We start from the raw sequence: 121,896 nt of genomic DNA, 5'->3' as shown, positions 1-121,896 counted from the left end.
ACTCCAAGTTCCCACCCCAGGAATCAGCCCGAAACATTCCCCTACAACCGCTTCAGCTGTGTCAAACTGGCTTGGAGTTTTCTTGGACTAAGTGACTCAGCAACTTGAATGTTTATAGAGTACAGACAAATATATCTTGTAACACAAACTAAGTGTTACCAGGAGCCAGGCACTGATCTAAAGCACTTTACATGGACTAACTCATTTAAGTTCTATTATTCCCCTTTATATAGATTAGGAAACCAAGGCACAGAGAGGATAAGCGACTTGCTCAAGGTCACATAGCAAATGGGGAACTGGGAGCTGAGATTTAAGCCTCAACCTATACACTTCACCTGTACACTCTACCACCCTCCAGTCTATATTAAACAGTTAAGGCACTCCAATACAAATTACAAAAAAAATTTAACAGACTTCCTCCTAGCATTTATTAAATAAATTGACAAATATTCTTATATCAATTGATATTATTCTTATGATTATTTGTTTTCCCAAGAACCTGTGGCACAGACAAGTCTGTTATAAAAGTATTTCAGGCAGTCATCAAAATGGTGTTAAAATTATATTTTTATGTGTGCATAGGTACACAATGATGCTCTTTATGTAAAGAAATATATCTGCACAAACATATATACACATACCTACTGTACATGCCTATAGACAGTCTCAGGGGAAACAGAGAAGTGTGACAGTTAATTCCAGGAGGTAACATTTTGGCGGATATTTCTTTCCCTCTTTAAATTTATTTGAAATAAACATTTGAATTTTGTGCCTTTTCCACCCTCAACGCTGCTGGGCCCGCAGGTCTCTGTTGAGCAGCGGATGCGGGTCTCTGTTCCACAGGATGGGGTTTATTGTTAAAGTGGTTAAGAATAAGGCCTACTTTGCCGGGCGCGGTGGCTCAAGCCTGTAATCCCAGCACTTTGGGAGGCCGAGACGGGCGGATCATGAGGTCAGGAGATGGAGACCATCCTGGCTAACACGGTGAAACCCCGTCTCTACTAAAAATACAAGAAAATTAGCCGGGCGAGGTGGCGGGCGCCTGTAGTCCCAGCTACTCGGGAGGCTGAGGCAGGAGAATGGCGTGAACCCGGGGGAGCGGAGCTTGCAGTGAGCCGAGAGCGCGCCACTGCACTCCAGCCTGGGGCACAGAGCAAGACTCCGCGTCAGAAAAAAAAAAAAAAAAAAGGAATAAGGCCTACTTTAAGAGGCACCAAGTGAAATTTAGAAGACAACGAGAGGGTAAAACTGATTACTATGCTCAGAAACGCTTGGTGATACAGAATAAAAATAAATACAACACACCCAAACACAGGATGATAGTTTGTGTAACAGAGACATCATTGGTCAGATTACTTATGCCTGTATAGAAGGGGATGTGACAGTCCGCAGCATATGCACATGAACTGCCAAAATATGGTGTGAAGCTTGGCCTGACAAATGATGCTGCAGCGTATTGTACTAGCCTGCTGTTGGTCTGCAGGCTTCTCAATAGGTTTGGCATGGACAGGATCTATGAAGGCCAAGTGGAGGTGACTGGAGATGAATACAATGTGGAAAGCATTGATGGTCAGCCACGCGCCTTTACCTGCTATTTGGATGCAGGCCTTGCCAGAACTACCACTGGCAATAAAGTTTTTGGCACCCTGAAGGGAGCTGTGGATGGAGGCTTGTCTGTCCCTCACAGTACCAAACGATTCCCTGCTTATGATTCTGAAAGCAAGGAATTTAATGCAGAAATACACAGGAAGTACATCACGGGCCAGAGTGTTGCAGTACATGTGCTACTTAATGGAGGAAGATGAAGATGCTTACAAGAAACAGTTCTCTCAATACATAAAGAACAGCGTAACTTCAGACATGATGGACGAGATGTATAAGAAAGGTCATGCTGCTATATGAAAGAATCCAGTCTATGAGAAGAAGCCCAAGAAAGAAGCTAAAAAGAAGAGGTGTGGCTAGGTGCGGTGGCTCATGCCTGTAATCCCAGCACTTTGGGGAGCCTAGGTGGATGGATCACCTGAGGTCACGAGTTCGAGACCAGCCTGGCCAACATGCTGAAACCCCATCTCTACTAAAAAAATAAAAAATTAGCCAGGCATGGTGTCAGGCGCCTGTAATCCCAGCTACTCGGGAGGCTGAGGCAGGAGGGTTGCTTGAACCTGGGAGGTGGAGGTTACGGTGAGCCAAGATCACGCCATCACACTCCAGCCTGGGAACAAGAGCTAAACTCCGTCTCAAAAAAAAAACAACAACAACAAAAGAAGAGGTGGAACCATCCCAAAATGTCCCTTGCTTGGAAGAAAGATTGGGTAGCTCAAAAGAGGGCAAGCTTCCTCAAGGCTCAGGAGTGGACTGCTGAGAGCTAAATCAAACAACTTTCTGTGAGGATTTTTCAGATAAACACAATAAACTTATTGACAGCAAAAAATAAAAACAAAAACACCACCCCCAAATTTGAATTTTTTTAATAAAAAATTCCTAAATTAAAAAAATAAGATGTTGTATGTATTTTGAAGCAAAAGCTTTGTGAAATAATAAATAATGCCTGTCTGTTTTCTTGGAGAGCCCTGCAAACCCTTCATTTAAAATTTCTCCACCCTGGCTAACATGGTGAAATCCCATCTCTTCTAAAAATCCAAAAAAAAAAAAAAAAAAAAAATTAGCTGGGCGTGGCGGCAGGCGCCTGTAGCCTCAACTACTCAGGAGGCTGAGGCAGGAGAATCGCTTGAACCCGGGAGGCAGAGGTTGCAGTGGGCCGAGATCGTGCCACTGCACTCCAGCCTGGGTGACAGAGTGAGACTCTGTCTCAAAAAAAAAAAAAAAAAAAAATTTCTCGGCCTGCGCAATACAGTGAGACCTTGTTTCTACAAAAATAAAAATAAAAAAATTAATCAGGGGCCGCGCACAGTGGCTCATGCCTGTAATCCCAGCACTTTGGGAGGCCGAGGTGGGCAGATCACAAGATCGGGAGTTCGAGATCAGCCTGGCCAATATGGTGAAACTCCATCTCTACTAAAAATACAAAAAAAATTAACTGGACATGGTGATGTATTCCTGTAATTCCAGCTACTTGGGAGGCTGAGGCAGGAGAATTGCTTGAACCCGGGAGGCAGAGGTTGCAGTGAGCCAAGATCGTGCCACCGCACTTCAGCCTGGGCGACAGAGTGAGACTCTGTTTCAAAAAAAAAAAAAAAATTAGGCATGGTGGTGTGCATCTGTAGTCCCAGCTACTTGAGAGGCTGAGGTGGGAGTATTGCTTGAGTCATGACGGCGGAGGTCGCAGTGAGCCAAGATCCTGCCACTGCACTCTAGCCTGGGGAACAGAGCGAGACCCTGTCTCGAAGTAACATTTCTCCTTCAAGATAGTTTAGAATGAAATTTGGTGGACATACGGGATTACCAGTGCGCTTGCATAGTGGTGAGGGCATAGGTTTTAGAGTGTAACAGATGTGGGTTTAAATTCTGGCTGTGAAGCTTCCTGGCTGAGCAACAGACTTCTGAACTGCCCAGGTCACTGAACTGCCCAGCCTCGCTCACGCACTGTCTGTGTAAAGGTTCAAGGGCCTGGACATTTAGCAGGCTGAACATGTGTATCTCGGTAACTGATATAAGGTAACCATATGGTTAGCAGGAGTCTGTCATCATCAGAACATAACTGTTTTTAAATGCCAATCACAAAACTGGCATTTTTGGATAATAATAAAAGTTATAAATAATAATTTACTATTGAAAGCTCAGCCTCCACTCTTTCAAAGACATTTGAGAAATGGAAAACGTCACCCTGACCTCAGGGATCCAGCTGAAGTTGGTTTAAGAAATTGTTTCTAGGCTGGGTGCGGTGGCTCATGCTTGTAATCCCAGCTCTTTGGGAGGCTGAGACGGGTGGATCACTTGAGGTCGGAAGTTTAAGACCAGCTTGGCCAACGTGGTGAAACCCTGTCTCTACTAAAAACACAAAAATTAACTGGGCGTGGTGGTGCACACCTGTAATCCCAGCTACTCAGGAGGCTGAGGCAGGAGAATCACTTGAACCCGGGAGGTGGAGTTGGCAGTGAGCCAAGATCATGCCACTGCACTCCAGCCTGGGCAACAGAATGAGACCCTGTCAAAAAGAAGGGAGGGAGGGAGGGAGGGAGGGAGGAAGGAAGGAAGGAAGGAAGGAAGGAAGGAAGGAAGGAAGGAAGGAAGGAAGGAAGGAAGGAAGGAAAAGGAAAAAAAAGAACATTTCCAGTTTGATGCACATATGTTATTAGGAGAGGGCAAAAGTCTATCCTCTTCTGAACTTTGTTTTCCAAAACAGATTTATCTGCAGTCATACTTGGCCTTATCTCCCTGTGATGATTCATTTTGGATACAAACTTAACTGGGCCATAGGGCAACCAGATATTTGATCAAACATCATTCTGGGTGTGTTTGTATGTTTCTGGATGAAATCAACATTTGATAAAGCAAAGCAAAAATGCAGAGGAAAAAAAGGGGAAAAAAGAAAATAGTCTTGGAATTGCTAGACCGAGTACAGCCAATTGTCCTCCCTAATGTGGGTTGGCCTCATCCAATCAATCAAAGGCCTACATGGAACTCCCTACGGCAAGTAAATGGGAACTCCTCCTGCGTAACTGTCTTCCAGCTAGGACGCTGGATTTTTTCCTGCCTTCGAACTCATTCTGAAACATCAACTCTTCTTAGGGTTCAAGCCTGCTAACCTTGAGACTGGAGCTACATCATCAGTTCTCCCGGGTCTCCAGCTTGCCAACTGCGACCTTAGAATTTGTCAGCCTCTATAACCACTTGAGCCAATTCCTTACAATAAATCTCTGTGTCTCTCCCTCTCTCCATAAACACACACACACACACACACACACACACACACTCACTCTCACACACTCCTATATTTTTTCTGGGGAACCCTGACTAACGCACTCCCTTTCTGCTGTCTCTGGATGGGGCTCTCTCCATCCTACCCTCAGGCATTGCCACCCCCTGTGCCTGAATGGTGGCTCTTAAGGCCTTTTTCTCCTAATTCTGGTTCATTTGGCTTCCTCCCCAATTGCTGCTGAAACTGCTTTCTGAGAGGTCACCAGCGACTTTCTTGCTGTCAAATCCAGGGCTCAGCCTTATCTTCCTGGACCTTGCTCTGTTAGACATCACTTCCCGCAGGTCTCCAGGCACCGTTCTTTGTGTCTATAAATGTGCTACAATTTCCAGTAGCCTTGAGTCACTCTCTAGCAATGACAGCATTTCTGGAATCCCAGCTTCTTATTGGTCAGGAGTTTGGTTTCTGGAACCTTGAGCTCTCAGTTCTGCCACTTCTGCCTGCATGACGCAAGTTGCTTAACCTTTCTGTGCCTCAGTTTCCTCATCTGTAAAACAAGGCTGTGGATAATGTCTACCTCTCAGGTTGTTGTGAGAAATTGATGCATTAGAGCCTCGTCATATAGGAAGTGGTTTGTAAATGTTAACTATTATCTGAGTGCAGTCTCACCTCCCTTTCACTCCTCAATATACCAGATCCTGTCTCAGGCCCTACCACTCCTGAGAAACCACTTCATCAGGTCACCCATGACCTATTACTTGTCAGTATCTTCTGCCCTGTGTTTCTGCCCCTCTGTTGCACTTGATGTTCTCAATAACGTCCTCCTTCCCTCATTTACTGCCATTTCCTGCTGCACACATCACGTCCTAGTTAAACTGAATGAAAACACATACCCCTGGGGTGTTTGCTCACCTCCAAGCCTTTGCTCTTGCTGAAACCGTACCCCTCCTGTCACACCGAAGGCTCCTTCTCACTCTCACACAGGTAGTCCTTACCTCCAATATCCAACCCCGCTCATCCCCCTCACCCCACCTTCCCTAGTTAACTTCCACTTATCCTTTAAGCCTTTCCTCACGCCTTGCTTCCCCAGGAATCCCTTCCTATCCCACTCTCCCACCAAAGCTGGGTTAGGTGTCCCTTTCTGGAGCTCACATAGCACCCACGTACTTCCCACGCTGTACCGTATTTCTGTCTCTCCAAAACAACTGTAAGTGCCTTAAATTCAAAATCATTTCTTATTCTTTTTCGAGTTGCTAGCATTGACATGGTGCCAGACACATACTAGGGACTTAGTAAATGTTTATGGAATGAAGTGATCAATTAATAATATTAATACCTGTTTACTTCCATGGAGTCTTAGAAGGACCCAGGACAACTAGACTTGCAGGGAGTTAGGGGATTAGAAACAAATCAGAAGGAAAGGGGAAAGAAAACCTGCATAAAATTTTGCAATGTGTAGTAAGGAAGTTGGAGACTGGTAGTGTTTGGCAGGAGTACAGGAGGGCTTGCCATGCAGAGAAACTCTCAAAACAGAGAAGCAGTGCCCATTGGAAGGCTGACTTCACATTCCTCTAAGCTGTGCTTCGGTTCTCTCACAAAATTGCTAGCTAAATAGAAGGCAGAGGAAACGTGAAGAAAATGTATATCCACTCTCCTTCTTGTGCTCTTCCAAAAAAAGCACAGTTAAATCCATATGGCTTGAAAAGATTCTTCCAAATGCATGTTAACTATGCATTTTTATGCTGGAAGAAATGAAAAAGAAAAAAATTTGTTTTTAAAAACTTGGGAGAAATACAGAACATTCTCTGTCGATTGATATAGATTCCCATGGGCATTATCAGGTTATTATCTCCTTGTGAACAACTCCCTTGCAAGCCAACCATTACATCATCAAGCACAGAACCCAAAGAATGTCTGGGTCTTTAGTACCTTTGTTATCATTGCTTTTGTATTTGACATTAGTTGTCGTTGAGAGAGATTTACCATCCACCATTCCTAGAACCAATCATCACCTAACAGGTAAGAAGCATTGAGCATTAGTACTCACAAGTTTTAAAAAATTAAAATCTTCACCTTTTTTTTAAACAGATAATACATTCACATGGTTCAAATTTCAAGAGCTACAAAAGAGTGTACAATAAAAACTTTTCCTCTACTCTGTCCTCTCAGAGGTCTTCTGGTTATACAAAAAGACACATGGTCAGGTGCAGTGGCTCACACCTGTAATCCCAGCACTTTGGGAGGCCAAGGTGGGCAGATCACCAGAGGTCAGGAGTTCTAGTCCAGCCTGGCCAACGTATTAAAACCCCGTCTCTACTAAAAAATACAAAAATTTGCTGGGCGTAGTGGCGGGTGCCTGTAATCCCAGCTACTTGGGAGGCTGAGGCAGAATTGCTGGAATCCGGGAGGTGGAGGTTGCAGTGAGCCGAGATTGCACCATTGCACTCCAGGCTGGGGGACAAGAGCAAGACTCTGTCTCAAAAAAAAAGAAAAAAGAAAAAAAGACACATGCATACAGGTATACATTTTTTCCCAAAACCTGCTTTCTGTTATATCCTGCTTACATACAATCCTGCATCTTGCATTTTTCATGTAACAATCAATTTGGGAAAGTGTTTCACATCAGTATATAAAGGAAGTTTTTCATTTTATTTGCTGCATTGTATAAATAGACTATGATGTATTTAACCCTTCCCTACTCATGGACATTTAGGTCGCTTCCAATATTTTGTTAAGCAAACAGTGCTGAAATAAATAACCTGTACCTACATTACTTTGCATATGTGCCAGGATATCTGTGGCATAAATTCCTAGAAATGGATTGGCTGGGCCAAAGGGCATGTTTATTTGTAATTTTCTTAGCGGTTGCCAAAGTTCTGTCCGTGGAGGTTGTCGTACCAATTTACCCTCCCACCAGCTTCCCTGTGTTCCACCAACAGTGTCAGCCAACTTCCAGGCTCTGCCAATTTGGAAGATGAAGAACGACATTTTGATACACTTCTAGCTTGTGTTTCTCTTATTATTGTGTATGGCTGTGCCTTCCCCACCCCCCGCCCCCCGAGACAAGGTCTGGTTCTATCACCCAGGCTGGAGTGTAGTAGCATGATCTTGGCTCACCGTAACCCCCACCTCCCACGCCCAAGCCATCCTCTCACCTCACCTCAGCCTTCCAAGTAGCTGGGACTATAGGTGCATACCACCATGCCTGGCTAATTTTTGTGCTTTTTGTAGAGATGGTGTTTCACTGTCTCACCCAGCTGGTCTCAAACTTCTGAACTCAAGCAATTCACCTGCCTCCATGGTCTCAAAAAAGGCTAGGATCATAGGCGTCAGCCACCACACCCAGCCTTTTTTACATTTTTTGTTTTTTTGAGCCCTCAGTGCTAGTCACCCTTCTCTCTCTCTCTCATTATAAAATAGTAACAATAATAGCTCACACTTAGGCAGTGGCTTGCCATTGCCAGATACATTGTAGGTGTCTCATTTAGCCTGTCAACAGTCCTGTGTTGTAGGTACTGTTCTCACCCCTGGTGTACAAATGAGGACATTGAGACTTACTGTGTTTAAGTGACTTGCCCAAGGTTTCACAGCAATAAGTGGCAGAGCCAGGGCTTAAACCCAGGATTCTATGACCATAAAGACAATTTTCTTAAAAATTAGGCAACTTTGGCCAGGCACAATGGCTCACTCCTGTAATCCCAGGATTTTGGGAGGCTGAGGTGGGTGGATCACTTGAGACCAGGAGTTCAAGACCAGCCTAGACAACATGGTGAAACCTTGTCTCTACTAAAAATACAAAAATTAGCCAGGCATGGTGGCGAGTGCCTGTAATCCCAGCTACTCTGGAGGCTGAGGCAGGAGAATTATTCGAACCTGGGAGGCAGAGGTTGTAGTGAACTGAGATTGCACCACTGCCCTCCAGCTTGGGTGACAGAGTAAAACTCTGTCTCAAAAAAAAAAAAAAAAAATAGCCCACTAATGTTCTTTTGCACTCCTGCCATCTTTTCAGGGTAATGTCTTCTCACGTTCCTGCCTCCTTTCGAGATGGCTTGTGCTGTAAGGGGACTACACTAACATGTGGACCCAGGCCTCTGAGATGAGACTGATGCTGGCTGCAGGCTTCCAGAAATGCAGCCACATGAGAGGAGTGAGTAACCATTTGAACAAACACTAGTTCATGAATTATTATTTCTTTCTTTTTTTTTTTTTTTTTTTTTTGAGACAAAGTCTCGCTCTGTTGCCCAGGCTGGAGTGCAATGGCATAATCTCGGCTCACTGCAACCTCTGCCTCCTGGGTTCAAGCAATTCTCATGTCTCAGCCTCCTGAGTAGCTGGGATTACAGGCACGCACCACCACGCCTGGCTAATTTTTTTGTATTTGTATTAGAGATGGGGTTTTGCCATGTTGTCCAGGCTGGTCTCAAACTCCTGAACTCGGGCAATCCACCCTCCTCGGCCTCTGAAAGTGCTAGGATTACAGGCATGAGCCACTGTGTCCAGACTGAATAATTATTTCTTAATAGCAAGTTCAGGCCTACAAGTAAGGAAGAAGTGAAGTTCATTCATTCAACAAATATTTAGGGAGCTAGGCACTGTTCAGGTACTTGGAAACAGCAATGAACAAGATAAACTGGGTCTCATAAAATGTACATTAATGGCCAGGCATGGTGGCTAACGCTCATGATCACAGCACTTTAAGAGGCCAACATGAGCAGATTGCTTGAGGCCAGGAGCTCGAGACCAGCCTGGGCAACATGGCAAAACCCCGTCTCTCCCAACAAAATTACAAAAATTAGCCAGGCATGGCAGTGTGCACCTGTGGTCCCAGCTACTCAGGAGGGTAAGGTGGGAGGATCACCTGAGCCCAGAGAAGCTGAGGCTGCTATGAGCCATGATCACGCACTGCACTTCAGCCTGAGCGATGGAGTGAGATGCAGTCTCAAAAAAAGTAAAAAAACCACAAAGACTAAAAATGTTACATTAGATAATAAATAAGAAAATTTGTAAAAATTGATAGTAAGTGCTATACAGGTTAAAACTGCATATTTTGTAAAAAGGAGCTGCTTTGGATTTGTTCATTGGTATAAGGCCTCTCTAAAGGGGGTGCCAGTTACACTGAGCAGAAAATGACATGAGGGAACCAGCAACTGAAGTTCAAGGGAAGAACATTTTAGGCAGAGGGAACAGCCAGTGCAGAAGTCCCAAGTCAGCAACAAGCTGATGCACACTGTGGGGGAAAGCCCGTTGAGCTGCAGCCCAGAGGAAGGGGGAAGGGAGGTTTTGGCAGAGGCTGGAGTGGTAGGTGTGGTCAGATCTCACCTCAGGACTCTGTGGGTCAGGAAAGAGAATTTGGATTGTGTTATGTCCAAGGGAGGCCATGGGAGATCTTAAACTGGGGGACAGAGGGTGTACGTGTGATACAATCTGATACTGTTTTTAAAAACCATCACTCTGGCTGTAGGGGGAGAGCAGATTCTAGTGGGTAAGTGAGTGAGTAAGGGGAGCAGTTGGAGGCTATTGCAGTGGCTTGGACTGGAGATTATGAAGGCACGAACAAGAGTAGTGCTTCTCAAACCTAAGCAGGCATCGGAATTCTCTGAAGAGTGCCATCTCCAGAGTTTCTGATTCTAGATGGAAATGACCTCAATATTTTGCATTGCTAACAAGTTATCCGGTGATGCTGATGTGGCTGGTCTGTAAACCCCGCTTTTAAGTAACATTGGACCAGAGTGGAGATGCAAGAAGTGGACTGATTTCAAACCATTTTGGAGGTAGAGTTGATAGGATTTACTGATAGATTGCATTTGCAGGGGAGAAGAATCAAGGTTGACCTTGAGTTTTTGGTTCAGCAACTGAGGGAACAAATGCCAGCATATACTGAGAGTGGAAAACCAGAAGGAGGTACAGATTGAGGGGGAAAAAAATCAAGAGTTCTGTTTTGGGCATGTTAAATTTGAGATCCCTGTGAGACATTCAAATGGAAATGTCAGTCACGCAGTGGGGAGTGCTGGTATTGGAGCAGGAGGTCAGGATATCTCAGTGTAGAGATGAAATTTAAAGTGATGGACTAGACACAATGGCCTTCTGAGAGCATGTACCTGGGGAAGGAGCGTGGGACAGAGTCCTGGCATTTAACATCTAGAGGTCAGGAACAGGAGGGGAGACAGTGGACAGGAGGACAACCTGGAGAAGAATGTCACTAATGCTCAGAGGAGAAAGACTTTCAAGAAGATGGCCAGCAATGTATAATAACTGGAAGCAAGGTCAGTACAAGAGAGCCAGGGAGCAGAGGAGAGGATCCTCTGAGAAGGGGAAGAAAGAATGAGTAAGAAGGACTGAAGACCTTCTGAGAATCCACAAATCTTTGTAGCTGCAGCTGGATTCTTCATGCACTGTGATTAGCCATTAACTAAAAACAGAAAGAGGCCCCATGCTTTTCTTCTGGGACAGTGAAAGAGGTGGAAACCTCAGCTATCCCATCTCACTCTCCAGCCAGCCTCAAGTCCTGAGGTGGAGGCAGCATTCAAGGCGGGGACAAAACAGATTGAGTCCTGGGAAGTGGGAGAATGTAGGCAGGAGGCTGTCATGGGAATCAGAAATGACCCTGGGTGGCTCCTCGGACAGGCCTGCATCGTTCTGGAAACTTCTTCACTTTAGCCTCAAAGAAACAAGCATCCCTAGTCCCCATCCAAGAGCAATTCTTCACCCAGTGTTTGTAAGCCCTGGGCCGCCTGCCGCAGTGGAGCCGTGGCTCCACTGCCCGTCTCCTCCCTCTTCTGTATTTTTGATGGCTTCCTCTAGCCTGGCTCCTTCCCCTCAGACTACAATAATGCCACTCCAGCCTAAAATAAAGCTCTGTCCTCCACCCTTCCTTCCCTGTGCTACTGCTTTCATTGCTTTTTCCCCAAACTTCCTATGTCAATGCTTGTGCTTCCTCACTTTCTTTTTCATCCGAAACCACTAGAATTTGGCTTCCATCCCTGCCACTGTCTCAAAAGCCACAGCCCTCTCCTAATCATCAAGTGAAGGGCCTGCTCCTGTTGGCCTTCACCTCTGGCCATCTCTCTGCTCCATTTCACACACTGGCCACCCACTCCTTCTGGAAACTCTTGCCTCCTTCTCTCACGCCCTCACCATCCCACACAAAGGCTTTCCTCCCCAACCCCAGGGTCTGTGGTCCATGATTCCCCGTGTTCATCACCCTTTTGGCTCTTCTCTACTCTCTCCTGGTGATCTCATCCACACTCTCACAATCACCCAGTTATGAATTGGTGACTTCCAATTGCTCTGGTATTTTCAGGTGCCTATGTGACATTTGCATGTTCCACAGGCATTTTAAAGATGCTCAAAACAAAATCTGAACCCACAGTTTGCACTTAATAACTTTTATTTATTTGTTTATTTATTTTTTGAGATGGGGTCTTGCTCTGTCACCCAGGCTGGAGTGCAGTGGCGCGATCTCAGCTCACTGAAGCCTCCGCCTCCCAGATTCCAGCAATTCTCCTGCCTCAGCCTCCTGGGTAGCTGGAATTACAGGCATGCACCACCACGCCAGGCTAATTTTTGTATTTTTGGTAGAGACAGGGTTTCACTGTGTTGGTCATGCTGGTCCCAAACTCCTGACCTCAGGCAATCCGCCCACCTTGGCCTCCCAAAGTGCTGGGATTATAGGCGTGAGCCACCGTGCCTGGCCAATACATGTATTTTAAGTATATGTTTGTCAAATGAATTATTTTCTCCTTGCCCACTCCTCCCTTTTACATAGTGAAGAAAAAGTAGTAAAAAAGAAACAAAACACAAATACCTCCTCCCCTTTTGGATCACCTCACACCATTTTCCCTCACCACATGTAATTGGTTGCTTGGTCTGATTGATTCCATCTCCAAAGTGTTCTGAATTTTTCCTCTCCTCTATTCTTCTTTCCATTCCTTTTCGGCTCTTCTCCTCTCTCTGGCTAACATTGGAGACAGTCAAATGGTTCTTAAAACTGGCTATACATTGGAATCCCCTGGAAGATGTGAAAAAGCCTGATGCTGGGCCGGGCGCAGTGGCTCAGCACTTTGGGAGACTGAGACGGGCGGATCACGAGGTCAGGAGATCGAGACCATTCTGGCTAACATGGTGAAACCCCGTCTCTACTAAAAATACAAAAATTAGCCGGGCGCGGTGGCGGGCGCCTGTAGTTCCAGCTACACGGGAGGCTGAGGCAGGAGAATGGCGTGAACCCGGGAGGCGGAGCTTGCAGTGAGGCGGAGCTTGCAGTGAGTGGAGATCGCGCCACTGCACTCCAACCTGGGCGACAGAGACAGGCTCTCAAAAAAAAAAAAAAAAAAAAAAAAAAAAAAAGCCCGATGCTCTGCGTGACCCCGATCAACTGAATCGGAATATCTGAGAGTGAAGCTGGGTGCAACAGCGTTTCTAAGAATCACTACAGGTAATTATAATGTACAGTCAGATTTGAGAACCAGCCAGGTGCAGTGGCTTATACCTGTAATCCCAGCACTTTGGGAGGCCGAGGCAGGCGGATCACCTGAGGTCAGGAGTCCAAGACCAGCCTGGCAAACATGATGAAACCCTGTCTCTACTAAAAATACAAAAATTAGCTGGCCATGGTGGCGGGTGCCTGTAATCCCAGCTACTTGGGAGGCTGAGGCAGGAGAATCCCTTGAATCCGGGACGGGGAGGTTGCAGTGAGCTGAGATCACACCACTGCACTCCAGCCTGGGCAACAAGTGCAAAACTCCATCTCAAAAAAAAAAATTGAGAACCAAAGATGGTATCCTTCTACAATAACCAGTATTATTTCTCCCCCCAAAAATAAAAAATAAAACCTGATATTAGCACTCTCCTGCTTTTCACATAAAGACGAATACATTAGCTTACCCCTGTAATCCCCACATTTTGGGAGGCCAATGAAGGCAGATCACCTGAGGTCAGGAGTTCAAGACCAGCCTGGCCAACACAGTGAAACCTTGTCTCTATGAAAAATACAAAAATTAGCTGGGTGTGGTGGTGGGTGCCTGTAATCCCAGCTACTCAGGAGGCTGAGGCAGGAGAATTGCTTGAGCCCTGGAGGTGGAGGTTGCAGTGAGTCAAGATCACACCACTGCACTCCAGCCTGGACAACAGAGCAAGACTCTGTCAAAAAGAAGAAAGAAAGAAAGAAAAGAAAAGAAAGAAAGAGAGAAAGGGAGGAAGGGAGGAAGAGAGGAAGAGAGGAAGAGAAGAAGGGAGGAAGGAAGGAAGGAAGGAAGGAAGGAAGGAAGGAAGGAAGGAAGGAAGGAGAAAGAAAGAGAGAAAGAAAGAGAAAGAAAGAAAGAAAACTTCAGATGAGAGTGCAGAGTTTTAGGACAGTGAAACTACTCTGTATGATACTATAATGATGGATATGTGTCATTATGGATTTGTCTAAACCCATAGAATATACACCACCAAGGACAAACCCTAAGGTAAACCATGGGCTTGGGGTTATTGTGATGCATCAACGTGGGTTCATCAATTGTAACAAGTGTACCACTCTGGTAAGGGATGTTGATATCATCAGGGAAGTTATACATGCATAGGGGTGAGGAATATAAGGTAAATCTCTGTATCTTCTTAATTTTGCTGTGAACCTAAATCTGCTCCAAAAAAATAAAAAGATTTTGAGAAGACACAGCAGGACTCTTACCTTGGACTCCAGTTTCAGGAGATAATGTGAATCTCCTTAAATTATATACAAAATATTGTATATGAGGAGAGGATTCATTCATTCTCAAAGGAGTCTGATTCAAAAAAGATAAGGAAATAGTACCGGAGAGTAGTTAATGGTCAACACTTACTGTGTGCCAGGCAGTATACTAAGCACTTTATATATACTGGCTGATAAAGTGCTTATCAAAACTCACCCAGAAGGATGAGTATAGCCCCTATTTTACAGATGATGATTAAGCAGCTCCCCCAGATGATGATTAAGCAGCTCCCCCAAGTCAGCAAGTTCTTGGAATTTGGATTCACACCTAACTAGATCTGCTCTTTACTGCCTCCGTGGTTTGCAGGACTAATTCAAGTCTTTTGGCACAGCAAACAAGGCTCTCCACCATCTGCTAATTGAATGCATCCTTCCTTACCCTCTCATTCTCTGAAGAAATCATGTAGTCCATGCTTCTGTCCCCCTTATATGCTGCACCCATTCCCTGGAATGTCCTCCCTTCACTTCCCTGCCAGGCAGAATCCTATTCACACTGCAAAGGTCAGCATGAACATCCTCTGCAGCTCTCTGAAACCTTCTCTCCTCTCCCTCATTTTCCCAGAAGACATTGATTATGGCACTTTCAGCATGTGATGATAGTGGTGTTCATGTCAGACAGAGTTGAGAGAAGCAGCTGTGTCTTGTTCATCTGTAGCTCTCCAACATCTTGCAATGCCCACTGGCCCATAGGTGGGGCTCAGTGGACATTTGTTGAAAATAATATAAGTGTGCATTCTACTTATCAGAGAGTACCTAGGTTCTAAACTGGGGAAAATAGACCTTTGTCTTATGAGAATGACGTTTAATATGTTCTTATGTTGCCAGGATATCCCTCTGATCTCATAGGGTCATTGTTAAGATTAGTTCAAATAATTATTTAAAAGCACTTTGCATTGTTAAACACTATGAAAAAGAAGGCTTGATTATTGACCAACTCTCTGCTCACATCCAGCAGCTTATGGACCATTATGCATGTCAGGAAATGCAGATTTAACAGCCACCAGCTACATGCCTTCAAAAAGTCTGTCATCACATTGGCATCTCCTGCTTGGAAACAAACAGTTTCCTCATTGCTGTGGCATTCTGCACAGCTGAAAGGGCCACACCAGGAAAGCCCAAATGAATAAATACTCACTTCAAACTGCTTTTGTAAAACATGTCTCCAGAGTCTCGAGAGGTACAAACAAAATTGCTCTTACAGAGGTGAGAGAAGACAGAGGTACCCGAGTGCAGTTGTACATACATGGATCATTATGAAACTTCCCAATTTTGATAGCATTCTGTTATGCCAACCCTAAAATACAATACGTGGGAACAAATTATATTAATTTGTCTTTTAATGAAAATCATCAAATTGTGGCAAAATCATGATGTTTGATGTATCCTAATTTTAAATATTCTCATATTTTCTAAGTATTATTTTTTAAAAAAAGAAATAAATGTTATTTTGTCTATTTAAGGTATACAGCATGATGTTATGGGATACATATAAACAGTAAAATGGTTACTATAGTGAGGCAAATTAATATATCCATCATCATACAGTTACCCCCCTTTTTGTGGCAAGAGCAGCTATAATCTATTCATTTAGCAAAAATCCCAAATGCCATACACTATTATTAACTCATGTTGCACATTAGATCTCCAGACTTGTTCATCCTACATGTCTGCTACTTGTATTCTTTGACCTACATCTCCCCTGTTCTCCCCTCTACCTGCCTCTGGTAACCACTGTTTTGCTCTCTTTCACTGTAGCTGGACTTTTTTCTTTAGAGTCCACATATAAGTGAGATCCTATAATATTTTTCTTTAGGTGTACGGCTAGTTTCACTTAGCATAATGTCCCCTAGATTCATCCATTTTGTGGCAAATGGCAGAATCTCCTTTTTTGAGGCTGAAAACATTTCGCTGTATAGATGTGCCACAGTTTCTTTATCCATTCATCCACTGATGGACACCTAGGTAGCTTCCATATCTTGGCTATTGTGAATAATGCCACAAAGAACATGAGAGTGCTGATATATCTTTACAAGGTGGTGTTTTATTTTATTTTATTTTATTTTATTTTATTTTATTTTATTTTATTTTATTTGAGACAGAGTTTCACTCTTGCTGCCCAGGCTGGAGTGCAACGGCACCATCTCGGCTCACCACAACTTCTGCCCACCTCCCGGGTTCAAGCGATTCTCCTGCCTCAGCCTCCAGAGTAGCTGGGATTACAGGCATGCGCCACCATGCCCGGCTAATTCTGTGTTTTTAGTAGAGATGGGGTTTCTCAAGTTGGTCAGGCTGGTCTCTAACTCCCAACCTCAGGTGATCCGTCTGCCTCGGCTTCCCAAAGTGCTGGGATTACGGGTGTGAGCCACTGTGCTCAGCCTACAAGGTGGTGATTTCATTTCCTTTGGGTATAAACTCAGATTGCTGGATCCTACGGTGGTTCTATTTTTAATTTCTTTGGGAACCTCCATATTGTTTTCCATAATGGCTGCACCAACCTACATTCCCACCAGCACGTAAGGGTTACCTTGTCCCCACACCCTGGCCAACACTTATCTTTGGTCTTTTTGATAATAGCTCTCCATGGGTGTGAGGTGACATTTCATAGTGGTTTTGATGTTTTCTTTTTATATACCTGTTGGCCATTTTTATGTCTTCTTTGAAGAAATATCTATTCAGGTCCTTTGCCCATTTTTAAAGTTGGGTTATATGTTTTCTTGTTATTGAGTTGTATGAGTTCTTTGTAAGTTTTGGATACAACCACTTACCAGATACATGGTTTGCAAATATTTTTTTCCCAATCTGTAGGTTGCCTTTTCAATGTGGTGATTGTTTCCTTTGCTATGCAGAAGCTTTTTAGTTTGATGTAGTCCTACTTATTTTTACTTTTGTAGCCTGAGCTTTTGCAATGATATGCAAAAAAAAATCATTGCCAAGGCCAATGTCAAGGAGCTTTTCCCCTATGCTTTTTTCTAGGAGTTTTATTGTTTCTGGTCTTATGCTTAGGTCTTGTATGCATTTTGGTTGATTTTTGCATGTGGTATAAGATAAGAGTCTAATTTTATTCTTTTACCTGTGGAAATCAAGTTTTCTCAATACCATTTATTACAGATACTGTACTTTTCCCAGGTGTCTTCTTGTTACTCTTGCCAAAAATTAGTTGACCATATAGGTTTGGGTTTATTTCTGGGCTTCTAAGTATTCTTAAAGGTTACCTGGCCAGGCACAGTGGCTCACACCTGTAATCCCAGCACTTTGGGAGGCCGAGGCAGGCAGATCACGAGGTCAGGAATTCAGGACCAGCCTGGCCAACATGGTGAGACCCTGTCTTACTAAAAATACAAAAATTAGCCGGGTGTGGTAGCTCACTCCTGTAATCCCAGCTACTTGGGAGGCTGAGGCAGGAGAATTGCTTGAACCCAGGAGGCAGGGCTTGCAGTGAGCCGAGATCACACCACTGCACTCCAACCTGGGCAACAAGACAAGACTGTGTCTAAAAAAAAAAAAAGTTTCTCTGGTTTGCCCCACTCGCTAGTGAAAGGTTAGAAAGTTCATTGGTGGGGAGTTATTTCCAAGCCCAATCCTATAATCCGATGCAGAAAAAAATTATAAAACTGATGATGGCCTCATATACCAAGCATCATAAAGTTTGAGGCATGAAAAGGAGGGAGAGGAGAATAAAGAGAAGAAAAAGAGAAAGACACACACAAAAATACTAAAATTGAAAGTCTATGCGAAGAGGTTGAAAGGCAGTGGCTTAGGTCTGTAATCCTAGCACTCTGGGAAGGGAAGCAGGAAGATCACTTGAGCCTAGGAGTTTGAGACCAGCCTGGGCAACATAATGAGAGACGCTGCCTCTACAAATCAATTTTAAAAAATTGACTTTTATTTTTTGACTACAGGTGGTGTACACCTGTAGTCCCAACTACTTGGGAGGCTGGGGTGGGAGGATACCTTGAGCCCAGCAGGTCAAGGCCGCAATGAGCCAAGATTGCACCATTGCACTCCAGCCTAGGTGACAGAGTAAAACCCTGTCTCAAGGCAAAAAAAGAAAAAAAAAGGAAACATTACTTGATTCCCCATCAGTGTTGAACAACTTTCACAGTAAGAGTTATAATATTGTGGCAAGAGCAGCTATAATCTATCCATTTAGCAAAAATGCATGTGCATACATGTGTTCATGTACTCAAAGTAAACTATTAAAAGGAAGTCTCAAACTGCAGAGAAAGACCTTACCAACTGTGGACTTCATTTAATTCTTCTAAGACAACAGCATAATGAAGATTATGGTTAAGAGTTCTGGCTTTGAAGTCAAACTGTTGGGTTTGAATCCCAGTTCTACTTCTGACTGTGACAGAAATTCCTATTTGTTTTCCATTATCGATTCTCCCTTTGTTCCCTGAATTTTAGCTGTATGAGTCACCTTCCAGTCAGACTACATTTCCCAGATTCTTTTGCAACTGGGTATGACCATGGGACCAAGTCTGGCCATTGAAATATTAGCCCAACTTCCAGGTTATGCACTTAAAGGGGAAGGTTGTGTCTTCCACTTCCTCTCATTTCTCCCATTGGAATGCAGAGGTGGCACTGTTCCATCTTTGACAAGGTGGAATAGGGTATTCCCCAGAGAAGGCAGCACAAGAAGAAAGAAGAAACCTGGGTCCCCAACAAGACTCAGCTGTCTTATCAGCCCTGGACTGCTCATGATGAGACTAACATGAGAGACAAACTACTTCTATTTCGTCTAAGCCATTGTGACATTATGCCTTAGGAGTCAAATGGATTTCCTTAAAAGTAACAGGGATTGGGCCTGGTGCAGTGGCCCACGCCTGTAATCCCAGTACTTTGGGAGGTCAAGGCAGGCGGATCATGAGGTCAAGAGATTGAGACCACGCTGGCCAGCATGGTGAAACCCCGTCTCCACTAAGAATACAAAAAATAGCTGGGTGTGGTGGTGCATGCCTTTAGTCCCAGCTACTTGGGAGGCTGAGGCAGGAATATCACTTGAACCCGGGAGGCTAAAGTTGCAGTGAGCCGAGATCACGCCACTGCACTCCAGCCTGGTGACAGAGTGAGACTCTGTCTCAAAAAAAAGAAAAAAAAAAAAAAAAAACAGTGATTAAAAGTAAGTTACTTAACCTCTATGGGTCTCAGTTTTCTTTTCTTTTACTCACTAAAACCTGGACCTCCCAGGTCCAGGTGATCCTCTGCCTCAGTCTCCTGAGTACTAAGACTACAGGCACGCGCCACCATGCCTGGCTAATTTTTGTATTTTTTGTAGAGATGGGGTTTTGCCATGTTGCTCAGGCTGGTCTTGAACTCCTGGGCTCAAGCCATCTTCCTGCCTGAGCCTCCTAAAGTGGTGGGATTACAGGCGTGAGCCATCATGTCCAACCTTATTTTATTTTTTGTAGAGATGGGGTCTTGCTTTGTTGCCCAGGCTAGTCTCAAATTCCTGTCAGCCCTCCTCCTTTATTTCAATCCACTTTACCCACCAAAAAGAGCTCAGCCTCCATCATGTGAGATGAAGAACCTATCTATGTCCCCAAGACCTCAGGGCTGAGATGCTTCTGGTATCTGGTGTGCTGGCACTCCTCCCAAAGCCACCCATGTTTGCAAGAAGCAAAAGAAGCTTCTGGAAGAAAGCAGTGAGACTTAGAGTCTCTCCTTTTATTTCAAAGTTAATGTAATATCTCCGCTCTACTCAGGGGGTGCAGACTTGGGTGGCTTGGGCTGAGACCGGCTGGCAAGAAACAGGAGCAGTGCTTCTGAAGAGGCTCAAGGTTGAGGCCTGTCCTGGAGAGCCGACTCCAGGAGCAGCATGCAGCTGGTCCCTTGTGCCCAGCCATCTTCCCCCATGGCCGTACCTGGGAAAAGTGCCTGAATGTGATGGAAGAGTCGTCACTGAGAACGTAGACCCTCCTGGCTGTGGAGGAGTCACATCTAACCACGGCACAGGCACTCTGTCCTCAGCCTGAGGCTGGGCGCCTCAGTGATGCCTGCATTTCCACTGTGTTCAAGGGTCTCACCCACACTGTCTGGTGCAGGCCAGCATGGGTGCCTCAGTTACTTCAGTAGGTCCAGCGATAGATGGAGGCCTCGGCCATTGTGGGGCCTCCTGAGGCAATCAGGCCTCGCCCCACTGGAAGGCTTTTTGTTTGGGGCCCTTATACTGTAAGGTATTGCAGAGGAAAAGGGCTTAGTAAGACAACGGCAATCAGGACTGACTCCTTAGGTCTGAATGAGTTCCCCTAGGGTTTCCTAACTTGATCCTAAGAAGGACCACTGCCCCCAAGAAAGAATGGAAATAAAAAGGGGAAAAGAAGAACGTAAAAATGTTTGCTTGACTATAGGTTTACAAAAATCCCTGGAAGGATACATAAGAGACTAGTAACAGATCCGCCCACCTCAGCCTCCTGAGTAGCTGAGACTACAGGCGTGAGCCACCACGTCCAGCTAATTTTGGTATTTTTGTAGAGATGGGGTTTCCCCATGTTACCCAGGCTGGTCTTGAACTCCTGGGCTCAAGTGATCGGCTCATCTTGGCCTCCCAAGATGCTGGGATTACAGGTTTGAGCCACCAGGCCCAGGCAGAGGTTACCTTTTGCAAGTTGGGGTGGGAAATGGGTGGACGCAGGGTGGCTGAGACGAACATTCTTTACTCTCTCTCCTTATTCTTTCTTCATTTTTGAAGTACTCATAAAACTGAGTCAAAAAATAAAATTAAATTAAGATAACAGGAAATTTAAAGGCCATGTCTTCAAATAGTTTAGGAAGGCTGAGTAAGGGTGCCCTAGAGAAGAGGAAGGAGAGAGAAAGCAGCTACAGGCCCCATTCCCATGGCAAGGCTGAGGCTCCCGCAGCTTGGCCACAAGAAGTAGGTACAGGAGGAACCAGCTACCCTTCAGCTCTGTGGGCTTCACCATGCTATAATTCCAAGATGAAAAGAACGGTGACCTCATTTTGAACTTCAATCTAGTAAAATAGTTACAATTCTTGTCTCTGCTGCCTCTGAAATAGCTCTCGAACCTGGGCTTTCTTCACCTCTCACCTGGATTCCTCTGACAATCTTCAAACTAGTCTCCTTGTCCCAAGTTTCAAATCCATCCACCAGACTTTAAATTTCTTTTTCGAAATGAAAACCTGATCATGCCCCTCCAGGCCCCTTCCACACTTAAAACCCTTCAATAGTTGCCCATTGAGCTATGACGAAATCTCAGTTCTTCCTATGTCCTTTCAGGATCTGCCACTCTCCTACTTGCCTTTGCTCTACCCACACATGGCTGCTTGTGTTTTTCTGGGTGTCCCGTCCTGCTGTGCTTTGAGGCTTTGCATATGCAGTTCCTTCTACATGAAGTCTGTTTTGTGTTTTGTCAGCCTGGAAAACTCCATTCTTCCTTCAGGATGTGGCTCACATGCCATCTCATCTCTGTGACCTTGCCCTGGACCCTGACCCCAGTCACCCAACACACTTTGAACATGTGCAGATTAACACTTATTGTACCCTATTCGCATTAGTTCTACACCTGTATTACACTTTCAGCCTCATGACAGACAGCAGGAGTTATGCCTTATCCATCTCTTTATTTCCAGTTTACAGAGAAAACTTGGGTGATAAATGGATGACCAGTTTGCTCTGGATTAAATGCTCAGGACCAGCACATAGCACACTGCTAAGGTACCCTGAGGTTAAGCTTGCCTTCCAGAATTCTGTAAACTTGGCTCTGTCCCTGTCTAAATAATAATGCCGTTTAAACACTACAATTGGCTCTGTCCCTGACTAAATAATGATTGGAGTTTAAACTCTAGCCAGATAAATCCTTTGCTCACTCTTTTTAAAAAAAAAAATGCTTAAGTATTTGAAGATGTGGCCTTATACCAAGCAGCACAAAAGTGGTATTATTCACTGTGTAAGTGTTTTGAAAGTCAGAAGGTATCATACTCCTTAGTAACACAGCACAGTGATACAGTAGCAACAGGTAGGGTCCAATAGCAACCATGTGTGGACAGACTCACTTTGGGGAAACGCCAAGGAGTAGAGTAATGGTGTTTTTAGTTCCAGCTCAGAAAGCCAAGTGTGGTGTTCACATAGTATGCCTCTCTGTAGGGTAGCTGTGGCAAATGTTATTGGATTTATGAACTGCTAAAAGATTAAACCCCACAGAACTTTTTACATACCATTTTTTGGTGATTTTTAAAAACTATAGTGAAACGTTCATAATTTACCATTTTAACCATTTTGAAGTGTACAATCCATTGGCATTAACATGACAATGTTGTGCAACTATTATCCATTTCCAAAACTTGTTCATTATCCCAGACAGACTCTATGCCCATTAAACAATAACTTCCCATTTCTCCTTTCCCTCTGGCCCCGGGTATCTGTTCTACTTTCCGTCTTTATGAATGTGCCTATTCTAGGTATCCCATACAAGTGGAATCATACAAAACTTGTGTTTCTGTGTCCGCCTTATTTCACTGAGCATTTTTTCAATGTTCATCCATGTTGTCTGTCGCATGTATCAGTACTTTATTCTTGTTTATGGCCAAATAATATTCTGTTCTATGTGTATAGCACACTTGGTCAACCCATTTATCTATTGATAGACATTTGGGTTGTTTCTCAAAAACCTTTAGGCTATTGTGAATAATGTTGCTATGAACATGGGTGTACAATTTCTGAATACCTGCTTTCAATTCTTTTGGATATATATCTAGAAGTGGAATTGCTGAATCATATGGTAATTGTTTACCTTTTTGAAGAATAGCCAAACTGTTTCCCACAGTGACTGTAACCAGGTGGCATTTGAACCAGCAATGCACAAGTGTTTCGATTTCTCCACATTCTTGCCAATACTTGTTATTTTTCATTTTTTTATAACAGTCATCCTAACAGGTTTTATAGTTTTGATTTGAATTTCCCTGGTGACTAGTGATGTTAAACACCTTTTCATATGCTTATTGGCCATTTGTGTATCTTCTTTGAAGAAATGTCTATTCAAATTATTTGCCCATTTTTTTTTTCAGAGATAGGGTATTACTCTGTCACCCAGGCTGGAGTGCAATGGCATGATCATAGATCACTACAACCTTGAATTCCTGGGCTCAAGTGATCCTCCCACCTTGGCCTCCCAAGTAGCTGGGACTACAGGCATGCACCACCACACCCAACTACTTTGCCCTTTTTAAAAAAATTTCCAACTTCTACTTTAAGTTCAGGGGTATATGTGAAGGACACTTTGCCCATTTTTTAATCCAATTTTTTTGTTGTTGAATTGTAATTCCTTATATATTATGGATATTAATCCCTTATCAGATATAATATTTGCAAATATCTTTGCATAACTTTTTTTTTGAGATGGAGCCTCACTCTGTTGCCCAGGCTGGAGTGCAGTGGCACAATCTTGACTCACTGCAACCTCCGCCTCCCAGGTTCAAGCGATTCTCCTGCCTCAGCCTCCCAAGTAGCTGGGATTACAGGTGTGTGCCAGCACACACAGCTAATTTTTATATTTTTAGTAGAGATGGGGTTTCGCCATGTTAGCCAGGCTGGTATCTAATTCCTGGCCTCAGGTGATCTGCCTGCCTCGGCCTTCCAAAGTGCTGAGATTACAGGCATAAGCCACCATGCCTGGCCGTGTCTGGCCTTTGCATAACTTTTTAAACATCGTCCAAAATAAAGTACTCATGTTATAATTAACAGCAGTCAGAGTGGTGATGCTCAGCTTTTCAGATGCTAAAATGAAACCTATGCTGCCAGCTGGGAGACACCCTTCCTTCCTGTCAGTGTCTTAGAAATGGGGGTGAGCAAACAGCAGCAACAGGTGGCAAGAAGGAGAGTCCAGTAGGGTCAATGTGGGAGCCAAAGGACGAACAGGGCTGAAGTCTCATTTCCAGAACAAGAAGGTCAAAGAACAAATCCTGGATTCTCCTGCCACCATGAATGTTGACTGAGAAGGCCATTCCTGCTTCTTCCTCTCAGTGATCAATTAGAGACATCAGTTACAGAATTACAACCTGGTTAGATCCTGTCCCCACCCTCTCTCCTCCCAATCTTTTTCCCTAATTGGGATTCGGCAGTTATTTCAGGCCAAGTTTTCTTTTCACTTTATTTCCAAGGGCTCCTTCAAGGCTGAAAACGAGATGGCAGTAAGATAGCTGAAAGTCCTCATCTCCCAAAAATAAAGCGCAGGGAAGGACATGGGTTCAGGGGTTGGTTGTAGCACCATGTTTGAGCCCAATCTTTGAAGCTGCTGGCTGTGTTGGAATCCTGGATCCCCTGTTTATGAGCCTGGTGATTGTGGGAAATCACGTCCCCTCTTTGTGCCTCATTTTCTTCGTCTGCCAATGGGGGATAATAATAGGATCTGCATCAGCTGGTTGAGGTGAGGATTAAATGAGGTAGTTCCCAGAATGTGCTTAGACCAGAGATGGCATATTGTAAGGGCTTAATAAGCATTAGCTATTATTATCCTCACTCCCTCCAAGTTCCCTCTTAAGCTCTGGAATTGGCATGTCCCTGCGGGGTCATTTGGGGAGTGACCCCAAATACTGCTCCTCTTATGGTGTTCTGCTGTGTGCCTTTCCAGGATGGCTGATGGCATGTTCTACGAATAGGCAATGACGCCACCAAAGGTATCTAGCACTCGTAGTTGATAACCTTAGAAACTGAGTCACAGCACCCAGATTCAAAGCAAGTGAAGAGGGTGTCCCAGTGGAAGGTGAATCGTTCAGAGCCACCCTGTGGAGAATATCAACAGCACTCTGTGATATTATCCTTGACCACCTAAAATAGCAACATGCTCACCTGGGAACCTGATATAATTTCAGTGTTGCAGCCAAGAGCCAGTTATAGCAGCAGCAACCCAACCATGGATAGGGCTAGCATGCCCAGGAAGAGATGTTTGAATGAACACTCTGACTCACACTAGAACCACTATGGCAGAGAAACGAAGGATTAAGCAGCCTAGATTCCTACTCATCAGCTGCGTAACATGGGCAAGTTACTTCTGTGGGCCCCAATTTTTATCATCTATAAAATGGAGATAATAATGCTACCCACTTTGTGCCATTTTATGAGGATAAAAGAGTTAAGATGTGTATGGGACTTAGAACAATGCCTGGCATATAGTAAGTGCTCTCTTAAAAATGTATGTAATTTTCATCTACCCATTCAGATCAGTAAGAGAAAAAAACAAAGTTTTAAAAATGTATGTAATGCTCTAGGTTCCTCCACTGCCAAACACACAGTGATGGAAGAGAAATGTAACTATCAGGCAGAGACAGACGGACAGGGCGACCCCAAATCCACCAAGCAGCCTGCCTGGCTGTGTGGTGAGGGAGAAGATAGCTTGGTGCCATGTCTTGGTGTTGGTGCTTAAACACAGTGGTTTCCCCCACAATCACCCAGAGACACCTGCAGCAGCAGGGCAGGCAGCAGGGCAGGCAGCAGGGCGAGGAAGGATAAGGAAGCCTTACTGGAGCTCTTTTGAGGGTAGGTATTGGGAGGTACCCAGGGGAAGGGCATTCATTCCATTCCAAACATCTTGAAGGAAGACCAGTTTACATTTGCATATAACTTAAGCAACATCAACTTCATTATTTTTTTCAAACAGCCTTTAGTACAGAGATTACATTAGAATAAATTATAAAACCCATCCATGGCTCTCCACACCTCTGCAATTTCCAAACTGAGTTCATGTCAGGCAATCGCCAAGTGTGCTATCCTTTTATGCTCTAAGTAAGCACGCAGAGTCCGCTGCTAGTGACACCACTCAGTGTCCCACGAACACCTCCATGCGGCCCCGTGGTTTTGCAGTGGTGGTGAACTGCCAACTCTCAGATTTCAAACCCCTTTTGGTTTGGCATTTTGGCAGTTGTTCCCTTCCTGTCTCACTGGCATTTCCTGGTACCCACTCTCGCTAAATTCATCAGCTTGAAGCAGCAGTACAGTGTGAGGATGAAAAGCGCAGTGCTTGAGAATCAGAAGGAAGTTCAGACCTGCTTTCAGTGCTTACTGGCTTTGCTAGTTTAGGCAAATTCCTCCATCTCTCAAAGCCTTAATGTCCCCATAATCAAAATCGGAATCACCTGCATCTTTCAGAACTGTCTCGGGGATTAGAGGCAACAAAGGAGAAGTGCTTAGCACACACCTGGCAGAGTGAGCGCTGGCTAAAATGGGAGCTATTATTAGCAAGCAGGGGACAGCAGATCTGAGCCCTGCAGCTGCTCTTTTGAATCCCCACCCCTCTTCTCTCCTTCCTCCCAGTCACCAGGTTGTAGGAGTAGAATAATTACTAATGTGTTGAAATCTGGGTGGGGCACAGGTATATTTAAAATTACAAACCATCTTGTGACTAACCATTTCAGCTGTGCAGACTGCAAAGCACCATGTGCCCTAGGAACTAATTATTGCTACTTTGTGAAGAAATTCGGGCTGGGGACTAGAATCCAGAGTGGATTCCTCCATGGCAGAGTCTCAGGTACCGTGTGTGATCTGGGAAAGAACTCTAACGGCACCACCCAGGGGAAGGGGAAGTCAGTTGTTCTCTGTTCTCTGTGTTCCAACTGGATCACTTGAGACGGCTGGGGACAGTTGAGCCAGAAACAGGAGGTACTAGGATTTGTTTTTGGCACCAGGGAAACCAGACTCAAAACTGATCATTATCCGCTCTTGCAAAATAAAACAACAAACAACAACAAGCAGAAAACAACCCCAGGTGTCTTTGGTCAGTACTATTAAATAGTGTGTTTTCTTCCTCTGAAGCAAGTTCACAGAAAGTTATTACAAGACTGCAGGGTATTTGGTGACCTTTTACAGAACTGGAATGAGCTCTACTTGTCTTCCAGGCAGAAACAAAGCAAAGAGATTTTTGAGTCCTCTAGTTCTAAAGGAAATAGACCTTTATCACTTTGAGGTCACCCTTCTCTCTTTTGTCTAGCTAGGTTAATATCAAATGAAAGACACAAAAGGGTCAAATGTGTCCATGCTTATCTCTTAGCCAAATCCTGGCTTTCTTGGCTGAAAGCACGTTTTAAGCACAGTTTGCTTTCCACCAGTCTCGGGTGAACCAGATCTTTCTCCCAGGAGTTCCCTGGAACAGCTGTCCAAGAACCTCACCCTACAAAGTCCTTCTCACCAGGAAGTGTTAAGTTCCACCCACCTGGCTTTATGAAAGTTGATGTAATATGGCTGTGTCGTAGTTCCCGTGTTGCATTCGTCTAAACCAAACTGAAGCTTTCTGTTGAATGGGAGTGGGCAGAGTGAAAGGGAAATTGGGGAACTACAAAAAAAGCAAAATTCCCTGTGGCATTTCTTTTTTTTTTTTAGGCAGAGTTTCACTCTTGTCGCCCAGGGTTGAGTGCAATGGTGCGATCTCAGCTCACTGCAACCTCTGCCTCGCGGGTTCAAGTGATTCTTCTGCCTCAGTCTCCTGAGTAGCTGGGACTACAGGCGTACGCCACCATGCCCGGCTACTTTTTGTATTCTTAGTAGAGATGGGGTTTCACCATGTGGGCCAGGTTGGTCTGGAACTCCTGACCTCAGTTGATCCACCCTCCTCGGCCTCCCAAAGTGCTGGGATTATAGGTGTGAGCCACCGCACCCAGCCCCCTGTGGCATTTGTAAGTGAGGCTGTAATATATACACACACAGAGATACATTATCTGCTCTAAAAACAAAACTTGTGATTTTTTTCATTCAGATCAACCTTTCTTGGAAAATTTCCTAACCCGTTTCTTTGGTATTGACTTTCCCCTCTTTTATTTCCCTTTCCCTTCATTGTTCCTAGGTCTTCTTTGCTCCTCTCCATGGACATTTTTGGAGGAAGGCAAATCAGCTCTACTTGTCAATTGCAAAGGCTGAATATGGGAGTAAAGAAGGTTGGATGAGCAAACCATGCCACAGCTTCAAATCTTGCAGAGTATTCTCTCTGACAACTAATGCCTCTGAACAGAGCTGTCTGGGAACATCAAGAGAAGTCTTAAGCCACTGGCTTGTGAACTCTTTTCATGCCTTTAATCCTCAAGCCTACACAGCCAGGACAATACTAAAGGGAGGGAGTGGGTCTACAGTTCAGAAGAGCTGCTGTGCCCAGACTCTAGTACAGCCCAGCTCTCCACAGGTCTCCTGGGGTGTTCCTGGAAGCAACCCACTTGACCCAGCCCTCTCTGCTCTGTCCCTCCCTCAGTGGTCCTGGAATGCTGACATCCAGGCTACAGCAAGTAAAACACTGTGGGTAAGTGTAAGCAGATATGGTCCTTGGGCCTGCAGCTCCCTCAGTGACCAGACAACATGCCTCTGAGACTAATAGGACTGGAAAAAGAATAAAGGAAGGAGTCCCAGAGCCTCCCCACACATAAGTTCCAAGTTGGAAATCCACCATGCATGTTCTTTGTGAGTAGCAGCTTCTCTCCACAGAGTGGCTGGGCACATCCTTGATGATATTTACCTTGAGGGGAGATTCATGAATCCCCTTGGTATACAGGGAGCAAATTTCCCTGGGGCTTCTCTTGGGTAACTCAGCTTTGGTATTGGAGGGGAACTGGAGCTTTGGAACAGGATGGTGGAACCATTCCCCCCAACTCCCCTCCACCAACACCATCTAACCCTGCCCAAGAAGGAAAAATCTTTCCTTTTCTTACATATGGGAGCCTTGGACAGAGAAATGGTTTCAGTTCATCTGGTTTTGTTTTGTGTTGTTTTTCCATGTGCATGAGAGCCACAAAAGAAAAAAAAAAAAAAAGAAAGAACAAAACCAGGAGTGTTCACTTTGTTGTTATTGCTACAGAGATGTTTATTCTAAAGTTAAATAAATGCATAAAGGCACTTCTCTAAATTTTTGCTCAGAGGACCAAACTTGAACTTCAATCAGTGAAGGAATCCTGGAATACTATTAAGGGAGCAGAGAATCCCCACTCATATTCTCTCTCTTGCCCCTCTCCCCTAAGAGTTTTGATCTTTGCTGCCCAGTGTTCTCCACACACACACAACAAATAGACAATGTGCCCTAACCCAAGAAGCTGAAAGTCTTGTGAAGTTCAAACAGAAAATTGTCTTAATAGGCTGCACGCGGTGGCTCACGCCTATAATCCCAGCACTTTGAGAGGCCGTGAGGGTGGATCACTTGAGGTCAGGAGTTTGAGACCAGCCTGGCCAACATGGTGAAACCCAGTCTTTACTAAAAGTACAAAACTTAGCCAGGCATGGTGGCATGCACCTGTAATTCCAGCTCCTCAGGAGGCTGAGGCAAGAGAACTGCTTGAACGGGGAGGCAGAGGTTGCGGTGAACCAGGATTGTGCCACTGCACTCCAGCCTGGGCGACAGAATGAGACTCCCATCTCAAAAAAAAAAAAAAAAAAAAAAAAAGGAGAAGAAAAGAAAATTGTCTGAAGACTGCTGAGAAGAAACAGAGAGTAGCAAGGCTGCAGAGAGGCCAGAACTAATCAAACTGACAGTAGCTCCCATTGTTTCGCATGCAGCCACCATGTCCATGCTGTAAATGGATTATCCCAGTTGAATATCACAACACCCTAGGGAGGAGGTGCTACATTTATCCCCCCTTTTACAATTCATGAAACAGGCAGTGTAGGATGGGGGTCCAGTGCTCAGTTTCTAGCCTCACACAGCCAGGTGCACATCCTGACTTTGGCAAATCAACTCTATCCTATGCCGCAGTTTTCTTCTCTAGAAATTGAGGATAGTAATAGTACCAAGAGTTTCTGTGAAGAGCAAATGAGATAAGAAACACAAAGTGCTTAGGGTAGTGCTGGGTACACAGTAAATTATATTTTATCATTATAATCTCATTCACTCAGTTGGGAGGCCATGGAACCAGGATTAGACCCACATCCAGCCACCAAGACCTCTGGCTCCCAGTTATGCAATTGGATTCCAGGAAGCAAGGAGCCTCTGACAAAGCCCTGGAGGCACAGCCTTGCTTCTCTTGCTTCAGGTACCTGCTGCTCACACAGGTCTGGGTTTTCCCTCCACATGAAGGCTGGGCCAAGGCTCAGGTGCCTTCTGACATGCGTCCATCAGCAGTGAACCACAAACACATAGACAAAATCTGTGAGTTCCCATCTGTCTTTGCAGTGGCCAGTCTGTGACGCAAATCCCTGCTCCGAGAAGCGATTCTGGGAGGACTTCGCTGTACCTTTCAGCCCTGGTGTCCTGCCAAGCACTGTGCTTGAGGCAGCCTCATTCTTGAGCCCTGGCCTTTTGGGCACCACTCTTTTCTATGAACAATTCAAAGAGCTCTTTCTTCAGCCCAGCCATGCATCAGCGAAGCACGACATGGGCTTGGCTTAGCATTCCCAATCAGTGGGACTGCTGGACTCCAATCACCAGTGAGGCTGGCCCTCCTCCCAGCCTCACTGGCAGCTCTTTCTGGGGTATTCCCCTGGCTGGTGAGTTCACCCTGGTAACAATTCCCAAGGGACCTCTGTGATTGTTGCTAGAGCAACCATCCCCCACCCCTACAGTCCACTGTCAGGCAGTGCCTCCCTCAGCTTAGGGAAACTAGGCCCCAGATTTAAGCCCATGTCACTGCTTAGTGGAGAGGATTGAGGGACATCAAGGAACTACTGCCCCCAATGTTTTCCCCACTGGTTAGCATTCAGTCTGAATCTTTTCATTACAGGCCTTCCTTTAGGTTATACTTAGCCTAAACCTGTGTCTCAGGTTGCCAGGACACACCTAGTTAATACCTGTTATCCTGGAATAACTGTTAATAGGGCCCCTTTCAGTCTCAAAAATGTCTTCATTTTTGTGATAAACTATATGGTCCTCCCAGCTTCAGTACATGTTGTCTCTGGGACGGTTCTGTTAAGATTCACATGGTCCTTGGGCATTGGTATTTACTAGTTTAGTTAACTGAGGGCAGAAAAGTAGTTATGGAGATTTGGAGGAATTGCTCTAGGTTTGTTAATCTGGTGTTGGGGTTGGGGAAGGTAGGGGACAGACTTCAGATTAACTAGGTTTAAGAAAAGACCTGAGGCTTCTGATATGGTTTGGCTGTGTCTATACCCAAAATCTAATCTTGAATTGTAATCTCAATAATACCCATAATCCCTACGTGTCAAGGGTGAGACCAGGTGGAGGTAATTGGATCATAGGGGCAGTTTCCCCCATGCTGTTCTTGTGATAGTGAGTCTCACGAGATCTGATGGTTTTATAAATGTCTGGCATTTCCCTGGCTTGCACTCCCTCTGTCCTGCTGCCCTGTGAAGAAGGTGCCTGCTTCTCTTTTGCCTTCTACCATGATTGTAAGTCTCCTGAGGCCTCCCTAGCAATGCAGAACCGTGAGTCACTTCAACCTCTTTCCTTTATAAATTACCCAGTCTCAGGTATTTCTTCATAGTAGTGTGAGAATGGACTAATACTAATACAGCTTCTATCCTCACCTCCTACACAAACCTCAGTCTGGTCAGGTGCCATCTTCTGTGTTTTCTTGTTTTTGGAGACGGAGTCTTGCTCTGACATCCAGGCTGGAGTGCAGTGGCGTGATCTTGGCTCACTGCAACCTCCACCTTCTGGGTTCAAGCGATTCTCCTGCCTCAGCCTCCTGAGCAGCTGGGACTACAGGTGCACACTGCCACGCCTGGCTAATTTTTTGTATTTTAATAGAGACAGGGTTTCACCGTGTTGCCCAGGGTGGTTTTGAATTCCTGAGCTCAGGCAATCTGCCTGCCTTGGCCTCCCAAAGTGCTAGGATTACAGGTGTGAGCCACCTCACCCAGCCCATCTTCTGTGTTTTCTAACCCTTCCCAGGGTTTCCCCCAGGATTGTAATTGTCTGTGGATCTGCCAGATTTCCCAACAGACCATATGTTTCTTAAGAGCAAGGACTATGTGTCATTCAGTTTTCTATCCCCAATGTCTAATCCCATGTTTTGCACATAAGAAGCACCCATTAAAATCTGTTCCTTAGCTGGGCATGGTGGCTCATACCTGTAATCTCAGCATTTTCAGTGGCTGAGGTGGGAGGAGAGCTTAAGCCCAGGAGTTTGAGACCAGCCTGGGGAACATAGGGAATCCCCATCGCTACAAAAAATATTAAAAAGTATTTTTATTTAAAAATCTGTTCCTTAATGAATAAACAAATCAAATATTCAACTTCTTCATCTGTGAAAGGGAAAACCTAGCCTTTCAAGGTTATTGTGAGGCTTTGAGATAATTTATGTAAACTGGTTAGCACATGCCTAGTAAATTACAGACTTTCATTAAATAATAATTTAGGTGCTATCGTTGCTGCTAGTTATTCAATCAACCTAAAAGCAGCCCCACTGAAACAAAGCCAGAGGACTGGAACTGCAGCTCTTACAGAGTGTTGCCATCTTGTTGTGATATATTCTTCCTTCTGCAAGCGGCCTCTGAGGTTCCATGTCAATGAGGTTTATCTCCACAGACATGCTGAGATGGAAGAGGAAGCATACAAGATGATGTGTACCAGAACTCACTTACAGTTATCAGTTCTTAGAAAATAAAGTAAGGCCGGCCGGGCGCAGTGGCTCACACCTGTAATCCCAGCACTTTGGGAGGCCGAGGCAGGCGGATCACGAGGTCAGGAGATTGAGACCATCGTGGCTAACATGGAGAAACCCCATCTCTACTAAAAATGCAAAAAATTAGCCGAGCACGATGGCGTGTGCCTATGGTCCCAGCTACTCAGGAGGCTGAAGTGGGAGGATCACTTGAGCCCAGGAAGCAGAGGTTGCAGTGACCTGAGATCATGCCACTGCACTCCAGCCTGGGTGACAGAGACCCCATCTCAAAATAAATAAATAGAAAACAAGGTAAACAAATTACATGAGTGGGAGGATGCATTAGGTGTTTGGGAGGGGTTTATAATATAACTGGTTGCAGAAAGTGGGGCTGAGTGGAGAGGTGGCAGAGCAAATATGAAAAATGGGAAGGAAGTTCCAAGGGCACCTTCATATGCTTTGCAGAATTCCAGGTGCAAGATGATAGCTACATTCCCTATTTAATCCTTTTAAACTCCTGTAAGATGGGTTATTACCCCCATTTTCATCTGAGAACACTGTGGGGATGGTGGTTAGATAACTTATCTAGGGGTCTATAGCTGTTGTGAAGCGCCACTGAGATTTACCCCAGGTCTGTCCCAATCAGACCTTACAGTCTGGGAAGGCAGGTGCAGTCTTCCCACAGCACCTGCCTTCCCCATCATGGCCTTGGGACTGGGAAGGCAAGAAGGTTCTGGGATACAGTAGCTGATTTCCATTTCCTGACCTAAGCTACAAGAAGTGAGACACCACTAGGCTCACCCTCAGCATAGGACCTCGCCCACAGTAGCTCCCAGCAAACATCAATGACCAGTGAGAATTAAGTTCGGGGATACTCTCATCAGGACATGGCAGTAGGGCAGACAAGTGCCAAAACTGGAAGTATCATTTGTATCGTTCCTATGTGCTCTTTATTTTTCTTCTTCCACAGAAATATTGAATCAGAAACTCAGAGAGAAATGTAATTTATATATTTTGCTGGAGAATCATTACTTTTCATTTTATTTATTTTAAATAAGATAAAAAGTACCCATTTGATGACTATAAAACATAAAACATGCCTAAATAACATGCATATAATTTACCATTCATGCTTCATGACTTCTACTCTAAGACATTTTAAAATGAGAATTTATATTTACAGGTATAATATTTTGGATCTGGAAAGGACCTTGGCATTCATCTCATCAAACACTGTTTTTCAGATGAGAAAGCTGAGAGACATTATTATATGGCTTGCTGAAGGCCAGGCTCTATAGAGTGACAGAGGCTGGGATGTAGTTATTAGGTTGGTGCAAAAATAATTGCCATTTAATGGTAAAACCACAATTACTTTTGCACCAACGTAATAGAAACCCAGGGTACTCCCCACCAGGCCACAAGTTTTCAAACCGTGGAAAGCAAGCCATTAATGGATAGTAAAGTCAATTTGAGTAGGCTAAAACCAACTTTGGTTTTTACTTTAAAAAATATTTATAATATGCTCTAAAACAATTTTAGGTTAACACAAAAATTGCACAGAAAGTATATTCGATATAATTAATGAACTAATATTGCTATACTATCATTAACAAAGTCCATAGTTTGGCCAGGCATGGTGGGTGGCTCACACCTATAATCCCAGCACTTTGGGAGGCCGAGGTGGGCAGATCAGTTGAAGCCAAGAGTTTGAGATCAGCATGGGTAACATGGTGAAACCCTGTCTCTACTAAAAATACAAAAATTAGCCTGGCATGGTAGTATGCACCTGTAATCCCAGCTACTCAGGAGCCTGAGGCACGAGAATCACTTGAATCCAGGAGGTGGAGGTTGCAGTGAGCCAAGATCGTGCCACTCAGGCACTCCAGCCTGGGTGACAGAGTGAGACCCTGTCTTAAAAAATAAGAAGAAGAAGTCCACAGTTTACATTAGGATTTACTCTTTTGTTGTACAGTTCTGTGGGGTTTGATAAATGTATAATGTCATGCATCTATCACTGCCCTAAAAGTGCCCTGTGTTCTACCTATTCATCCCTTCCCTGCTCCTGAACCTCTGTCCCAACTTTTGTATATATAAAGTGGAATAGAATTTTTAAAAACCATAGTGCATACCTCATTGCAAGAGTATTATTTCATGAAACTTGTTTCAGATATATATGTAAATATATGTGTATTTAGGCTAACATGCAAAATATATTTCTTATTGTGGATTGCAGTAAAAAAAAAGTTTGAGAAACACTCTTACTTAAAATTCTAGGGAATAAATCCAGAAAATGAATACACAGATGGAACATTTCATATATGAAACCAAAACAGGAAAAAACATAATCAAAAGACATTAAGAAAATAAACAAGTATACAAAAATTATCTGAAGATTACAAAGAGGTCAGAAAGTAAATGGTTTTTCCCCAAATCAGTTTTGATTTTAGCTTCTTCATTGGGACTGCAAATCATCTGAAGACTTCAAGATTCTCAGAGTACAAGCTATGGAAAGTCTGGGTCCTGGCGGGGAAGAATGAGGGTTTCATCCTTACAAACTGATTCTGTTCAAAGTTTCAAACAAATGTTGTCTCTGGATGGTAATCAACAAAGAAAAAAAGTCTCTTCAGGAGATTTTAAAAAATATTTGTTTTGCTCTGTGGCTTCCTATTTCTTTTTCATCAGAAATATCATGGAACTAAGCGGGGGCTGTTGTATTTAACTTCATGTTATGCCAAGTGTCTGAAGATTTCTAAAGGATCTGAATTTCTTTTCTTTTCTTTCTTTCTTGCTTTTTTTTTTTTTTGAGATGGAGTCTCGCTCTGTTGCCCAGGCTGGAGTGCAGTGCACGGTCTCGACTCATTGCAACCTCCACCTCCCAGGTTCAAGCGATTCTTGTGCCTCAGCCTCCTGAGCAGCTGGAACTACAGGCGCACACCACCATCCCCAGCTCATTTTGTATTTTTAGTAGAAACGGGGTTTCACCACATTGGTCAGGCTGGTCTCGAACTCCTGACCTCAGGTGATCCTTCCGCCTTGGCCTCCCAAAGTGCTGGGATTACAGGCGCGAGCCCCCACGCCCGGCCTTGAATTTATTCTTGAGTTAGATTCCTCAATTAAAATCTCCCTTCTGTGTACAACAGCTCTTCATCTGTCCAAGAGACATATAGAATCTAGATACACCGAAATTTTCAGAGAAATACAGACTTCAAACTTTGAATCACACTGGGCAATCATGTGGCAATCTCTGCTTTGATGCAGTAGGAAGACGGCAGGTAAGCTAAGGCTGCAAGTCCAAGCTGTGGCGCTGATCACTCTGTGACCCTGGGAAGAGGGTCTCCCTTTGAATTCTTTTTCAGGAATACATATACAACAAGTTCTACAGTAAATGATGCCTTTTTTTTTTTTTTTTTTTCTTTTAGAGACGGGGGCTAGTTCTGTTGCCCAGGCTGGAGTTCAGTGGCATGATCTTGGCTCACTGCAACCTCCACCTCCCAGGCTCAAGAGATCCTCCCACCTTAGGCTCCTCCTCCTAAGTAGCAGGGACTATAGGCAGGCACCATCACACCCAGCTAATTTTTGTAGTTTTTGTAGAGATGGGGTTTTGCCATGTTACCCAGGTTGGTCTCGAACTCCCGAGTTCAATTGATTCACCTGCCTCAGCCTCCCAAAGTGTTGGGATTATAGGAGTGAGCCAGCAGGCCTGGCTGAGGAGCTTCTCCTTATATGAACACTGTACTAGGCTAAGCCCTTTGCATGTGTTTCTAGTCCTATCAACAATCCTATGACATAGAAATTATTGTACTCATTTAACAGTTGAATAAACTCAGGCTCAGAAAGCTTAAGAAGCATGCTCAAAGTTACCCAGAAAGATAGTGGTTAAACCAGATTGGAACCCACATCTGAAAGGGCATTCACTCTTCTCAGTATCCCCAGGGCCTAATATAGTGCTGGGAAGGCTGGGCAGAGTGGCTCACGCCTGTAATCCCAGCACTTCGGGAGGCCGAGGCAGGCGGATCACCTGTGATCAGGAGTTCAAGACCAGCCTGACCAACATGGTGAAACCCCGTCTCTACTAAAAATACAAAAAAATTGCCAGGCGTGGTGGCAGGCACCTGTAATCCCATCTACTTGAGAAGCTGAGACTGGAGAATTGCTTGAACCCAGGAGGCAGAGGTTGCAGTGAGCCTAGATTGAGCCATTGCACTCCAGCCTGGGCAACAAGAGCAAAACTCCGTCTCAAAAAAAAAAAAAAATATATATATATATATATATAGTGCTGGGTACATAGTACATGCTCTATAAACATTTCCTGAAGGAACGACTGACTGAAGAGCAAAGGCTTGGCAAATAATTGTGAATGTGGTGATTGTGAAGATAAATTAAATAATAATGCTATGATTATCTGTTATTTATTGAGCACTTACTTTGTGCCAGGCACCCATGTTAAAGGTTTTACATGGGCTGTGTGCGGTGGCTCACGTCTGTAATCCTAGCACTTTGGGAGGCTGAGGCAGGCGGATTGCCTGAGCTCAGGAGTTCAAGACCAGCCTGGGCAACATGTTGAAACCCCATCTCTACTAAAATACAAAAAAAGTGGTGGTGAGGCAGGAAAATTGCTTGAACCTGGGAGGCAGGGGTTGCAGCGAGCTGAAATCATGCCACTGCACTCCAGCCCGGGTGACAGAGTGAGACTCTGTCTCAAAAACAACAACAACAAGGCTTTACATGTATTATATATACGATATACATAAGAGATTTAACACACAGTATGGCATATAGTAAAGATTTCAACGTTACTAATATTATTACATGTCACTACAATGGTAGCTATCATCATTATAGTAAAATAGTTTTAATGTTATTTTTTCCAGCCATACCCTTGGTGCTTCTCTCAGTCTTACCGCACAGGTCAGACTGAGGGTGAGCCCTTGCAGCAGTGAATAGCTCCAAACCTGGTTCCTCCTTCCATTTCTTTTTCACATAGGCACAATTGCAACACAATGTGTTAGTTAATCTCTAAATTACACAAGGAGCCCCCAGTGTGTTTCTCTGTGTTGGGGAGGAAGGGAGTTGTGCTCTTGTGCTCGCATCTAGTTTGCATAACGTACTTTTCTCTTTCAGAGTGAATTGAGAAAGAAGTCATGTGGTCTGGTGGCAGCAGGTGGAGGAAGGCATGGTGACTCAACAGGGCTCTGCATGGAAGGCTCCGCAAGGTGGTTCTGGGGAGCAGCAAAGATCAGCCACCCCAAGGCTCTGAGGGAGCTGCATGCAGGCTCTAAGCAGAATCAGGCCGACCCCTGGCCTGGAGGAAGTAGGGGAAGAGAGCTACCAGTGGTGAGACCTGCTCGGGCTGTGTGAGTAGCTGTGGAGACACTGGGAAGAAGTTTTGGGGAACTGGACCATGTGGTACTATCCTAGCACTCAAAGTTCCTTGTGACCTGAGCTAGCATACTTTACAGTGGGGAAGTACCAGGTACTGCCCATGAGGATAAATAAGATCTTGAGCCCCAAACCTTACAATTAAACTTTCAGATAGTAACCGGAATTCTTCATGAAGCCCATGACACAGGCAAGTATTATGCATATTTTTAGAAATACTTTATTATAACTACAGATCTCCACTCTAATGGTCCTATCATTGAATTCATTATCTATCTATCTATCTATCTATCTATCTATCTATCTATCTATCTATCTAATTTATTTTGAGGTGGAGTCTCACTTTGTTGCCCAGGCTGGAGTGCAATGGCACAATCTCGGCTCACTGCAACCTCCGCCTCCCAGGTTCAAGCGATTCTCCTGCCTCAGCCTCCCAAGTAGCTGGAATTACAGGCATGTGCCACCACACCTGGCTAATTTTTCTATTTTTAGTAGAGGTGGGGTTTCGCCATGTTGGCAAGGCTGGTCTTGAACTCCTGACCCCAGGTGATCTGCCCACCTCGGCCTCCCAAAGTGCTAGATTACAGGTGTGAGCCACTGCACCCAGCCACATTATCAATATATTTTAAAACAGGACTCATACAAATATAATATGAAGTCTCTGTTACCTCTGATGACTTCAAAGTCTTTCACCAAAAATTCTCAAGAAGGGGATCTTAATCAATCTGCAAAGACTTACCATTAAAAAAAAATTTATATTCTCTGAGGTAGAGTTGATGACCACCTGAGTAGACAGAAGTCAGAGACTGGTGTTTGAGTCCCATTTCACTAGGACTTAATTGCGAGACCTTGGGAAAGTTCCTTTGTTCGTAAAACATGGGAAAAAATTATTAGCCTATATCGTAAGAACTTTTTAAAAATTCACGAGATGATGTATGAAAAGTGATAAAGCATCATATGAAATTATTGCATTTTACCTACTAAAGAAACTGAGACACAGAGTGATACGGTTTGGCTCTGTGTCCCCACCCAAATCTCATCTTGAATTGTAATCCAAATTGTAATCCCCACATGTCAAGGGAGGGTCCTCGTGGGAGGTGATTGGATCATGAGGGCAGTTCCCCATGCTTTTCTCGTGATAGCGAATTCTCATGAGATTGACTTGTTTGGTAAGTGTCTGGCACTTACCCCTTTCTCTTCCTCTTGCCTGCTGCCATGTAAGATGTGCCCTGCTTTCCCTTTTCCTTCCAAGATGATTATAAGTTTCCTGAGGCCTCTCCAGCCATGTGGAACTGTGAGTCAATTAAACATCTTTTGTTTATAAATTACCCAGTCTCAATGGTATCTTTATAGCAACTGGAAAATGGACAAATACACAGAGCAAACAAAAGATTTGCCCAAAGTCATAATTAGCATATGGAGAGTCAAAAATGAAATATAAATTCAAGTGACTGGACATGGTACAGGACAGAGTTGATTCAGGTAAACAATTTGCTTTGTTGAAGTCAGCATGCATGTGACTCTAAAAAGCATTAGTCCACTGAGGTAAAAAGGAGCATTTACTGAGTGTATAGAGAGATCTCACAGTATCGAAGGATGGAACACAAAGAGTTGCCAGGTTTCATACAAATTGGTCAGAGAACTGGGGAATTCTCAGGGACAGGGTGGCTTGTCCCTCTGTGTTCCCCTTGTATTTGCTTCTGAGCCAACTCCAGCCTCTCCCACATTCTGTCTGTCTTCCTCGGCGCCTTTATCCTGTGTGAGGCACAACATGGCTGCTCTTCCTGGATCTAGACCAGGAAGACCACTGAGCTCCAGTACTCACAATCAATTGGCAATACACACATGAACTAGCCTGGCTCTTCTGAGGAAACCTGCACCATACAAGTCATTTCTGAGCAAATAACTAGCTCCACCTGGGTCAGGCGTGTTCGATGCTGGTCTAAGCAGTGATGGGCTTCCCCACCACCACCCATCCCTAGAAGTCACATTACCTCATGTTATCTTGTACAGCTGTATCTTCCAGAGAGCTGTGGGTGGCAAGGGTGCTATGTTGCCAGGCTGGGTGTTATCACATAAAGAGAGGAACTATTTATAGAGAGAGTGTGCTTTGGATGATTTCATGATGTATTTCAGTTATGAGATTTAAGATCCAAATTTCCTGGTCAACAAAATCAACTCAGTTTAATTAATATTATGTTGGGCTCTTAAGATACACACATATGTCCACAAGTTATGTCCACAGATAACTGTAATATAAGACAGTCTATGAAAGTTTCTTAGAAATTGTCTTATAAAATTACATGAAAGCATTAAAAAAGAATTAAGTCCTCCTGGGGGAGTCAGAAAGCTTTTACTAAGTGCAATTTGAGACTCGTCTTGAAGCATTCATTTAATTTTTATAGAGAGGTGGAAGATGGGGAAGACACACATAAAGCAGTGGGGAAAGCATGAACAAAATATGGAGAAGTAAAATTACATGTACACTCTGAAAGGGTGAACAGTGCACTGAAGAGCAGCATGCAGGAAGGTGAAAAGGAAACATATTAATTGACTCATCACAACTATATGCTGGACATTTTCAGGTGACACCTCATTTAATCTTTTTTTTTTTTTTTTTTTTTTTGAGATGGAGTTTCACTCTTACTGCTCAGGCTGGAGTACAGTGGCGCGATCTCGGCTCACCGCAACCTTCGCCTTCCAGGTTCAAGTGAGTCTCCTGCCTCAGCCTCCTGAGTAGCTGGAACTACAGGTGCCCACCACCATGCTCAGCTAATTTTTTGTATTTTTAGTAGAGGCGGGGTTTCAACATGTTGGTCAGGCTGGTCTTGAACTCCTGACCTCAGGTGATCTGCCCGACTTAGCCTCCCAAAGTGCTGGGATTACAGGCGTAAGCCACCATGCCCGGCTTCTTCTTCTTCTTTTTTTTTTTGTTTTTGAGACTAAGTCTCACTCTGTCACCCAGGCTGGAAAGCAGTGGTGCCATCTTGGGTCACTGCAACTTCCAACTACCACCTCCCGGGTTCACGCGATTCTCCTGCCACAGCCTACCAAGTAGCTGAGATTACAAGCACATGCCACCACACCCGGGTAACTTATGTATTTTTAGTTGACATCGGGTTTCACCATGTTGGCCAGGCTGGTCTCAAACTCCTGAGCTCAACTGATCCGCCCGCCTCTGCCTCCCAAAGAGCTGAGATTACAGGCATGAACTACTACGCCCGGCCTCATTTAATCCTTTCAACAATTCTTGAGGTAGTGTCTATTGTCCCTATTTGACCAAGGCACATGAAGGCTGAAGCCACTTTTCCAGTGTACCATGTGGGGGCTGAGGGTAAGAACAGATGGAGGGAAGGTCTGCCCACCATCTAAGGAGTTCACACCAGATTCTGAAGGCACTGTGAGGTCACACAAGATTTCTAAACAAGGAACAGAACAAACATCTGAATTTTAAGAAAAATAATGCTGGTGGTAATGTAGGGATTAAATAGAATATTCTTTCACTGTCATTCATTCATTTAATTAAAAAAAATATTGAAAACTAACTGTGGGTCAAGATCTTGTTACAAGGCACTGTGGGAAAAAATGTTACATATGCCAGATGTGGCCCCTAATCTCATAAAGCTTATAATACTAACTTATATATGTCTTCCTCAACATATATATTCTATAAAATCAAATGATGCTCCACTTACAATGAGATTACATACCAATAAACCCACCGTAAACGGAAAATAGTGTAAGTCGAAAATGCATTTACTACCCTGATAAACCCATCATAAAGATGAAAAATTGTAAGTCAAACCATCATAAGTTGGGGTCTATTTGTATACATACAGACACACATACAAATACATATATATATAGAGAGAGAAAGTAAACCTCTAAATTTTAATTATCTTTTACCTCACAAAAATAGTATATTTTTGTTTTAAAAAGCAATTTATATACTCTGGAAATATCCCAAACATATCCCATATCAGACATATGATCTGAAGATTATTTTCTCCCATTATGTAGGTTGCCTTTTTACCCTGTTGATAGTGTCTTTTGATGCACGAACGTTTTTAGTTTTCATGGGGTCCACTGTTGGTTTTTTTCTTTTGTTACTTTTGTGTTTGGTATCATATCCAATAAATATGCCAAATCCAATGTCATATTTTATCCTGTGTTTTCTTCTAAGAGTGGGTCTTACCTTTAAATCTTTGATCCACTTTGAGTTAATTTTTATAAATGATGTAAGGTAAGAATCCAACTTCATTCTTTTGCATATGGATATGCAGTTTTCCCAGCACCATTTGTTACAAAGATTGTCCTTTTCCCATTGAATGGTCTTGGCATCCTTCTTGAAAATTAATTGACCATATATGTGAGGGTTTATTTCTGGGCTCTCTATTCTATTCCGTTGGTCTACATGTCCTTACACCAGTACCATACTGTTTTGACTACTATAGATTTGTAGTAAGTTTTGAAATCAGAAAGTGTGAACCCCTCCAACTTTGTTCTACATCAGTTGTTTTGGCTATTCAGGGTCCCTTGAGATTTCATATAAATTTTAGGATAGGTTTTTCTATTTCTGAAAAAAAAAAAAAAGGATTTTCATAGGGATTGCATTGAATCTGTAGACTGGGTAGTACCCACACAGCACTTGGAATGCACTAAATGCCACTGAAGTGAATACTTTAAAAACGGTTCATTGTATATTATGTGAATTTCAGCTCAGTTAAAAAGAAAGGATTGGGTGATTATACCTCAAAATCAGGTACAGGGACAGCATGAGGCAACTAGAAGGGAAAGGAGATTGTAGTTAGAGGGAGGAAGGTTGGAGTTTAAGCCCTCTAATACAGAATAGTTGGGGGAAGGTGACGGTCCCTGGAGTTGAGCAGATAAAAGTGCAGGAAGGGTAGGGTGCTCTAAAGGTAATCCACAAAGACAATGACCTCCAAAGTAGATTCGAGACCTCTAAAGTAGATTCAGAAGCATGCACACCAAGCTGTGCATGGTGGTCATCACTGGAGTAGGGTGTGGATAGATAAGATTATAGAGGGATTTTTATTATAGTACTTTTTTTTTAAGGATACAGTTTCACTCTGTTGTCCAAGCTGAATCGTACAATTGCAATTGTACGATTACTTACTTACTTACAAGTGCAATCGTAACTCACTACAGCCTCGAACTGGGCTCAAGCAATCTTCCCTGCTCAGCCTCTTTTTGTAGCTGAGACTGCAGGCATATGCCATCATGCATGGCTAATTTTTTTAGTATTTATATTTTGTAGATATGGGGTCTTGCTATGTTGTCTAGGCTAGTCTCAAACTCCTAGCCTCAAGTAATCTCCTGCCTCAGCCCCCCAGTACACTGGGATTACAGGTATGAGTCATCCTGCAGGGCCTACAATAGTATATTTTAAAGGAGAAAGAATAATAAAAAATACTGTTTTAAAGCTGTAATTTAAGATCTTTAGGAGAGAAAGATTATAAACCAGGTGCCTTTTTAAAAAAGTCATTGTAGGAGTGTCAGGAAGGTGTTAGATGATACAGGCATGGACGGATGGGGGGCGGACATGCCAGCTGGCTTAATCTCTTATTTATTTTCAGAGCAATGGTGTGGCAGTAGCATTGTGAAGCTGGGAGAAGGCCAACCCTGCTCCCAACCCCACAATATATGAGGACTGGTAAAGTAAGCACCCCTCAATTCAAGACAGTAGCAGGGGAAGCTATGTTCTCGTAAGATAGCCAAGTTTCAGTTAAGGCAAGGAGTGGGAGACAGGCTGGGGATGTAGGATGGTTTGCTTTCTATAAAATGGGGGTTCCGGAGAGTACAGCAGAAAGGTGTGAGGAGGAAAGAGGCAGTGGGGGAATGAGTTTGGGTAGGCACAAGGGGGTCTGGGACCAGTATACAGGATAAGACGGATGAGTGGGGACACTTACATTTTAGGTACTTGTATGGAAAGGGGATAGGGAAATTTAATGGAGAATAGTAGCCCCTAAGGGCCTAGAAAGACCTGGGATGTCAAGTTTAGCAATAGTGAAGCCTCTTGGGATCTGAGCAGGATGTTGGATTTAGCTGGGATGTTACAGATAGCAGAATTTGGGTAAACAATAAAATAACAATCCAAAGACGATACAAAGTCTCAGAGGCAGACACTAGCATGGATAACTCAAGGGCCCAAAAGCAAGCCAGATAGACTGAAGCAGAAGGTTTGTGTTGGGGATTAGAAGGCTGGCTCCCAAGGGTGGTACTGGCTTTTGGAGAGCTAAACCAGGAGAGGAGTGGGACATAATTTATAAGAAACAGGGGCTCGTTATGGTTTTTGGAGGAATTGATGAAAACAACATTTAAAGAAGATTAGTATGAGAAGTATCCAACAAAGTGGATTGGGTCAGGAAAAACTGGACACTGTAGGTTTTGCAACTATCCACACATGATATGGTAGAAGCTTGAACTAGGGAGAAGAAGAAAAAGATAATTTCAAGATAAAACCATACAGAACTCATTTTATATATGAAAAGGTAGAAAAAAAGAGGGTGTTAAAATTTTCAAAATTTTGAGCCTGGCTGATTAGAGAGTTAATCAAGAACATGGGCAGGGGAAAAAAAAGAAACAAAGAAAAAAAACATGGGCAGGGAGCCTGAAAGAAGAGGATCAGTGTAGAGAGAAGGAGGGGACAATGATGAACTTAGTTTGGGACCTAGATTCATTAGACTCTTATAGCTAAATAACACTTAGCTCTGGCTATGTGGAACAACTATCACATTTTCCAGATGAGGAAATCTTGAGTTTGAGAAACAGGAATTTTGGCTCTGCTATTTGCTAGATATACAAACTTGACAATTTACTGACCTCTGGGTCTCAGGCTGTTGTCATATCAAGGCTTGAGTGTGGGAGGATCTGCTTCCAAGCTCATTCACAAGGCCTACGGTTCTTGCTGGCTGCTGGCTGGAAACATCAGTTCCTTGCCATAAAGGCCCTTCCAGAGGGTACTCACAATATGGCAGCTGGCTTCCTTCAGAAAGGGAGAGACAGAGAGAGAAGATGCTCGAGGAAAAGCCCTAGTTGTTTTATAACCTAATCCCAAAAGTGACATCCCATGACCTTTGCCAAATTTTATTCATTAGAAACAAGTCAGTAAGTCTAGCCCATACTCAAGGAGACAAGATTATACACCAAAAGGCGGGATCACTGGGGACTATGTTAGAGGCTGCCTGCCACAGTATCTAACAGTTATATTTTTAGATATCTTAGTCTATTTTTTGTTGTTTATAACAGAATATCTGAAATTGGGTTGGTTACTTATTTATTTATTTAGAGATAGGGTCTTGCTCTGTCACCCAGGCTGGAGTGCAGTGGTACAATCACAGCTCACTGCAGCCTCAAACTCCTGGGCTCAAGTAATCTTCTGCCTGTCTCCTGAGTAGCTGGGACCATACGTGCACACCGCCACATCCAAGCTACTTTAACATTTTTAAAAATTAAAAAAAATTTTAATTTTTGTTTTGTAGAGACAGAGTCGCACTATGTTGATTAGGCTGGTTTCTAACTCTTTCTGGCCTCAGGCAATCCTCCTGCCTTAGCCTCCCAAAGTATTGGGATTATAGGAGTGACCCACCACCCCTGGCCTGAAACTGGATAATTTTTAAGAAATGAAATTCAGTTCTCACAGTTGTGGAGGCTGGGAAGTCTATGGTTGAGGGGCCGAATCTGGTGAGAGTCTTCTTCATGGTGGTGGGGACTCTGCAGTATCCTGAGGTGGTGCAGGGCATCACATGGTGAAGGGGGTGAGTGTGCTCACATGCTAGCTAGGTCTCTTTTCCTCTTGTTATAAAACCATTAGTTTCTCTCCCATTATAACCTATTAATCCATGAAGCCATTAATCCATTAATCAATGAATTTATTAATCCTCTTAAAGTCCCTACCTCTCAATACTTAAGTTTCAGCATGAGTTTTGAAGAGGACATTCAAACCATAGCAATACCCATGTCTTCGTTTTTGTAATTGGTTTACCCATGCTGGGCAATTCAATAAATATTGAATCCATTGAGTTAGGACAGACAGAATTTGGGCATCAAGGAAGGCAAAAAAAACTTTACCTACAGGAAAAATTCATTAAAATTTCCATAGAGGAAAATTATGCTTATACTGATTTTTAAAGCATAGACAATAGGTTATCAGGAAACAAGCTGGGAAAGTTTAAGGTTATCCAATAATTTTAATTTGGACTGGAGTTCTTCTGTACTGATTTTAAGGCTGAGTGAAAATATCACAGACATGAAGAAAATATTTCATAATTTGAAAAATCTCCAGTCTTATTAAAATGTAAAATATTGAGCAACTCATAGGATTTTATCATTTGATTTCAAATATATCTTTAGAAATCCTAATAATCTAACTCAGTCTACCAGATTATTATTATTATTATTTTTTTTTTTGAAAGAGGGGTCTCACTCTGTCACCCAGGCTGGAGTGCAGTGGTGTGATCACAACTCACTGCAATCTCAACCTCCTGGGCTCGACTGATCCTCCTACTTCAGCCTCCCAAGTAGCTGGGACTATAGATGCGTGCCAACACGCCCAGCTAATTTTTTATATTTTGTGGAGATAGAGGTCTCACTATGTCATCCAAGCTGGTCTTGAACTCCTGGGCTTAAGCAAGCAATCCTTGGCCTCCCAAAAAGCTGGGATTACAGGCATGAGCCATGACATCCGGCGGTCTGCCAGATCTTGACAGCCATTTTACTAAATTAGCACTCCTAAGTTTCACTTGTTTTCTAAAAGCATTTTTATGAGCACAATGACCAACTAAAACCTTGTATGTAAAAGTTCAGAAGTTTCTTTAACAGTACAATTTAGAATGCATCTAGGAAAAACACAAAGGCTATTCTCCCATTTTCATGGCCATTATGATAAAGCTGAAATTCTAGTTGTATTTTTTATTGTTGATTTGCTTAATTCTATGAGCTTTGAAGGCCCCCATATTTGCCCCCACATTCTAGTACCTTCCTGCTTTCCTCACATTTTGATTTGGTATTCTGGGTGCTTGGGATGAAGAAGAATATGGATGAACTTCAAATAAGCAGGTTTGGCAGTTACCCAAAATGGCAAAAATGACAGAGCATGAAGTAGATTTCCCAAGGGCTTCTCACCTAATAGTAAGACCATCACTGTAGAATTTGTTGTCCCATATTCTCCCCTGCAATTCTGGCCTGCTCACTGAGGCTGTCAGATCATGCAAGCTTTGACCCATCTAACGAGGCTCCCCAAGATCTAAGCAACCAGAGGGCAGAAGCAAGCAGCAGTGGAGTCCCCAAGTAATGCCATCTGGAAGAATACTGATTTTGCTTTACTGACCATTGTCCTCTAACAATTAAAAGGTTTAGTTCATGGTTTTACAGCACTTTGAGCAGTAGGATATTGGATCCAAGTGCTCAACAGTCCTGTAGCTCTGCTGCCAGTGGGTTCGGTGCCTGGGAAGCAGGAGGCATGCTGCAACCAACTTGCTCGCACTAAATCACTTCCTACTCAAGGGTGGCTGCTGGCAGCTGGAAATTTGATTTAGGAACCAATATATTGTTAAGCACCATTGTTTTTGTGTACAAAGAACAATTCTGAGACTGTTTTTTAAGCATTCTTGATGTTATACTATTATAGTGTCTCCCATTTTCTATTCATTCACTTTCTTTGAATAGCATTCTTGTCTTAGTAACTAGGAACAAAAGTAAATATAAAACATCCCATTTTATGACAGTTCATTTCCACTTTCCTGACTAAAAACTTAAAATTTATAAATTTCTCTCAAATTAGACACAGGATTTTTTTTTTTTTTTTTTTTTTGAGACAGGGTCTCACTATGTCACCCAGGCTGGAGTACAATGGCACGATTATAGCTCATTGCAGCCTTGATCTCCTGGGCTTAAGTGATCCTCCCACCTCAGCCTCCCAAGTAGCTGGGACCACAGGCATACCGCACCACGCCCAGCTAATTTTTGTATTTTTGGTAGAGACAGGGTTTCATCATGCTGCCCAAGCTGGTCTTGAACTCCTGAGCTCAAGCTATCCATCTGCCTCGACTTCTCAAAGTGCTAAGATTACAGGCATGAGCCATCGTGCCCAGTTAACACGGGCATTTTTTTCTTCTTTTTTTTTTGAGATGGAGTCTCACTCTGTCACCCAGGATGGAGTTCAGTGGCACGATCTCGGTTCACTGCAACCTCTGTTCCCAGGTTCAAGTGATTCTCCTGCCTCAGCCTCCCGAGAAGCTGGGACTACAGACACACACCACCATGCCCAGCTAATTTTTTTGTATTTTGTAGAGACGGGGTTTCATCATGTTGGCCAGGCTGATCTTGAACTACTGACCTCAGGTGATTCAACTGCCTTGGCCTCCCAAAGTGCTGGGATTTACAGGCATGAGCCACCATGCCTGGCAATTTTTGTATTTGTAAAGTAGAGACAGGGTTTCACCATGTTGGCCGGGCTGGTCTTGAACTCCTGGCCTCAAGTGATCCACACACCTTGGCCTCCCAAAGTGCTTGGATTACAGGTGTGAGCCACTGCGCCCAGCCATAGACATTTTTTTTTTCTATTGTAGGCTGCTGATTTCCCTCGGGAGGAGGAGAAATCAATAAAATGGCCAACACTGATTAAAAAGTATCCTAATTTTGCCGGGCGCAGTGGCTCATGCCTGTAATCCCAGCACTTTGGGAGGCCGAGGCGGGTGGATCACGAGGTCAGGAGTTTGAGACCAGCCTGGCCAAGATGGTGAAACCCTGTCTCCACTAAAAATACAAAAATTAGCTGGGTGTGGTGGCACGCACCTGTAGTCCCAGCTACTTGAGAGGCTGAGGCAGGAGAATCGCTTGAACCTGGGAGGCAGAGGTTGTGGTGAGCAGAGATGGTGCCATTACACTCCAGCCTGGATGACAAAAGTGAAACGCCATCTTAAAAAAAACAAGTATCCTAATTTTAGTATGGATAAGCAAAGAATTATAAAGAAATATAACTTTTTTATATGTTAATATGCAATCATCATATTTAAAGTTAAAGCTAATTTCATGTTGAAAAATGTAGTATGTAATGAACACTGGGGTTAAGGAAGTAAAGTGTCTAAGGAGTTCCTCTGGTCCAACATCCAGTGCAGACATTCCCTATGTGTCTCTGGACAAATCCAGTGATATAATAGCTTTCTGCTCCATGAGACATCCCATTCCATTGTCAGTTACCCCATGGTTAGGAAGTCACTAGAAGTCTGTGCACTAGGCACTGAATTGAGTGTTCTGTGATATTAAAACAAACAAACAAACAAAAAAAAAAAACAAAGTTTTGCCCTAAAGAAACTTAATATCTTGTTCACAGAGTTCAGACAATAATATAACAACATCAGACAAGAAATTCAAAGGGCATTAGAAAGGTACAAACCAAACCTCATGGAAACTCAGAGGGAGAGACAAGATAGCCTGTCTGGCTGAGGGAACCACTGATCCTCCTAACTGCCTGTACTGATGCTAATTTATTTCATTTACCTGTCAGAGCTTGACATATTATTCAGTGAAAGTTGTCCAAAGCGGTAGTATAGCTAAGAGTTTGGCTTTGGATATTAGACATGTTTGGATATGAATGTGGACCCTCTCTATTTAGCCAGGTGACTCTGAACAAATTACATAACTTCACTGTACTTCTGTTTTCTCATTTGTAAAATGGGCATAGTAAGACCTATCTACCTGAGAAGCTTACTGAAGGATTTAATAACAACATAAAGTGTGTGAGCATAGTGCCTGGTACTTGGTGTTTAAAGATGGTAGCTTTTGCTTCTACTTTTTTCCATTTCCCTTGTTATTTTTCACCAACTTTTCTCTAGAATTTTAATCATTACTAATAATAAATTTCTTTTCTAAATCTCCTCACTTTTATGGCTATCCTCCTCTATACCATCTAGTTTTCATTCTCCTGTACAATGTGCTATCTAGAACTTTACAACAATACCACTTTTCCCCAAAACACAAAAGCTACAGTCAGGATCTGACCAAACATAGTAAACCAAACTGCTACCTCCCTTCTGACCTATACTTTTACTATTGCAATCCAAATTGCACTCAAGTTTTGTCTTGTTTTGTTTTAAGCAATTCAAGCCTTCGTTGGTTCATGGCAGGCTTGTGGTTAACTAACATTTCTAGGTACTATGTAAACTGTGAACAATCAGGCAGGCTTCTCCTGTCTTGTACTTGTGCAACTGATTTTTTGAACCTAAATATCTTTTTGTTTCTCTCTCTTGTATAAGCCTGGACTTTTGGTTGCAAGTGACAGAAAGCTAGCCGGACCTACCTTAGATAAGAATGAAAAATTTCTTTATTTGTATAACTGAAGAGCAAGAAAAATGGGACAACTGGAATGCTGACCCACCCCTATGATGACAAACGGTGGCTTCATCTTCTCACATAGGTTTCTTCTGGGACCCCAGTTACAGGCGGATCTTGACTCATATTGTCATAACTTGAGACAGAAGTGAAATGATTCCCTCTTCAAGTCCTCCTTCCTGCAACCATTTATTAATAGAAAAATCCCAGGGAAAGACTGGTCTAAAGTCAAACATGTGCCAATCATTATTGAGCTGCACCAACTCCCAAGATTGGGCAAGAAGTTGTCATTCCTTATACCAATTACTTAGCCAGGGAGGCCCAGGTTATGATGACAGCTCACAACAGAACTCAGGGAATAGCAAGAGAAAAGTACTTGCAAAGGAATAGAAAATACATTTTCTGAAAGAAATGGAGATAGTTTACAGTTAAGTCACTTAGCCAAGTAGAGCTAGGACTGACTGAAGTCTTTTAACTACTATTATAGGTGACTGGATAATCTTTTTTTTTTTTTTTTTTTGAGACAAAAAAACCTATAAGAACTAATGACACTCACCCTGTCAACCAGGCTGGAGTGCAATGGCAAGATCTCGGCTCACTGCAACCTCCACCTCCTGGGTTCAAGCAATTCTGGTGCCCCAGCCTCCAAGTAGGTGGGATTATAGGTGCACACCACCACGCCCCCAAAAAAATTTTTTTTTTGTATTTTTTTGGTAAAGATGGAGTTTTACCATATTGGCCAGGCTGGTCTTGAACTCCTGACCTCAAGTGATCTGCCCATTTCAGCCTCCCACAGTGCTAGGATTATAGGTGTGAGCCACCAAGCCTGGCCTGATAATCTTTTTGAGTCAGATACAAAAACATTATTTTTGTGAAAGAAAGTTGTTTATGTTTCTTCTTCCTATTTTGATAAAGAACTAATATTTTATTGTCTTTATTGCATGAACTTTTCTCCTTCCAGTTACAGAGAAGGCAAATTTAGATCGATAAAAAGATTAACAAGAAAACTTGCAAAATACCAAATTGAATGACAGAGTAATCTTTTTTTTTTTTTTTTTTTTGAGACGGAGTCTGCCTCTGTCGCCCAGGCTGGAGTGCAGTGGCCGGATCTCAGCTCACTGCAAGCTCCGCCTCCCGGGCTCACATCATTCTCCTGACTCAGCCTCCCGAGTAGCTGGGACTACAGGTGCCTGCCACCTCGCCCGGCTAGTTTTTTGTATTTTTTTTTTAGTAGAGACGGGGTTTCACCGTGTTAGCCAGGATGGTCTCGATCTTCTGACCTCGTGATCCACCCGTCTCGGCCTCCCAAAGTGCTGGGATTACAGGCTTGTGCCACCACGCCCGGCCGACAGAGTAATCTTAAAAGTCTCATTCAATAAAATGTAGCCTGCAGTTACCATTATTAACAATCATTTAGGAAGCAGAATAAGCTCATGTGACAGCATCCAGGCTACATTATTAAAGAATAGAGAGTAAACCACAATTCAAAACCAACAAGACTCAACCTCAGAGCTCCCATTTTCTAAGCCCTCAACCAAAAACGTTAGGCTAGCCGCCAGGTGGCTATTTTGAGATAGAGAGATACAAGCCTATCTTAGAATATATTATGCAATAAACAATATATTTGTCATCAGAAAATGCCTGGTAGCAAAGTGAAAATGAAATTAACTTTACAAGGATTTACTTAACTTTACAAGGATTTACTTAACTTCCAAAGCAAGCTCATGGATCTGTCCATTGTTTATTCTAATCATCTGTGGTGTTATGCTATACATTGGTTTTTATCCACAGTTCCCGGCTTATAACGCCTATAGCCCTTGTTACAGTCTTTTGTCATAATGTGAGGTGTGTTAAGCCTCAGGAGCAGGCCTCTGACATTCTCCTGCCCTCCTTTCACTTGTCCAAGGCAGGACTCTAATCTTCTATCTTTCTGATTGTGGGTTTTAAGACTTTTCCCAGAAAGAATCTGCCCTATACCCTGGGAGAAGGAATGCTAATGTCAGGAAGCCTCCATAAAAACCCAAGAGAACTAGGTTCACAGGGCTTCCAGACAGCTGAACACATGGAGGTTCCTGGAGAGTGGCAGGCCCAGGGAGGGCATGGAAGTTTCATGTCTCTTCCCCTATATCTTGCCTTATGTGTCTCTTCATCTGTATCCTTTGCAATATCCTTTATAATAAACCAGTAAATATAGGTATGTGTTTCCCAGAGTTCTGTGAGCTGGCTAGCAAATTAATCGAACCCAAAGAGGAGGTCATGGGAACCCCAACTTAAAGCCTGTAGGTCAGAAGTTCTGGAGGCCTGGACTTAATCACTGGAGTTGGGGGTGGGCAGTCTTGGGGACTGAGCCCTCAACCTGTGGGTTCTGACAGTATCTTCAGGTAGATAGTGTCGGAACTGAATTAGAGGACACCCAGCTGGTGTCCACTGCTTGGTGCATGGGGGAAAAAAAAACCCACGTTTGGTCATAGAAGTCTTCTTATGTTGTTGATTGTTGCTGTGGTGTCAGAGTAGAGAAAAATCATAGAGAGAGTTTTCCCTACACATCACCTAAGTTACATTTAACTTGTAAAACTGGATTATTCCTTTGGCCTCTTACAGAGGTTTCTAAAGCAGCCCTCTTAAATTAACAGTGAGTAATTTGTTGTTTCTGGAAGTAATAAAAGATGTCAGTGTATGCTTATGACTTGTTTATTGCAGAAACCTTCCAGGTCACTCAGATGAGGGAAAATGCTGACCCCCATCTACTGACATACATAGCCATTGAAATGAAAATAGGAAAAATGTTTTTCTTTTCCCTTACAGGTGAATTTCAATCTGGACTCTATCACCCTTTGTTTGCCATGCACACCATTCCATAGGTTAAATTATCCTGTGAACAAAGATATAGGTGATGGGATATGAGCCAGTGCTAGGATGCAGGGTGTCAGGCCTCTGAGCCCAAGCTAAGCCATCATATCCCCAGTGACCTGCATTATACATCCAGATGGCCTGAAGCAACTGAAGATCCACAAAAGAAGTGAAAATAGCTTTAAATGATGACATTCCTCCATTGTAATTTGTTTCTGCCCCACCCTAACTGATCAATGTACTTTGTAATCTCCCCACCCTAAGGGTTCTTTGTAATTCTCCCCACCCTTGAGACTGTACTTTGTAAGATCCATCCCCTGCTTTCATAATACTGCTCCTAACTCCACCGCCTATCCCAAAACCTATAAGAACTAATGATTATCCACCACCTTTTGCTGACTCTCTTTTCAGACTCAGCCCACCTGCACCCAGGTGAAATAAACAACCATGTTGCTCACACAAAGTCTGTTTGGGGGTCTCTTCAAACGGACACGTGAGACATTTGGTGCCGAAGACCCGGGTCAGCGGGACTCCTTTGGGAGAACAGTCCCCTGTCCTCACCCTCACTCCATGAAGAGATCCACCTACATGAAGAGATCCACCTCAACCTCGGGTCCTCAGACCAACCAGCCCAAAGAACATCTCACCAATTTTAAATCAGGTAAGCGGCCTCTTTTTACTCTCTTCTCCAAACTCTCACTATCCTCCAACCTCTTTCTCCTTTCAATCTTGGCGCTACCCTTCAATCTCTCCCTTGTCTTACTTTCATTTCCTTTCATTTTCTGGTAAAGACAAAGGAGACACATTTTATCCGTGGACCCAAAACTCCGGCACTGGTCACGGACTCGGGAAGGCAGCCTTCCCTTGGTGTTTAATCATTGCGGGGACACCTCTCTGATTATTCACCCATGTTTCATTGGTGTCTGATCTCCGCAGGGACGCCTGCCTTGGTCATTCACCCACATTCCTTTGGTGGCAAGTCAATTGTGGGGACGCATGCTTTGGCTGATCACACATGTTGCAGCCCAGGGCTGCTCCCTACCCCCTTCTCCGTGTCTCTACCCTTCTCTTTAAACTTGCCTCCTTCACTATGGGCAACCTTCCACCCTCCATTCCTCCTCCTTCTCCCTTAGCCTGTGTTCTCAAGAACTTAAAAACTCTTCAACTCTCGCCTGACCTAAAATCCAAGCATCTTACTTTCTTCTGCAATACCACTTGGCCCCAGTACAAACTCAACAGCAGTTCCAAGTGGCCAGAGAATGGCACTTTCGATTTGTCTATCCTACAATATCTAGATAATTTTTGTCAAAAAATGGGCAAATGGTCTGAGGTGCCTGACGTCCAGACATTGGTCCCTCCCTAGTTTCTACTCCCAATGAGACGCGTCCCAAATCTTTCTTCTTTCTCTCATGTCTGTTCCTTCAGTCCCTACCCCAAATGTCTCTGAGTCTTTTGAATCTTCCTTTTCTACGGACCCATCTGACCTCTCCCCTCCTCCCCAGGCTGCTCCTAGCCAGCCCGAGCTAGTTTCCAATTTTTCCTCACCCTCTGCTCCCCCACCTTATAAATTCTTCTATCACCTCCCCTCCTCACACCCAGTCTGGCTTACAGTTTCGTTCCTCGACTAGCTCTCCCCCACCTGCCCAACAGTTTCCTCTTAGAGAGGTGACTGGAGCTGAAGGCATAGTCAGGGTACATGTACCTTTTTCTCTCAGACCTCTCTCAGATCAGTCAGTGTTTAGGCTCCTTCTCATCACACCCCACTAAATATATACAGGAATTCTGATATCTAACTCCGTCCTACAATTTAACCTGGAGTGACTTAAATGTCATCCCAACTTCTAGCCTCTCCCCAGATGAACAGGAGAGTTTTTTCTCTAGCCCAATCTCACGCTGATAACCACGGGCTTCCTGAGCCAGACCTCCAGGAAGGCATTAGAGCAGTTCCCTGAGAAGATCCCCAATGGAACCATCAGGCAGATTCCCCAGGTATAGCTAGGCGAGATTACATAGTTTCCTGCCTAGTTGAAGGGCTTAAAAAGGCAGTTTACAAAGCTGTTAATTATGACAAACTTAAAGAAACTACCCAAGGTAAAGATGAAAACCCAGCCCAGTTCATGGCCCGTTTGGCAGCAACCCTTAGACGCTTTACCACCCTAGACCCAGAAGGGCCAGAAGGCCGCCTTTTTCTTAATATGCATTTTATCACCCAGTCAACTCCCGACATCAGAAATAGCTCCAAAAATTTAATTCTGGCCCTAAAACCCCACAACAGGACTTAATTAACCTCACCTTCAAGGTGTACAATAATAGAGAAGAGTTGCAATTACTTGCCTCTGCTGTGAGAGAAACCCCAGCCATATTTCCAGCACACAAAAACTTCAAAACGCCTCAGCCACAGCGGTCAGGCGTTCCTTCAGGACTTCCTCCCCCAGGATCTTGCTTCAAGGACCGGAAATCTGGCCACTGGGCCAAGGAATGCCCGCAGCGTGGGATTCCTCCTAAGCCATACCCTGTCTGTGCGGGCCCCCACTGGAGGTCAGGCTGTCCGACTCACGTCGCCACCGCTCCTAAATCCCCTGGAGCCCAAACCCAACGCTCCTTGGCCGACTCCTTCCCAGATCTTCTCAGCTTAGCGGCTGAAGACTGATGCTGCCCGATCACCTCGGAAGCCCCCTGGACCATCACAGACACGGAGCTTTGGGTAACTCTTACAGTGGAGGGTAAGTCCGTCCCCTGTTTATCGATACGGAGGCTACCCACTCCACATTACCTTCTTTTCAAGGGCTGGTTTCCTTTGCCCACATAACTGTTGTAGGTATTGACGGCCAGGCTTCTAAACCTCTTAAAACTCCCCCACTCTGGTGCCAACTTGGACAACATTCTTTTATGCACTCTTTTTCAGTTATCCCCACCTGCCCAGCTCCCTTATTAGGTTGAGACATTTTAACTAAATTATCTGCTTCCCTGACTATTCCTAGGCTACAGCCACACCTCATTGCTGCCCTTTTCCCCAGTTCAAAGCCTCCTTCACATCCTCCCCTTGTATCTCCCTACCTTAATTCACAAGTATAGGACACCTCTACTCCCTTCTTGGCAACCAATCATGCACCCCTTACCATCCCATAAAAACCTAATCACCCTTACCCGGCTCAATGCCAATATCCCATCCCACAGCACGCTTTAAAAGGATTAAAGCCTGTTATCACTCGCCTGTTACAGCATGGCCTTTTAGAGCCTAAAACCTCTTCTTACAATTCCCCCATTTTACCTGTCCAAAAACCAGACAAGTCTTACAGGTTAGTTCAGGATCTGCACCTTATCAACCAAACTGTCTTGCCTATCCACCCTGTGGTGCCAAACCCATGTACTCTTCTATCCTCAATACCTCTCTCCACAACTTCTCCACAACCCATTATTCTGTTCTGGATCTCAAACATGCTTTCTTTGCTATTCCTCGCACCCTTCATCCCAGCCTCTCTTCGCTTTCACTTGGACTGACCCTGACACCCATCAGGCTCAGCAAATTACCTGGGCTGTACTGCCGCAGGCTTCACGGACAGCCCCCATTACTTCATTCAAGCCCAAATTTCTTCCTCATCTGTTATCTATCTTGACATAATTCTTCATGAAAACACACATGCTCTCCCTGCCAATCGTGTCCGACTGATCTCTCAAACACCAACGCCTTCTACAAAACAACAACTCCTTTTCTTCCTAGGAATGGTTGGATACTTCCGCCTTTGGATAGCTGGTTTTGCCATCCTAACAAAACCATTATATAAACTCACAAAAGGAAACTTAGCTGACCCCATAGATCCTAAATCCTTTCCCCACTCCTTTGACAGCTTTAGAGACTGCCCTCACACTAGTTCTCCCTGACTCACTCCAACCCTTTTCATTACACACAGCTGAAGTGCAGGGCTGTGCAGTACGGAATTCTTACACAAGGACTGGGACCGCATCCTGTAGCCTTTTTGTTCAAAGAACTTGACCTTACTGTTTTAGGCTGGCCATCATGTCTCCATGCAGTGGCTGCCGCTGCCCTAATACTTTTAGAGGCCCTGAAAATCACAAACTATGCTCAACTCACTCTCTACAGCTCTCGTAACTTCCAAAATCTATTTTCTTCCTCACACCTGATGCATATACTTTCTGCTCCCTGGCTCCTTCAGCTACACTCACTCTTTGTTGAGTCTCCCACAATTGTTCCTGGCCTGGATTTCACATTATTCCGGATACCACACCTGACCCCCATGACTGTATCTCTCTAATCCACCTGACATTCACCCCATTTCCCCATATTTCCCTCTTTCCTGTTCCTTACCCTGATCACATTTGATTTATTGATGGCAGTTCCACCAGGCCTAATCCCCACTCACTAGCAAAGGCAGGCTATGCTATAGTATCTTCCACATCTATCATTGAGGCTACTGCTCTGCCCCCCCTCTACTACCTCTCAGCAAGCCAAACTCATTGCCTTAAGCCCTCACTCTTGCAAAGGAATTACATGCCAATATTTATACTGACTCTAAATATGCCTTCCATATCCTGCACCACCATGCTGTTACATAGGCAAAACGAGGTTTCCTCACTACGCAAAGGTCCTCCATCATTAATGCCTCTTTAATAAAAACTCTTCTCCAGGCGGCTTTACTTCCAAAGGAAGCTGGAGCCATTCACTGCAAGAGCCATCAAAAGGCATCAGATCCCATCGCTCAGGACAATGCTTATGCTGATATCAAAAAAAAGCAGCTAGCATTCCAACTTCTGTCCCTCACGGCAGTTTTTCTCCTTCTCATTTGGTCACTCCAGTCTACTCTCCCACTGAAACCTCCACCTATCAATCTCTTCCCACACAAGGCAAATGGTTCTTGGACCAAGGAAAATATCTCCTTCCAGCCTCACAGGCCCATTCTATTCTATTGTCATTTCATAACCTCTTCCATGTAGGTTATAAGTCGCTAGCCCGCCTCTTAGAACTTCTCATTTCCTTTCCATTGTGGAAATCTATCCTTAAGGGAATCACTTCTCAGTGTTCCATCTGCTATTCTACTACTTCTCAGGGATCGTTCAGGCCCCCTCCTTTCCCTACACATCAAGTTCGGGGATTTGCCCCTGCCCAGGACTGGCAAACTGACTTTACTCACATGCCCCGAGTCAGGAAACTAAAATACCTCTTGGTCTGGGTAGACACTTTCACTGGATAGGTAGAGGCCTTTCTCACAGGGTCTGAGAAGGCCACCGTGGTCATTTCTTCCCTTCTGTCAGACGTAATTCCTTGGTTTGGCCTTCCCACCTCAGTTTCTCAGGCTCTTGGTATTTAGTGGCTCCTGGGTTTACCTCAAATCGCCACCCTTAAGTCTCTCTTGAAGTGGATAGAAGATCTTCAGTGGCAAGGTACCCCCAATACTTTCACCCTGATGAAGTCCTATTGTTTACTTTTATACTCACTCTTATTCTGGTTCCCGTTCTTATGCCACCCTCTACCTCTCCCCAGCTATCTCCACCACACTATCAATCTCACTCCCTCCTAGCCGTTTCTAATCCTTCCTTAACAAACAGTTGCTGGCTTTGCATTTCTCTTTCCTCCAAAATTGCCAAGGCCCTGACTTACTCACTGCGAAAAAAACAAAAACAAAAAAACAAACAAAAAAACGACTTTGTATATTTTTAAATGAAGAGTGTTGTTTTTACCTAAATCAATCTGGCCTGGTATATGACAACATAAAAAAAAAACTCAAGGATAGAGCCCAAAAACTCGCCAACCAAGCAAACAATAACATTGAACCCCCTTGAGCACTCTCTAATTGGACATCCTGGGGACTCCCAATTCTTAGTCCTTTAATACCTCTTTTTCTCCTTCTTTTATTCCGACCTTGTGTCTTTCGTTTAGTTTCTCAATTCATACAAAACCGCATCCAGGCCATCACCAATAATTCTATACGACAGATGCTCCTTCTAACAACCCCACAATATCACCCCTTACCCTAAAATCTTTCTTCAGTTGAATCTCTCCCACTGTAGGTTCCCACGCCACCCCTAATCCCGCTCGAAGCAGCCCTGAGAAACATCTTCCATTATCTCTCCATACCACTCCCCAAAATTTTCACCCCCCCAACACTTTACCACTATTTTGTTTTATTTTTCTTATTAATGTAAGAAGACAGGAATATCAGGCCTCTGAGCCCAAGCTAAGCCATCATATCCCCAGTGACCTGCACATATACATCCAGATGGCCTGAAGCAACTGAAAATCCACAAAAGAAGTGAAAATAGCTTTAACTGATGACATTCCACCATTGTAATTTGTTTCTGCCCCACCCTAACTGATCAATGTACTTTGTAATCTCCCCCACCCTTAAGAAGGTTCTTTGTAATTCTCCCCACCCTTGAGGATGTACTTTGTGAGATCTACCCCGTGCCGCAAAACATTGCTCCTAACTCCACCGCCTATCACAAAACCTATAAGAACTAATGATTATCCACCACCCTTTGCTGACTCTCTTTTCGAACTCAGTCCGCCTGTACCCAGGTGAAATAAACAACCATGTTGCTCACACAAAGCCTGTTTGGTAGTCTCTTCACATGGACACATGAGACACAGGGCACCTCTAGACTGGAACTGCACAGAACCCTACTGACCTAAGTGCTATATTTTGTGAAAAGAATTAAACATAACAATATAATTAAATAAAATGATTTGTCATCTGAGGTAAAAGCCAACCCAGGTAAAGAAATTACAAGTCTAGCCTGGCACAGTGGCTCATGCTTGTAATCCCAACACTTTGGGAGGCCAAGGCGAGCAGATCACTTGAGGTCAGGAGTTCAAGACCAGCCTGGTCAACATGGTGAAACCTCATCTCTATAAAAATACAAAAATCAACCAGGCAAGGTGGCACATGCCTCTACTCCCAGCTACTCAGGATGCTGAGGCACAAGACTCTGCCTCCAAAAAAATTTTTAAAAGGAAAAAAAATTACTTCAAGGATTTGCGTTTGTTTTCTTTTTTTTTTTTTTTTTTTGACAGAGTCTCACTGTGCCACTCAGGCTGGAGTGCAGTGGTACAGTCTTGGCTCACTGCAACCTCTGCCTCTGGGTTTCAAGTGATTCTCGTGCCTCAGCCTCCCAAGTAGCTGGGACTACAGCTAATTTTTTTATTTTTGGTATGTGTGTTTTTAGTAGAGATGAGGTTTACACCATGTTGGCCAGGCTGCTCTCAAACTCCTGGCCTCAAATGATCCACCCACCTTGGCCTCCCAAAGTGCTGGGATTATAGGCGTGAGCCACTGCACTCGGTCAGGATTTTAATAACAGATACTCAGCAAATAAAGGAGCATCTGTTAGGCTTTTTACATCTATTTAGTTAAAAGAGAGAATAGTATATAATCTAAACTCTGTACTGAGCAATGTAATTTGAAACATTTTTACTAGACCATAAATACCATAGTATTAGATTCTTGGTAAGCAAGTTGGCTTTTTAGAAAGGTTACTGGAGCACAAAAAGATGTAGTGGATGGCTAAAATATCATGTTTTAAAATGTGAATGTTTTCACTATTCAATACCTGTATATTTTGGTTTTCTACAGGATAATGAGTACTCTAGGAATTTACCTTAGCAATAAAAATGTATAGGAAGCTATCTTTAAACATTCCCATTGTCTTAGTCCATTTTGTGCTGATGTAACAGAATACCACAGACTGGCTAATTTATAATACACAGAAATTTATTGGCTCACTGTTCTGAAGGCTGGGAAGTCCAAGATCAAGGGGCCAGCATCTGCTGAAGTCTTTCTTGCTGGGTCATCCCATAGTGGAAGAGCAAAGAGAGGACAACAGAGAAAGAGAGTAAGAAGATTGAACTCCCCTTCTTATAAGGAACTCCCTCTGGCATTAATCTATTAACTCTACCCTCATGACCTAATCACATTTCATGATGCCCCACCTCCCAACAACATTGCACTGGGGATTAAGTTTCCAACACAGGCATTTTGAGGTACACATTCAAACCACAGCATTCAATAAACTGGGATTTTTACTCTGTATTACCAGTAGACTCTTTACTTTTATATATGTGGTTACATGAGACTTCTATTATAGGCTGATGATTTTAAGTTTACCTTTTTTTTTTTTTTTTTTTTTTGAGACTGGGTCTTGCTCTGTCACTTAGGCTGGAGTGCAGTAGCATGATCCCAGCTCACTGCAGCCTTGACCTCCTGGGCTCACGTGATTCTCCTGCCTCAGCCTCCTAAGGAGCTAGGATTACAGGTGCATGCCACCATGCCTGGCTTTTTGTAATTTTTGTACAAACAGCATTTCACCATGTTGCCCAGGCTGGTCTTGAATTATCAGGCTCAAGGGATCCCCCCACCTTAGCCTTTCAACGTGCTGAGACTACAGGCGTGACCCACCATGCCCAGCCTTAACTATTATTTTGAGTGACTTACCCTTATCAATCATCTAATTCATTCAACCTTTTATATCTACTGGCACAACAGCATATAAGTTTGAATCAATGGACCAAGGTGATCTAAGTAGGAACAGTATTATATCATTTTATCTTAGGGCTCTAATAATATTTTTGTTGGCACTACCTGCGTATTTGTGTATGAGTAACCTGACTTGGCAAAATAACCAAAACCCCAAACACAGTTAAATATGCCATTCTCATTATATAGCTATCCTTCCATTAAAGTTATACTAAGTTGTCTATTCCAATGTAGTATAGTTTTCTTTCTTTTCTTTTCCTTTCTTTTCTTTTTTTTTTTTTTTTTGAGATGGAGTATCACTCTTGTTGCCTTTAAGAATGAAATGGCGCCATCTCAGCTCACTGCAACCTCCGCCTCCTGGGTTCAAGTGATTCTCCTGTCTCAGCCTCCTGAGTAGCTGGGATTATAGGCATAAGCCACCACGCCTGGCTAATTTTGTATTTTTAGTAGAGACGGGGTTTCTCCATGTTGGTCAGGTTGGTCTTGAACGCCTCGGCCTCCCAAAGTGCTGGGATTACAGGCATGAGCCACTGTGCCTGGCCTACTGTAGTATAGTTTTCAAGGCTCTATTGTATTTATGTAAAGCTAGGATTATTCTATAAATCTGAACATACAAATACTAATCATGTTGGCATAGGCCCTAGTCCAGCATCATCTACCTAAAAAGAAGTCAACATTCACTGACTGCAACAGCTCCTCACTCAACCCTTTACAACTTCCTGTTTCTCCTACTCTACTGATTAAAATTACTCTGTTAAAGGTTATAGAGAAAATTCTTTCCAGGCCCTTACTATTCTCCATGAATGACTACAATGGCTTCTCATATGTTCTGCCTGCCATAAACTTAAGAGTATTTTACCTTCCCAGCCCCACTTTCTTACCTTTTCTAAAATGCAAATCATTTCCATGATTAAAGCCTTTTCCAATGCCTTTGGAATATAAACCCAAACTTTTTTTTTCTTTAAAGATCGACAACAGTTTATTAGTCACAAATTCCCTCTGACAAGAGGAGGAAAGTAGTGTAAGCTATGCAGGCCCACACAGGGATTGCACTTGGGAGCAAAGAGAACAAACAGGGGGACTGAGGAAGGTTTTGTAGTATCAAGAAGGTGAGATAGGCTGGGTGTGGTGGCTCACACCTGTAATCCCAACACTTTGGGAGGTTGAAGTGGGAGGACTGCTTGAGCCCAGGAGTTCGAGATTAGCTCTGACAACATAGTGAAACCCTGTGTCTACAAAAAATTTTAAAAAAAATAGGCATGGTGGTGCACACCTGTCATCCCACCTATTCGAGAGGTTGAAGTGAGAGAATCGCTTGAGCCCAGGAGGTGGAGGCTGCAGTGAGCTATAATCATGCCACTGCACTCCATCCTGGGAAACAGAGTGAGTGTCTCTCAGGAGAAAAAAAAAAGAAAGTGAGATGTGCCTTGAATTTCAAAACAAAATTTTATTGGTTCGTCTGAATAATTCTGTGGGCTGGCAGGGAACTAAAACACATTATACTCCCAAGTGTTAAGACTGCAATAATATACTACAATGCTACAATGCCGTAATCTACTATATACAATACTACTTAACACAGTACATCCTCACCTGATGTCATCCATAGGTTCTTGGAAACTGTAACTTTAAGTCAAACCATGTATTGCATAACAAAACCAATTTTGCCAGAGACAAATTGATTTAAATAAGAGTTAGGTTCCTGTGGCATATAGTTCCTATAGCATTGATAAACCCAAATTTTTTAATATGAGATTGCAGTTTACCAATGATTTGCCATTTGGCAAAATCAGAATCCCCTTTGCATCCTGTTTGAGTATATGACAACTCTGATCATCCCATTCTGCAATAAGCACCCTCCTCCTTGAATAGCATAGCATTGCACTATTGTGATTTTCTTTGGCCTCTTGGTCTTCTCTGCTGCTGTCTTTTCTCTCTGGCATTCTACAGATCCTGTGCTTATACCCTTTTCTTGTATACCTCAATAATTCCTTAGTTATCATCTGTAGGAAAGGCTCCCAAATTCACACCCAAAGGGTTCTAGATCTCCCCATTTTCAGAGGCCTCTGGATCATTTTTACCTGGCTATTTCTTCAACAGCTCAAACTCTATATCAGAGCAGCCTCAGACCTGGTGTGGTGGCACATGCCTATAATCCCAGCATTTTGCGAGGCCGAAGTATGTGGATCACTTGAGTCCAGGAGGTCAAAACCAACCTGGGCAACATGGCAAGACCTGTCTTCACAAAAAATTAGCCGGGCTTGATGGTGCACCAGTAGTTCCAGCTACTCAGAGGCTGAGGTAGGATGATCATTTGGTCCCAGGAGGTGGAGAGCAGTGAGACTGTGCCTCTCCACTTCAGCCTGAGTGACAGTGACACACTGTCGCACACACACACATACACAAAGCAAAAAATCCCAGCCTCATCTTAATCCCCCCAAACTGGGTCCTTTTTTTTTTTGAGATGGAGTCTCACTCTGTTGCCCAGGCTGGAGTGCAGTGGCGTAATCTCCGCTTACGGCAAGCCCTGCCTCCTGGGTTCACGCCATTCCCCTGCCTCAGCCTCCCAAGTAGCTGGAACTACAGGCGCCCGCCACAACGCCCAGCTAATTTTTGTATTTTTAGTAGAGACAGGGTTTCTTCATGTTGGCCAGGATGGTCTCATCTCTTGACTTCGTGACCCGCCCGCCTCGGCCTCCCAAAGTGTTGGGATTACAGGCATGAGCCACTTCGCTTGGCCGGGTCCTTCTATTTCTATCTCTGTTTATGGCTCCAGAATTCTCCCTGTTGATAAGCTTAATATCCTCAAATCATTTGACACCTTCTCATCTCATTTGAAAGTCAAGATTATCTCTACTCTCTGTGCCATTCTGAATCCCCTTAGTACTTTTATTATTATTATTTGAGACAGAGTCCATCTCCATTGCCCAGGCTGGAGTGCAGTAGTGCGATCTCAGCTCACTGCAACCTCTGCCTCCCGTGTAGCTGGGACTACATGCGTGCACCAGCACGCCTGCCTAATTTTTGTAGTTTTAGTACAGACAGGGTTTCGCTATGTTGGGCAGGCTGGTTTCAAACTACTGGCCTCAAGTGATCTGTCCGCCTCAGCCTCCCAAAGTGCTAGGCCACCACACCATCACTCAGCCACCAAGTGAGCAACCACACCCGGCCCCCTTAGTACTAAAAAAAAAAAAAAAAAAAAAAAAAAAACCCCACAAAACTGCTATGAGTTTCCTTCACTTCCAAATTTTCTATCTCTTTTCAATCCCATCCACTGGTGCTGGAGTTATCTTTTAAAAAACATATTTTTGAGCATATCATGTTCCTGTTTATATGGTTCCAGAATAAAGTCCAAGTTCCAATTTTTTTTTTTTTTTTTTTTTGAGACGCAGTTTCACTCTTGTTGCCCAGGCTGGAGAGTGCAATGGTGTGATCTTGGCTGACTGCAACCTCTGCCTCCCGGGTTCTAGCGATTCTCTTGCCTCAGCCTCCTGAGTAGCTGGATTACAGGCATGTGCCACCACGCCTAGCTAATTTTGTAGTTTTAGTAGAGATGGGGTTTCTCCATGTTGGTCAGGCTGGTCTGGAATTTCCAACCTCAGGTAATCCGCCCTCCTCGGCCTACCAAAGTGTTGGGATTACAGGTGTGAGCCACCGCGCCCAGCCTCCAATGTCTTCTTGATGTCACCCTAATCTACTCTTTCAATCTCATTTGCAACCAACCATTCCCCTATGCTGGAACCAGAAAGGCTACTCAAAATACTTCTGGGCCTTCTCTCACGTTTCCCTTGCCTGGAACACTGGAACATCTACTCTAAAAATCACCAAACAGGTGAGTTTGGTGAAAAAGGAAGCACCTTCGTCTAGAACGGCTTTTCTCAAAATCACTCTGTACCTTTCCCCAGCAGCCTTTCTCTCACTTCGCTGCAATCATCTCTTCCTTCCACTAGGTCCTTGCAGCATTTTATTTGTATCAGTCAACAATTTATTTTGTATCACTGTCTTATTTCCCCTACTAGATTGTAAGCAAGGTTTCAAATGTTGTATTCATCTCTGGTTTTTCTTCCTCCACCAGAGAGGGTCTAGTGATTGGCTGTGCTTTTAAATGTTCTGAATGGAACAGAACTTTCAAGAAATGAAAGACAGAGCCAAGATACAGCCGAGCAAAATAAGGAAAAACAAAATCAGGAATGCGTCCACAGCTCCTGATTCTACCGAAACTCTTTCATTCAGCCTCGCAAGATATCCTACTTTTCCACTTAGGAAGGTCGCTTTCTGCCTTTCACATTTTATGATTTATTAATCAACCACAGTGCTGCTCAAAGTACACAAAGTGTTCAGAAGAATGAAAGGGGGAAAAGTCCGAGTCTTAATATCAAAGATCTTAACTTTAGAGGGGTGTGTCAATACATACTGCATTTGTGCTATGTGTCTGGGTTGCAAAGCGTAGTAGCACGAAAGAACTCGGGGTCTCTGATCACGATCATTTAGTGCTAAGGCATCTAAAAAAAGATGGAAATAAATTAAAAGCTATATAGATCATCTTAGAACCCACAATAAAAAAAAAAAGTCTGTTGCGAAGTAGAAAAATTAAAACGACCGCGAAAATGAGACCTAGGTGATTGAAGTAATGTGCACTTGTAACATCAGTAATCCCCTCTCCAAAGCAGGTCCTGCTTGGGACTGACTGCACCAATCCTTTTAAAAATGAAGACATAAAAGCCATATTCCTTTAAAAAATTTCCACTGCACCGTATTGCAACGTACGAGCACTGAGGACATTTTCACGCGATCACAACCCTTTTTAACACCCGGACACTGGGCCGGTCCTTTCTGGCAACGAGGAACTCGCTTCCCTAAAGGAGTACCGCATCCCCGAGGGCGGGCGCCTCAGCCGGGAAAGACAGTCCCCAGGGTGGACTACAGGCCTCACAAAGCGGAGGACCTCGACGGGAAGGCTCAGCAGCGGCGCCCACACAGGCTTACCCCAGGCCCACTCTAGGCCGCACAGGGGTCGCGCCACCTCCGGCCCAGGACAGCTCTCATACGCTGCCAGCGTGGAGCCCGACTGGGCTCACAATGCACTGGGCCTCGCAGCGTGAGCACAGGCGTCCGAGAGGCGGCGGGGGGCGGGCGGACGGCGCGCTCCGGGCGAGCCGCCTCCCTCTCCCGGCCCACACCCACGCGGCCGCCCTCCGCCAGCCGGGGAGCTGCGGGTGGCGGGAGGGCGGGAAGCGACCGGCCACTCTGCACCTGCATGACCCGGTCGCACTCACCCCCTCCCCTCTCTCTCCCAGGCTCAGTCCTCCTTCCTCTTCCGCCCCCCCCCGCCTTTTCTCCGGGCGGCAGCCGCGCTCCGCCCCGCTCGCGCGGCTGCCCGGCCGGCTGTGATGTCACCAGGCCACGCCCCCTAATATAAATACTGGCGTCGCTGGCGCCGCCTTCTCACACTCTCAGGCTCAGATCGCGGCTGCAGCGTTTCTTTTTTTCCTTTTTTCTTCTGCCGTCGCCTCCTCTGCCTTGTCTCATCCTTTCTCACTGTGCTGCTCTGCGGTGTTACGAGTCCGAATCCTCTTCCCACCCAGACCGCGCCTTTCTTCTTTTGCCTGCGCTGTTCTATTTCTCCTTCGGCTGCCGCCGCCGCTGCTGCACAGCTGGTGTCGGTGCCGCGCTTTTACCCCCACGTCGTTCCCGCAGCCTATGGCCCAGGCCGCCTTGGGTATTTCTGCTCAAGGTAACCACATCCCTCTTTAAAAATTCCGCCGAAAAAGAGAAGACGCTTTACCCGACTCTTTGGGCCGTTATCTCACGTGAGTACCGAGCCGAGGAGCGCGGGAGGGGCCAGGACGCGGGGCTGGCCTCGGGGGTCGGCCGGGGGGCTCCGGCTGGGCCCCGCCACCCTTAGGCGTCCCCGCAGCCGGCCGTCCCGAACATGGCGGCGGCGGCGGCGGCATGTGTGGCGGCTGTCTGTGCCCCCGGCGGCGGCGGCGGGGCTGGGCGGCGGGCCGCGCCTCGGGACCTTCGGGCGGCTGCTGGACGCTCGGCGGAGCCGGAGCCGCAGTGGTTGGGGCGAGGGGGCGAGGGGGCGTGTGCGAGTGGGGGCGCCGCGGGGGTCTCGCCGCCGGGGGTTACCGTCCCCTCTGGCGGCGTGCGGCCCCCACCCCTCTCCCGTGGTGCATTGCTGTTTCCGGGGAGGGGGCCCGGCCGCAACCCTGAGGGGCCGGGGTCCCGCAGCCCCTACCCCGCGCTGCGCCGCCGCCGCCTTCGCCTCCAGAAGCCCGGCGGGCGGGCGGGCGGGCGGCGCTGTGGGCTGCAACGGCTGGGGTCCTGGTTATGAATGGAGCGGGGCGGGCCCCGCGCCGGCCTCTGGTGACAGCTGCGGAGGAAGTCGGATTCCTGGGGGGCGCGAGGAGCGCGGTCCCCCTCTGGTGGAGGAAAGTTGACGCCACTTGGGGCCTGGCGGCGGAGAAGCCCCGGTGTCAGGTAGCGAGCGAGAGGCCTTTGGCCCCTTCTGGAAGCCTCGGGGCTGCTGCTCCGCCCCTGCGGCGTTCCTGATTGGGTCAAGTCGCCTTCACTCACCCCAGTCACCTCCTGGAACCTGAGGATTAGTCACCCTGGCTTCGTTTTTCCGTCCGCGCCACGGTTCCTGGGCAGAAAGAGGCAGATTGGTAGATGGGTGGCTTATCAGCTACTGTCTTGACTGCCAACGGTTGTTGGTGGTGACGTGTTCTAACACTTACACGGTATCTATCCTGAAGGAGTGTTTCATAGACTAAGCTGCTGGTTCCGAAACCCGAAACAGTCGAGGACACAGTTTACCGCCCCAAGTTTCAGCACATCTAACTGGATTTTGTGGTGGCATCTTGGTTGTATTAGTTCTGTGTCCCGTCGTGTTTCTATCGTGAATTCCCAGACTGGGTGGGAATCTAAGGACTCAAAGGAGGGGGAATTGCCTTGCGCTCAGCAAAGGTTAACGTAGAGATACATCAAAGCACAAAGTAGAAGTACATCAAAGCACGTCAAATATAGCAGGGGTTGGCAGAAATATGGCTCATGATTGTCTAGAAAGCCCCTCCTTATTGATTAATTTCTTTTACATAAATTAGAGCGTGCAGATGCTGATCATGAAGAGAAATAAGCCCCGAGGAGTTTAAGTAGGAAAGACTCCAAAAGAAATTGATTATCGGTGGTAATAAGTGAGGTCGAGTAGTCAGTGCCTTTCTCCCCCAAGGTTTTATTACATACACTTTCAAACAGAAGGTGAAAGAGTTGTGCTTCCACCTAGATTCTGCAATTAACATTTTGCCTTATTTGTTGATGCATTTCAAACTAAGCTGGAGACAGCAGAACACTTCACCCCTCCAACTTTAGTATATGCATATTAAATAGAGCTCAGTACCGCTTACTATTTTTTAAATCTTAGAGGGTAAAATTCACATCAGTATAAACCCACAAGTGTTATGTATGCAATTTGATAAACTTTAAGAAAAATACAGCTGTGTAACCTAAACCTTTTATCAAGATGTAGAACATCGCCGTCACCCTTAAAAGTTTTTTCTTGTCCTTTCAAATTCTCTCCCACTCACCACAGAGCCAACCATGATCTTTTTTTTTTTTTTTGAGATGGAGTCTAGCTCTGTCGCCCAGACTGGAGTGCAGTGGCACAATCTCGGCCCGCTGCAACCTCCGCCTCCCGGGTTCAAGCGATTCTCCTGCCTCAGCCTCCCGAGTAGCTGGGATTACAGGCGCCCACCACCACGCCCAGCTACTTTTTGTATTTTTGGTAGAGACGGGGTTTCACTGTGTTGGCCAGGATGGTCTCGAACTCCTGACCTCATGTTCCACCCACCTCGGCCTCCCAAAGTGCTGGGATTACAAGCGTGAGCCACCGCGCCCGACTGATCTTGAATTTTTTTTTTTTTAACCCATAGATTATTTTCTTCTATTCTAGAATTCCTGCTTGAATGGAATCATACAGTATGCATTCTTTGGTGTAAAAGGCTTCTTTTAACTCAGCACATTTTTAGTATTCATCCCTGTTGTCTTTATCAGTAGATTATTTGTGTTGCTGAGTAGTAGCCCATTAGGTGACTATCCCTTGGTTGGTTTTCTTAAAATAATCTTTATTAGGCCGGGCGCATGGATCGAGGTCAGGAGTCCTGAGGTCAGGAGTTCGAGACCAGTCTGGCCAATATACTGAAACCCCGTCTCTACTGAAAATACAAAAATTAGCCGGCCGTGGTGGCAGGTGACTGGAATCCCAGCTCCTCGGGAGGCTGAGGCAGGAGAATCTCTTGAACCTGGGAGGCGGAGGTTGCAGTGAGTTGAGATCACGCCACTGCACTCCAGCCTGGGGGACAAGAGGGAGACTTCATCTCAAAAAATAAATAAATAAAATAAACTTGATTTTGAAGTATTTTAGTTGCCCAGCAAAGTCGCAGAGATACAGTTTCTGCATACTTACCACCCAGTTATTAGAAACATCTTACATTATTACAGTACTTTTGTTAAAACTAAGAAACTGACTTTGGCCCTATTAACTACTTTCGAGATTTATATTTGGATTTCGCCAGTTTTTCTTTAATGTCTTTTTTTCTGTTCCAGAATCCAGGTTACCACATTGTATTTAGTTGTCAGGTCTTCCCCAGTTTCCTTTGGTCTGTGACAGTTTCTCAGTCTTCTCTTGTTTTTCATTACTATCACAGTCTAGAAAAGCACTGTCAGATATCTGGTAGAATACTCCCCTCCCCTAAACTTGGAGTTTACCTGATGTTTTTCTCATGATTAAACTGGGGTTTGGGGTTTTTATAAAGAATACCACAGAACAATTTTAAAAATCATTGGTAAAGGCATTGTTTTTCAGAGACATACTGATTTAAGATACTAAGTTTGGAATAGTTACTGTCAAAGTGATAGGAAGTTTTTGTAGTTGGGCACGGTGGTTTGCACCTGTAATCCCAGCACTTCGGAAGGCTGATGCGGGTGGATCACTTGAGCTCAGGAATTCAAGACCAACTTGAGTAACATGGTGAGACCCCGTTTCTATTCTTTAAGAAAATAAAATTTTAAAAAATTACATAAAATGCTTCTTGTATCTTACTGACCAACCTCTCTGTGCTATTCTCTAAGGTGTTGTTGGAGAATCTGCAGTGTTTACATACACCATTCTAAGTGAAAATAATTTATTTTTTTCCATACTGCCTTTTTTCTGCATTTCCATTTAACAACTCCTTCTTCTTGCTTTTTTATCCTGTCAGGATAAACATTCTATCTATCCTGTATGTAAGTGCTTATAAGAAGGGCTTATCTATCCTGTATGTTTATCTTAATGTGCTTATCCTATGCACTTTTTCAATAGACAGGGTCTTGCTGTATTGCCCAGGCTGGACTCAAACTCTTGGGCTCAAAGCAGTCCTCCTGCCTTAGCCTCCTCAGTAGCTGAGACTATAGGTGCATACTGCCACACCTGGCTCATCTTTTCTTCTCTTCTTTTTTGTTTTCTCTTTTTGGAGACAGGGTCTCCCTCTGTTGCCTGGGCTGAAGTACAGTGGCACAATCTCACTGCAACCTCCGCCTCTTGAGTTCAAGCGGTTCTCGTGCCTCAGCCTCCTGAGTAGCTGGGATTACAGGTGTGCACCACCACGCCCAGCTGATTTTTGTATTTTTAGTAGAAGATGGGATTTCACCATGTTGACCAGACTGGTCTTGAACTTCTGGCCTCAAGTGATCCGCTGGCTCAGAGCCACTGCGTCTAGCCTTATTTTTTCTATTTAAATAATGCCTTTCAAATTCTAGAGCCTTCATTCCCTACTAGTATCTTTTTGTTAAATGGAAATGTAGGGTTCTCACTGAGGAACATTCTGGAATGTCTGACATTTAGTGTCCTTAATGTTTCACATCATTGCTCTTGGGTTGCATTAAGCAGCAAAATAGCTGTGGATATATGTATTGAGGAAAAGATGAATAATGTCTCACCCAGGGTATCTGATCCTATTCCTTAGGATAATTGAGAATGATCTGTCCCCATCATGACTCAACTTTTTATTTATTTAAAAAATTATGTCGGTGTTGAAAGAATCAGAATGTTTGTTATGGAGTAGTACGTTATTTGGAATCTAATGTAAGATTATTATCATCATTGCATGTTTGTAGGAGTTCTTTCCTCATTATCCATAAATGTTATTCATTGAGCATGTGATCAGTTTCTCCTTCTAGATAGATGAAACATTTTGCCTCCACCAGGAGTGCCTTGATCCTGGTGAGATACACTTTAGGTATGCCTTCAGTGCTTCTGAAATCCCTCCAACTCTTGACTTTATAATTTCTGGTTTTCTGGCTTCCTTCTTACCACCCCTTTCTAGCAAATACCATCAGATTATATTACTTTAAAACAGTAACCACTGAATTACAAATAGAAACATAGGTATATCATTTTAGCTTAGAGGTGATGAGTGATAACAATGTCTAAAACTCACCTAGCATGTTATATAGTGTGCTGTGCACTTATCACATTTATTTGCTGCTGGTGATAATAGAATGAATTATGTCTTAAGTAAGTTAGATATGAGGAGATAAATCTTAAGAGATTAGTTGCTTAATATTATAAGGTAGTTCTCAAGTTATTTTATGTTTCTCAAAAGTTAGATACATATATAATGCATTAGCTAAGTTAAAATCTTTTGGTATTGTGGTGGAATTTTACACTTAAAATGTAAAAGGCAAAGAAGTTATTTGAGGAGTAAAAGAGTGTTCCGGGTGGTTCCAAACTATTACATCATGCTAGTACATTATTCATATAAAGTCTTGCATATACATTAGATTGGTGGGGGTACTTGGAATTTTTTAAATTCTGGGTCACTTAAAAATGTGGAGTTTTAGAGGACAAATAAAAGCACAAATGAAGTTTTCATTTTCAAAAATGAAGGTTGGTAACTTATGAGTTGGCAGATAAAACAACTTGGTAAGATGGCCATGACATCGAGTTCTGTTAATTTTTAATAGTACAGCAGCTTGGAAATGTTTACTACATAAAGTACTTGGTACTGGGGTAAACCCTTTGAAAACATCATTTGTGTAATGTGACTTTAATGAAACATTGTTATAAAAGGAGCATGTATTCTACAGTTTATGTTTAAGTCAGCCTAAACTTTTTTTTAACATAGGACTGTCTTCTGCTACTTCTATTTTCTTCTTTTAGGGCGAACTTTCTGACCAAGTATACAACTACCCAGAGGGCCTAGGAGAAGTGCTGTATAGAGAGCAGTTCGACTTCAACGCTGAGCCACCTTGGGAACCTAGCTGATGATAGGGGGGTTCCATCTCCCAACTTGTCCATGTAAGTATTTGCATTTGTTGGTGGGGGAGGAGGTCTTTAAAATCTAAGGAAGAGTGCTGCCTTGCTTAGTATTTTTCAGAATTTGCAATTGTATTTACCTCTTAAAGTGTAGTGACTTTTAAATTTCTGAAATAGAGATATGACAGTTACTGTTCACAGACTTGACTGCTTTAGTTATGTGCATTGTTTATCAATGACTGGATCGTTTAAAACTTTATCTTGAATGCATAACTTAGAAAATATAAGTTGAAGAGGGCTTTTGGGATTTAAGTTGTAGTTTATTACATCATTCAACCATTTAGTGAAATGATTTTTGCTACTCAACTGGTAGGGAAAACGGATTGTTTTTAGAGGACTTGCTGAAAGATGACAGCTACATATATATCTAAATTTTTATATATATCTAAATATATATGGTATTAAAATAAATATTTAGATATATATAAATATATTTATATGTATCTATTTAAAAAAGATTTTCAAGGATAGTTTTTAACTATACTTGCTTTTCTATGTGTGGATTTTACTTTAGAATTGAGCCCCTGTGCAAAATGTAATTCCACAGTAAACTAAATTTGGGCTGCTAGATTTGTGTAGGTTCATAAATTCTGTGGTGTATAGACTTTTACGGAAATTTGGATTTTGGTATTAAAATTTAAGCGTTTTGAAGTTTGGTCAGAGACTTGGAGGTAAGTTTTCAGGAAAGCTGAGGGTATCAGTTTTAGTGTTTCTTTAATCTGATCTTGTTAAACAGATCCCTATTGGATAAAAATGTTTGCTCTAATTAGAGTATGTTAAAGCAAACATTTGATGTTAATACAAATTAGATTTTTAAGGCTAAAGAGAAAGAAACATAGTTTAAATAGTAAGATTTCTTGAAAGCTTTGACTTAGAATGTTGACTAGAGGGTTTCCCATACTGGCTCTCTCCTACCTGTGTAAATTTGAGCAAATGCCTGTGTTTTGAATCCCAGCTATAACATAATGTTGGATTGAAACAGTTCTTTTTGTCTTAAACTGTCATAATTTCTTTTTTGAGTATTACTGTCCTTGGTTATGCAGTGTAGTCTTCGGATGAATTGCATGAGCATCCTTACCTAGAACAGAAATACAGAATCTCAACCTCACCCAAACCTGAATCAGAGTCTATATCCAGGTGGCTTGTGTGCATATTAAAGAGAAGCGGGGTCATCGCCATTTCAGTACTAAGTCAGTTGCCTAATTTTTGTTAGTCCATCTGTTCTGTTTGCAACATACCTGCTGTTTTTCTCCCAAGTTGGCTTGGAGATTTAAAACTTTTTTGGGTGGTGCGATCTGTTAGTTACCATCATAGTCGTGAATTGGTTCCAAGGCAGAAATTTAAGAACAAGCTTCATCTTTTGAGGAAGACCATAATAAAAGATAATCCTTCTTTTAATTCAAGTCTCTTGCTTTAAAGAAAAGTTACCTTGCATTATATTTAATATTTCTACTGGTGTTTCCTCTTAGAAACTTGAGAGACAGTTGTCAGTGAGCTGAATGATTCTGCAAAATCAGGGAAAAGTAGTCTTTAGATTAATAATATAGGATTCAGAAAGTCTGTAGTGTCTCCTCCTTTTTGGGTAGGAGGAATGGGAGCAGATAGAAGCTAAAGATTATTTATTCTGCAGGTTCTGGCAGCCAGAGTGACTGACTTAACTTTATTATGCCCAGGTACAGTGTATATTATGTCAAGCAAATATAACTTGTTTAAATGTTCACAGGTAATCTTCTAATTTTGCATGTCTCATATTTGATGCTTTGCTATAAAGCTACAGGTACACAATCCCTTTTTCATAGCATTCTGAAATCCAAAAAGTCTTAAAAATAATTTTTTTTATAGCTTCCTTAATGTAACCTTAACTGATTTCGGGGGGGGAAAAAAAAGCTTGACCTGAATCTGTGCTGATTTGAGGCTATTTTTGTCTTTACTTATCCCGTTTAGTGTTAATATTCCTAAATTTTGCTGCAGAAATATTGTGGTTGCAGGGTGCTGACTCATTCTCCTGAAGAGTATTACATAACATATGTAAAGTATGTGTACTACCTTATTGTTCAAAAATCTGGAGAATTCTGAATTCACAAAGATACCTGGCCCCAAAAGTTTCTTGACTAGAATTTGTAAAATTGGCAAGAGAAAATTCCGCATTCCAGGAATGTGTTTATCCTTACAAATCAGTAACAGTTTGCTCTATTGGACACCAAAATCCTGGCGTTAATTTTCTGTAGATCAACAATATTATTTGGAAACCATTAAAAGGAGTTAAAACCGCCTTCATGGAAATTATTTGGCCCATAGCATTGCAAAGCATGTAGCTATATGAACTCTACTTGAACTGGTCCACTAGGATTCCAGTGCAGGTAGTTTGAGAATCCAGAATTGGCTTCAGAGTTAGGTTTTAAATCAACCACCTGAATTTTGAGATAGTTAATTCCATTAAGTGTCTGGAAACTTTGGAAGTTGCTTACATAATCCTTTTCTTTCATAACTTAGAATGTGTGTATGATGTAGTATGTGAGCACTGTAAAAATATCTTAACAAAATATTTTAAGGTCAGTATCAAAGATTAATGGGCCCCTAATTGTGAAAAAGTTTTTGCGAGCCTTTTAAGAAATCCCCTAGGCCAGGTGCGATGAATTACCTGAGGTCAGGAGTTCAAGACCAGCTTGGACAACATGTTGAAACCCCATCTCTACTAAAAAAACACAAAATTAGCCGAGCGTCGTGGCAGGCACCTGTAATCCCAACTACTTGGGAGGCTGAGGCAGGAGGGTCGCTTGAATCCGGGAGGTGGAGGTTCCATTGAGCCGAGGTCATGCCATTGCACTTCAGCCTGGGCTACAAGAGCAAAACTCTGTCTCAAAAAAAAAAAAAAAAAGGAAATCCCCTAGGTCTTGATGCTGGAGTAAAGGTTTTCCGTGGACTAGTTTTCTATTTATTTTGGTTGTAGGTTCAATTATAATTAATGAATTAGCCTAATGGAAAATATTTTAAAACGTGGAAAGCTAAGTTTGCTTCTCATAGTTGATCCAGTGATGAGGTCAGATTGAATTAACCATTATCACATACTCTTTAATGTTGTGCAGTGTGGAAAAGGGATTCAGTTAATTGATTTGCTTAAATGGACTCTAAAAATTTTTTTTTACGTGGTTGTGATTAGTCAACTCTATATATTCATGTAGGAACTTCAGAAGAACATCAGTATTTTAAATATTCACATTTTGTCTGCTAGTATGTACACATGCCTTAGTAGGAGCTCCCTACCTAATTAGGATTATTTTAACTAGGAAAGGTGGTGTGGTTTTTTTTGTTTTTTTTTTTTTGAGAAGGAGTCTCCCTGTGTCGCCCAGGCTGGAGTGCAGTGGTGCGATATTGGCTCACTGCAACCTCTGCCTCCCCGGTTCAAGTGATTCTTCCACCTCAGCCTCCAGAATAGCTGGGATTACAGGGACCCACCATTATGGCCGGCTAAATTTTGTATTTTTGTAGAGATGAGTTTCACCATGTGGCCAGGCTGGTCTTGAACTCCAGACCGGTGATCCTCCTCCCTCCCCCCTCGCCTCCGAAAGTGCTGGGATTATAGGCGTGAGCCACTGCACCTGGCTGGAAAGATGTTCTTTATTAATTTGCTAGTACTCCTTCCTCATGTTTCACTGTAAATTGTCAGTAGAAAAGGGAGGTTATCGCTGGGTGCGGTGCCGCATGCCTGTAATCCCAGCACTTTGGGAGGCCGAGGCTGATGGATCATCTGAAGTCAGGAGTTTGAGACCAGCCTGGCCAGCATGGCGAAATCCTGTCTCTACTAAAAATGCAAAAATTAGTCGGGCATGGTGGTGCACACCTGTAATCCCAGCTACTAGGGAGGCTGTGGCCTGCTTGAACCCGGGAGGCGGAGGTTGCAGTGAGCTGAGATGGCACTACTGCCCTGCAGCCTAGGAGACAGAGCAAGACTGTTTCAAAGAAAAAGGGAGGTTGTTGACCCTGACTGCAGAGAAAGGGGAAAATTTTAGTTTTGATATTTGGTACTTTTTTTTTTCTTCTCTTCCCCCCCTCCCATTTAATTTCTCACAGATGATATTTGATACTTTAAGGATACTGTGATATGAGTAAATTTAACAGAACATTCATTAATGGCAGTTGATACTCTTTGACCAAAAAGATGAGTAAAACCACTATCGTTGAAATACAGTCTGTTTATCCCCTTGGCATGCGTAAAGTAGAGTCAGTGGTGTGTCAGTGCTTGTGTAAAGTAGCAAAAAAATATTCTGTAAAAGCAGAATGTGAATACTAGCATATTAATGGATAAACAAAGTTTTAGAGACTTGGTATTTCTTGCTTTGAGCAAATATAGCATTTTTTTTTTAGGAAGGTCAAAAAGATTGGAAAGCAATGTAGACCAGTTTTTTCTTTCTTTTTTGAGATGGAGTTTCGCTCTTGTTGCCCAGGCTAGACTGCAGTGGCGCAATTTCAGCGCACTGCAACCTCCACCTCGTGGGTTCCATCGATTCTCCTGCCTCAGCCTCATGGGTAGCTGGTATTACAGGCATGCGCCACCATGCTCAGCTAATTTTGTATTTTTAGTAGAGACAGAGTTTCACCATGTTGGTCAGACTTGTCTCGAACTCCTGACCTTATGACCCGCCTTCCTTGGCCTCCCAAAGTTCTGGGATTACAGGCATGCATCACCGCGCCCGGCCATAGACCAGTTTTTAAAGGGGATAAATGGCTTTTGCATTTATTACAGAGGTTAGTTTAGCTGAGAAAATTAATACCAATTTGTGTGTTCCATCACAGTCTTCACCCAGCCTGTTTCAGAGTTTTCCAGTTTGGGTCTCCCCACACCCCACCCCAGCCCCAGGTAAACCAATCCCTTTTGCGATATTCATCTTCCATTAGAATAAATGAGATATTGCATATATGAGAAGGGCTTGTAAACTGTAAAATCTAGTATATGGTAGGTTACTGTTCTAGACTGCCCATTGTTCAGGTAAGCCTAAGGAGACTCTTCCAAGTGAAGTGCTTATATACTGATAAGGCCCCAGGGAGCACAGATATTTTGTCCTTCCTCCATTCCAGGGTCATCCATGCCCAGTCAAATCATCAAATTTGTCACAAGTTAACTAAAGCAGATATTTAGCTATCCTTTTTGATAATCCATTGTTCTTTACATTACGCATGAGTAAAAAATAATGTATAGCATACTGGGTTACAGGGTTTAGGATAGTCAGGTTCAACCTGCCTAGGCCATAGCCAGCCATCATGAGGTCCAGCCATGGTGTGCATGCCACCACGCCCTACTAATTTTTTTTTTTTTTACTATTTTTTTTTGAGATGGAGTTTTGTTTTTGTTGTCCAGGCTGGAGTGCAATGGTGCAATCTCGGCTCACTGCAACCTTTGCCTCCTTAGTTCAAGTGATTCTTCTGCCTCAGCCTCCCAAGTAGCTGGGATTACAGGCGCACACCACCATGCCCAGCTAATTTTGTATTTTTAGTAGAGACAGGGTTTCGCCATGTTGGTCAGGCTGGTCTCGAACTCCGGACCTCAGGTGATCTGTCCTCCTCGGCCTCCCAAAGTGCTGAGATTACAGGGGTTAGCCACTGTGGTTGGCAGTATGAGCTTTATGTTGACTTCAGATCACTTTTTATCTGCTTCTTGCTCTTTACTGCATGGATCCTCTGATGCCCAGTTTGCAAAGATCTCCCAAACAAGTTTGGTATTTTCTTAGCTCATGTAGGTTCAGCATGAACATGTTATATTTGGCATGACCAAAGGTAGGATGGGGTTATCCTGGTATGTTCAACATGGAAATTCCGACAAAACAATCCTCCTCAAAATAATCCTCCTAATGAGAAGTTTGCTATCCTTAATTCATGAAGAGCTCCTTCAGATAATAAAAGGCAAAAACAAGAAAATGAGCAAAAAACTTGAAAGCTGTTTGCCACTAACAATTTAGCAGTTCCAGTCCCAGGTATAGACTGTAGTCCCTGGATCAGTGCTACTTAAACTGCCAGTCAGTGGAATAAGGACTCTAGTACCAGAATGTAAAGTACCATACTGCCCAACACTGTTTTAGGGTTGCATAGAAGAATAAAACTATTAAGTAACAAAGGAATGATGGTTAGAGAAGGTCTAAATAAATTCTAAGGGAGATGTACCCACCACCACCTGGGAGAGATGTACAGGGGCCTCTGAAGTATTGCATCTTATTTCTTGCTTTTCTTCTTTTTTTTTTTTTCAGACAATCTTGCTCTGTCACCCAGGCTAGAGTGTGGTGGTGTAATCTTGGCTCACTGCAACCTCTGCCTCCCGGGTTCAAGCGATTCTCCTGCCTCAGCCTCCTGAGTAGCTGGGATTACAGGTGCCCGCCACTGCGCCTGTAGTAATTACAAAATACAAAATTTACAAATAATTTCACCATTATTTGTGGTTTCACCATCTTGGCCAGGCTGGTCTCGAACTCCTGACCTCGTGATCCACCCGCCTCAGCCTCCCTAAGTGCTGGGATTATAGGCATGAGCCACCATGCCCAGCCAGCATCTTATTTCTTAACAACCTGCTTAACTTGGTCTTGGTTGCAATTACTGTATTGCACATGTATTCTGTATGTTTTAAGGCAGGCAATGAGCTCTGCCTTAAAGTTACCAAAATAGTGTGTCTCTTTAAAGGATTATTCCCTATGCTTAATTGTAACCAGGAAAGCTAGAAAACGAAATTAAAATGATTGTGTACTTCATGTTGTACTGTAATAGTCATCTTTAATGTTATCACATCTTAATTGCCCAAAGGGTTGTAAATACTTCACTCGTGTGCAGGTACACACACACTTTAGTACACACACATTTTCTCCAGAAAAACAAATTTAGTCTTCATACTGAATAGTCAAGACATCATTTTTAAGGGAGTCTAATTGTGTTAATTCCACATGCAAAAATAATATTGCTGTGAGAATTGTGTATTTCGTTTTCTCATTAAGCTACATTTTAATATTTATGGTGAGGCAGTTCATTGGGCAGTCTTTACACAGGCACTTCAAACTTAGCCTGTTGGGCTTATAACCTTTAGGATTTTTTGCCCCCTTGATTATTTCCAATTCATTCTTGTTCCTCTCTTTTAAAAGAATTCTTTATCTGTCACCTTTAGTTTTCTTCCTCTAGGGTTACTCGGTTTTTTCAACCTCATCACCTGAAAAATAATTTTTAGGGGTATGCATTGTGATTACTGACTTTCTTATTGAAGCAAGCCTTGTCCTGATTTATCCTAAGTACTTGATGTAGGCTGTTATTGTCTATCACTTATTTTGGGGTCCAGGGTGGCAGAAGTTTACCTGATCTTATGATCGCTCAGTTTATAGGATTTCCTACCAGTTTCAGTATGTAGCTTCCTGGAATTCTTTTGTAGTGATTCAGACCTACTCAAGGTCTCACATCTATAGTACCAGAGTCATTCTTTAGAAGTTTCTAGTGCTCTTCTGGTCAATTACTTTTAAAGGTATTCTATGTGGTAAGTAACATTTTTTGTTGTAGGTAGAATGCAGAGGGGACTTAAGCAACATTGTGTATTTTTAAAGCTGTGAGCTGGGTGCTGAATCATCAAATGCCTATGTAAAAATAAAAGTAGAAATGCACTTAGGCATCTTCAGAGTAACAGTAATAGTATAAATTTCAGAATATCTTTTCTCATTTTTAATGAGTAAAAATCCTTTTAGAAAAATGGTTGATGTATTAAGGTTGGGTTTCCTGCTTAGGTATCTCTGAAACAGTATTCTCAACCTTTCAGCTCTCCCTGTTCTACTTCCAGGGAGGTCTTCACTTCAGAAATCCAAGACTCATATTCATCCAGCTTGGTGTCAAGTGGGCTGTTGCTGCCAGAATTATCTTGTGATTATTTGAGAGATGTATCAGTTTCTTCTGAAGTACAATCAACTGTAGAAGCCTTTGTAGCAGGTGTGTAACAAGGCAAGTGCCCAGCTGCTGCAGCCGCTACTCTTGGAGCTACCCTGTCGATGAACATGAGGACTCAGCGGCCTCATGAAAGGCTCCAGGGAGCAGTGTGTGGTTCTTTGGAGCCTTTTGTTTCTTTTGGCAGCTCTTCATGGAAAAATGTATTAACAAAAACACCAATATGAAGGTGTGAATAAGGAATGTTACGTATTTTTTCTTCTCAGTTATGAGTCTAAGAGGAAATTATTAATAAAAGTAGTATTATGGTTATACGCTACTGTATTAGTGTAAAATAACCTGAGCTTTCTCAACCTTATGTTAAAAAGGTGGTTGAAAATAGCTTAAAAGTGCTTGTGAGTAGAGAATACTTTCTAGTGTCTATTGATAATACTAGACATCAGAGCTTTTATTAAAAATAGATTTGCTGTTCACTTCTAATGAAGAGAATCTAAGATTTACATGGAGTAGATTTTTTTTTCAAATTTAATATAACTAATTCAAGGTCCAATAGCACCAGAATGTGTTGGAGCCAGTAAATCAGTCCTGTTTCTGATATGTAAGCCAGAAGAAGTGGTACAGTTTCTTTTGAGAATTATTTCCACTCAGAATTGCAGGGAGATCTTTGACGTATCACCTTGGTTTGAGTCTGCATTCTTAGTGGAGAGTATGGAGACATCCTGGAAAGAGTCCCTGTGGGGGTGTTTTTGTTTTTGTTTTGAGACGGGGTCTCGCTCTGTCGCTAGGCTGGAGTGCCGTGGCACAATCTCGGCTCACTGTAACCTCCACCTCCTGGGTTCAAGCGATTCTCCTGCCTCATCCTCCTGAGTAGCTGGGACTACAGGTGTGTGCCACCATGCCTAGCTAATTTTTGTATTTTTAGTAGAGATGGGTTTCACCATGTTGACCGGAATGGTCTTGATCTCTGGACCTCGTGATCCGCCTGCCTTGGCCTCCCAAAGTGTTGGGATTACTCTGCTCCCAGCCCCCTGTGGTGGTCTGAGTTAGATTAACTTAATGAACCTGGCATAAGGTATAAATTGCTCACCCCCAACACATGCACACTTATTTTCATGCTTGCTCCCTAGAACATGCAGCGTCTAAGATTTTTGGTTTAACATTGTCACCAATTAACTTTAATACCTCCTGAAAATGTTTTGGCAGAATATTTCTTAGTGCTTTCAGTAAGGCATAAATGTAAGAACATAAACCTTTCTTTTTGTAACAATGGAACTGTAAACTATTTTTGCTAATGTATTAAGAAAACTGCAAGCAGTGATCCCAGAGGTATGATTTGAGCTGCTTTTTTAGGGCTTTCAGTGAGATTGGGGCACAACATAGGGAAGACTCAAGCAGCCTACCTCACCCACCTACTTATCCCTTTTCAGCTGGAAATATTGGGTTTCCAAGTGGCATTTCATTTGAACAAAGAGTTCGTTGCCTCAAGATGTATTAGAAAATTTGACTAGTCATAGTGGCTCACACTTGTAATATCAGCTCTTAAGAGAGGCAGAGACGGGAGGATAGCTTGAGCCCAAGAATTAGAGACTAGCCTGGCCAATGTAGTGAGACCCCATTCTCCATAAAGAGGACAAACAAAAAAAAGAAAACTTGTTGCTGGAGGTGTTTGTGTTTTACAAATTCTTTTGAGGAATTGGCTTTTTTTTGGCCTTTTGGTCTTTAACAGTAGCTGATAGTTGAGCTTTGCATTCACAGGCATGGGTAGCTTAATGACAGAGATACATTCTGAGAAATGTGTCTTTAGGTGACATTTCATAGGTTGTTTGAACATCATAGTGTACGTACAGAAACCTAGATAGTACAGCCTACGACACACCCAAGCTGTATGGTGTAGCTTACTGCTCCTAGGCTACCATCCTGTGTAGTGGTACTGAATACTGTTGACAGTTTAACACAGTGGTAAGTATCTGTGTATCTAAACACAGAAAAGGTATAGTAAAAATATGGTATTATGAGACCACCTTCATGTATTTGATCTGTCCTTGTCAAAAACATTATGCAACGCATGACTGTACATCTGGATTGCTTGCATATCAAAGTTACGGGCTTCTTTTAAGAATGTGAAGGAGCTGGACAGAGTGGCTCAAGCCAGTAATTACAATACTTTGGGAGGCCGCGGTGGGAGGATTGCTTGAGGCCAGGAGCTTGAGACCAGTCTGGGGCAACATAATGAGACACTATGAACAAAGAGTTCTCTACAAAAAATAAAAAAATTAGCTGGACATGGTGGCATGTTCTGTAGTCCCAGCTACAGGGACTGACTGAGTGGAGGTGGGATTGAAGGCTGTGGTAGGATCGCCTGAGTGGTTGAGGCTTCAGTGGGCTTTGATCATGCCACTGCACTCCAGTCTGGGTGACAAGAGTGAGACCTTTTCTCAAAAAAAAAAAAAAAAAAGGAAAAATGTACCTACTTTTTCAGTGCACTTCCAGGGGTTCATTACCACCACCCGTAAGTTTAAGAACTCCCCACTCTTTGTTGTGAAGTCTTTTGTCCATTTGTTTCTGAGTACCTACTCTGGGCTAGGAATTTACAGAAATCTCAAAGCCTTCAAGAGAGCATCAAAGAAAATAAACCTCCATTAGAGCTTTATTGGTTTTTTTGTTTGTTTGTTTGTTTTGTTTTTAAGAGATGGGGTCTCCCCTATGTTGCTCAGGCTGATCTCAAACTTCTGGCCTCACAAAATCGTGCCTCAGCTTCCCAAAGTATTGGGTTCAATCAACTACTTTATTGTAGTTCTCTGTATAACGAAAGAAAACAAATGTTAATGTACTGCATATGTGGATTCAGGTGATCCTTAATCCATTTTGTCAAGTACTGCCAGTATAGCAAATGAATTTTATTTCGTTTTTCCAACAGAATGATTTTGTCACTCAGCTGGGACTTGGTTAACAACTCTGCTGTTACTTCTGAAGTGACAGTTCCATTTCAAAGATGAATAGCGAACTCCACAAACATTTTATCTTTCCTTTAGAGGAGGTCATGTTTTTTACTATTTTTATTTATATTGATAATGCCACTATATGTCAACTGTTTTGGTTTAGCCTTCAGTTGATGTTTAAAATTATTTAGCTTCTATAAAAGTCTGATTTATAGTGACAAGAAGTTGGTCAGTGGTTGCCTGGGGTGGAGTTGAGGATTTGCTGCAAAAGGAACATCATATGAAGAAAGGCTATGAGTAGGCGTGATAATGTTTTCATACCAGTGTGTTTTCATACCAGTGTGAATAAACTTAGCATTTTTGAACAAGTATGGGTGTTCATATGTCTGAAAGGGGTTAGTTGATTATGTGGATATGTTAAAGTTCTTTTAAAGAGACAGAGAACTGTGTTGGATTTCCCCAAAAAAAGAAGTCCTGTGTTTTATAGGGATGGGGTGTTGGGGAAGCAGTGTTTTCATATTGTTTTAAATGTTTTCATATTGTTTGATCATTAGTAGCTCTAGAGCTAACCTACTTAGTTATTCCATTCCTCAGTATATAAATGGAGATAATACCATCATTGTGGTTTTAAGGGTTAGGAGAATTGATATTGAATAGATGAAATACTTAGGCTGGGAGACTGCTATAAACATGTTTACTGTTAGATTTAAGCTAGCTTAGCAGGCAGTCAGAGTTGAACCTATGAAATTACATGGTTTGAAAATATTTGGGAAAAAATATCTTTATCCATATCATCATACTACTCTAGCAGAAGCTCTGGAGAATGTAGGGAGTCAGTAAGACTTTATCCAGTGGACCTGATGTTTTTGTAAGTACTGAGGATCCTGACTGTTAAAGGAAAATTATCCTTCCTAAGAATACTATGGTTGTAGGAAATCGAGGTTTATCTTATCCTGACTTAAAAGCTAGGCCTTCTGTATTTGGCAGCAGTTGCGTGTTGTGGTCTATAATCAGTAACCAAAGGTTTTCAAGTAAATACTAAATACTACGTATATATTAGACTATGATCAGAGACTTAGCAACTGAGATACAATTAAGTCCTCACTGAACATCATCAGTAGGTTCTTGGAAACTGCGAATTTAAGCAAAAAGATGTACAGCAAGCTCTCAAATAACATTTCATTATAATGTTAAGAAAAAAATGATTTCGTTTTACCTCTTTTACTTAAAAGATGCAGTTTGCAAGAAGCTGTTGACATAAAGTGAGGACACTATTTTATTTTCATTTCAAAGTATTCTATTTAGGCCAAAAGTCTTGATTACGTAATTTTTCATTTATTAATAGTAGGATAAATGAAAACTGGCTGCTATGCCAAAAAGGTTAGTGATGCTAAACTTAACAGGAGGTTTTTACCTTATTTTCTTGTATTTATCTTTTTAAATGAGTGACCTTTATTTTTTCATTGTTCTTAGTACTCAGTTGAATATCCCCCCAAAATTGGTGCTTTAAATTGCATAAAATAGGCCGGGCGCGGTGGCTCAAGCCTGTAATCCCAGCACTTTGGGAGGCCGAGACGGGCGGATCACAAGATCAGGAGATCGAAACTATACTGGCTAACACGGTGAAACCCCATCTCTACTAAAAAAAAAAAAATACAAAAAAACTAGCCGGGCGAGGTGGCGGGTGCCTGTAGTCCCAGCTACTGGGGAGGCTGAGGCAGGAAAATGGCATAAACCCGGGAGGCAGAGCTTGCAGCGTGCTGAGATCCGGCCACTGCCCTCCGGCCTGGGCGACAGAGTGAGACACCGTCTCAAAAAAAAAAAAAAAAAAAAAATTGCGTAAAATAAACATGTATTCTTAGCCTAAAATCCCTATTTTCTGGGCACAGATTTACAGCAGTCCTATTATAACAACCTTTAGAGAATGTGCAGGCTGTGATTTAACTTCACTGCATAAGTATTAGGTCTATTCAGATAGGCCTCAATTAATCTGGTAAAATCCTCAACTTTTCAGTCTGTGCTATATGGCATGAAAGAGATCTGATGAGTTGCACTGAATGTAGTTAGCTTCTTGGAAATGAAGCTGTTAGTGTTTTAAAAGTTAAAACTGAGTATTTGTATTTCGTGAAATTTGACTAATACAGCTTATTAAGGACTTTTGGTGCAGCCAAAATGCTGACACTTTTAAGAACCATTGGAATGGAGTACACTTTCAGGAGAGTGGCCATCACCCAAGGGTGAACTCTAGTTTGGGGCATTGGGGAGGGTGGAGGGGGGTGGCGGGAGGAATCAAGGACACAGGAAAGGCTGTGCAGGTTTTAAAACAGGCTGCAAGACAGCTGGTCAGTGCCATTATTAATGTGGCAACCAGAAATTAATACCAGATATTAAGTAGTACCCTGTCTGGTGGACCTTTTTTATCTCATTTATGTTGAAGTTATTTCCTAAAGTAACCTAAGGACCAGTGAAGTTCAACAAAGAAGATAAACCTATGTGTCAGTATGTGCTGCCTCAGGACAATGCGTGCTCTGGGGGAGTGGGCAGGTTTATTTTATTGATTGGATTGGAGAGGGGTAGGATTTAGCCTAAAGTCATTTTAAAAATCAGATTTTTTAGTAACTGGTTCAGGATGTACAGATACCTAACTTACTAATGTAGTTTCTAATTATGTTGTTTTTGCATTTCTGGTAATTGACAACTTAATTTAGCTCTATTCTAGCCAGCACTGAAACAGATGTTTTTAATTTATATGCTTTATGATTTTTTTTTTTTTACAACAACCTATTGAATAAATAACTAAGATAGTTAACTGAGGTTTAGAGAAACTGATGTAGATTCTCCTAAATGATACAGCCAGGACCAGGTCTTCTGACTCCTAGTCCAGTGATTTCACCAAAGCAACTCACCTCATAACATTGCTAACTTGATGTAGCTAGTACTATTTTAGCTTGAGATAAGCCCTAGGCAGTCTGTATCAAAACTTCGGATTGTTCCCTCAAGCCACCCTCCCACCCTCCACCCTCACCCATTTTTATTACTTTCACCTATTGGGAATTTTTTTTTTTTTTTAGGAGAGACAGAGTCTTGCTATGTTGTCCAGGCTGGTCTCAAACTCCTAGGCTCAAGCAATCCACAGGCCTGGGCCTCCCAAAGTGCTGGGATTACAGGCATGGGCCACCATGCCTGCCCAGGACTTTTATTTATTTATAAGACATTTATCTGCAATTACCTGGCAGTGCTATTACATGGCTGACAGTATATTGGAAGTTGAGACTGGTATTTTGATTTCTTGGCTGCAGATACTTATTTCACTAGCTTTCTTTACTCTTAAAATGGGTAAAATTAAGTGTGTTACAGGCGCACAAAACAAGATAATGATACAGATTGGGTCTGCAACTCTGTAAATAAGGGGACCATATAGGCTTGTAATATATTGTGTATGTATGTGAGTTACCCCTTCAAATTATATTGACCTTTTTGGGTAAATGTATTTTAATTCATGTATTTGCTTTTTTAAATAGGCGTTATAGGAAGTTAATAATCTGATGTTTCTGAAATTGTAAAATGATTGTATACATTCGTCACTAAATTAGGCACTTAGCACACTTTCATTGACTCGTACATTATGTCTATAGGAATAATACAGACTTATATAACTTATATTTTGACAGTTTGTTGCATATTCTAAGGACCCAGACATAGGCTTGGTGGCCCGTCTCTTGTCTTTCCTGGTTTATGACTTTCGGCTTTGTGGAATACGGCTGAGATGAAAGGATTTATTGATGATGCAAACTACTCCGTTGGCCTGTTGGATGAAGGAACAAACCTTGGAAATGTTATTGATAACTATGTTTATGAACATACCCTGGTAAGTGCCACTTCTCAAATACAGTGTTTGTCATTTTCCAAGCTCTGAAACATGAATGCTTTTTAATTTCTAAGATGGTAATCTGATTAAAAGTACTTGGTTCAGATGTTATCTGATTTAACTTGACGTTCATCCCCCACACCCATTCCCCTTGAGTAGTGATCCATTTTTCTTTCCAATCCACATTATTTAAAAATCGTCCCTATGGCCCTTTCCCTGCTATGCCTTTTAGCATCTGGCACCCAGTTATGTTCTGTTTATTCTGTTGATGTGATGCCAGCCAACCTTCTAATCAGTACATGGCTTCTTACTCATTTTTCTCAATTTTCTTTTTTTCTTTTTTCTTTTTGGAGACGAGTGTCACTCTGTCGCCCAGGCTGGAGTAGAGTGGCGCGACCTTGGCTCATGTGCAGCCCTCGCCTCCTGGGCTTAAGCAGTTCTCCTCCCTCAGCCTCCTGAAGTAGCTAGAATTACAGGCGCACACCACCACGCCCGGCTAGTTTTTGTATTTTAGTAGAGACGAGGTTTCACTGTGTCAGCCATGTTGGTCTTGAACTCCTGACCTCAGGTGATCTACCTACCTCAGCCTCCCAAAGTGCTGGGATTACAGGCATGAGCCACCATGCCCGGCCTCAGTTCTTTTTTTTTTTTTTTGCTTGTTTGTTTGAGATGGATTCTTACACTGTTGCCCAGGCTGGAGTTCAGTGGCATGATCTCGGCTCTCTGTGACTTCCGCCTCCTGGGTTCAAGCAATTGATATAGGATCCTTATGCCTCAGCTTCCTGAGTAGCTGTGATTACAGGTGTGTGCCACCATGCCCAGCTAAGTTTTTTTTTTTTTTTTTTTTTTTTGATGGAGTCTCCCTTTGTAGCCCAGGCTGGAGTGCAGTAGGACGATCTCGGCTCACTGCAACCTCCGCCTCCCAAGTTCAAGCAATTCTCCTGCCTCGGCCTCCCGAGTAGCTGGGATTACAGGCACCCGCCACCATGCCCAGCTAATTTTTTGTATTTTTAGTAGAGATGGGGTTTCACCATGTTGGACAGGCTGGTCTCGAACTCCTGACCTCAGGTGATCCACCCGCCTCGGCCTCCCAAAGTGCTGGGATTACAGGCATGAGCCACTGCGCCCGGCCTCAGTTTTTGTATTTTTAGTAGATCGGGTTTCGTCATGTTGACCAGCCTGGTCTTGAACGCCTGACCAACATGTGATCTGCCTGCCTTGGCCTCCCAGAGTGTTGGGATTACAAGTGTGAGCCACTGCGCCTGGTCTCAGTTGTATTCTTCAGTGGATATTAATTTACTTTCAGATAATCTTGGTTGTGTATGTTCATTGAGAATTTGATAATTTATCCTGAATACTTACTCTCTACTGCTCCAGGAGTCAACTTCTACAGAATCATATACTCACTGCTACTTAAGGTGATTTTTTTTTTTTTCTCTTTGAGACGAAGTTTCGCTCTTGTTGCCCAGGCTGGAGAGCAGTGGTGCGATCTCAGCTCACTGCAACCTCGGCCTCCCTGGTTCAAGCGATTCTCCTGCCTTAGCCTCCCAAGTAGCTGGGATTACAGGCGTCCGGCACCAGGCCCAGCTGATTTTTATATTTGTAGTAGAGACAGGGTTTTACCATGTTGATGGTCTGGTCTCAAACTCCTGACTTCAGGTGATCCACCCACCTCGTCCTCTCAAAGTGCTGGGATTATAGGTGTGAGCCACTGCACCCAGCCTGGTAAACTTGGTAAAAATAAAAACATCCTCAACTTTTCAGTCTGTGCTATATGGTGTGAAAGAGATCTGATGAGTTGAACTGAATTTTTTTTTCATATTAGACTTAAATGATACAATCTTTCTTTCTTGGAGAAAATTTCCTATATTCCACCAAACTTGTTAGAGAATTGTTTTTCATGTTACTGGTGTTCAGTAATCGAATATCCAAAATTCTCTCCTTCTCTTGACCTTAAGTCTACAGACGTGTTCATCTTCCCCTCATCCTAGCAAAAATCCCTTTGTCTTCCTCTGCCATTCAACTGCTGAAAACTTGACATATTGGTCATGAAACTTGTCATATTGGTCAACCAATTTCTGCCAAGTCATTCTTCAGTCAGTTGCCACTGGGAAGCTCCTAGTCAAATTTTGATGATCGTTCTTAATCACTTAACTTTATTCTTCTGACTTTTTGCAACACTTTTCGGGGGTCAGATATAATCTTTGAAATATTCCTTTCATCCCACATCTAAATTATCCCACATTTAGTAACATTCAATGAGGATTAGTCCTCAACCCTATTCTCTGGTTCTGGGGTGACACTTCAGTGTTGTCTGAGTCATTCAGTCCACCTTTGGTTTGTGCTTTTAACCTTGGTCTTGCCTCCATCATGTCCTTGTATTCATCTCCTCCATTCCCACTATCTATTCATCTTTGCACGTGTCATTATAGTGACTTCCTAACTTATCTCCCTTTTCATTGTCCTATTGTTTGCCTAAGCCTGCTTAATTTTGTTGAATTAATATTCATTAAATACAAGGCTTCCCTGCTCCCTAAATTTGTGTTTCGTTGCCTACTGAGAATTTTCTGGACTCACATCATGCCTAAGATAAGGAAGGAAGCTGAATACCTTGTTGTTTCATCCCGTTTCTCTTGGTGGTACCCATAAATACCTTATTTTTTCCCAATCAAATTAAATATAAACTTTTTCTCTTCAGAATACTATAGATACTATATCTTGGGAGGATGGATAACTTAATACAACTGTTAAAATTCTGCTGCATATAATGTGCATTTTGCATTTATATCAGTTGGGCACTATATTCTAATAATGGACATTTTTAAATACTGTGAATTAAAGAGTTCAAAACAGTAACATTGTCTTCATGGATTCTCAAACAGTATTTGGATGTTGTACGTCCTAAATAAGATTTTTTTGCCTGCTGTCTAACATTGAGTAATATATGTTCTGTTCAACAAGCATAAGTCATCTTTCTAGTTCTAGAATAGCCACAACTTTAAGGAAGATTATTCTTATTCAGGCTTATCTGATATTTGGTAGACTTACGTACTTTTAAAATCTAATTTTGACGTCTCCATGTGCAGACTAACAACCTTGTCTTTTTAAAAATGGTTTCCTGGTCGGGCACCGTGCCTCATACCTGTAATCCCAGCACTTTGGGAGGCCTAATGGGAGGATCTCTTGAGCTCCAGGAGTTGGAGGCTGTAGTAAGCTATGATTGCACCACTGCCCTCCAGTCTGCTACAGAGCAAGACCTCAACTCTGAAAAAAGTAATAAAATAAGGTTTCCCAGTGAAGATGGTCTCTTATTTTACCATGTTATCTTAAGGTGCACTTTTAATGTTGATATATAGCTTGTTTTGTTTAGCATTTCTTTTTACTGTATTAGGAAATTATATCCTGAACTGCCAAAGTATTTTAAACAGTGGGGGAAGCATGGGAGAAAATAGGTTTCCTTTCTTCAACTGCCAAAAAGTAAAATCAAGGGAGTTTCATTTTGACTTTTGTCACTGTAATTGATAATAGTTTTTTTTAATCTCAAAGGGGAGAATATTTTATATGCTCATGTATACAACACAGCAAAATAAATAGAAGAAGGAACAAATGTATTCAGAGTCTTTTTTAATGTTTACTAAATCAGTTAACAAACTTTAAATGTACTACTGTATGTAAATATATGTCTTGGCCCATATATTTGTGGAGGAAAGATGTTCTTTCCTGTTTTGATACTTGATTTTCAATGGTTTTTTTGTTCATATTTGTCTTTTTTTCATAACCATGATAGACAGGGAAAAATGCATTTTTTGTGGGAGATCTTGGAAAGATTGTGAAGAAACACAGTCAATGGCAGAATGTAGTGGCTCAGATAAAGCCATTCTACACAGTGAAGTGCAACTCTGCTCCAGCTGTACTTGAGATTTTGGCAGCTCTTGGAACTGGATTTGCTTGTTCCAGTAAAGTAAGTATTTTTCATTTTTTAACTAAACTGAACCATTTAATAATTTAACTTAATGTAGTTACAGTGGTTAGGGAACAGATGCAAGGAAGCTAGACTTTTGGATGGAGTTTTGAAATAATTCTTTAAATTTGCAGCCCCATGTTGGAAAATTACAAGCTTTTCTTTTTTTTTGAGATGGAGTCTCGCTCTGTCGCCCAGGCTGGAGTGCAGTGTGATCTCGGCTCACTGCAACCTCCGTCTTCTGGGTTCACACCCTTCTCCTGCCTCAGCCTCCTGGGTAGCTGGGACTACAGGCGCCCGCCATCACACCCAGCTAATTTTTTGTATTTTTAGTAGAGACGGGGTTTCACCGTGTTAGCCAGGATGGTCTCGATCTCCTGACCTCAGGATCTACCCGCCTTGGCCTCCCAAAGTGCTGGGATTACAGGCGTGAGCTACCGCGCCCGGCCAGAAAATTACAAAAGTGCACCAATGAAAGGGAAGTTTCAGTGTGATGAGCCTTTGAAACGTTTTACTAATTGAAAACTTTAATTTGTTCCTCATTCTTAGGCTAGAGCTACTTCTAGTCCAAACTATAGCACATATCTAAAGTCTGAGATTTCTTTGGTGCTTCTTTTTAACAATGTTTAGGCCAGGAGCGATGGCTAACACCTGTAATCCCACTACTTTGAGAGGCTGAGGCAAGAGTTGCTTAAGCCAGGAGTTTAGGACCAGCCTAGGCAACACAGTGAGACCTCATCTCACTTTTTATTTATTTATGTTTTTAAATAAAAATATTGGTTTGACTAGGCACAGTGACTCACACCTGTACTCATAGCACTTTGGGAGGCTGAGGCAGGAGGATCACTTGAGCAGCCCCAGAGATGGAGGCTGCATTGAGCTATGATTGTGCCACTGCACTTGAGCCTGGAATACAAAGAGTAAGACCCTGGTTTTAAAAGGGGTGGGGGTCATAGTAGTAGAGGAAGCATTCTCAGAATATGAACTGTGACATTATCTATTCTTAATTTAACCTCCTTTTCACAGAATGAAATGGCTTTAGTGCAAGAGTTGGGTGTATCTCCAGAAAACATTATTTACATAAGTCCTTGCAAGCAAGTGTCTCAGATAAAGTATGCAGCAAAAGTTGGAGTGAATATCATGACATGTGACAACGAAATTGAATTGAAGAAAATTGCACGTAATCACCCAAATGCCAAGTAAGTATAAAACTAAGTACTTGAAAATATTACTTACCACTTAGAGGGTTGGGTTTGTCTTTTAGCTGGGAAGAAGGAGCATTTGTGGTAGGGCAATGATGTGTATCATAATTACAACTTTAATTTAAAGGTCCTCTACGGGAAACACTAGTAGCATTTTATTGGCTCTCTACCTTTGATCCTTCGTGTGGAATTGGGATTAAAAAAATTAAGGGCAGTTTGGGGATATAATTTTGTAATCTTGAAGGAATCCTTGATAGTTGGTGTGATAATCAAATTAGGGCCATGGCTATATTTTCATTATTTCTGTAACTGAGTTTTGTAATGTTAGGAACAGGATATACTGTGGTCAGCTTTTCTTCCTTTTTAGCTGAGGGTTTAATCTACCCCAGGCCATAGTTCTTAAATGGTCTTTACTGACAGTGTCTTCGAAGCCTAGTCCATAGATTTGGGGAGTTTTGTTTTTAAGGCTAATACTTTTCTTTTTGAACGTGAAGTTTAAATTTTTTACTTGCACCTTCATGCATCCAGAGGAATTTTTTTTTTTTTTTTTTTTTTAAAGAAAGTTTACTTTTTTAAGGCTGGGTGCAGTGGCTCACACCTGTAATCTCAGCATTTTAGGAGGCCCAGGCCAGTGGATCATTTAAGGTCAGGGTGGCCTGCGCCTGTAATCCCAGCTACTTGGGAAGCTGAGGCAAGAGAATCCCTTGAACCCAGGAGCCGGAGGCTGCAGTGAGTCAAAATCGTGCCACTGCACTCCAGGCTGGGCAACAGAGCAAGACTCCCTGATAAAAAGGTTTGCCTTTTTAAAAGCAAAAAGATTTAAGGCAAATATTTAGGTTTTCACAAACTGGTATATCAGGAGGGCCTAAGAATATACTAAAAGCATATTGAATTATGCAGTTGTTGGCTTACTTTTTTAATGAGTTACGTATGTTTCTGAAAATGTACTGTATCTGTGTTTTCTTTGTATGTACATAATTTTCATACTGACTTTAATGGTGTACTTAAGATATCCTGATAGCATTGATTACTCTGGTAAATCTTTGTGTGTGGATAAAAACCTTGTTGGGAAAATTTTAGGGAACCACTTGTTTTTCTAAAAAATCTTGTTCTGTGATCCTGTGAAGACAAGCTGTGATTTGTGATGTATGTTAGATTGTAGACTGGCACCTTCTTGATGGAGCTGATTCTAACATTAGAATAATTTTTGCTTTTATCAGTCTTGTCCTCTAATTACCAGATGAAGGCCATAGCTGTTATTTTCATGGCCACATTATTAACCTTCTTAGTTTATGTAATTAATACATCCATAGGAAAAGAGTTATACAAAAAGAATTTGTATATTTGCAACTTCTAGCAGTTTGTCATTACTCAGCTCCTGAAATTAAAGAAATTTAATCAGTCTTGGTCATCTTGTCTTGATTGTCATGGTTTGGAAGGAAATACCAAATATAGATCTGAATCAGTAGACTAGAAGGCTGCTGTTTAAACACATAAAATAATTTTTTTAAAAAGCTTTCTATGGCCGGGCGTGGTGGCTCAAGCCTGTAATCCCAGCACTTTGGGAGGCCGAGACGGGCGGATCACGAGGTCAGGAGATCGAGACCATCCTGGCTAACCTGGTGAAACCCCGTCTCTACCAAAAAATACAAAAAACTAGCCGGGTGAGTCGGCAGGCGCCTGTAGTCCCAGCTACTCGGGAGGCTGAAGCAGGAGAATGGCGTGAACCTGGGAGGCGGAGCTTACAGTGGCTCACGCCTGTAATCCCAGCACTTTGATCCTGGGAGGCCGAGGCGGGTGGATCACTTGCAGTCAGGAGACCAGCCTGGCCAACATGGTGAAACCCCGTCTCCACTAAAAATTAAAAAAAATTAGCTGGGCGTGGTGGTGCACTCTTGTATTTCCAGCTACTTTGGGAGGCTGAGGCAGGAGAATTGCTTGAACTCAGGAGGCACTCTCATGAGGCAGAAGTTGCAGTGAGCCGAAATTGCGCTACTGCACTCCAGCCTGGGCAACAGAGCGAGACTCCATCTCGGACAAAAAAGACACCTATTTTTTTCCAGTTAGAAACCTGCTGGCATGTAACTATGTTAGTAGGAAGAATGTTTGCAGTAAGCATGGAGGTTTAGCTAGTTAGCACAATCAAAGAAATTTGAAGACATTTAAAGCCCTGATATTTTTATTGAAAGACAATGATGGCATTGCTATTCAATTTAGTTTTCCTAGGCGGATTTATGGACTGATGGACTTCATTTGAAAGTAATGTCGTCTTTCATTACAGAGCCCAACCAACTCTTGATGCTACAACAGAGTCTTAACTTGCTGCATTTTCCAAAATCCCATCCTTGTAAGCTTCATGCTTTAGGCCCTAATTGCTAGTTTTTTCTCTATACAGGATTGTTTTTCATTAGGTTCACTTGATTCATCCGTCGCTGGATTTGGGAGCACTGGCAGCATAATCAACACACTTCCTACAATCTTCAGGCTTCACATGTGCTGATGATGATGTAAACCAACTCTGCCCCAATCATCTCCCCTTCTCTTAGGGTTTTACTACATATTGCAACAGAAGATAATATTGGAGGTGAAGAGGGTAACATGAAGTTTGGCACTACCCTGAAGAACTGTAAGCATCTCTTGGAATGTGCTAAGGAACTTGATGTCCAAATAATTGGGGTTAAGTGAGTATTTGTTTTAAACTTGTAAAACTGTGAACATTTTACGGTGATAGCCTGTCTTTCTGGTTATTGATTTAAGACTTTCTTTGCATGAAATCTAAGACGCAATTTTTTTCTAGTCTTTTAACACACATGTATGTGTTTTCTTCTTAGTTTAGGCAAAACAAATATGCCTTATCCCTTTTCATACTGTTTTGCAACTGTACCTCCTTCCCCACAATAAAAAAAATAGCAAATAATATTTTGATTCGGGTTAGTGCAGAGTAACTTAAATCGCCACCTTTTAAATTGGATGGGAGGAGATTTGCTAGAATTCTTAACAAAAATAAAAGTGTCAGGCCTTTTCCTCCTTTTAATTCCTCTGGGGAATTTCAATAAATTAGACTTTGCTTCAGGCTTTTAATTTTATATGTGAGGAAACCGAGACTCCAAGAGGTTCAAAGACTTGATTATATCCTCAGAACTAATTACAGACATAGTAACACTAAGCCCTAGATGTTGTTTGCCAGTCCATTGCTATTCTTACTAAAGTAAAAAAGTCTTGCTTTTTCAAACACTCACAAAGATGTATAGAGTCCCCACTGTTAATAGTTTATTGTGTATCTTTAATTTTATTATTTAGTTTTTGAGATAGTATCTCATTATATCTCCCATGCTGGAGTTCAGTGGCATGATCATGGCTCACTGCAACCTCAAACTCCTGGCTCAAGCAGTCTTCCCGACTTAGCCTCCCAAAGTGCTGGGATTACAGGTGTGAGCCTCTGTGCCTGACCTTACTGTGTAACTTTCTATTCTACTTTGTACATAAATAGGTGGTAGTCTTTTAAACGAAGAATTGGATCGTGCTGTGCCCTACACAATAGACAACATTCCATGTCAATCTAGTTTGAATTCTGCCTTAGGTGACAATATTGACACATTTGAGAGTTTTGTTCATATTTCAACTAAGTTTTAATTTAAGTTGACATAAAAATTAATGAAGTACTATCTCGAGTAGATAAAGGGAAAAGAAAAATTTGCTTTATGGTGTACAGTTCTATGGATTTTAGTACTTGTGTAACCACTGCCACAATCAGGAAGTATTCTATTCTGGAACTTTAGTAATACTAGTGAATAATAGTAATACTGTTACTCAACTTGATTAATGTTCCTTTATATTTATTTCACAACAGACACATTTTTGTATTTGGTTGGGTAAAACTGAATGTTCAATTTTATGCTCAGCTGAATGTGATACGATTTGGTACTGCTTGTTACTTCACTATATAAACATAAAAGCACCACATATACATAAAAGCACACCTTATTGTATAACTGCAACAGTACTGATAATTGACTTATTGTTAAGAATTTTTGTTTATAGAATTACAGTTTTATCTTGGCATTGCCTTTTCTAAAAAGCTGGTACTGTAACTTTTGGTTAATTAGAGGCTGATGCTTCTAATGGTTTAAGTATTTGGTAAAGTTAATGTGGATACTTAATGGTATGAATATGATGAATGACAGTTGAAAGAAATTACAGGAGGTGTCTCTAAAACTTTCTGCTCCTTTAAAGTTATTATTCTGTGTGTTTCAGATTTCATGTTTCGAGTGCTTGCAAAGAATCTCAAGTATACGTACATGCTCTATCTGATGCTCGATGTGTGTTTGACATGGCTGTAAGTTCTTTCTTTAAATTATTTTGATATTTTAGCCAGGATGTTAAGTTAAAGACTAAGTATTGTTTTCTGCCTGTGTGAATTACTCTGACTACATTCAACGTCACACACCTCATTTTTATTACATAAGCATTCAGAGCTCTATACAGTCACACCTTTTAAGCGGGTAAAGGAGTGAAATAGTAATTGACTTGCATAAGTCTAGAAGAGAGTACAAATAAAATCAAAGAGCATACCTAATATTGAATCAATCTGTTTCTATCAGTAAAAAACCAAGAACTTGCTGTATTAAAGATCAGAACAGATATTTACCTCCCTAGGAGGGGGTTTTTAAAATGTTCTCATATCCATTACAATTTGGAAAAGCATTTAAATAATTTTTTTTCCATCCATAGGGAGAAATTGGCTTTACGATGAACATGTTAGACATTGGTGGAGGATTCACGGGAACTGAATTTCAATTAGAAGAGGTAAACTTTTCAGTAGATGACATAACAGAATAATTGCTTTCTTTGCTACTTAAGTGGTGGATGTGTAGAGCAGGATTTTTACAATGGCAGAAAGTAAACCCTGTAATGTCTCTTTAAAATTTTATTCTTAGAAAATGTGGATGCTTAATGGTAGTTAGTAGACCTAGCTAACTTTGAAAAGTTTGATAGAATTCTTTGAACATTATCATGAAACATTTTCTATTTCAGTTGTGTTTCTATACTTAATGGCACAAATGATGTAATACTTAGAAAACTTCACTACTACCTTTTTTGTTTTGTTTTAAAAAGAGTCTTCCTGTGTTGCCCAGGCTGGAGTGGAGTTGTGCAATTATAGCTCACTGCAGCCTCCAACTCCTGGGCTCAAGTGATCCTCCTGCCTCAGCCTCCCAAGCAGCTGGGACTTAAAAAAAAAAAAAGTCTTTCTATATTGCCCAAGCTGGTCTTGGAACTCCTGGCCTCAAGTGATCCTCCTGCCCCAGCCTCCCAAAGTTTTGGGGTTACAGGCGTGAGCCACCACTCCCAGCCAACTTTAGCACTTAGGCCAGATGCACGTCACACCTGTTTTCTCACCTTCCTGCTCTGCCCTCCTTCCTTCCTTCTGCAATATCTAGAAACTATGATTTGAAAATTTTGCTTCTGTTTTTAGTGATCAAGTATAGAAAAATGACTTAAAAAAAAAAAAAAACAAATACCAGTAGGTATTTGTTATTAGCGCTCTCTATTTTTAAAATTAATGCCATTCTGATAGTTACAAAATAAATTGACTTGAAAGCATGCCTAATTAGTTGCTTGGAGATAATTACGAAGTTGCTAAGGTTCGTAGTCTGTGATTGGAACTGCTCCATTTTCCTAGAAGATTTTGTTAATATCAGTTTCTGAATATTGCGAATTATCTGATCCAATATTGAAACCATAATGTGGCATTTAAAATCCACAGGTTAATCATGTTATCAGCCCTCTGTTGGATATCTACTTTCCTGAAGGATCTGGTGTTAAGATAATTTCAGAACCCGGAAGCTACTATGTGTCTTCTGCATTTACACTTGCAGTTAATATCATAGCAAAGAAAGTTGTTGAAAATGATAAATTTCCCTCTGGAGGTAAGTTATGAAGTTTATAGTTTTATTTTTGTTGGTAGATAATTGCAGTTAGTCTGGAAATGAACAGATGGTCATGAAGTTGTAGGTGGTTTTCAGCTTTTAAAAATCTTAAAGCTGGCCGGGCATGGTGGCTCATGTCTATAATCCCAGCACTTTGGGAGGCCGAGCTGTGTGGATCACGAGGTCAGAAGTTCGAGACCAGCCTGGCCAGTATGGTGGAAACCCCATCTCTACTAAAAATACAAAACTTAGCTGGGCGTGGTGGCACACCCCTGTAATCCCGGCTACTCAGGAGGCTGAGGCAGAAGAATCACTTGAATCTGGGAGGCGGAGGTTGCGGTGACCCAAGATCATGCCACTGGACTCCAGCCTGGGCTACAAGAGCGAGACTCTGTCTCAAACAAACAAAAAAAAAAAATCTTAAAGCCAAGATCCTGTTCCATAAGACTTCCAAATCCAACTTTCTTGGTACTGATGTTTAGATATGTGTGTTTTCGATAAATGTCTACCAGATGATTAATTCTCATCCATTATTCTCTTCTGTTCTCCTTTTCTCACATGGATCACAGGGAGGCTCTGTTTTCATACTTTCTTACTTAAGGGCCACAAAGTGTCCTTGTAATCTAACTCAAGTCAAACCAACAAAAAGGCACTAGACAGTCCCATCTCGTTGGCTAATATTATTGTAGGAAATACTGTGTTACATTAACAAGCCTTTTTTTTTTTTTTGGCTGTGGACTAATCCACATCCCATAGAAAAATTGTCCATTTCCCCAATATTGTCTTATTTTACAGCTCTGTTTTTCCTTGTTTAGAATCCAGTCCAGGACCACATTGAATTTGTCATTTCTCCTTGAATCTGGATAGCTTCTCAGCTCATTACTTTGTATTTTTTAACTTTGACATTTTCGAAGAGTAGAAATTTCATAGCTGATCCTTAATTTGGGTTTGTTTGATGATTCCTCATGATTTTTTATATATATATATATATATATATATATATATATATATTTTTTTTTTTTGAGATGCAGTCTCGCTCTGTCTCCCAGGCTGGAGTGCAGTGGCATGATCTCGGCTCATTGCAAGCTCTGCCTCCTGGGTTCACGCCGTTCTCCTGCCTCAGTCTCCGGAGTGGCTGGGACTACAGGCACCTGCCACCATCCCCGGCAAATTTTTTTGTATTTTTAGTAGAGACAGGGTTTCACCCTGTTAGCCAGGACGGTCTCGATCCCCTGACTTCATGATCCACCCGCCTCGGTCTCCCAAAGTGCTGGGATTACAGGCGTGAGCCACCGTGCCCAGCCGTGATTATATTTTTTAGGCTATGCATTTGGGGCATGAAGTCCACTGAAGTGTTAGTCTATTATTCTCACTTCATCATGTTAGGAGGCACATGATAGTGGTCTGTTCTAATATTGATGATGGTAGGTGTTTTTTCTTGTGTTGTCACCCAGGCTGGAGTACAGTGGCTCCATCAGGGCTCATTGCAGTCTCAATCTCCTGGCTTAAGCAGTCCTCCCACCTTCAGCCTGTTGCATAGCTGGGACTACAGGCCTATGCCACCATGCCTGGCTAGGTTTTTTTCTATTTTTATTTTGTAGAGGGTTTCGTCGTGTTTCCCAGGCTGATCTCAAACCCCTGAACTCAAGTGATCCACCTGCCTCAGCCTCCCAAAGTGCTGGGATTACAAGCTTGAGCCAATACACCTGGCCTAGTGATTTTTTTTTTTTTTTGAGAGAGAGTTTTGCTCTTGTTGCCCAGGCTGGAATGCAGTGGCATGATCTTGGCTCACTGCAACCTCTGCCTCCTCCTGCCTTTCTCAAGCGATTCTCCTGCCTCAGCCTCCCAAGTAGCTGGGATTACAGGCGCGTGCCACCACGCCCAGCTATTTTTTTTTTTTTATTTAAATGCTAGTTTTGAGCACTTGTTTAAGGTTGTGTCAGGCAGGTTTCTCTCCATTGTGAAGTGGCAAGTTAATTAGAGACTGTAAATAAACTACCTGTTTCTAACCAGATTTTCACCCCATTAGTTTTAGCATCTATTGATGAATTTCTAACTTCATTATTGTTTATATTAGTTAGCCTTTACTTAAAGAATATCTTTTCCTTCCTTCCTGTTTATTTATGAGTTTAGACCGATCTTTATTCATTAGGTTTATATAATCTATTACTCTCATTTTTCCCTTGACATGTCTCCGTTATTCTCTGAGCACTTCTTTATTTTTTGGTATATCAAGATGTTCCAGGCTCATTTTAACCTTTTTCTGCCTCAGTCCTGTAATCAGTTGTTTCTCCAAGGAGCCTTGGTTTGTTTCTTGTGGAGAGTGATAAACCTGAAAATGAGTATTGGTTGTGCTAAGAGTAGAGTAGCTGTGAGTAGAATGGGTGTTTTCAAAGGTTTCAGAGTGAGGTGAGAGGATCTCTTGATTCCTGAAGCTCAAACCTGCGGTGAGCTGTGATCACACCACTGCACTCTAGCCTGAGTAACAGTGAGACCCTGTCTCAACACACACACACACACACACAGATTCCCCCTAGCAGTGTATACATGTGAACTCTGGTTGCTCCTCATGCTCTTTGATATTTTGTATTGTCAGTCTTTAAGTTGATCCAGTCAGTAGGTTGGTGGTAATGGTATCCCATTGTGGTTTTAATTTGCATTTACCTGATGACTAATGATATACAGCACTATTTTCTTTTTCTTTTTCTTTTTTTTTTTTTTTTTGAGACAGGGTTTTTGCCCTGTCATCCAGGCTGGAGTGAGTGGTACAATCTCAACTTTTATTTTTAATTCCACATTCAAACACATATTTAATTACTTGTGCATATATTGCCTTCCTCTTGCTGATTTGAAAAGAAACTAAAAAGTGTTTTTCCTTGCTGCTTGATCTTTTTCCTCTTTTTTTGAAACAGCAACTATCAGAAAGGCTTCAAGAATCTTAATACTTTTTTTTTTTTGAGACAGGGTCTCATTCTGTCACCCAGGCTGAAGTGCACTAGCGCAATCTTGGCTCACTGTCTCACTGTAACCTCTGCCTCCCAGATTCAAGGGATTCTAGTGCCCCAGCCTCCCCAGTAGCTGTGATTACAGGCATGCACCACCACACCTGGCTAATTTTTCTATTTTTAGTAAGATGGGGTTTTGCCATGTTGTTCAAGCTGATCTTGAACTCCTGACCTCAAGTGATCTGCCCACCTCAGCCTCACAAAGTGCTAGAATTTTACAGGCATGAGCCGTCGCATCCAGCCCTAGAGCACTTTTTTCTTGTGCTCATTGGTTATCTTCCTTTGTGAAATGAGTGCTGTGTGTCTTTTTAAGTTTAAATAGTTTGAGAAATGTGAAAATTACATTTATTTGTTTTATATGAGCCATTTTAATAAAAATTCATTTTCCCCTTTCCTGTTTTATTCCAGTAGAAAAAACCGGAAGTGATGAACCAGCCTTCATGTATTATATGAATGATGGTGTTTATGGTTCTTTTGCAAGTAAACTGTCTGAGGACTTAAATACCATTCCAGAGGTTCACAAGGCAAGTTTTATCAGAAATATTAAAGCCTATTTGGCATTTTATAAACTGAGCTGTTATTTTTAAGATGCTTCCCAATTTTTTGAAAAACATTTTAGAATGGGGAAAAATGCCCCTTTTGAGGATTTGCGTTCTTCTGGTGGAGTCCCGTTTTTAGTTTGTTGCCTTTACGTGGAGTTAATTGTACCATTGAGGCTTAAGGAGCACCCTGCCCTTGGCTCTAGGCCTTTTTTCCATGAACACATTGGATCTGAGACAGTGAAAAATACTTATCTACTCACAAATTCAATACCTGCATGAGTAAAAATTGTAAAACTTTTCCTACAGAAATACAAGGAAGATGAGCCTCTGTTTACAAGCAGCCTTTGGGGTCCATCCTGTGATGAGCTTGATCAAATTGTGGAAAGCTGTCTTCTTCCTGAGCTGAATGTGGGAGATTGGCTTATCTTTGATAACATGGGAGCAGATTCTTTCCATGAACCTTCTGCTTTTAATGATTTTCAGAGGCCAGCCATTTATTACATGATGTCATTCAGTGATTGGTAAGGTGATTTTATTTTAAGGCAGGTGGGATATTTGAACTGTCCTTGTAGACTTGCTAATAAGTTTTAATTCTGTGATGAATGCTAAACTTAGAAGTACAGTCACGTATTGCCTGTACAGTGTAGTTGCTTAATGATGGGAATTTGTTCTGACAAATGGAACATTAGGTGATTTTATGATGGCATAATCTACTACATAATCTAGGCTATATGGTATATTGCTCCTAGGCTGCAAACCTATACAGCATGTTACTCTGTTTAATACTGTTGGCAGTTGTAATGCAGTGGCATTTGTGTATCTTAAGATACTTAAAACATAGAAAGGATAATACATTGTGCTATGACACGATTGTGATAGGAATTTTTAAACTTCACTGTAATCTTACGGGTATACCACAGTCATATGTGTAGTCTGACCAAAACATCACTCTGCAGTGCATGGCTATAATAGAAAAAATGATGATCTTTTAAAGGTATTTGGAAGACTAGTTATAGTCCTATTTTATTATCCATTTGTTAGGTGATTACATGGTCTTTGGGCTTAAATTCAGAATTTAACTGAATTTTTTCTATTTAGGTATGAAATGCAAGATGCCGGAATTACTTCAGACTCAATGATGAAGAACTTCTTCTTTGTGCCTTCTTGCATTCAGCTGAGCCAAGAAGACAGCTTTTCCGCTGAAGCTTAAACAGGCATTAACGCTTCTTTAGATCTGAAGTTGCAGGTTAAGCTTGTCTGGTCAACATTCCAGTGTGGAAAAATAATTTAAACAATCTTATTCTCTTAATTCTTTTGGCAACAAAAACTATTAGTAATAGCTATTTGGGACCAGACAAAAACAGCTTTCATCTATAATTCATTGGGGATAATGGGAGATTTAGATAATGTGTCCAGATTTAAACCTACCAGTTTGTCCTACCCCTTAAGCGTTTAAAATAAAATATGCAACAAAATGGATGACTTAGTGGAGATGGAAGCCCATTAATTGGGTTCCCCATTAAATCGTTTACATACAAGAACACAGTTTTTATACTAAGGATTTGTGTTTAAAGTCTTGTAAAGTTCATGTCTTTCACCCAGATATATCAAATGTTAGCGGAAGACCAGTGTGACTTCATTAGATAACGTTTAGTGTATTTAGAATGTGTAAATTTGTGCTTTGAACTGTAGTTTAATAAATGTAAAATTGCATCATAGTATTTGTTGACCTAATGTAACCCTTGTATGATTGCAATAAAATTTTGTGTAGATTTTACTGTTCTTTCAGGCTAAAACTTTGGGAAAGGGGCTAGCTAGCAAAGGTAGTTTTGAAATAGATGTGTATATGGACTGTTTTGAAGGGTTTTTTTCTTTATAGCCCAGTTAAGTTTTGTTTGGCTCAGTGCATTTTTCAGTTATTTAATTAGTAATTTAAGTAAAGTGTTTGGTAAATCATTGTGAAGTTCAGATTCATTATGGAGAGTTGATGTGCAGTAAGCATGATGTTTAACAATTTTAACACCAAAAATGTTAATCCTGCATAAATCAATTGTAATAATAAATAGGTGTTTCTGTATAGATAGAATGCATAGAGTACCTTAGTAAATCTTTGAATCACAATCTTTTGGCTGAAATGGAAGATTCTGTTAAATACTTTGAATAAACTTGGGGGGAGGGAAATAAAATTGCAGAAAACTGCAGAGCACTAAAACTTAAGAAGGGCTACATCTTTATCCAGAAACCTGTTGCTCTTTTGCACGGAATGTTTAAATTCAGAGTTGGGATGGGGGTTGGGGTGAAGCACACTTACTATCTTCAGTTGCAGTTATTTCAAATGTAGGATTTTTTGTTGTTGGTTTGAACTGTCACCTTAGTTTCTTGTTATTTCCAATTTGTTCTGCTTAGTCATTACTTTTGATTCTTTTCTTACTAAAACTTTATGGTGGTTGGGGGAAGGGAGTTAGCATCACTAACCTGACAGTTGTTGCCAGGAATTTGCTTTGTTTACTGCTAGTATATTAGAAATCCTAGATCTCAGAATCACAATAGTAATAAACAACAGGGGTCATTTTTTCCTAACTTACTCTATGTTCAGGTGTGGAATTTCTGTCTCCCAAGAGGAAATGTGACTTCACTTTGGTGCCAATGGACAGAAAATTCTACCTGTGCTACATAGAAGTTTGGAATGCACTTAATAGCTGGTTTTTACACCTTGATTTCGAGGTGAAAAGAAATTGATCATGAATCTCTAATAAATTTAAATCTCTTGAACCAGTAGGTGCTTAATATTTTTTTGATTTGATTAATGCCCATTTGACTCTCATGGGTTCTATTAAAAATATGTATAGGACCCCAATCCATTGCCATCAAATTGCCCTTGGACTTTTTCAAGGTATATTATGGGGTTTTATGCAAAATTCCAAGCTACCATGTAACTTTTTTTTAACCGTTTAACAAGGAGGGGGGACTGCTTCCTACCTTCTTTACATGTTGTGCATTGTTGTGGTCCAGAAATGCCAAACCTTTTAAAGATGGTGCAACTTTGAGTCCTCGGCCTGACTATACAGGCCTTGAACTTCATGGCATATCAACTTTGCCATATCTGCAGGAGAGCTGTTCTATATGAAACAGTTCAGAGTTGCAAATATCACATGTGAATGATATGGTAACTTTTAAGAAATGTCTGTATTGTATTTGAAGACTGTTTGCCATAAATCTGAAATTTGAACCTATGTATTTCAATTTGGTATGCTAAAAAGTTCTGAATTAATGTAAATTTTTTTGTTATAATATTGTAATCTCAGTTCAAAAGTTAACTGAAAATATAAAGCCCAGTGATTTCTATATAGTAAATTGAACTGTAAAGGTAACTTGTGTGTGATTCTGAATACATAGATAAATGTTTTTATTCCTCATGTTTTGCTTTGGCTTCTATCTGAAATAGAGGTAAAATTTTACATATGAGCTTTATGTATATTAACAATCTTGCTTTATTAGAAAGTAAATTGATTCTGCTAAAAAATGCTGGGAGTTATGTATAGAACAATGAAATTTTGATAAAGTCCAGTATATATGTGAGCACTGTTTCCAGGACAACCTTTTCTAGATACTTCAGTTCACTAGCCTCTTAATAATTTTAAACTTGAACTAAATGAATAGATTGACAAATTAAGTTAGATTTATTCTAAGTAAACATGGGCATTAATACCATTAAATGGAAATACTGGGTTAGAGAAGCCACACATTGCTTAATTCCTTTTTTCTTGTTTTTTAGAGTATATATTTTAGTTTGCTAACCTGTCTTGGCCTTAAGAAGTCTTCTGAACTCTGCTGAAATGAAAAGCATCTCTTCGTTCTTTGAACACTTTAGTTAACTGGGTGACTTAATATTTTGGGGAGTAACTTTAAAGATTTACTTCATTATTCAGGCAATACACTAGTATAGGGTGGTAGTTAAAGGTGTAGACCTTGCCCCAGTCTGCTTGACTCAAATCCTGCCTCTGCCATTTACTGTCTGTATGGACATAGGCTAGTCACTTAACCCTTTTGTACTTCAGTTTTCCCAGATGGAAAATCATGGTAAGGCCAGGCACAGTGGTTTATGCTTGTAAATCCCAGCACTTTGAAAGGTCGAGGTGAGAGGATTACTTGAGCTCAGGAGTTCGAGACCAGCCTTGGCAACGAAGGGAGACCCGTCTCTCCAAAAAAAATTTTTTTAATTAGCTGGGTGTGATAAGTGCCTGTAGTCCCAGCTACTCAAAAGGCCAAGGTGGGAGGATCGCTTGGGCCCAGGAGGTGGAGGCTGCAGTGAGCCACGATCGTACCACTGCACTCCAGTCTGGGCAACAAAGACAGACCATATCTCTAATAAGAAAAGAAAAAAAAGGATGGTAATAAAAATAGCAGCTTCATAAGGTTATAAGGATGTAACAGTTGTAAGGTGTTTAGAACTGGCTGGTACACTGAGCTCAGTAAACAACCCTTATTACCTGTTATATGATACTGATTTGGACAAGTTGCTCTGGGCCTTGGTTTCCTGCCTGTAGGATGAAGACACTAGAACTTAACCTTACCAGGCCTTAAAAGTGCCTGGCACATGGATGCAAATGGCAGATAGTGCCAGTGGTTGATAGCTTGGTATTAACGTCTCTTTAGCACGTACTTGACCATTCTCCTTTGTCTTTATAAGCTGGACTTTTGGTTGGGCGTCAGAGGAAGGTTTTGTTTTGCTGCCTGTTAGTTGATTTAATTTTAATGTAACCTTATAGTATTATCTAAAAGCACAGGCCGGGCACAATGGCTCACACCTGTAATCCCAACACTTTGGGAGGCTGAGGCAGGCGGATCACCTGAGGTCAGGAGTTCGAGACCAGCCTGGCCAACATAGTGAAACGCCATCTCTACTAAAAATACAAAAAATAGCCAGTCATGGTGGCGCGCACCTGTGCCAGCTACTCAAGGCTGAAGCAGGAGAATTGCTTGAACCTGGGAGGCAGAAGTTATAGTGAGTGGAGATTGCACCACTGCACTCCAGCCTGGGTGACAGACCGAGACTCCATCTCAAAAAAAAAGTAATAGTAGAAACTTAAATCGGCAGGAATCAAAATATAAAACAAAAATTAGTCTTCTACATTTGAGTTGTGAGTAAATCCTATGAATCGCATTCATCCTGAGAGGAAAAAGGTGTGGTGCAAGTAATTACAGAAGTAGGCTTTCATAATGAGGATAAACCTGGCCTAGGAACAACAAACGAACTAGTTTTGGTCTTGACTGGTATTTGCATTAAGTTGAAGCTAACCTGAAAAGTCTCAGTTCCTACTCAGACATCCCGAGAAACTTTTCTCTTTGCGTACAGATGGCCTGTACTACACGTATCTTTTAAATCATAGTGCATGTCTTCACCCAGAAAGGAGTATAGATACAGGAACACAAACCACCTAGATTCAAAAGGCAATGTGACTTTAGTGTTACACAGCTGAAGATTTTGTTTTATTTATTGGAAATAGACTATAAAAAGTTTTTTTTTAATGGCAATTCGTAGAAAGCTTAATCTACACAACATGCTCCATGTTGTGGTCTTGGGGTACTAAATGGAGAGAAAAAGAACATCTTTCATACTCCTAAATTCCTTAACCTATGTATGTAATTGTCATCAGCTTTAAAAGCAATTCCATTGTTAAGTGATCTTTCAAACCCTGATTCTATGATGATACTGCTTACGTCTGTCAACCCTTTGCAGTTGATTTGTCGATGGCCTGAGAAGATTAGCACTGGATCAGGTATGGGCAATTAAAGAGTTAAATAGGGTTGTGTAGATGTTTTAAAGATATCGCAATATCTTATTTAGATTACTTTTAACTCCAGAGTCCAGCTAACCTTTATTTGTAAATAATGGTGCCCAACTTCATCTGGTGTGCACCTGTGCCTACAACTTTGTCCCCATTGTTTTTAGCAGCAGTATGCAGAGGAGGGGACGCTTGGCTGAAGTTTAAGAATTTTAGTTCTAGGCCAGGCACGGTGGCTCATGCCTGTAATTCCAGCACTTTGGGAGGCAGAGACAGGCAGATCACGAGGTCAGGAAATCGAGACCATCTCGGCTAACACGGTGAAACCCCGTCTCTACTAAAAATATAAAAAAATTAGCCGGGCGTGGTGGCGGGCGCCTGTAGTCCCAGCTACTCGGGAGGCTGAGGCAGGAGAATGGCGTGAACCCGGGAGGCGGAGCTTGCAGTGAGCTGAGATCGCGACACTGCGCTCCAGCCTGGGCGACAGAGCGAGACTCCATCTCAAAAAAAAAAAAATTTAGTTCTGTGAGTTTATTGGTTTTCTCCCATCTATTTTCTATTTTATGTTTCTCAAATTGCTCTACTTTCAGCAGGTATGGCGGGGTGGAGGGTTCTCAGCCCTATTCTAAGCCTTCTGTCTTCCACTTAGGCAATTTTAAACTTCCGAGCTAAGGTTGCAGCAATGTTTTATCGCTAAGAATGTTACTTTTTCCCTCATCACCTCGGTCCTCTTTCCTCCAGCTCTGGACATTCTAAATTGTCTGGTTTTTGTTTTTGTTTCGAGACAGAGTGTCACTCTCGGCTCAGTGTAACCTCTGCCTCTCAGGTTCAAGCGATTCTCGTGCCTCAGCCTCCGGAGTAGCTGGGATTACAAGTGCACCACCACTATGCCCGTCTGATTTTTGTGTTATTAGAAACAGGGTTTCACCATGTTGACCAGGCTGGTCTCAAACTCCTGGCCTCAGGTGATCCGCCTGCCTTGCCCTCTGAAAGTGCTGAGATTACAGACGTGAGCCACTGTGCCCTGCCTAAATTGTCTTGTTTTATAATCTGTAACTCTTACAATTCCAAGCATTCCCTGTATCTGAGTGGGGACTAAAGAGCCACTAGGCAGCTCCAAGTGCATGAGTAGAGTTTGTCGACTGAAAAAAATGATCTGTCCCAGCTGATTAGTTAGGGAACTTCTTATGCCATTATGTCAAGGTCTTGGCTGATTCTCAATTTGTATCTCGTGCCTGAAGGGTGATAGGCTGTCTACCAGCATTCTAGAACCCAGCATGGTAAGGGTTGGGCCTCTGCTTTCAGTGTAACACACCCCTGCCATCCCAGAGACTGGGCTACCTTTTCTAGAGAATGAACAAATGAGAGCGGACTCTTGTCCAACTCTGCAGTGTAGAGAAAAGGATCTGGGATTTGAGTGGTTAAACAATCCTTATTTTGCCCCCACCTCCAGGGATTTGGACTGCTGCCAACTCCTGCTTTTTTGTTTTGTTTTGTTTTGTTTTGTTTTTTGAATTTCTGAGTTTTTTGTTGTCCGTTCTGTTGGCCTTGGGATTCCATTTCCTGAAGCTGCTAAATTATAAACTAATCTGTCCATTTTTCAGCTTTCATTTTTTTTTAATCTCGATTTCTCCATCCTGGTGAGTTTCACTCCTTTTAAATGCTTTTTTAGTTAGGGAAGGAACAAGGATAGGTATGCATTTCCAATCTACCAGTGATTATGTGCCCCTCAATATGTACCACATGTGTAAACCTAACTGTCAAAACAAGGGCCCTTTTAGATTTTGGGTGACAGTCCAAACTCTCCATCTGCCTCTTGGAACTAAATTTGGGAGGAATTTTAAAGGTACTCTGGTATCCGCACAAGGTTACAATAATAATACATGAAGTTTTATACCTTTTGTGGATTGATGGTACGGGGAACCAACAACCCTTTACCATAGTGATATACAGAAATAAAGTTTTAATTTCTGCATTTATGTGGTTTTGGTTTTTTGGTTTTTTGGGGTTTTTTTGTGTGTGAGACGGAGTCTTGCTCTGTCGCCCAGGCTGGAGTGCAGTGGCGCGATCTTGGCTCACTGCAAGCTCCACCTCCTGGGTTCACGCCATTCTCCTGCCTCAGCCTCCCGAGTAGCTGGTACCACAGGCGCCCGCCACCATGCCTGGCTAATTTTTTGTATTTTTAGTAGAGACGGGGTTTCACTGTGTTAGCCAGGATGGTCTCGATCTCCTGACCTCGTGATCCGCCCACCTCGGCCTCCCAAAGTGCTGTGATTATAGGCGTGAGCCACCGTGCCCAGCCTATCTTAAGTTGTTTTTTAAACTTAATGAGTTGGGATGCTTTTAACTTGTAACTTAGGTAATAGTCTTTGAAACATATATACTCTGTGCTTTTTTAATTTTTATTTTTATTTAAACAGTTTCTATCACTAGGCTGAGGGGCAGTGGCACCACCTCCGTTCACTGCAACCTTTGCCTCCCGGGTTCAAGCAATTCTCCTGTCTCAGCCTCCTGAGTAGCTGGAATTACAGGGGTGCGCCACCACGCCCAGCTAATTTTTCTATTTGTTTTTTTTTTCTTAGTAGAGAAGGAGTTTTGCCATGTTTGGCCAGGCTGATCTTGAGCTCTTGGTCTCAAGTGATTACAAGCGTAAGCCACCGTGCCCAGCATACTCTGTGGTGTTTTTATGTCACAACAAACCTTGAGACGGGTTTGTTGAAAATACACTCAAGGCATTTTCTCTACGTTTTAGTGCCCAGTAATGCCTTTCAGATTTAATTACTTCATGATTTAAACCTAACCTTCCATATTGTTAGATTCTCAACAGAAATGAAGTGAGAGCATTTTCAAAGTTTGGTTTTCTTTTCCTAATTCTACAATTCTGCTGGAGGCAAGAATGTAAACACTTTAAAAGCTTCCTAGAGGAGGAAAGAGAACTTCAGTGATCCCCAAAGAAAGACTGTATGTATGTGTGTATTTATTTATTTAGAGATGGAGTTTTGCTCTTGTTGCCCAGGCTGGAGTGCAATGGCATGATCTCAGCTCACTGCAACCTCCGCCTGCCAGGTTCAAGTGATTCTCTTGCCTCAGCCTCCCGAGTAGGTGGGATTATAGGCATGTGCCACCATGCCCGACTAATGTGTTTTTAGTACAGACAGGGTTTCTCCGTATTGGTCAGGCTGGTCTCGAACTCCCGACCTCAGGTGATCTGCCCGCCTTGGCCTCCCAAAGTGCTGGGATTACAGGCGTGAGCCACCGCGCCCGGCAGACAACATTTTTAAATGTTAAAAAAGGGTTTAGGTAACATTAGCTGCATATTGCCCCAAATGACTGAGGATTTGGGACCAATGTATAGGAGGTCAGTCAGGGAAGGGAACAGTAGTGCAGAGCTTATGAGAAGTTCACATTGAGGAGGAAAATGGTGCTCTCCTTTCCAATTGGCATGATGCTACCACTCCCTCCCTTTTATGTATTGCTATAACTTGATATATGCTTTCCTAAAAATCACTATGTGAAATTGTACAACAGAAAAAATGGGGTTCAGGCACAGCACTCAAACTTTGTCAGTGCAACATTACAAAACTGATAGAAACTAATTAAAAATGGAGTACAGTTTGCACACGTTAAATGGTAAAGAAATACACAAATATTACAATCAATGTAGCACTTTACCTTGAAGAAGACCCACAGTTTGAGGAAGTAGAAGGGTTGCAGCTTGTGAATTGTCAGACAGTAGGGTGTCTTGGTTCATTTTGTGTTGCTATAACACAATACCACAGACTGGGTAATGTATATAAAGGAACTTATTTCTTACAGTTCTGGAGGCTGAGAAGTCCGAGGCTGATGGGCCCACATCTGGTGAGGACCCTCTTGTGTCATCCCATGGTGGAAGGCAGAAGGGCAAGAGAGCAAGATAGGGACCAAGCCCACTCACACAATAACCGACCCACTCCTGAGATAATGACATTAATCTGATGAGGCTGAGGCCTCATGACCTAATCACCCCTTAATGAGCCCACCTCTCAACACTGTTGCACTGGGGATTAAGTTTCCCAGAGTAACAATGGGTTATACTACTGATAACTTAGTTCTGACCTTTAGTTCCACCTGTAAATTTCATAAGGGGAATAGGGTTGCTGGTGCTTGGTAAGTAAAATCCTTGCTTTGAATCTCTCTGTTCTAGGCCTTTATTCGTTCAAGGTAGAAACTAATCGTTGGCTTTTCTTGTGTATATAACCTCAAGCTAAGACATGGAAAAAGCAGGTCTTTCTATACATCTTTTAAGTTGAGAGTGAAGAGATCTTTTAGGAAAAAGCAGCAAGGATCCTTCTTGAAGGTAAGGTACTACTGGAGTGAGAAAGTAGGTGTGGCAAGGTTACCAATGTCAAGTCTTTCAGGGGGTCAAATAATAATTATCTTTTAATATGCCTTACCCTTATGGCCATAGGCCCAGGATGAGTAATGGGTGATAAGAAAACTGAACTAATGTTGACCTCTTTAAAAAGCAGAGGACTCCTATTTCCTTGTAAGCCCTGTGCTGTACTGTGGCACCAATGAGAAGACCAACATTCCTGTAATTGTATAATAATAGCAGCAAGGAAGTTCCCTTGCCCAGCTAGGGGACTGCAGGATCATGCAGCCATTGCAACACTATTTCTGGCACTATTCAAGGGCTTTGGATAGTAACCCATTTAGTCTTCTAAATGAACTCAATCTTCAGAGCCATCCTATGAGATAGAGACTCATGGCCCCATTTTACAGACCTTAAGAAGGTCATATAGGCCAGGTGGGGTGGCTCACAACTTATAATCCCAGCACTTTGGGAGGCCGAGGTGGGCAGATCACTTGAGTCCAGGAATTTGAGGCAGCCTAGGCAACACAGTGAAACCCATCTCTATGTTAAATAAAAATATTTAATATACTGTTTTAATTTTTGTTTTTGGAGATGGAGTTTCACTCTTGTTGCCCAGGCTGGGGTGCAATGATGTGCTCTCAGCTCACTGCAACCTCCGTCTCCCGGATTCAAGCGGCTCTCTTGCTTCAGCCTCCCAAGTAGCTGGGATTACAGGTGTGTGCCACCATGTCTGGCTAATGTTTGTATTTTTAGTAGAGACAAGATTTCACCATGTTGGCCAGGCTGGTCTCAGGTAATCCACCCACCTCGGCCTTCCAAAATGCTGGGATTACAGGTATGAGCCACCATGCCCGGCCTTAAAATATTTTAAAATAAAATTTAAAATTGTTTTTTAAAGAAGTTCATATAGATAGCTAGGAGTAAGTCATAGAGTTAGGATTGTAGCCCAGCAGGCTGGCTCTGGATCTGGTCTCTTTCCCATGATCCTACAGTACGTCACTCAGATTTCACCCACATTTTGAATTGCCTATAGGAAGTTCCATTCAGATAGAAAAGCCAGACACAAAACATTCTGTGAAGCTGTGTTTCTTTAGTATTTTTAAAATTTTTGTTCACTGTTATTTTCAAATTTAAAAATTCTACAAACCTGAAAAGAGTGATCAACTCCAGCGTTATCATTAATCATGTAGCATTGTACGTGTAACTGCTGAAGCTGTCATTTTTACCACTTCCGCAAGAACTATTGGCACCGTCTAGGATTTGTATAGGAGTCCTGGAGCTGGGATGGCCTTCAGAGTTGAACCAAACTGAGACAGGACAGCTGGGACTTTATCCCAGCATTAGCCAGTCATTGGCTACAGGCCACTCCTTTCAAGGAGGCATAACCTTGGGCAAGCCGTCCCTGTAGTTCCCAGTGATGGATACAGTTATGTGCTGATTTCCAGTGAAGAATGCAGCCATGAGCTACAACTGCTAGTCCGCAGCAGCTGACAGTGCCGGTAGCAGGGGAATGGGTACACAGGCCCTGCACAGGCAACTGGTGCCATTTTCCAATCATTAAAAAAGCTAGGGGCCAGGTGCCCATAATCCCAGCACTTTTAGAGGCTGAGGTGGGAGGAACACATGAGCCCAGGAGTTCAAGGCTGCAGGTGAGCTATGATGGCACCACTGCACTACAACCTGGGCTACAGAGGAAGACCTGTTTCGAAAAAAAGGTAAAAATTTTAAAAAGCCTATGCCATGTTGTCTGCTTAAGAAGGTCAGAACCACAGTTTCTGCTGACGTATGTACTAGCTTGTTAGGGCTGCCCAAACAATACACAAACTATAAAGTGGGTTGCTTAAACATCAGAAATGTGTCTCACAGCTCTGGAGACCAGAAGTCCAAATGCTCAGCAGGGTTGGTTCTCTCTAGGGCTTTGAGGGAAGCCTCCGTTCCTGGCCTCCTTGGATTGTAGGTGGCCATCTTCATGTTCACATGCTTTTCTCCCTGCACACTGTATATGAGTCTCTCCAAATTTTCCCTTTTTATGACACTGGTTGTATTGGACTTGGTCTCATCTTAATGATCTCATGTTAATTGAACTAATTACATCTCAATGACCCTATTTCCAAATAAGTTCACATTCTGATGTACTGGTGGTCGGGATTTCAGTGTATGAATTTTGATAGGGACACAGCCCATAACAAGTGTGTTTGGTCATTCGGAACAGGAGCACTGTATTGACCCTTGACCCCTGACCCCTGACTAGCCCCTGCACATCCACTCCTCGCCCTTCTCAGTCACTGTTCCTTTCCCTTCCCCTGTCTCCCTCCCTCCCTCCCTTCCTTCCTTCCTCTCTTTCTTTTTGAGATGTAGTCTTGCTCTGTCACCCAGGCTGGAGGATAGTGGCATAATCACAGCTCACTGCAGTATCGACCTCCCATGTTTAAGCAATCTTCCCACCTCAGCCTCCCGAGTAGCTAGGACCATAGGTGTGCAGAACCACACCTGGCTAATTTTAAAACTTTTTTTTTTCTGTAGAGATGGGGTCTTGCTATGTTTCCCAGGCTGGTCTCGAACTCTCCTCTCATTTTCAAGCTCCCATTGTGTTCCTGCTCTCTTTTGTCTTCCTTTCTTCCCTATAAAGTTAGATTATTGTTTTTTCCCATTATAAAATCTTTTAAATGATCAAAATTCCAGCAATAGAGAAAAGTATATAAAAGCTATTTTAAAAAATCCCCTGACAGCTTTCTAACAGACTCCTGCCTTAATATTGTGTGGCACTGCCTTCTAGACACCTCCCTATTTTTATTCTGTCATTGCAGCCCCCTTTTCTCCTCTCCTCAAACCAGGAAAAGTCTGAGTTTATTTTATTATTTTTTTGAGACAGAGTCTTACTGTGTTGCCCAGACTGGAGTGCTGTGGCATGATCTCTGCTCACTGCAAACTCCACCTGCCAAGTTCAAGCGATTCTCCTGCCTCAGCCTCCTGAGTAGCTGGGATTACAGTCACCCACCATCACACCCAGCTAATTCTCATATTTTTAGTAGAGACGGGGTTTTTGCAATGTTGGCCAGGCTGGTCTTGAACTCCTGACCTCAGGTGATCCACCCACCTTAGCCTCCCAAAGTACTGGGATTACAGGCGTAAGCCAGTGCCCAGCCAAAAAGCCTGAGTTTATTGTTAATGCTGACTGCCAGCATTTTTCCTCCGCACTTACAATTCTTTTACGCCTTTCCCTTTCTAATAATATAGGCTGTAGCCTTCAGATATTGTGGGAGCCAGGTGTCTTCCTGGCCTCTGAAGTCACTTCGCCCTCAGGTAAGCCCTTGGGGACAGCTGCACCATGACTTAGGAGCCTGGCCCTTCCAAAGGGATGTGGCTGTTTTGCAACCCTCCAGCGGCCTCTCCTCTAGCAGAAGGTGAGCCCAGGGTCCAGGCTTCCGGCCCAGCCAGGGCCTGAAGACATGAGATTTCTTTAATTCCAATGACCCTTTTTTCCTCAACATCTTCATTTCTTTCTCCCGTAACTCAGCCCGAAAACAACCACCAGAGGCCCATCACCCAGTTCTCTCCTTCCCCTCTCTCAGCCTCAGCCTGATGGCAAAGCACAAACGGCCTGGCCAGGGTCTGTACCTAAAGTGGGCAGAGCCCATGCCTGCTTCTAGAGCCTGGCAAGCTCCACCCTCCCACGTCCTGCCTGGACTATTTCAGTAGTTTCAACTGCTGTCTCTGCCACTCAGGCCACTATCTTTGTGGCTGTAGGGTGAGCTTTTGAAACTGGCTGGATTAAGTTGCTAACCTGCGTTAAACTCTCCCTTCACAGTCTTGTCTGGAGTGTGACTGGGGTTGAGCTTTCCAGGATCTGGTCGGCCTTCAAAGGGAAGCATCCCGCAAGATCCCTCAGCCCCTCTGACTTCTTGACTCCTGTACAGCACAGCCTGATGGAGGCTTCAACTCTCATCCATCCATTCATTTGTTTATCTAGCCAACAAGTTTTTATTTTTTTTTCATATTTAGTTGCCAGGCACAATCCATGATTCTAGCACTGGGACAGCAGCAAACAAAATAGCCCAATTCCCTGCCGCATGGCACTCCTATCCCTCATTTTCAAGCTCCCATTGCGTTCAAGAGCCTTCCAGCTGGGTTATTGGTTCCACCTGAGAGACAGGCCTGCCCCACTCCATCACAACGGCTGGCACCACAGGCGATCCGACATATTAGGTGAGACTGCCCCCTCACATCCCTCATAACTGGGATGCTACGCTGGGCAGGCATTAACAGCTGTAATGCCCAAGCAACCCCAGTCACCAAGCAACCACAGCTTGTTCTGTGCCCCAAAAACCCCCAGCTCTGGCCCGGCACAGTGGCTCATGCCTGTAATTCCAGCACTTTGGGAGAGCGAGGCAAGGTGATTGCTTGAGGCCAGGGGTTTGAGACCTGCCTGGGCAACACAGCAAGACACCATGTATAATATATATATCTATAACATTATATATATATATAATAGATACAGATATAGATATAGATATGAATAAAAAATTAGCCAGGCATGGTGGGACATGCCTACAGTCCCAGCTCAGAGTTCCCTTCGAGGCTTGTTTTCTACACTGCAGAGCAGAGTGCCCGAGGCAATTAGGCTGAATGCTGTCCCTGGCAGATGGGATGTGGCCGGCTGTCTGGTCCTAGTCCTCTGGGCACCGAGTGCAGACTTCTCACCCGGCGGAGCTGCCGCTCAGAGATCAGGGCTTGGCCGGCACTGACAGATTGTACCACTAGATGACGCTTGTGGATTACATTTGCTATAGTGCCTTGGAAGTTGCAACAAACAATTGCTGAGTTTCTCACTATTCAGAGTTGATTTCACATAGTATTAAGCTTTTATATTCTATCACACTTCTCAGCGTCACGAGTGTCCCCAGTTCCCTGACCTTTGCATCTCTACATCCCTGCCCCTAGTCCTTTGTGGAGGGGCCAGGAGGAAGAAGGGATTCCTGCCTCACTTTCCCTCCCCTTTCCAACGTCCTCCTCCCCCAACCACCCTCCCCCTCCCTCAGTAGCAACAGCCTTTGCTGCTGCAAGTCCCCAGCAAAGCACAGTACAGGTTTCTGATTACCAAGACAAGTGCCAGAGCTCTAAGCAGAATGGGACCTGGCAGTGGGGATTTGGATGTTCCAGAAGCCACTCAAGCTCAAGGGTTGGGACTGTTAAATGTTTAATTCAAGGCATGGCTGTTCCACGTGGGCCATGAACTCCTTCAAGTCCGAGACATCAGGCCCACCAAGGATATGCCTATGGCCACAAAATGCCAAGTTTGCTTAATTTGATGCATCAAAGGAACCCACATGTTGGGCGAGCCCTCAGAATCACTCAATAAGAGGGTTAGGAAGGGTTTTTTGTAGGGTCAGGTGGTTGAGGAGGGCTTACCTGGTTAGGGTTGGTTGGTCGGAAGAAAGGGGGCCTTGGCCGACTCATTCAGGCTCAAAGCAGGGATCTTTTTATCTGTAGGAGCCAGTTCCCCTGTGGCTTGGAGAAACATTGCTTTGTGACTTTGTGGGTCTATTTTCGTGTTTTAGAAGTTAAGATCTTGAGGTGGCAGTCAACTGGTTTCTCTGCCAAGTCTTAAATGTGCTTGTAACCCACAGGGAGTCCAGCTGGGTGTTTTGCAAGCAAATTTTTTTGTTTGTATAGTTTTTTTTAGCGATGGGGTTTCACTATGTTTCCAAGGCTGGTCTTAAACACCTGGGCTAAAGCCATCTTCCCACCTCAGCTTTCTGAGTAGCTGGCACTACAGGCACATACCCAGCTGCAAGCAGGGTTTGAATGTGTTTTTTTCTCCAAGAAGCTTTCTGATTTACACCTAAGATAGGGATTCACTGATTCACCAATGTGAGACATTGCATCTTTGTCCTCCACCTTTCTAAGATACCTGGGTCTGTGTGTGTGTGTGTGTGTGTGTGTGTGTGTATTTATCATCCCCATTTGCAGGTGAATTTTCCCATGGGGTATCACCCCTTGGCATAGTCCTCCATTTGGAGAGGCTGGGTGAGGTGGCACTTCCTTTTCTTTGTCTTACACTGAGCTTTGACATTAGAATATTTTGTGCTTTGGCCCCAACTTTACTTAATGTGATGACACTCCCTCTGGAACGGTCATATGCTTCTGACTTCTCTCTGCCAGCCCAAACCTAATCCAGGCCAAGCCTGTGGTCATGGTATCTGTGACTATGATCACATCCCTTCCTGTTCCTGTTGGCTATCACAGCCTCATTCTCGGTGCTGGATAGCTTCCAGCTGTCCTGCCACCCACTATCCACCCTGCTCTGCACCTGGAGGCTGATGTTTGTGGACTGCCTCAATGCTTCCCCTGCCTCTTTGCTTTGTGGTCAAGCAAAGTGGAGTGGAGAAGCCTGGGGGAGGACAGCGGGGTCAGGGCAGTCCTTCCTGGGCTCATTTCCTGTCCAGTTGTCTCTGGCAGGCTGAATCTCCCAGCAGACGCTGGAGCCCTCAAAGGGGCCCTGCACCTAGCTCGCCCTCTGTCTCTCTCTAGGTCTGGTTAATCGCTCCCTCCTCTTGCCTTTCCCCTTTGCTTCGCAGGAAACTGGACCATCCCCTGGCTATCCTACACCCTGTCCACACCCTTGAGAATGCCCCCTGCTCCCTGTTTCGACCCTGCTGACAGGTCTTTTCAGTTTGCTATATTTTGGTAGCTCCTGAGGACACAGGCTGCATCTTTTTTATTTTTAAATATTTATTTATTTATTCACTTATTTGAGATGGAGTCTCACTCTGTCTCCCAGGCTGGAGTGCAGTGGCGAGATCTCAGCTCACTGCAACCTCTGCCTATGAGTTTTAAGTGATTCACCTGCCTCAGCCTCCCAAGTAGCTGGGATTACAGGCTCCCACCACCACACCTGGCTTTTTTTTTTTTTTTTTTTTTTTTTTTTTAGTAGAGATGGAGTTTTGCCACGTTGTCCAGGCTGGTCTTGAACTCCTGACCTCAACTGATCCACTCACCTTGGCCTGCTGGGATTACAGGCATGAGCCACCACGCCCAGCCTGCATCTTTTTTAGATTTCCCACAGCCTAGCACACAGCCTGGCACATAACAGATGCTCTGTTGGATGGGCAAACTAACACCTCCCCCTTTCTATGATTCTGGTTCTCTGGGGCTTGTCCTGAGATGGGATGACCAGAACTCCACACATGACTCCAGGGGAGGCAAACAGGATACAGTATTCATCATCCATTCATTCATTCATTCGTTCATCCAACACATATTTATGGAGCACCCACTCTATGCTGAGAGTAGTACCGTGAGCAAAACAGACAGGGCAGTTTCCTGAGGGAGACAGGCATGGATGGGATTAACATAACTTTGTGAGACTACAGGAGTCACCTTTGAAGGAGCAAAACATGGTGCTACAGAACATGTGATGGGACTGAGCACGGTGGAGAGTCACCTTATATGTGCACTGTGAATAATTCTAAATTCCAAACACATCTGGCCTCCGGATTCTTGTTAAAGAGGCCAGTGGGGCCAGGCACAGTGGTTCAGGCTGTAATCCCAGCACTTTGGGAGGCCAAGGCAGGCAGATCACCTGAGGTCGGGAGTTCGAGACCAGCCTGACTAACATGGTGAAACCCCGTCTCTACTAAAAATACAAAATTAGCCAGGTGTGGTGGCACATGCCTGTAATTCCAGCTACTCGGGAGACTGAGGCAGGAGAATCGCTTGAACCCAGGAGCAGAGGTTGCAGTGAGCTGAGATGGCACCTTTGCACTCCAGCCTGGGCAACAAGAGTGAAATTCCATCTCAAAAAACCAAAAAAAGAGGCCAGTGAACTATCCATCTCTCACATACTCTCACTGAGGGGGTCAGGGCATCATACTAGCACATTTAAGTATGCTAAAAATGATGGTCACCACTGTGTAAAGCATGATTCCATTGTGGTAGGAACAGCAAATGGTTTTTGAGCTTCCAGACAACTATCAGTGTTCCAGGCAATGAGGATAGAGCAGTGAACAAAATAAGGCCTCTGCACTCACAAAGCTGACAATATTGTATTATTTATTTATTTATTTGGAGATAAGGCCCTGCTTTGTCACCCAGGCTGGAGTGCAGTGGTGTCATCATAGCTCACTGCAACCTTGAACTCCTGGGCTCAAGAGATACCCTCGATCCTCTCGTCTCAGTCTCTTGAGTAGCAGGACTTACTGCATGAGTCACCACTGGCCTTTTTTATTCTCTAAAGAATGCATACATGCATAGATTTGCAGATAGGAAGCCCTGGAAAAACAGACACGAATATTCTAAGTGCTTTCTAGATAAAAGTATTTTCTTTTTTCCTTCTCCACATTTCAAACCTGCAACACCTATGACTCATTATTGAATTAGGTTTTTCTTTGCTTATTTTAATATATTAAACAATTTTTTAAAATTGACGAATGGTAATTAGACATATTCACAGGGTACACAGTGATGTTCCGATTCGAATTAGGTTTTTTTAAGTGGATGATGGTCTTTAGTTAGTCTCCTGCGGGTCGGCGCCCAGCCCCTCCCGCCCCTCCCGCCCCTCCCGCCCCTCCCGCCCGCTGTTCGCCTTAGGTCCGGGCGCGGTCTCCATGCAGTTCTCAGCCCACACCAGCAGAGAGCGCTGTGCCCGCGAGGCTCGCGCGGGCCCGTGCCGCGCTTTTCTCCCCAGCAACACCCGCCCGCCCGCCGCCCTGGAGGCGCGGCCTCGCGGCTTCCCCGGCCGGGCCTCTCCCCGCCCTGCCCCCGCTAGCCGAGCGCCCGGCAGGGGCGGTGGCTGCTGCGCTGCACCTAGTCCGCGCCTCTCCCCGGCCGACCCGGACGCAACGGGCGGGGCCCGGGCAACCCGCCAACCCCTCACCTCCTTGCCCCGCCCTCCCCGCGCTCTCCCACCCCGCGCAGGGTCGGCGCGGCCGCGGCTGGCTCGTACTTTGGGGCCGGATGGGGAGAC

General features: G+C 42.9%; 1 protein-coding gene, 3 long non-coding RNA genes and 1 pseudogene across 17 annotated transcripts; 3 read left to right on the top strand and 2 right to left on the bottom strand.

The window, feature by feature from the left end:
• The first annotated feature begins 844 nt into the window (after positions 1–844).
• LOC144330839 (large ribosomal subunit protein uL18-like) lies at positions 845–2,417 on the top strand (annotated as a pseudogene).
• Positions 2,418–8,823: 6,406 nt separating this feature from the next.
• On the top strand, positions 8,824–29,913 carry LOC144330838 (uncharacterized). Its single transcript, XR_013397401.1, has 2 exons — positions 8,824–8,963; positions 28,334–29,913. It is a non-coding gene; the product is annotated as an uncharacterized LOC144330838 (long non-coding RNA).
• Positions 29,914–43,655: 13,742 nt separating this feature from the next.
• LOC106999895 (uncharacterized) lies at positions 43,656–67,432 on the bottom strand. Its single transcript, XR_001446805.3, has 4 exons — positions 67,082–67,432; positions 66,510–66,597; positions 61,346–61,404; positions 43,656–45,411 (listed from the first exon to the last, which is right to left on the bottom strand). It is a non-coding gene; the product is annotated as an uncharacterized LOC106999895 (long non-coding RNA).
• Positions 67,433–67,542: 110 nt separating this feature from the next.
• On the top strand, positions 67,543–106,220 carry AZIN1 (antizyme inhibitor 1). Of its 14 annotated transcripts, none has more exons than XM_077942270.1 (14): positions 67,543–67,905; positions 73,293–73,430; positions 79,688–79,807; positions 81,247–81,392; positions 87,958–88,154; positions 91,942–92,115; positions 93,142–93,314; positions 95,864–95,998; positions 97,572–97,653; positions 98,049–98,123; positions 99,082–99,244; positions 102,661–102,773; positions 103,098–103,312; positions 103,890–106,207. In XM_077942270.1, exons 5-14 carry the CDS (start codon positions 88,053–88,055, stop codon positions 103,999–104,001), a joined length of 1,344 nt encoding a protein of 447 aa, XP_077798396.1. In that variant the 5' UTR covers positions 67,543–67,905; positions 73,293–73,430; positions 79,688–79,807; positions 81,247–81,392; positions 87,958–88,052; the 3' UTR covers positions 104,002–106,207.
• On the bottom strand, positions 79,716–118,469 carry LOC144330837 (uncharacterized). The gene is made up of 2 exons (XR_013397400.1): positions 118,341–118,469; positions 79,716–79,823 (listed from the first exon to the last, which is right to left on the bottom strand). It is a non-coding gene; the product is annotated as an uncharacterized LOC144330837 (long non-coding RNA).
• Between the last annotated feature and the right edge of the window lie 3,427 nt (positions 118,470–121,896).

Source organism: Macaca mulatta, chromosome 8 (genome assembly GCF_049350105.2).
Source record: "Macaca mulatta isolate MMU2019108-1 chromosome 8, T2T-MMU8v2.0, whole genome shotgun sequence".
NCBI classification, from domain to species: Eukaryota; Metazoa; Chordata; class Mammalia; order Primates; family Cercopithecidae; genus Macaca; species Macaca mulatta.
This window is presented reverse-complemented; position numbering and strand designations above follow the sequence as displayed.

Excerpts from the sequence above, each read along its gene's own strand:
- AZIN1 (XM_028852106.2), top strand. The coding sequence starts at position 88,053 with ATGAAAGGATTTATTGATGATGCAAACTACTCCGTTGGCCTGTTGGAT. Across the intron at positions 88,155-91,941 it reads ATGTTTATGAACATACCCTG|ACAGGGAAAAATGCATTTTT; the intron begins GTAAGTGCCACT and ends TAACCATGATAG. Across the intron at positions 102,774-103,097 it reads CCATTCCAGAGGTTCACAAG|AAATACAAGGAAGATGAGCC; the intron begins GCAAGTTTTATC and ends CTTTTCCTACAG.